The 103,563-nt window shown below is 31.0% G+C and overlaps 11 protein-coding genes and 1 long non-coding RNA gene across 20 annotated transcripts; 9 read left to right on the forward strand and 3 right to left on the reverse strand.

Annotated features, from left to right (window-relative positions):
• Positions 1–6,364: 6,364 nt before the first annotated feature.
• Positions 6,365–7,769, forward strand: LOC121232325 (RING-H2 finger protein ATL2). Its single transcript, XM_041118076.1, has one exon. The coding sequence runs from the start codon at positions 6,684–6,686 to the stop codon at positions 7,533–7,535; it is 852 nt and encodes a 283-aa protein (XP_040974010.1). The 5' UTR covers positions 6,365–6,683; the 3' UTR covers positions 7,536–7,769.
• A 10,210-nt stretch (positions 7,770–17,979) lies between these two features.
• LOC107936142 (phospholipase D zeta 1) lies at positions 17,980–26,264 on the forward strand. 3 transcript variants are annotated; one of them, XM_016868811.2, is made up of 20 exons: positions 17,980–18,372; positions 18,490–18,591; positions 18,724–18,839; positions 19,435–19,576; positions 19,935–20,105; positions 20,625–20,798; positions 21,240–21,482; positions 21,584–21,700; positions 22,139–22,278; positions 22,363–22,512; positions 22,818–22,974; positions 23,057–23,563; positions 23,954–24,064; positions 24,162–24,308; positions 24,392–24,589; positions 24,716–24,817; positions 24,916–25,047; positions 25,187–25,252; positions 25,516–25,577; positions 25,662–26,264. In XM_016868811.2, the coding sequence occupies exons 1-20, from the start codon at positions 18,139–18,141 to the stop codon at positions 25,909–25,911; spliced, it is 3,321 nt and encodes a 1,106-aa protein (XP_016724300.2). In that variant the 5' UTR covers positions 17,980–18,138; the 3' UTR covers positions 25,912–26,264. The 3 variants fall into 3 exon arrangements, with proteins under 3 accessions (XP_016724300.2, XP_040974018.1, XP_040974025.1); XM_041118084.1 differs by lacking the exon at positions 17,980–18,372 and having other exon boundaries at positions 18,749–18,839; XM_041118091.1 differs by lacking the exons at positions 17,980–18,372; positions 18,724–18,839.
• Positions 26,265–27,794: 1,530 nt separating this feature from the next.
• On the forward strand, positions 27,795–32,409 carry LOC121202850 (uncharacterized). 3 transcript variants are annotated; one of them, XM_041118099.1, is made up of 9 exons: positions 27,797–28,119; positions 28,202–28,332; positions 28,430–28,507; positions 28,583–28,627; positions 28,716–28,760; positions 29,485–29,536; positions 29,673–29,769; positions 30,607–30,792; positions 31,618–32,409. In XM_041118099.1, exons 1-8 carry the CDS (start codon positions 27,825–27,827, stop codon positions 30,770–30,772), a joined length of 909 nt encoding a protein of 302 aa, XP_040974033.1. In that variant the 5' UTR covers positions 27,797–27,824; the 3' UTR covers positions 30,773–30,792; positions 31,618–32,409. The 3 variants fall into 3 exon arrangements, with proteins under 3 accessions (XP_040974040.1, XP_040974037.1, XP_040974033.1); XM_041118103.1 differs by having other exon boundaries at positions 27,796–28,119; positions 30,607–32,409; XM_041118106.1 differs by lacking the exons at positions 29,485–29,536; positions 31,618–32,409 and having other exon boundaries at positions 27,795–28,119; positions 30,607–31,048.
• On the reverse strand, positions 31,449–37,248 carry LOC107936126 (uncharacterized). The gene is made up of 7 exons (XM_016868793.2): positions 36,673–37,248; positions 36,389–36,586; positions 34,510–34,782; positions 33,229–33,334; positions 32,887–33,005; positions 32,572–32,748; positions 31,449–32,239 (listed from the first exon to the last, which is right to left on the reverse strand). Exons 1-7 carry the CDS (start codon positions 36,967–36,969, stop codon positions 31,475–31,477), a joined length of 1,935 nt encoding a protein of 644 aa, XP_016724282.2. The 5' UTR covers positions 36,970–37,248; the 3' UTR covers positions 31,449–31,474.
• Positions 37,249–51,608: 14,360 nt separating this feature from the next.
• LOC121232339 (meiotically up-regulated gene 184 protein) lies at positions 51,609–53,684 on the forward strand. The gene is made up of 4 exons (XM_041118110.1): positions 51,609–51,954; positions 52,072–52,123; positions 52,246–52,313; positions 52,767–53,684. Exons 1-4 carry the CDS (start codon positions 51,802–51,804, stop codon positions 53,301–53,303), a joined length of 810 nt encoding a protein of 269 aa, XP_040974044.1. The 5' UTR covers positions 51,609–51,801; the 3' UTR covers positions 53,304–53,684.
• A 2,392-nt stretch (positions 53,685–56,076) lies between these two features.
• Positions 56,077–60,076, forward strand: LOC121232344 (two-component response regulator ARR2). 2 transcript variants are annotated; one of them, XM_041118111.1, is made up of 6 exons: positions 56,077–56,569; positions 56,950–57,102; positions 57,214–57,594; positions 58,015–58,091; positions 58,219–59,388; positions 59,467–60,076. In XM_041118111.1, exons 1-6 carry the CDS (start codon positions 56,386–56,388, stop codon positions 59,536–59,538), a joined length of 2,037 nt encoding a protein of 678 aa, XP_040974045.1. In that variant the 5' UTR covers positions 56,077–56,385; the 3' UTR covers positions 59,539–60,076. The 2 variants fall into 2 exon arrangements, with proteins under 2 accessions (XP_040974045.1, XP_040974046.1); XM_041118112.1 differs by having other exon boundaries at positions 56,137–56,285.
• Positions 60,077–62,098: 2,022 nt separating this feature from the next.
• On the forward strand, positions 62,099–64,491 carry LOC121232346 (two-component response regulator ARR2). The gene is made up of 4 exons (XM_041118119.1): positions 62,099–62,169; positions 62,342–62,504; positions 63,688–63,840; positions 64,191–64,491. Exons 2-4 carry the CDS (start codon positions 62,342–62,344, stop codon positions 64,253–64,255), a joined length of 381 nt encoding a protein of 126 aa, XP_040974053.1. The 5' UTR covers positions 62,099–62,169; the 3' UTR covers positions 64,256–64,491.
• A 778-nt stretch (positions 64,492–65,269) lies between these two features.
• Positions 65,270–66,397, reverse strand: LOC121202839 (GATA transcription factor 15). Its single transcript, XM_041118123.1, has 3 exons — positions 66,040–66,397; positions 65,770–65,928; positions 65,270–65,661 (listed from the first exon to the last, which is right to left on the reverse strand). Exons 1-3 carry the CDS (start codon positions 66,058–66,060, stop codon positions 65,428–65,430), a joined length of 414 nt encoding a protein of 137 aa, XP_040974057.1. The 5' UTR covers positions 66,061–66,397; the 3' UTR covers positions 65,270–65,427.
• A 7,520-nt stretch (positions 66,398–73,917) lies between these two features.
• LOC121232349 (defensin D2) lies at positions 73,918–74,882 on the forward strand. The gene is made up of 2 exons (XM_041118134.1): positions 73,918–74,071; positions 74,570–74,882. The coding sequence occupies exons 1-2, from the start codon at positions 74,008–74,010 to the stop codon at positions 74,740–74,742; spliced, it is 237 nt and encodes a 78-aa protein (XP_040974068.1). The 5' UTR covers positions 73,918–74,007; the 3' UTR covers positions 74,743–74,882.
• A 3,366-nt stretch (positions 74,883–78,248) lies between these two features.
• Positions 78,249–79,039, forward strand: LOC121232350 (uncharacterized). Its single transcript, XR_005930731.1, has 2 exons — positions 78,249–78,383; positions 78,731–79,039. It is a non-coding gene; the product is annotated as an uncharacterized lncRNA (long non-coding RNA).
• An 8,176-nt stretch (positions 79,040–87,215) lies between these two features.
• On the forward strand, positions 87,216–93,384 carry LOC107934062 (uncharacterized). Of its 3 annotated transcripts, none has more exons than XM_041118149.1 (6): positions 87,216–87,514; positions 87,788–88,046; positions 88,805–90,109; positions 90,316–90,454; positions 90,742–92,540; positions 92,638–93,384. In XM_041118149.1, exon 3 carries the CDS (start codon positions 88,805–88,807, stop codon positions 89,732–89,734), a length of 930 nt encoding a protein of 309 aa, XP_040974083.1. In that variant the 5' UTR covers positions 87,216–87,514; positions 87,788–88,046; the 3' UTR covers positions 89,735–90,109; positions 90,316–90,454; positions 90,742–92,540; positions 92,638–93,384. The 3 variants fall into 3 exon arrangements, with proteins under 3 accessions (XP_040974083.1, XP_040974086.1, XP_040974081.1); XM_041118152.1 differs by having other exon boundaries at positions 88,805–88,912; positions 88,973–90,109; positions 90,742–93,384; XM_041118147.1 differs by having other exon boundaries at positions 90,742–93,384.
• Positions 93,385–95,680: 2,296 nt separating this feature from the next.
• LOC107936134 (importin subunit alpha-2) lies at positions 95,681–99,608 on the reverse strand. Of its 2 annotated transcripts, none has more exons than XM_016868805.2 (11): positions 99,163–99,608; positions 98,965–99,061; positions 98,794–98,885; positions 98,564–98,695; positions 97,778–97,963; positions 97,528–97,691; positions 97,370–97,448; positions 97,146–97,274; positions 96,911–97,038; positions 96,334–96,705; positions 95,681–96,226 (listed from the first exon to the last, which is right to left on the reverse strand). In XM_016868805.2, the coding sequence occupies exons 1-10, from the start codon at positions 99,370–99,372 to the stop codon at positions 96,336–96,338; spliced, it is 1,587 nt and encodes a 528-aa protein (XP_016724294.2). In that variant the 5' UTR covers positions 99,373–99,608; the 3' UTR covers positions 95,681–96,226; positions 96,334–96,335. The 2 variants fall into 2 exon arrangements, with proteins under 2 accessions (XP_016724294.2, XP_016724293.2); XM_016868804.2 differs by having other exon boundaries at positions 97,370–97,451; positions 99,163–99,588.
• Between the last annotated feature and the right edge of the window lie 3,955 nt (positions 99,609–103,563).

A 103,563-nucleotide genomic window follows, 5' to 3' on the forward strand; every position in this document is an offset into this window, starting at 1 on the left:
CCCTGGTTTTTTATCAATTCATAGCTGTCCTCTTTATTACCGGTTATATGTCCTCAGTTAGATCACTAGTTCTTTATTCAATCAATTAATTTAATCTGATTCTGATAACATTGTTTGTTGTAAATTTATAATTTTAATAAGAATCAGTTTCACCTATCTCATGTGCACTTAAATCATGCAAATTATTTTTATATGTAAAAGAAAATCAATTCTTAAATATATTAATATAGTATTTTGGATAAATATGATGGAAATATCATAGCTATTTGAAAATTTGCATACATAAATTATAATTTTATTAATATAATTTTATTAATAAATTTAACAGTTGAATTATTAAAATATTATATTATTTACATTTTTTCAAAAAAAATATAATTTCTTGTGATTTTATGGCTATAATCCAATCTGTATATTTGTTTTCAAACTTGAAGTTCATATAATATATATTGCATTATTAATTATTAATCAACCAGCAATGATGAGTTCATGTTCAATCACACCCTTGCATGTGGGAAGGATAATAGGTGCTTAGGCAAACATGTCATTATCAGGGTTTCAAGCCTTAAATCAATTTTGTGTGTAAACATACTGATGTATTTCACTACAAGACAATGTTCGTTGCATCTTATTCCACGGTAGTTAGCTGCCTCAATGTTTGATTAATTTATTCCTTTTTTGGGTAAACTGCACCATAGGTTATTGAACTATTAGTAAATTTGCACATTGGTCACTCAACTTCAAAATGTTACAAAATGATCATTGAATTATTCAAAAGATATACATTGATCACTCAACTTCAAAAAGTTACAGAATAATCATTCAACTATTTAAAAATTTTCATTTAAGTCACTGAACTTTTAAATTTTTAACGGACACGTGATGTGGCCATTAAATCATTATTTATCACATATAATATATACTACTTCGCTAATATATATCATATTATATATGACAAACAATGATTTAACAGCTAACATATATGATAAGCAATGATCTAAAAACTACATCAACTATTCGTTAAAGATTTAATGATCCAGTGACTTAAATAAAAACTTTTAAATAGTTCAATGATAATTTTATATTTTTTTTAAATTGACTATCCAAAATAGCAAAATCAATTCAATACAAAATACACCATATTAAAAATTGAAATCTAAACAAGACAAGTAAATAGTAAAATTTAAATTTGGAATAATCCAAAAAAGAATCTAACATTCATTTGAACATGATAGTACTCGACTTAAAGCCATCAAAATTTCAACACTTCAATTTTGCTAATACAGCCAAAACATTATCGTCCCTTAAATAGTAGTTCTTAAAAGAAGTATGGATTAGAAGTATTCATGGTACGGGTTGAGTTAGGTTTGGGCTATGTCGGGTCAAGCTTAGTTTAAGTATGATATTAACATATTTTATGTTTGTCCTAAGTCCAGCTCAGCCTAAAATTTAGGCCTAATTTTTTTTAAACCTACCCATATTTGCAAAAGACTAACCCAAACCTATTTTAGGCCCGCCCATTTTATTTTTAATTTTTTTAAAAATATTTATATTATATTATTTTAATATTTTATATTTTAATATTTTTTTATTTATTGAATTTTTGTATATAGTCATCTTAACATTATTTTAATGTTTACACTAGAGTAGTATTATATATTTAGTATAGATTTAATTTTTTAATGTGTTATGAATTACATAATATATAAAAATAACATAATATAAAGTATTATAAACTTAAAATGGGATGGGTCAGGTTGGGCTCAAGCTTTGAATGTTCAAGCTCGAGGCCGACCTATATTTTAAACGGACCTAATTTTTTACTTAAATCTATTTTTCGAGTCTAATATTTTTACATAAACCTTTCCAAATTTCAAACAAACTTTTGAGCTTAGATAGATAATTTGTCCATGAACTGTTCTAGGACCATGTCTTTGCTAAGAATTTATTTGAATGATCCAAAAAATATTGGGATTGTTGATTTTTAATGTCTATAAACTCTTCGGTTTTGTCTTATGGAAAAGAAAACACCTCCACAAAAAAGATGATGACATTTGTGATTTGTTACTTGAATTTAGTTATAATATTCAATTTGGTATTTAATTTTTTGTCTCAATTTGGTATTTGAGTTTAATTTTAATTTTCAATTTGATACTTAAATTTGGCTTCAATGCTCAATATAATACCTAAGTTCTTTATATATATACACTTAAGATTTTTTTGTCTCGTACATGAGTTTGACTCTAATATTCAATTTCGTGTTAGAGTTTATTTCTTTTTCCAATTAAGTGCATTTTTTTTTCTTATAGAACATGTGTCAAATATTTTATCGGACACATGATGTCATTCGATCTAAATATCACATTGAACATTGAAGTTAAACTCAAGTATCGAATTGAAAAAATTAAAAGTGTCGGATTAATCATGAAAACTGAACTTAAGTATCAAATAGTATATTAACCCTTATGATTTTAAATCACGCTTGCAATAATCTATTAACATAAATTAGGATCAAATTGAGAATATTTGTAAATTTTGAAGGCTATTTTTTTAAAATTAGGACTAAATTGATAAAAGGTAAATTTGTTATTATACCGACTTTTTAATTGCCACATCACCCTTCCATTAGTGCAATTAACGAAAATGAACAACAATAATAATCTTGATTAGTTAGGTGACCGATTTAAAAAATTTCATAATTAGATTACCAAAAACACTTATAATTAGGTGACCAATTTAATAAAATTAATAGTTGAGTGACCAAAAAAGAAAATGACCCATAGTTGAATAATTTGTGATGTAGTTTACCCTTTATTTTTATTTTATTTTATATTTTAATTATTGATAATAATTCAAAAATATCGATTGAGCTTGTTGAACCATGTGTCCTTATAGACTGGCTGAATTTAACTCAAAAATCAATTTGAACCAAAGGTTCATCCTGCTTTTTCTATTTTTTTTAATAATCACATTTGACCAACTGACCAGACCAAAAATCAACGATTTTATTGGCCCAACCCCAATCCAGTTACAGCAAAATCATTAAAAATATCATATAAAAGTTACTTTAAAAAGATTTAAAAATGGACTAATCAAATGAATATAAGGTGGCGTGTATTTAAAATTATTATTATAATGATATCTCCTGATATTTTTTAAATAAATGGTTAAAATAAAAAAGGAAAAAAAAAAAGAAATGTCAATCCATCGTTAATAATGCCACGTAAGTTTTGCATTGAGAAATAAGTTTATCTTTTAACCAATTTAATCGTTTTCAACACAAAGAATGATAATAGACTGATTTCTGAAGAAAAGCAAGTATTTGGTAACCTTTTTAATATCTTTTAGGTTACCAACACAATTTCCTAATTTCTGACCTAACAATATCAAGTGGCTACAATCTGTGGCAAAACCAAGAGGTCTGGCAAGGCCTTGACCCCTTAAAATGATTTTTTTTTCATTTAGACCCTTTATAATTTATAAATTAATTCTAAACTAGTAATGGTAAGATTACATTTTGACATCTACAAAAAATGATAAAAATTTAATTTAATCATTTAAAAATTATAAAAGTATAGTTTAATTCCGCCCAAAAAAATTTCTGCCTTCGCCACTGACTGTAATCTCCTTATTTCTATTTTTAACCATAACCATTAATTTAAAAAAAATCCCACTAAATCTGACTATAATAACATCGTACCTTATACATTACAAATTTTCTTTTTAAGTTACACAATAGTCTAAAACTGATTTAAATCAAAGCTGGCACACATCAACAAAAGTAGCCGCCGCATTACTCTTGACTTTGCATTACAATCACACGAGACTAACATAAAATAATGTTTGTCACATTATTCTTCTTAGGGTAAACTACGAAAACAATCACTTTTATTTCCCTTGAATTACATTTTAGTCATTTGTGTTTAAAATGTTACATTTTAATCACTTATCTTATCGTGTTGCAACATTTTAGCCACTACGCATTAATTGTCGTTAACCGTATAACAATAAGCTGACATAGTACATTAAATCATCATTTCAAACGAAATGGAGAAGGAAGGAAAATAGTCCTTATATTTTTTTTTGTTTTGAGCAATTTAATTTTTTTCTTTTACATTAAAAGAAATGGAGAAGGAAGGAAAATAGAGAGAGAAGTAAAAAAGTATGGAAAAAAAAAAGAAAAAAAAGAGTTAAATGAATATAAAAAGAAAAAATAAATTGTTCAAAATAAAAACATATGGGGACCAATTGTATAATTTAATCTAAAATTTTTGTTTAAAATGATTATTTAACATGTCACATCAGCTTACCGTTACACCGGCAATTAATGGCTTAGTGACTAAAATGTTACAACACGTTAATGTAAGTGACTAAAACATAATGTTTCAAATATAAGTAACTAAAATGTAACATGAGGAAAACAAAAGTGACTATTTTGATAGTTTACGCTTCTTCTTATATATGACTTGATACTTGAATTACTTACGTACTAATTATGAAATATTGATATTTCTACCGAAATGTATGGCTACAAAATGTAGGGTATAATTGGAATACAAGTAATCACATTTTATTATCGAATTAGAATAACTCAAATTTAATTTAATAATTCTTAATAAAGCTCGAGTTTGAGTCAAATTTAAAGATCATAAAAACTTAATTCGAATGACTCATGTTGTTAATATTTATTTCTTGTAGTTGTTTGAAAGTCAATCTTGAAATTTCCAATCTAAACACTCAACTCTTTACAAAATAAAATAAAACCAAGAGAACTCAATAGAAATATAAATTTATGCGAAGTTGGAACATTTTTTGGGAGTCAAAATTAAATTATATATTTTTATGATAGTGAAAATGTAATTTTACTAACTTAATAGCTTATATCTTTATAATTTTAGGAGATTAATCAAATTTTTATCATTTTTGGTGGCCAAAGTGAAAATTTACTATTACTAATTTAAAATTTTATAAATTATAAAGGGATCTAAATAGAAAATTTCCCATTTTACCAGCCTCCCTGCATTCGCCTCTGCATAAAAAACTTACAGCTGCATATTGTCCTGAAATCATCAATTGCCCCAGCAGTAATCTGCTTCTTCTTTCAATTGTTTCCGAGGAGAAAGTTCTCTGCTGATTCTGGAAAATGAAAGTAATGCATCAATCAGATGAAGCACATTGAAAACGATAGTCATTGAACTACTATATAACATGCATTACTTCTCAAAATAACGTCCCAAGCTATGCCATTGACGATTCTTTGAACGGTTTCCAAAGCGAACTACTTCTTTTGAAAAGAGACAAGGAATTGATAGATTACCCATGGTCAAAAGAGGGTGGCGACGTCGAGAGGAGTAAGCTTGTCCCACGGAGAAGAAGAGGAACCACCAAAATTCACTAATCGGAAAATACGGCACTGACGAGGTAGTGGACTTCGTCAGTTGTCGGAAAGCGACAGACTCGGCGATGATGTCCAGCGGGATCGATCAGAACTGCGATGAAGAAGAGGAAAGCATGGGATGGCATAAAACGTTGCCTTAAACGGAACCTATGGCATTGATGCTGCTTCGGGCTTCCACCGGCGTCGAAGAGCGGCAAACACGGTGGTGGCGTCGACCGGAATGGGTTGGAAGGAAGGACGACAGGAGGGCGGTGAATGGCGACTTGGGTAGAAGTTTTTTTTAACGTAAAAGAATATTTCTTTTTTGGTAAACTACTAAAATAGTCATTTTTATTTTTATCAGGTTAAATTTTAGTCACTTATGTTTGAAATCTTACGTTTTAGTCACTTACGTTATCGTTTTGTTGCGGAATGATTATCTCTCGTTAAGATTAGGAGTGAATATCCGATTGAGTTGAGTTGAATTGAGTCAAAAAATTTCAAGTTAGTCGAGCGGATGAATCATATTTTAGCAACCGAACTCAATTTGAATTTTCTTTTAATCGAGTAAAAAATTTCGAGTTAAGTCAAGTTAACGAATCCCATTATTTATACTAAATGTTGTGCTTACATGGACCAATTATTTAACTACTAGACGAATTAAAAAATTATTTAACTATATAAACAATATAATGGTTTTGCTTTTGGGTAAACATTTATCAAAACGAAATAGTTTTACTTTTTCTTATTCGAATTTTCAGATAACTCAATTTATGTAATTCATATTTGAGTTAAATCGAAAAACTTAATTTTTTATTTTAATTGATCCGAATAACTCGACTAACTCAAGTAAATTAGACTATTTAATTCAAAATTTAAATTTTTTATAAAATTTTTTAAATCAAATCAAAATTTGCTAACCCAAAACAGCAATCCAACTGTTACTATTAATTTTTATTTAATCTAAAGGCTCTTGTTTTCTGAAGCTTATGGTATGTATTTTATTTTATTTATTTAGCTCTTTTGTAAGAGCTTTCGGTAGAATTTCCCTACCCTTTATATGTAAAAAAGCTAAAAAAATATACCAATAAAATAATATTAAATAAAACATCGAAAAGTGGGTAAGGGCATTAAAGTCAATTTCACAATTTCCACCGTCAACCATGGCGTCTCTTGGACTGAAAGTCGAACGTCTCATCTTTTCACTTAAAAACCCTTCCATCCCATTCCTCTCATTTCTAAATAGAAGAATCAAAGTCCGACTCGATTCCATATCAGACTCCATAGCTGCAAAAGCTTTAAAGCCATGAGCGAGACCGATAATGGATTCGGTGGATCCTCTGATATTCCCATGGATAACAATAACAGCTACGCCTTAAGCGGCAGGATCATGCTCAGCACCATTGTTGTTTTGTTCTTCGTCGTTATACTCGCCTTCATCTTCCATCTCTACGCTCGTTGGTACATCCTCCGTTCCCGCCGCCGTCGTTCCAGCGGTCGCCGTAATCGACGTCGAACGCAGTTCTTTTTCTATGTTGATCCAAACTCCAATGCCGCCGCCAATCGCGGACTAGATGCGCGCGTTCTCAAGTCGCTCCCGGTTTTCACTTTCTCCTCCGAGACCCACCCGGATTCCGCCCTCGAATGCGCCGTTTGTTTGTCGGAGTTCGAAGAAAATGAGTCGGGTCGGGTGTTACCCAAATGTAATCATAGTTTCCATTTAGCTTGTATAGATATGTGGTTTCACTCTCACTCAACATGTCCTCTTTGTCGGACCCCCGTCGAAGAATCCAAACCCGAATCTGATAACCCGGGAGATTTAGTATTAACTATCAATGAACCGTCAGAAGCAGAATCCGGATCCGATCGGAGCTCAGATTTGTGTGCCACGTGTCGACACGAGGAAGGACATGAAGATTCGTCGGCCGTTGGGTACCGGAGGAAATTGTCGATTGAGATTTCAAGAAAAACTGAAGGTTTCGAGGGTGAGTCGAGTGGGTGTAACTCAGGACCGAGTCCAGCTTATAGATCGCCAATGACTCGAATCTTGTCGTTTAAGAGGATACTGAGTAGGGACAGAAGAGGGAATGGATCAATATCCGTTCCCGAGTCGGATATCGAGCGAGGTGGGGATGAGACTCCGCAAACTCAGGGCTAACTCGGGTGATGGCGTGATGTGTGACTCAGTTGACAAAAATCTAGCGGCGCGGCTGATTTACTATACTGCGGTGAAAAGACATTCGTACGAGGATTAGGATGACAGATCCACGTGGCTTGAGGATATTGAAACTAAAACACTTGGCAGATTTTGGGACGTTGATGAACGAGAATATTTGTTTGTAATTTTTTGTGTGTATAAATTTGTCTCATTAAATGAATATTATTTTATATATATTTGTTTTACTTGAGGTAAACCTTCTTTTGAAAATAAAATTATCGTCTTCGAAAAAAGAATAATACACAAACACAAAAACTAATTAAATACTATATGATCTAATTTTTTCTATTGTTTTATTTTAATATATATTTTTTGATAATAATAAATTTAAAAAATTTATGCCATTACTGATTGAGTCTTAACTCGATTGGCATTAATATTGTTGCTAATGCAAGAAGTTGTAAGTTCGAGTGCCTGAAGTACATTATTTTCCTATTTAAAGATTGAGAGAGACTATGGATAATTTTAGTCATTGTATCAAAAAGAGTAGATATGACAAGAACTTATAATGAAATTAATGTTAAAAAAATCCTGAAGTCCATGTCTGATAAAATTATTAGATTTTTATCTAGATCTTTCAACATAGATTTCTAATTTTATTTGTATGTCGCGCGTTATTTTTTACGAGTATTATTTTATTGAATATGATAAAATGAAAATTTTATTTTATGAACTTTTCCCTTCACACCATCTATTATCTCTTTCCAATTATTTAATAATATTTTAATAATTTTTTCATGTCATTAATATATAATTTTTGTAATTTTTTATCCTAAACATTGAACACTAAATCTCGAATCCTACACCTTGAACTTGGGTTAAGTTCAGGGTTCAAGATTTAAAGTAAAAATTACTAAAATTATGTGTCAATGGCATGAAAATTTTGTTGAAATGTTATTAAATAATTAGAAAGAGAACATGAATAATGTGGTGGAAAGAGTCTGTCTAATAATTTCTTAATAAAATGACATGTGTTACATTTTTTAAAAAAATTTAAAAATTCAATTAAGTTTAAATGCTTTTAAATGTGCATTGTTTTTCAATTTTAAAAATGAAAATAAAAAAATCAATTAATAGGATATGAACCTTATTAATAATATGATTTATAATTGAATATATCTATGATATTTGATGATATTATATATTATTATTATAATATTAATAATATTTATTATTGTTAGTTGATGGTGGCGCAACTAGAGCCGTCTCTATTTGACCCAACCTAGCAGACATTTCTATTTTATTATTGATCTCTACAATTATTTTTTTAATACACATGTCATATAATATTTTAATTTCTTTTAAGCGGTACGTAGAACAGATAAAGGATATACGTGATTGTATATAAAAATTTAAATTATGTTATTAATTTCTGTATTTTACGAAAATTATAGATTTAATTTTTATATTTTTATTTGATAATTTTAGTTTTTATACTTTTCGAATTAGTTACTTTATTCTTTTTACTTTTTAAATTTTAAAATTTTAGTCTTGAATAATAGCAATTAAATCTATTTAGTTAAATTCATTTACTAGTCCTGTATTATGCGTACAATCATAGATTTAGTTCGTTCTCTCCAATTGGCTCATCCTAATTCCTTATACTTTTTAACTTTTTGAAATTTCAGTCTTGGACGCAAATGATAGTCGTTAACCCATTAATTAAATTTTTAGTGAGTAATATGCGGAAATAATAAATTGACATAACATTATACATATGATAATATGTTTGGCATATCGGATTTTAGAAATTATATAACTTTACTAAATCAATTTAAAAAATATGATCTGGTGAGGACTAAAATTTAAAAATTTAAAAAGAATATAGATTAAATCCATAACTTTTGCAAAATACAAGGACTAATGATAGAATTTAACCTATAAAAAAAACATTTTCTTCTAAACTTAATGTTTCCATAATTTTTTTTACTTGTAATATTTTCAAAAAGTAGATTTTTTTTTAATTTCTCAAAGTATCCATTAAAACAAATCTAGCGACTAATCTTTCGTATTATATAAATCCACCGTAGGAGTAGACCTTAAGCATGAGTTTTAATAAAAATGAATGCTTCATATTAAAAGAAGGAAGTTATTAAGAAGTGCATGAATTTGGTAACCTTTTCAGGACCGGACTTATGATCAAGTCGATTAATTTATTAGTTTAATTGGTATAAATAATTTAATTAAATAAATTATTAAAAATATTTAAAAAACTGAATCAACCAATTTAATAACTGATTTAAATAATTTTTTAATCTAATTAATTTAATTTGTACTTTTTTCGACTCAATCGATCTAAACAACCCATTTCCCGAACCATAACGAATCCTACCTACTAATACAGATAACCATGAAATTTGGTCTATTTCTGAACATAACTTTGAAGTGAGGGCGGAAAGTGGATATCCTTTTGACTAGTTTGCATTTAACTCTTATATTTTTTACTTTTCAAGCTTTTGAACATCCTAGTAAAAGACAAAACAGGATATTCGAAAAATCTATGTCTGAAAATTGTACTAAAATAACATTCTTTTAATTGAACAATTAATTATAATTTTTATTTTTTGTATATTTTAACTAGATATTTTTATTTTTTAAGTTTAATTTATAAAGATTAACATTTAGGGTCATGTTGAGTGAAAGTGGAAAGTTTTATTTATTAGAGTGGAGTTTAAATATTAAAATTTAAAATGAAATTAGGTTCAAAATAAATTTTCTATGAAAAATATAAATATCAAATTAAGGTTCAAGCAAGTGAAAAATATTTCGACTTAACAAAAAAAAAACATATTGCGAAGTAAATTAATTTGAGGATAGAAGATAATCAGTGACAGATTTTAGAATTAAATTTTGAAGGTCTAATAAAATTTTTAAAAATTTTAAGAGTTTAATGATAATTTTTTTTAAAAATTTGGATAAAGTTAAATTTTTTGTGAGAACAGTGATAATTTTCAAAGAAAAAAGTTAAAAGAGCTTTAACTATTTTTTTAAAAATGATATAATAAAAATTTTCAAAAAATTAAAGGACCTAACTAAAATTTTCTAAAAATTTTAAAGTAGAAATCAAATTTTTCTTGTATCATACTTGTTATCAATTCAACATGCAATATAATATTTTAATATTTTATTTTAAAATAAGGATAAATAGAAGGAAACTTATAAATCATAAGAAATAAAATAAAAATAATATTTTGACAAAATGAATGGGAAAGAGCATCAACTTGTTTAGTCGATTTTTTCTAGGGGAAAAAGAAAAATGGGTCATGTCATTTAAAGGAAAGGTATGGATACAATGTAATGGACTTATTGAATGGACGGTGTATTTATTTGCGATAATTGTAAAAATAGCGGTAATAGTAAAATTAAATAATATAACGTGAGATAAAAAGAAAGTTAAACGTACCACACTGGAAATAAATGCCTGTCCAAATGAGCCTTAAGTCTTTTTTCTAATGATCGGAGAAACGTAAACTTAATATTAATATTAGATTCGATCTTTAAACAATTAAAAATTTTCTAACTATGAAGAAGTTATTAATTTGACATTAAAAATAAAAATTTAGATATACGGATAAAATATTATTAATGTTTATTATCAATCCAGGTCTATACAAATATATATTATTCATCTTGAAAGAATTTTTTTTACTTAAAATGTTGAAAAATATTTACTAACATTTTATCGTAACAATTAAGTTACAAAAAGTGTTTATATAAATTATGGTAGTAGTTCATATTGCGTATGGTGTTGAAAGAAACTGAAAATTAAGATTTAGGATCATGTTTTAGTAGAGCGATAATTAATATAATTGATCTTTTGCATTATGTGCCATGTCCCATTGATGTTGGAAAATGAGAGATTTATAAGAGAACGGGGGATTCGAAGTAGCTCTCTCGTAACATGATTGTCTTATTGGTATTGTCTAATTTAGGTTTGGGTTAAAACATGGTTTAGATGTATCTTGATGTGGAGTTTATATGATTGAGAAGTTGAAAATTTTAATGAGATTAGACTTGATTTGATAATTGTTCTTGATGGTATTATGATGATGCTTTTCGTGACAAAAAAGTGTGTAGGCACGAAGATCTAACATATTTTACAATAAAAAATATATTTGTGAATAGTAATTTGAATTGGATTGATTTAAATAATTACAAAATTATTTAAAATATGATTTAATTCAATTCACCGTGTTAAAATTGTCCTAGGGCTGAGTCTTAATCCATAACAAAATTCCTATGAAGCTTTGGAATTATTGGTTAAGGTAAACACTTTGGGTAAGGTTGTTTGAACCGGATTGGATTGATTGGTCGGATCGGTTGGAGTATCAGTCCAAATAAGGATATTGAACCAGTTGACCTGAGAACTGGTATGGACCAATTGATTTTGATTTTCAATGCTTTTTAATATTTTTATTTTAATGATTTATTTAATCAAATTAGTTGGACCAGTCGGACTAACGAATCGGTGACATATGTGCTTAAATACAAATAAATATATCAACTTTAAATTTAAAATCGTAATTAGCTCTGTGATTTTTTTTGAATAATCTCATTATAAATTATGATCATTTCTGCTCGTTTTTTAGCACAATGCCTAGTTAAACTAGGCATAGTCCCTCCCAACCCATAAATAAGAGAATAATGCGCTTCAGCGTACTCGAATCTACGTCATTCTACATTAACAACAATATCCATACTAATCAAATTAACACTCAATCAATATTAGTTCCGTTAAATAAATTTCTAGCCGCTTTATTTTTTTGTTAAATTCAAAGAAATTTAGGTTTATTGTTGACTGAAATAATAATATAAAGCTAAATCAACGATAAGAAGACATCACATGGGATGGGCAGACATGAACTTGTCTTCCACGTAATTCTTGGTAATCAAAGACAAATTTTTCATTAAATTTATGCTTTTCTTCCTTGGTACCTAACAATGATTGGGCCTTGCTTGGATGTATTAGAATTTATGGAAATTTAACCATATTTGATCAACTAATAATATTGTTTTGGTCAAATTCTGCTACTAGTCCATGTATTCTATGTAAGTTATGAATTTAGTCTATATACTTTAATTTGGTCAATTTTAATTTTTCTTTTTACTTTTTAAATTGGTCAAGTTTAGTCCTTATACTTTTTGAATTTCAAAATTTTAATCTTTTTTGAATTTCAAAATTAATCTTAGTTTAAATGGTTGCAATTAAATGCATCTAGTTAAATTATGTGATGGTTTTATGATATGCGTCGAGTTGAATTTTACAATTCGAATATTTGAAATAACAAATTGGTATAAATACCATTTGGTTCCTGTCAATTTCGAAAATATACAACTTGGTCTCTCTCAACAAAAAAAAATACAAAATATTTCAAAATATTCATAAAAATCCCAAAATCTTATATTTTTTAAAAGCAAGAATTCTAAAAAATTAATAATAATTTTTAAAATAATAATTTTGAGGACCTAAATAAGTAATTTACGAATTCAATTTTATTATCCTAAAGTATCTTTTTTTTGGGAAGAGTTTGCAAATATATATGATTTTAAATTTACGTTCTAACATGGATTTTATTTTAACATTTTTAATTTCTTAATTTAACTTGATTCGACTTGATTCGGAAAAAAATTCAAATTGAGTTAAGATGATAAAATAATACTCATCAACTAGACTAACTTAAAATTTTTCACTCGATTAGATGAAAGTTCGTCCATAACGAAAATAAAATTAATTTTGATGAGAATAAGAATAATAAAGACATTAAAATTAATTATTGTAGCAATGAAATGAAATTAATTAATCATAAAAAGATGTTGTTTATAAATAAATGCAAGATGAGACAAGAACGATGGATTGGATGCAGGATTCTTTGTGGATTGGATTTCAAGTTCCTTTTGGGCCCGTATCATTTGCTGTTGGTTTTATCTTTTGCTTTGATGGATCCATTTGTTGTAACTTTTGTATTAAAGTTATTAATGCTAATTTTATATTTTAGTTATTCGATTTTAAAAAGTTGTAAAACGATCACTGATTTGAAAATTTTCATTTAAATTACGAGGTTATTAAAATCATTGTTATATAACCTTCTTTGTTTGCATCTCCTGCACTAATCGAAAGCTCTTATTTTCCTTTCTCTTCTATAGTTCATTTTTTTTTATGAAATAACTTTGAACGTCAAAAATTTGCGAACCAAAATTCAAACAGCTTTTTCCTCCGATCTCCAATACTGATTGTCAGATCGATTTGAGTCTAAGGTATGCTCTACTACTTGTCAATGGGTATTAATCTATCGTACTAATTGTCGAATCATCACTTGAATCTTTTTAGCTGGTAAAAGAAAAAACTTAATATCCCAGTGACTTAAATAAAAACTTCCAAAAAGTTCAGTGACTTAAATGAAAACTTTCGAATAGTTCAATAGTCATTTTGTAACTTTTTCGAATTAAGTGACCAAAATATAAACTTACTAATAGTTTAGTGACATCAGGTATAGTTTACCCTTTTATGAATTATGTATTTAGCATATAAATAAGTTAAAATATAATCAAAGTCTAGTATTTTTTGTACATCATGTACTCTTAGGATTCAAAAGTTCAAGCCTAATCATTAACATTTTAAAAATCCATCTGTTAAATTCAAGTTCATTATAACAATAATTTTTGTCATGTAAGTTTTTTTTTAGTGTGTTACACAAATGAATTTAACTAAATAATTTTAATGGGGTAAATAATTAAACTTGAATTTTAAAATATGAAAAATAGAGAGAATAAATTCCATAAATCAAAAATAAAAGAACTAAATTTTAAATATACAAAAAGTTCTAGCCTTAAAAAAATATAGAAAGAGAGAGACTGGCCGTAACTGACACCACACAAAAATAATCGCCATGACGTGTAAAGGAGATATAAAGACTAGTTGACACCACATGAGGATCAAAATGATCAATGGCCATGACGTGTAAATACATGATGTAAAGTTTTGCATTTCGCTTTAAGAAAAGAGTAAATTACAGTAAAGATCATCTAACTATGACTTTTTTTTTTCTTTTTTGGTTACCAACCATGAAAGTTACGGAATGTTACCTAATTATTTGTATTTTTTTTGATTACTTAACTATGAAAATTTATAAAATAGTCACCCAATTATTCAAACTTATCCTGTTAGTCAACAACTGGTTAATCTAAAAATAGAAACACCTAAAGATCCAAGATAATTGAGTAAAAAAAATACAAAAAGTTAAATCACTTTTTTTTTAATGAAAATGATGATTAAAACATAAATTTTCAAACAACTTGTATGTTAATTCACGTGCACATCATGTTAACATAACACCATTTCTCTTATTTGTCATGTCAAAAATAAATAAAAAATTATAAGAAAAAAACCAAAACTAAAATTAAAAAAATATAAAAAGAATTCATAAAAATTCATAAAAATTCAAAAAAAAAATAGCACATAGTACATATAAATTGTCATTCATTTTGTTGTGTTTGAAAAATTAACATTTTAGTTAGTATTTTTGTTAAAAAAATTATTTCGACTCTTTTTCAAAAAATTAATGACCAAATTTGACTATTCTTAAAATATTAAGAATTAAATTTAACTAAAAAAAGCAAATTGACAAAAAATATAAATACTAAGGGCTAAATTTAACATTATACCTTTAATTTTTAACGTTTCTCCAATAACTCTATTTCTAAAAGAACTCTAATAACTCACTTAGCTCAATCGAGTTAATAGTTAATTAATTAGTATAACTAGATATAAAATAAAGGTCCTTTTTGTAAAAGGAATCTTTGGACCTTTCCTGATCGACACGTGGATCAATTTTCTTTTGCATTATATATTAAAATAGTTAAATTTCAATTTTAGTCTTAAATTTAAAAATTATATAACAATGGTGAAATTTCAATTTTAACCCATGTGTTACACTAGAATTTAAAATTTGATGTTTATACTTTAAAATCTTTTAGGTAATTTCATATCTTAATTTTGACAATGTCGTTCGTTAACCCTAATATTTTATTTTGATTAAAATACTAATTTAACTTTTAAAAATTTTTAACACCGTTAAAATTATTTGTTAAATTCAATTCAATTTTAATATTTTTTATTACATGGTTGCTAGTGGTGATGGAGCATAGTGGAGACCCAGAGGCCCTTTAAAATGGTAAAATTTTAATTTAGGCTCTTTATAATTTATAAAATTTTAAATTAATAATGATAAAATTACACTTTAACCCTAAAAATGATAAAATTTTAATTTAACATTTTAAAAATTATAAAGATATAGGCTATTAAAACGATAAAGTTGTATTTTTTTAATTTTAATTTTAAAAATTCACATTATTAGATTTAACAGAAGAATTTAACGATATTAACAATTAATTTTTTTAAAATTTTAAAAATAAAGAGATTAAATTCTTAAAAATAAATAAAATAAACTAAAATTTAAATATATAAAAAATAATTAATAATGAACTTAACCGTTTTTTAATACCCAAATATTTATTTTATAATTTATCTAAAAATAACTAATAAATAGTCTAAGTACGGTAAAATTCATATTAGCTAATTAATTGACGTATCGGCAGGCAAAAGGACATGCTTTAATACTTTCGTATCTTACCTGAAATTTGAGACCTTCTAGATGCACAAAAATCCACCCAACATGTTTCCCACATCTTTTTTTCATTAATTTATTTTGTTTTTATTTTATTAATTAATAATGTTAAATTTTATAAAAATAATTCATTTACCACTAGATGTGTCCACCCAACATGTCTATCACATCTTTTTTTCATTCATTTATTTTGTTTTTATCTTATTAATTAATAAAAGTTAAATTTTATTAAAAAAAATCATTTACACTAAAGGTGTCAAATTATATATTATATAATTAAATTTTAATTTAAAATATTTTTTATTCTTTAAATTATATTAAAATCAAAGTCAAACTAGCCCAAAGTGTAAAAGTCCTTGTACAAGCTTAGCTCAAGTCGAGCTAGACGGATTACCCAACCTTTGGAATGGTCTATTTACCCCGTAGCTTTTACAAATTTAGTTTACATACTATAATCTATAGCTTTAATGCTTTACTTTTTAAATTATGTATTTTGAATGTTAATATATTGATTGGTATTTGAGTTTGGTTTTAATATTCAATTTGATATCTGTAATTTTTTCGTCTTGATTTCGTATTTAAGTTCGGCTTCAATATTCAAATTGGTATATAAGAATTTTCTATTTGATAGTTGATATTTTTGTTCCAATTAATCACTCGAGTCTGGCTTTACTGAATAATTTAGTACTTGAGTTTTTTTACTAAAATACACGTTTCAAATATTCATTAAGCTACATCATGCCATTTGACTTAGATATCAAATTGAACATTGAAATCAAACTCATGTACCAAATGATACATCAACTCTAAAACAAACGTTTTTATGTTGATTTGGATTGTTTTTTAAAACATGTAATGTAACATATACATCTTAATATTTTTATACCATTAAATATTTTGTTGCATATAGAAAATTAGAAAGGAGATTAAGTTATAATATTTTCTAGATAAATTTTAAATTGATACATGAATTTTAATTTAACGAGAAACGTGTTGCATGAATTTTTATTTGCTACAATTATATATATAAGCATTTTATTTTTATTCAATTGTACATATTTTAATACATGTATTACTTTTTATGTTAGATAAATATAATTATTTTTATATGCAATATAATAACAGTGTTAGTAATTTATGAAACTTGAATTAATTCAAATTCAAAAATTTAGGGACGAATCTAGGGGCTGGTAGGGGCTCGATCCCCTTAAAATGAAACTTTTTTTTTCTATTTTGGCCCTTTAAAATTTTTAAAATTTTAAATTAATAAAGATAAAATTTTACTTTGGCCCCTAAAAATGATAAAATTTTAATTTAATATTTTAAAAATTATATTTTTACTATCTTAAAAGTTACAATTTAATTTTAGCCCCTAATTTTTTTTTTTTTGGCTTCACATGCAAAAATTTATATACTTTAAAAAATATAGAATTCATATATCATAATGTATACTCAACCAAAGTTTGAGTGCAATTTTGGAATTTATCTCTTTTACAACTATATAGAAAATACTAAAATAACTATGGTGTATACAACGGTGTTAACTGAAAAAAGGTCGACCTCAAGACGCAGGACTAAAAATAATCAAAATTATAATAGAGACACTAAATCTACTTATAAACATATAGTACAAGCACCTTTTAGAAAATTTAAATTATAATGAAGTACTAAATCCATCAAAAACATATAGTTTTAGGACCTTTTATAGAATTTCACCTTTTTATTATTCCAAAGAAAAATAAAAAAAAATTGCATTTCAGAAAAATCCAAATCCTGCTCTCGTTGTCCTTTCTCCTCCTCTCAAAGCTTCTGGATCCCAGTTCCATCACATTTTCAACATTCGATCTTCAATTCATCAGATCCAACAAAATTCAAAAAATAGAAGTTCTCGGATTTTTAGTTAATAAAAGCTCGAAGTTATGGCGACGGAGCAATTGATGCCCGGAGGCGGTTTCCGGTACTTCCAGATGCAATCGGATACTTTACCGTCGATGATGTCATCGTTCTTCTCGTTTGCTCCAGGTGTCTCCCCTGAAGCAACTCGGATTTTCGACGAGTTACCTAAAGCTTCCATAGTCTCTGTCTCCAGACCTGACGCCGGCGATATCAGTCCCATGCTCTTATCTTACACCATGGAATTCCAATACAAACAAGTTAGTTTTTAGCTTTATTATTTAGTTTTTAGCTTCATTATTCAATTAGAAGATCTTAACTGCTTGCTTTCTTTTTTTATGTATATATTTAGTAATTTGTTCATTTTGATTCTTCAGTTTAGGTGGCAGTTATTGAAGAAAGCTTCAGACGTTTTCTACCTACACTTTGCTTTGAAGAAACGATTGTTTATTGAAGAAATTCACGAGAAGCAGGAACAGGTGCGTAGATGAAACGACAAGTTTTAACCGTGTTTTTGCTGCAATTTGAATTTTCTTTTAATAAGCAACTCTTTGAGTCTGAGGGTTTAAGATTCGAATGTGTTTTTCACACTGAATATTATTACATTAAAGGTTAAAGAATGGCTTCAAAATCTAGGAATAGGAGATCATCCGCCAGTTGTTCACGATGATGATGAACCGGATGATGATGCAGTTCCTTTACATCATGACGAAAGTGCTAAAAATAGGTGATTGTTATTGGCACGAATTTTCTGAAAAGGAAGACAAAATTTAATTATGTGTGCTTACATAGCTCGCAAGCTACTCGAGTTCGATTAAAAAAAAACTCGAATTCAATTCATTAATCGAGTCGAGCTCAAGTTATCGATTGGGCTGAATTGGAGCTTAGTAATACTTAGCTTGAATAGCTCATGAGCTTTATCGAGCTTTTCGTTTTTTAATATATATTTTAAATATTTTTTATATTATTAAATTACATTATTGCCCATAATATATATTATTAACCCTAAGCTTAAGCTTAATTATTGAACTGAGCTCAAGCATGAGCTTGAATATACAAGCTTAATTGAGCTCGAGTTTGAGCTTGACTATGAAGATTGATAAACGAGCTTAATCGAGCTTGAGCTCGAGTAGCTTGATTATATCTTGAGCTGAGTTTGAGCTTAAAAATAAATGTTTGATCAAGCTTGAGCCAAGTATTGAGCTCCGAATTTTGAGTTGAGCTCAAGCTCGAGCTTGTCAGTATTCAGGCTTGGCTCAACTTGATCACACTTCTAGTGCCTACTAGTGGTTTTTATTTTCTTTTGTTTTTCTTCTATGCAGAGATGTTCCATCCAGTGCTGCTCTTCCAGTTATTAGACCAGCCTTGGGAAGGCAGTCATCAATATCAGACAGGGCAAAGGTTGCAATGCAAGAATACTTGAACCACTTTCTTGGAAATTTGGATATTGTTAATTCTCGAGAGGTATGCATTCCTAAACATGGAGATGTGATGTTACGCTGTGTTCGTGGCTATCATTTTTGGTTCAGTTATGTTTGTCGTCATAGGTTTTAGACCAAGTTCTTCGCTTTCCTTTTTTCATGCAACAATCATGTAGATTAAGCCTCCTAACTGCTGGTTCAGTAAGCTTTCAGTTTGTCAGTTAATAAATTGATAGGATTATGCATTTTGTAGTCATAGGTCTTAGTTCAACTTCTGTAGATTTACTCTTTGAACTTGGAACTTGGAATGTGGTCTGTAACTACTATGTTTTGAGTTTCAATTTGCGTTGTGTCCCTATTTTATTGTTTGTTGCATTAGTATCTTGTCTAGTTTCTTGTAGGTTTGCAAGTTTTTGGAGGTTTCAAAATTGTCGTTTTCACCAGAGTATGGCCCTAAGCTAAAGGAAGCGTATGTAATGGTGAAGCATCTACCAAAAATTGCCAAGAATGACGACTCTGATAGATGCTGTGCATGTCATTGGTTCAATTGCTGTAATGACAACTGGCAAAAGGTATCGTGATCTAATTTCTGAAAGTTTGGGGTATATTCAATTTATAATTCATTTCTTTCAGTGCCCATGCTGCTCTTGCATGCAGTGCAGCAAGTACTAGCCACTTTTTTTCTATCTTGGGGTGGGAGAAAAACTGGCATGACAGTGTTCATGTTTTGTGCTTCTGCAAGTGGTATCACTTAGTAAGCTGTGCTTTGTGATACAGAATATGCATAGGAATCTCTTACTGTCCCTTTAAGGGTGATATATGTTGAATGGGAGAAGATTATAGGATTTTATGGAGAGGATTATAAAGATGGGTTAATGGGTATCATATGTTGGTTCTTATGCTCTTGAGAGCTTTGGAGTTGTCTCCTACCTTGCAAAAAAGTTCAGATTTTTTTGCCTTAGTCTTGCTGCATAGACAAATCACTAGTCAGACCATAACTCTCCTTTGCCATCATTTTGGGTATTTTCTCATTTTAGTCTATTTGAATGACCCATCTTTTTTCTATTCTCATTTGTAATGATTATTTACAGGTGTGGGCTGTACTGAAACCTGGATTCTTGGCCTTGCTGGAAGATCCTTTTGATGCCAAACCTCTAGATATTATTGTTTTTGATGTATTACCAGCCTCAGATGGTAATGGTGAGGGCCGGGTATCATTAGCAGCAGAAGTAAAGGAACGTAACCCTTTACGCCATTCTTTTAAGGTCAGTAGAATACTGCTGTTGATTTTTTTTCCTGCTGATGGGAATAATATTTTATTTAACATTGCCATGTTAAAGTTTATGGCACTACTGTTCATATTCAAAGACCTTTTATTGTTACTTTATTTTCTCATTGTGATTTGGATAAGAATATAAAATCCCCAACAAAAAAAATTATTTCATTAGAAAACCTCTTGTGATACTCTCGCTATTTTAAATTTAATTCTAAAACATGATCAGTAACCTTTATTAACATGACATTAACTTCAAACATTTAGGGCCTAGATAAATGTGTCGATTTTCTGGACAATTTTTTTAGGATGTTGGCTTTCTTTCTACACATTAAATGAACTATTTATCGCTGTGATGATGGGTTGAGTTGTATGTCTGATGTATATATCTAGAGAAATTCACTTTCTAACAGATGATTGGGAACTTCAAAAGGTCACATGTGGAGTCCGCAGTATAAGGTTAAGAACGAAGAGTAGTGCGAAAGTTAAAGATTGGGTTGCTGCTATTAATGATGCTGGGCTTAGGCCACCTGAAGGCTGGTGTCATCCTCATCGCTTTGGCTCTTTTGCTCCTCCAAGGGGTTTGACAGAAGATGGTAGTCAGGCGCAATGGTTCATAGATGGTATGGCTGCTTTTGATGCGATAGCTTCAGCAATCGAGGATGCTAAATCAGAGGTCTGTCCTTTCTGCTCTTGCATTCCTGCATGTTGAAATGGGTTCTGTCCAAATCTGCTCTTTAGCATAAAACCTGTTGTATGATTTAAAAATTTATGCAGATATTTATTTGTGGCTGGTGGCTTTGCCCAGAATTGTATCTACGCCGCCCTTTTCGTGAGCAGGCGTCCTCCAGGCTCGATTCTTTGCTTGAAGCCAAAGCTAAGCAAGGGGTCCAGGTATTGTAATATTTGGTTTATTTATTAAAAGTCTTGTTTCATTAATAAGTCCTTTTTTTTCAATTAAAAATGGATGTTGAATTATTTATCATCTTCTGATGGCTGTGTATACAAATGTACATGAATTATGACTCATAAATGAAGGCTTGCGTGTTCACAATGTATTACTTTTTTCTCCAATCCATTTTGTCTTCAATGAGCTCAGTCACTATTTGATGGTTGAAGACTTATTTTTATTGTTATTTTGAACCCTTTAAATTCTCAACTTGATCTAACTATTGCATACGTTTTCATTCTTCTTCTTCTTCTTCTTCTTCTTCTTCTTCTTCTTCTTCTTCTTCTTCTTCTTCTTTTTATAAAGATCGGTTTTGACAGTTCTGCTATATAGATCACTGTTCAATCCAGACGTGAAAATGCTAAATGTATCTATGACTGCAGATATACATCCTTCTCTACAAAGAACTTGCCCTTGCTTTGAAGATCAACAGTGTCTATAGCAAGAAAAAGCTTCTTAGCATTCACGAGAATGTGAGGGTATTGCGTTATCCAGATCACTTCTCTGCTGGTGTCTATCTATGGTATGCATTACTTGGAGAATTGGGTGTGCACTGGCATTTTACTTTTATATTTCAGACTTTGACATGTATTTCTTTTACCTGTAGGTCCCACCATGAAAAGCTTGTGATTGTTGATTACCAAATTTGTTTCGTTGGTGGACTTGATTTATGCTTTGGTCGCTATGACACATTTGAACACAAGGTGGGCGATAATCCTCCCCTAGTATGGCCTGGAAAAGACTACTATAACCCACGGTAATCTTTTAGTAAGCAAAGGTTCTCCTCAATTTTTGAGAAATTTGTTTAGAAGTTGACTTACATTCTTTTTAACCTTTCCTGAACTTGCCACATTTCAGTTGCCATAAGTTATAATATACTTATTTTATACACATTTCGACTTTGTATATAGAGATCACAAGTTCAAAACTTTCAAGATTTTGTGACTGTGTATTCAGTGTTCTCCCCCCGCCCCTCTTCTTCCTCTTTCTATAATGTTCTTGAATATGAGTTGGTTTGGAGCTGTTGCAGTGTAACAGATGAAACACATTTCATTTTCACAGGGAATCTGAACCTAATTCATGGGAAGATACTATGAAAGATGAGTTGGATCGAGGAAAATTCCCTCGAATGCCTTGGCATGATGTCCATTGTGCACTCTGGGGACCACCTTGTCGTGACGTAGCACGACATTTTGTTCAGCGCTGGAATTATGCGAAGGTTATTTTATAAAATTAATATAGTTAACTGTAAAAATGCTGTAACTTTGTTATTAAGAATAATCTGCTGTTTCCTTTTCCAGAGAAATAAAGCTCTGTATGAAGAAGCAATTCCACTACTCATGCCTCATCATCATATGGTGATTCCACATTATATGGGAAGAAGCAAAGAGATTGAAATTGAGGGCAAGAGTGTTTTGGACAACACTGAAGACATCGACAGAGAGGATTACTTTTGTTCTAGATCAGCTGTACAAGATATTCCTCTACTTTTGCCTCAAGAGGCTGAGTTGGATAATTGCAATGGGTTTCCAAAATCTAATGCGTTGGATTCTACTGCCGGTACAAGTGTTTCTTTTGCTTTCCGAAAGTCCAAAATAGAACCAGCAGTCATAGACACACCCATGAAGGGCTTTGTTGATGACCCTGACTCCTTGGATCTTCGTATGGAAAGATATTCAGATGTAAAAAGGAAGCCTGGAAGCAAAACCGCAGACCCAGAATGGTGGGAAACACAGGAACGAGGTGATCAAGTTGGTTTTGTAGATGAAGCTGGACAGGTTGGTCCCCGAACTTCATGTCGTTGTCAGGTGGGTTGTTTCTCATCAAGACTTTTACAAGTTTTGCATCTGGCTCAGAATTTCATTTGATTACTTTGATATCCCGAATTTTCAGTCTTATTTCATTAAGTGCATAAAAAAATCATTGAAATTTAGGTCGTATACTTTGTTGAACAGCATATTTACATGATAGAAATAAAAAATTATAATGATAGGAAAAACGAAGTGATGTCTCTGGTCATAATATTGGTTCAAGCCATCAGTACTGTGCTTTTGCAGCCCATGAAGCTCTTTTGTGCAACTATGATATGAATGCAATCTGTTATTATTCCTATTGTTCAGTTTGACTTTCTTTTTCATTTCAAGAGATATTTTCAACTTATTAAGTGGTGTGAATAAACGATGATCTATAAATTTCAGATTATACGAAGTGTCAGTCAATGGTCTGCTGGAACCAGCCAAGTAGAAGAAAGCATTCACTGTGCTTATTGCTCCCTCATTGAGAAAGCGGAACACTTTGTTTACATTGAGGTATGTGCTTCATCTCTCAATTTTTTTTATTTTCAGTTCACTACAAATCATGTAATCACACGGCTTACCGTCCTCCTGTCGCTTCATTTTTTTCCAGAACCAATTTTTTATATCAGGCCTCTCTGGGGATGAAATTATTTGGAATCGTGTTTTAGAAGCATTGTACCGGCGTATTATGCGAGCTTACAATGATAAGAAGTGTTTCAGGGTTATTATAGTCATACCACTGCTTCCCGGTTTCCAGGTTGTAAATATTGGTCACTTTCTTTTACATTGGAGTTCAGACATTAGTATTGTGTTTGAACTGATTTTTATAAGTTTTAACAGGGTGGCCTTGATGACGCTGGTGCGGCATCTGTGAGAGCTATAATGCATTGGCAATACCGAACCATTTGCAGAGGACAGAATTCAATATTGCATAAACTTCATGAAGTTCTTGGTCCTAAAACTCATGATTACATATCTTTCTATGGCCTTAGATCGTATGGTAAACTTTTTGATCACGGTCCTGTGGCTACAAGTCCGGTATGTTCGCCTTCTCTGTACAATTCTTTTTTCCGTGGTATAGTATCATGTCATAGCACTTGATGAAAGTTCAGCATGTAGCATGTACATGTTTGATGATATATTTGTTCCCTGCTATTTCTCCAGGTATATGTGCATAGTAAAATCATGTTAATTGATGACTCTAAAGCCTTAATTGGATCTGCTAATATTAATGACAGAAGTTTACTTGGCTCGAGAGATTCAGAGGTACCTCCGCATTCCAGATTAGTTTTAACTTTTTTCTGTGAAAACTAACATATCTGTATTACTTCTTTAAGAAACTTAATGTTAATTAATATTTTCAGATCGGTGTGCTTATCGAAGACAAAGAATTAGTTGATTCGCGGATGGGAGGAAATCCATGGAAGGCTGGAAAATTCGCATTGAGTCTTCGCCTCTCATTATGGTCCGAACATCTTGGTCTTCGTAAAGGAGAGGTTTGACAGGCTCCGTCTACTGTTTACCTATTTTAAATTCTGATTATGATCATCTAACTGGACTTCGAGATTGGTCAAACAGTATTTACAGTCTTTCATGTGATTCAACTGATATATGTGTTCTTCCATTCCACCTCAGATAAATCAAATAATCGATCCCATTAGTGATTCAAGTTATAAAGAGATATGGGTTGCAACTGCAAAGGTAAGAACTGGATTTTTATGTTTCTTTAGTAGTTTTGCATTTTATTTGCTGAAATGCTCGGATTAAAAGGAATCAGATGTAAAATGATTTACGAACCTATGTTACTTGGAGGTGTGAGTGTTGGATATAGATATGATCATTTTTTTTTTTCATTTATTGGGACGGTCTTGTGTCAGAGACGAATGTCGGACACAAGTACTTAAAAGAGAAGTCAAAGTACTTGAAACTGCTCGATAACCTGGTACTGTCATATTATATAACAGATGAATGCAACAATCTACCAGGATGTCTTTGCCTGTGTCCCAAGTGATCTCATACAATCCCGGTACCATATCTCTTTCGTACTCTTTTCCGTTTCTCTTCAGTTATCCTATTATTGACATTTAACCTGATGGACGATAACCTGCAGGCTTATGCTCCGACAAAGCCTTACCTTTTGGAAGGAAAGACTTGGTCACACTACAATTGATTTAGGAATTGCCCCTAAGAAATTAGAATCATATCACAACGAAGATATCAAACAAACAGATCCAATGGATAGATTAAAGTCGGTTCGAGGACATCTTGTTTCTTTCCCTTTGGATTTCATGTGCAATGAAGATTTAAGACCTGTGTTTAATGAGAGTGAATATTATGCATCCCCTCAAGTTTTTCATTAAGTAGGGAGATAATAGAAAGCCCTGTTTTTTCAATTTTTCGCATCCATTGCATACGATTCCTTTTAACCTTTTTTCTCCAACAAAGCCAGATTTGGACCAAGCTTTCTCCTTCAGCAACTCCGACCTCACCACCATTTTTTAAGGTTGAAAATTTTCCATTTTTTTGGATATAATTAGTGTTTGGTAGATCTGGCAATTCGTGTATTAATATAGTGTATGTTATGTCATGTCATAATTGCGTTTAAGGTATTTTATAGATTTGGGGCATACATGTGTTCATATTGTTTTTTAGTTACATTTCCATATCATTTTGAAACCTTGAATTCAAGGACTCAATAGAAAGAATTCATAGATTTTAGTTTGTTGTGTAATTTGTGAAAGTACATTAACAGCCATGTATTTGGAGATTTTTAACTTATTTGAGTTTCAATGTGAATGATTTAGTAAAGAAATTAAATAATTTAAAAATTAATCATATTATATAAATAATTAAATATCTTCATAAATAAATATTTCGTAACCTATATTAAAAATATTCTTGTAATATCAATGTGACCTTGTATTCTTATTTGGTCAAAGCTTGATGGTTATGTTTTGTTATCAGTGAAATTTGTTGATTAAATTTACTTTTGGTCCTTTTTCTTAATTTAAAATTTTAGATTTGGTTGGGTCAAATTTTATTATTAGTTTTGTACTAGCATAAATTGTAGATGTAGTCTTTATTATTCAATTTAATTATATTTAGTTTTTATATATTTTAAATTCTGAAATGGTAGACATTAAATCAATTTAATTAAATTTTACTTTTCTTGAGTATTATATAAAAATAGTAAATTAATATCACATTAAACGTGAGATAATAAATTTTTTTATATAAGATTTCGAAAATAACAAAATTTAACTTTTAATAAATCTAACTTCTATTATTTACACAAATTTATCTTTGCTATTCATATTCTTCTAATAAGAAACGAAAGGATTCTCCAATATCTCTAGTTTTCCCTTTTTGGGAATTAAACACTATCTTTGTTTTAACTGTCGCTGGCTTTCATATGATACTTTTTGCCGGCAAAACCTCCATCCCCTATTTTCCTTCCAATTGACACTTCTTTGCCTTGCTACTCACCTTTTTCCGGCATGAAAGGGCTTTGATTTCGAAATGATAAATTTGGCTGAGGGTTTGGCCCTTGAGTCATTGAGGACTCATGATTTCTCGAGCCATTATAGTTTAATTTCCTTAAAGTCCATAATGAATTTTGTCTATACATAATCTAGAAGATTTGAGTTTTACGATGTTTTTACATATTTTTGAATGGATAATATTGTAAATATTAAATTTAAATATTTTTTTCTGATAACTAAGTATCAAATGATGTATTTTTGTATTCGTGACGTCATACTAGTGTTACTGTTTGGGTCAATTTTTTTCCCATATGATTTGATTTTCTATATGCCATTTTTCCGTTGAGCTTTATTCCTAATATATTAAATTTATTTATTTATTTTCTTTGATTATAACTAGTGGTGGAGTTAGGGATTGGCAGTGTCCAAACCTCCTAAAAATATAATTTTATTAATTTTTTTTTTAATAAAATTATATTTTTAATTTCTTTAAAATAATAAAATTTTAATTTAACCTTTTAAAAATTATAAATATATATACTATTAAAATGTATTTTACTATGGTAAAAAATACTAATTATAACGATTTACATATGAATGTATTTCATTTCGGGAATAAAAAAAACAAAAGAGAAATTGTATAAAGCATAGAATTCTTGAACTAAGAAAAGCTGTAATATCTTATTCACGTGCGCCTCACGTGATTTCCGTCGTACGTATGAATTTACCTCAAAACCACTGCTTTATATATACAATCTCGCAAGATAGGCTCCACAGCCTACACTTTCCCCATGTCCAATTCGCTCTCTCCTTCTGTCTCTCACTCATTTCCACCAACAGTGTCGCACATTCGCGCGTTCCCCTTACGCGCCACCATCTCCATTCCGATCGCTGTCTCGGCTCGCACCTATCCTTCTACTCTCCACCGTAGATTTCTCTGGATTCCTTCTCCGATAATGAGCTCCAACACGAAACTTGCCGCGACTCAGCCGGAGCTGTGGCAACTTGATGATTCATCCGATTTCGAAAAGCTCCTCTCACCGAGCGGTTACATCTCTATCTGCGGCTTCGGTTCCCTTCTCTCCGGTAGGTACAGTTAGCTAAGCTTCCAACCTGATCTTAATTGATGATCATCATGATTCATTGATCATCGCTTAATTGAGAGCAGAAAGGAGCGCACGAAGTACGTTTCCGAATCTATTGAACTTCAGAGTAGCGAAATTGAAAGGATTTAGGCGTGTCTTCGCTCACGCCGCCCCAATTTTCTTCGATCGTGGCATCGCCAAGCCTGAAACCAAGGTTATGTTTGGATACTGAGAATTCAGTGGAAACTTTGATTTGAAATGTTTAATTTCTTTTTCATGTTTTAAAATGAATTTGTTGCTTTTTATTGCAGGAGATATCAAGCTTAAGTGTAGAGCCTTGTGAAGGGGAGACTCTAATTGTTACTGTTTTCGAGATTCAAAAATCTGAGGTATTGCATTTCTATTCCAAATTTTTGAGTTGAATAATTTCAACTTTTACCTGATATATTGCTATGTAAAATCAGATTCCAGCTTTCATGGAAAGAGAACTCGAATTCCGATTTCTTGCTGTAAGTTTCTTCTTACTTAAATTTTCGTGCTAATTGCTATCCATTTCTTGCTCTGTGAATATGGAGGATTGATTTGTTTGTTTTACAGGTCTTGCCTGAAACACTTGATCGAGAGCCTTTTGCTAATCCAGCCGTATGTGAAATTTGTTCAATTTACTTTACCACTTTCATTTTCTTGAAGTATTTTGTATTCAACACCCATGCTGGACACATATTCGAACATAGATAAACATGCTAATGCATGAAAATGAAGCATAATACCAAATTTAGCCACTAAGGTTTACATATTTTGTCACTTTAACCTTAATTCTGTTCTTTAGATCATTTTTGCCCTCAACCTTTAGATTTTAGTCTAATTGCTTCTTGTTGGACGGAAAAACTGACTAAACTCGTGAAATTTTAACGTCATTGGCGTGGTATCTCACATGGCAATTTAGTTGTACAGTTGTACTTCATTACTAACATAGATAATATTTTAAAAAAACTTTTATGATTTATTTTAAAATTTTTTGAATTAATTTTTTTTTAAATTTTTACGAAGTGCACGTGGAGTGCCACATGAGTTGTCACGCCACTGTTGTGAAAATTTTAACAGTTCAATTAACTTTTTCATCCAACAAAAAGTGATATAACTAGGGTCAAAGCGATAAAAAATAAATCAGAGTCAAAGTAACAAAATAAGTAAACCTTAATAACTAAATTTGTCATTATGCCTAAAAAGAAATGAACGTACTCATATTACATAAAATACATGCCAGTAGTCGACACTTCCGTCCGAAACTGACTAAGATAACTCATGCCTTTCTTCTTTTGGGATTGTAATTTTTATGCATATTTGCTTGGAAATATCAATGTAGGTGCTTTGTACTCGTTACAGTGATGAGGAGTTCTTTCAAATTAGATGCAAAGGTTAAGTTTTTCCATTAGTTATTCTAGTTTTTTTGTGACTTTGAGATTCTGAGTGAAAGAATATATACTTTTTTTGCTAACCGTTTATGCTGCTTCATATTCATAATGTGTAACAGAAGCTTATGCCTTTGTGCAGGAAATAAGGACATTTATTTCCAGCACTACGGTCGATACAACATCGAAAAGATTTGGCGAGATGATATCTTGCCGTGCCGTGTATATCTTCGACATTGGTATGTACTATTGCAATTCTTATGCTGTAGTCCTACATCGTATAAAATATTATGTTCCTCAGATTCTTATTTTCCTTGAAGTGTATATCAGTATGAAGATATGATCTTCTAAGAATCTTTCAAATACTTGAAAATCTAAGGGAAAAATAAATAGAATATACCCGTGGCGTACATCTCTATATCCAACACTATAACATAGGGAATAAAGCATGTGATGAATGCAGAAACACATTGCTTGCTAGATTTGAAATTTTTTGTAAGCCATCTGAAGTATGACTTTCATTTCTGTATTTCCTTGTGGTTTGATACTTTGTTCAAGCCGAGCTGAGCCCAAATATTAAAGGTGTAATCAAGGCGAGCTCGAGTTTGAGCTAAGCTCAAAATTCAGAGCTCAATTCTTGGCTAGAACTCAATCGAATATCTATTTTAAACTCAAGCTTGATTTGAGATATAACCAAGTTATTTGAACTTGAGCTCGATTAAGTTCAAGTTTGAGCTCTACATCAACTAGATAATTAAACAATAACGTAATTTAATGACAAAAATATTTAAATATACATTAAAAAAGAAAAGCTTGATAAGGCTCTTCAGCCGTTTGAACCAAGTGTTACGAAGCTTGAGCTTGGCTCGATAATTACCGAATTGAGTTTGAGTTTTTTCAGAATCATACTCGAGTAACTTGTGAGCACCATTGTCTCATTTATACCACTAAGTGCACCAGAGTTTTTGTCTAAAAAGCATTAAATTGCTGATTTGTTCATTCCTGATACTTTTTACATGCTTAGAGGCTTAAGAATTTTGGTTAAGCCGAGTACATACACATTTGTTGTATTCTAGTGTGTTGGCAGCTAAGAATCTTGGTGATATTGCTTACAATAACTTCTTGGATCATACTTTCCTCGGAGACCGAACGACCACCATCCGGACATATTTGGCGACAACTGGTTCAGGCATCATGGAAGAGGAGCCTCCGGAATCGCTGAAGTCCCGCTACGGTGGCTGATATCATCGTCAAATCGACAGGTTTATCCTCTTGACCTTTCTATATTTAACCATATTTTGGGACCCGATTAGTAGAGCTGCCAATATAGAATTCTTTTAATGAATCATTCTTTGCTTTATTGTTTGCTCCCACTTCAACTGGTCAAGGGATAAAGTAGAGGGTTTATGTCATAACTTTTTAGTTAATTTACGGAGAAGAAAATTGTGCTATTATAATAACTATAATAATTCTTTTTTATATTAAATATTGTAATAATTAGTTTGGTAATTTTTAATATATTGAAAATCGTAACTTTACACCTTAAGTTTCCAAATTTTGATTTATTTTCTTTGATTTAAAAGCAAAGTTTAAATCCTAGTTTGAGAAATCCCCAACTAAAATTTTCATTTTCTTACTTCACCCATGGTTATCCATTTATCTTGCATGAAAGTTAGAAGTGTAAATGAGACAACTAATATTCACAAATTTGTCTCGAAAATATTCTATTCAAACAGCTTGAAAGCTTAATCAAGCTTTTCATTTGAATATATTTTTATTTTATCAAATTATAATTTTACTCTTTATTATATAAAGAGCTTAAATATGAATGAGCTTGATGTCGAGTAACTTGAAATTATAATTTTATATTTATGATTACCCCTTTATTTTTAGTCCCCCTCTTGTACCAAAAACAAAATACGAAAACCAGCAGTGTGATTCCCTTTAACCTTGTAAAACATCAAAGTTACAATCCTCTTCTTTTTCAAGTTCAATAATTAACAATTCCATCATTTTCTTATACAATGGCATATAGTGATCATTAATCATGGTTCTTGATAGCCGGATCTTACTATACAATTCTCTAGGTGTTTCATATATACGAACCTTACCGTTGTTAGACCCGTCTCCGTTGCCATCACCATCATGATCATCTAGGACAGCAGCATCTGATGAAGGAATGGCAACAATATGCATAATTCTACCCGGAGGATAGAACCGGAGGTTCTCTGAGGCATCCGAGGAAGAGATTGCACTTCTAGTTTCTGATGATACATCTGCAGCAATGACATTCTCCTGTTCCGAAATTTCTTTTGCTGCAGCAGCTTCTTCGGCATGGCCATGAAGATCAACTTCGCTCTCCTGCCTCTTAAGCTCTTTCTCAAGTTCATACCACAACTCACCGCCCACAAATTCGTCTGTGGTAGACGTAGTAATACCTCTATCCATTTCAATTAGGGGTTCGTCTTCATCGGTGTCATTGTGATCCAAACCACCAACGGTTTGCATTTGCTTTGTTGTGACCACTTCAGTCACAAGAGCTTTGGAACTTGTTTTAGATTTTAATGAAGGTTCGGTCATATCATCGCCTTTAGCATTCGATCCCGAAACTACATTCCGACGACGAGGACCAATGCAAGACCATGAAGTTAGAGATGAGCGGCTTCTTACAACAGCTTGAGCAACATTTTGAGCACCTTTCATGACAACCTATAGTGTTAAAAACGAAACAATCCACCCATTATACCAAAAAAACTGGAAAATCTAGAACTAGATGCAATTTAATTTGGTTCGGGTTTTTTTTTTTTTAAATTGAGTCAAGTGCCCATAATTTGTTGAAGAGTATAAACAGATGGTATTTGAAAGTTTCTTTTTATTAATTTAGAAGTAAAATATTATTATATTATATAAAAAAATTAGAAACTAATCGAAAATTAAATAAAATTAGAATTCAATTTGATTTGAATAATTACGGTTTTTTAACTTAGGCACCAAAAACCAGATCAAATATAGAAATGCGCATAAGATTGTTATAAGTTTACCTTAGTGCTGCTAGAAACCGGTCGGAGAAGGGCACCAGCACCGGCAACACTAGCTTTTGCAGTAGCCATCGAGGGAAGACGTGAACCCAGAGCAGTAGCAGAACGGTAAACAACATTAAGAACCTTGGTTCGTTCAACTTGATCCCTCAAATCATTTAACCACGAGGACGCCGTAACCTGAGTGTAAATGTCGGATACAATCAGAAATTTTTAAGTTGTTTCATGTATTTGGAGGATACTCGAATCGAAGTTGGACAAGATGACTTCGAAAGAAACGAAGAATTAGAGCAAACATTGATTAACAGCGAGAAGTACCTCGGTGCGAAGATCATCAACGGAAGCAGCTGAGAAAGTAGGCACCAAATCAGACCCATTGATGATAGTTGTAATGAAGTGTTTGCCTGATTCCGCTAAATCCCATGTCATACACGCAGCTGCAACATTAGACAGTAGTGTAATCAATTTCTTAGCCTCATCAAGCATATGATATTTGAACCTTTTACTAATCGCAAAAAGCGTTTGTGATTGGATTTAGGTACAAGTGTCGGATAGAAAAATGTGTCTAATTCGAGCATGGCTTATTGTGGAAATGATGAGGATTTACATCATTTACACTAAGCTTAGCTATGAAACGATAATATGTTGGAATCGTTTTACCAGGGGCAAATGTAAAACAAGTGGTGGAGGCAGCAAACTCTTTATGTTCCCGAAGAATGTAGGTTAGTAATGCTGCTGTACCACCTCCAAGCGAATGCCCCACAATCTGACAGTAAATGCAAATATTACAAACACAGTTCTAAATATCATTTCCAATCATCCAATCAGAAAAGAACATAATTTCAACAAAAATAAGGAGGAAATGGCAATAGGGTGGGGCGGGGTGGGGCGATCTTTTCCTCACCCTGATCCTGATTTGATATACCCTCAGCATTACTTGATCTCAACCACCTTGAAATTAAATATTAATTTACCCGCCTCGAATCCAATTCAGAAAATCAAACTATATTCAACTCCAACCTAACCCAAAGTACCACAATCTTTTTCTTAAATTTTTTACTTTTTTGTTATTTTTAATGATAATATTAATTGTTTTCTAAATATAATTATGCTAATATTAATATAACTTTTATTATAATTTTAAACTAACATTATATAAAGGGTATTTGGGTAATTATTTTGGGGCACCAGCTTTTCTTAAATCCAAACATCACTTGACTAATTGAAGAATTAAACTGCCCCAAAACCTAATTTTTCTAAAAGAAAAATCCTATCGGATCGGGTCAGAACTGTCGGGTCTGTTTTATTTTTTTTTGCCATCATTAGCTACAGCTAAGTTCAGTAAGGCCACACTTCAAGGAACAAAATAATAGAATTTAGGCATTAACAAAATATAAATGATATCAAATTTCTAAGTGATATCAAATTTTTTAACACTATACTCAGTGGTGGAGCTACTAAGAGATCTAGGGGACCGTTGCCTCCCCAAGGTCTGAGATTTTTCAATTTCCCCTTTATATACATGCTATGACCTTCCCAAATATAAAAATAGATCCCTTCAATATTTTTATAGTATTAAAAATAATATTTTAAAAAATTTGTTCTTGATAAAAATAAAGGGAATTTTTTTTTTGAAAAAGTCAAATTTAAGGAGTAAAAATTGGAATATAAAAAGAGCCGTCTCCACTCTTAGCACTCGCACTACTTTCTCATCTCTTCTCCTTATAAAATTGGAATAAGAAAAAAAAGTTAAGTAGCATGTCTAATTTTAGCTTGACCCTCCTAAGATTAACATCCTGACTCCGCCAATGACTATATTGATATCAAAATTAATGCTATAATTAGAAATCTTGGTTTTTCTTTTTCAAGCGCGTGGTAGAATTTTAGGGGCTTTTTTATTCATGGAAGGAAAGTGGAAAACGAAAACAGTTGGCAAATTACCTTAACTTTGTAGTCAGGGTATTGAGCAATAGCCTTGAGAAGGCAAGGGGCAGTGAGCTTTGCAATCCAACGAGCAGCAGCCACCATTCCGCAATGCGCATATCCTAAGACGAGGTTGCTAACCCCACCATCATGTAAAACTGAATGGTGGAAAGGCACCACTGCACCTGTTGCTGCTGTTAGTGTATCTTTAATGCTGTGTGTACCACGTATCAATAGAAGGAAACACTTCGAATTCTCATCACGTATGATGGTGAATGCTGGTTTCATAAGCTGCAATTAATTGTTCCCAAAATAATTAATTGAAACACATGAAAACAACGCATGCCACATACCTATCCTCAGTAACATAAAATCCACGTTGGTTTTGTTGCTAACCTATGTTATTCAGTATGAGTGCCAAATACAAATCTTTTTTTAAGTTTTTCAAGTATTGACATAACGATAATTTAGCTCCTAATGTTTATTTATTTTGTGATTTTGTCCCTCATATTCTTTTTTCTGGATATTTTGTCAATTTGCTTTGTTTCGAACGGAAAAGCTAACTGAATTATTAAAATTTTAACAATATTGATGTGATAACTTACATGTCAGTCTGAATATACTTCATAAAAATTCAAAAAGAAATTAAAATATATATATTAAAAAATTCAACAAGATTTCAAAAAAAGTTATTAAATTTATTTTAAAAAATATCCATATTAATAATAAAGTGCACATAAGCTGCCACGCAGCTCTCACATCAATGCTATTAAAATTTTAACAATTCAATTATTTTTTTTATCTAAAACAAAAAAAAAATTAAATAAAATTTGAAGGTTGAGGGACCAAAATAATCCAAAAAAAATGAGAGCTAAGATGACAAAATGAATAAATTTTAAAGCTTAAATTTATCTTTATGCCTTCAAGTATTTAATGGGTTCTTAAATAGTCATATTCTTGTACCCATATCTAGATAAACATAGGATACTAAGTTAATTACCTCGAGTATGGCAAAAGTTAAAACATTTCTACCTACACCAAAGAATAGGAGTTCCGTGTGGATATGCAAGCCTATATCGACACAATGAGAGATGCTCTTCTGGTTCTAATAAGCTAAAGCTCGTAATATCTTCCAATTTAATTAACTAAGATTTGGAGATATCGGCAATTTAAGAAAAGTATAGATAATAATAACAACAATAATAACAATTTTGAGGGCAATAGGCAATCTTTTACGTCCTCTCATTCTTTCCCCCACAACTAAGACTCGTTAGATATGTTACCTTGTGCTTAAAGTTAAGATATTCATTAAACCTCATGTGTTGGCCTAATAGTTAGGATGTTCATCACCTCAATTATTGTCTAGGCTCAAGTCAAGTTAGTCGCGTTGCTGGTAAGACTTTACCCTCATTTCGTAATTCAAAAAAAAAAAAAAAAATATTCATTCAGTATCCCTATTTGATTTCAAGCTATCCTAAAACATTTACTCATTCAATGACTTAAGAACTAGGAAGTGAGGACCAGACATGTAAAACGAGTACATAATATGGATCTAACAAGTAACAACACAAAAAGTTTTTTTAATAATTATCAAGTCTAACTTGAATTTGAGTTATTGATTTAGCAAATTCAATTCATACGGTTGGTGTGCCTAATCGAGGTTTATATTTTAGTATATTTTTATATTATGAAATTTTAATTTTATTATATAGAAAAAGCTTAAATGCAAACTCGAGTAACTCTGATTAAAATTTAAATTGAAATCAACTCAAATTAAATATCAACTTTTGAATTTGAGCTTACCTGCTACGCTAAATTCATCTAAAAAAAGCTTTCATTTACATGTAAAATTAAAACAATAAACAAATGCTTTTAAGTTTTTAAGTGAATAACATACCCCTGCTTTAGGCTTATGAAGAAGAGCATCTTCCTCTGAATAACCTGCAGAGTCTAAAAACACCGGAAATGGCTTCTTCGAAAAAAGCCTACAAAGAGTTAACAGCCTTAGCAGATTATTCAACTCCTTTTTAATCTCTTCACCCTTAAGTTCCACACAATTATCACCTGCATATACACTTGCCACTTCGAAATTTCCCTAAAAAAAACCAAAAAAGAAGTTATCTAATACATCACTTTTTATCTTAATCTCAAAACGAAAGTGTGCGCTGGCATTTTACGAACCTGTCTCCGCATGAGATAATTAATGCCAAAAGCCAAATCGCCGATCGGCCATTTTCCAAGAGTCTCCGAGTAGGTGAATCGGAGAGTCTCCGATATCGTAGCAATTGCTTCGAGCCACGTAGCGGGAGCTTGAGCTGGTCTCCTAACAATTCTCCGCTTTACCGATCTGCTCGATTTCGATAAATCCTCGTCTTCTTCGCTGCCTACGCCGTCGGTTTTAACTTCCGATTTCCTCAACCAGACGTAGTATAGTATCACCGCCGCTCCCGCCGCCGTCGCCATTGTTCCGGCGGCCATCGTATCAGCTTTTCCGCCGGATCTCTTTAGAGAAACTAAGAGGAAATCTAAAATAAACCGGCACTGATTCCTGAAAAGGACATTGAAGGATTCAATAAATTACGGGAACGGAGGTGTTTCTCCGCCAAATCGATGAGGGCTTTTTCGTCAGTTTGTGGGGAAAAAATAAAACTACGTTGTGGAATTGAAAAGGCTCTTTTTTAAAGGGAAAGGATAGGAATTAGGAATTTGAGAGGGCGCGCACGTTAGGCAAACCAAATGCAATTATTCTGTCTACAAATAAAAAAAAAAACAAGGTGTTATTTAAATATTTGACAAATTAAAAATTTTTAATATTAATAAATAAATTTATAAGTAATGTAGATCTGTTTAATGATTAAGGTGCTGTGCTGAATTTTTAATGTAAAATTTTAATTAATATTTAATTTATAAATATATGGGTAAACTATTAAAATAGTCACTTATATTTTAAATATTACGTTTTAGTTATTTAAGTTATCACGTTGTAACATTTTAGTCACTGAGCCGTTAATTGTCGCCGACGGTGCAACGGTAAGCTAACGTGGCACGTTAAATCATCATTTCAAACAAAAATTTTAGGTTAATTTATATAATCTGTCCCCAAATTTTTTCATTTTGAGTAATTTAATTTTTTTCTTTTATGTTTTTTTAACTTTTTTTTCTTTATTTTCATTTCTCTTTTACTTATTCCTCTGTTACTGTTTCCTCCATTCTCCATATATTTTAACATAGTTTTTTTATATTTTTTTATTTGTTAAAACTAGTCCCTATACTTTTTTTTTTGAATAACTTAATTTTTTTCGAGTGAGGTGAGCTTGTGGACTAGTTTTAACAAATGGAAAACATAGAAAAACTAGGTTAAAAGAAATGAAGAAGGGAGGAAAACAATAGGAGAAGCAAAAGAGAATGAAAAAAAAAGAAAGTTAAAAGAACATAAAAAAAATTGAAATTGCTCAAAATGAAAAAATATAGGAACCAATTATAGAATTAAACATAAAATTTTCATTTGAAATGACGATTTAACGTGCCATGTCAGCTTTAAATGTTACAACACCGTCAATAGCAATTAACAGCTCATTTTATATTTTTACCATTAATTTTAATTTGAATATAAAAATATCTAGTAAAAATTCAAGTGTTAAATATAAAAATATCATAAAACTAAGAAAAAATAAATATTTTTAAGCTAATAATAGAAATAATTAATTTAACATCTAATTATACTAAACATCCTTGAAACTATAACTCTCATTCTAAACTGGTACTTAAACTTTAAAACATTCTAATTACATCTTTAAACTATCGGTGTTATATCAATAAAATCTTTTCATTACTAAAACCATTAATTTAACTGTTAAATGACACGTCAGATCTTATGTGACATAATTTAAAATAAAAAACCTAAATAAAAATTGATATTGTAAAAATCTTGGTTTTGAGGTTTTTGATGCTTTTATAAAAATTACAGTTCACTCTCTCTTCTTCTTCTTCTTCTTCTTCTTCTTTTTTTCGATTTTACTTTATGTTTTGTTTTTTTTATTTTAAAATGTTGCTGCAACATTTTACTTTTCTTTAAAATTTTCATTTTTAATTATGTTATATAAGATTTACGTGACATTTAATGGTTAAATTAGCAATCTCAATAAAGGAAGGGCTTGATTGATTTAACATTGATAGTTTGGGGATGTAATTAGAAGTTTTGAAATTTAAGGACCGATTTAAAATGAGGTCGTAGTTTAAGGATGTTTGATGCGATTAACTCTTAATTTAAATTATTTTGGATTGATTTACAATTTAAAGGATAGTAAATAATGTAAAAAAAAACACAAAAAAAAACCTAAAGTATAAATTGACTACATGAATTCTTTATTTAAGTGATAAGTCACCCCTTATTTATTTATATATTTTTCAATGGCTTTTCATTGTTAAAATTTCCATCAGATGGTTTTTTATGTTTAATTATTAGAAAGAGCTAAAATTGATAAAAACAAATAAAAAATATTTTTAACAATATCCAAACCAACAATAAAAATAATGAATTTAAAATATTTTGGATTGATTTGCAATTTAAAGAACAATAAATAATGTAAAAAAAAACTAAAGTATAAAATAAATAAATTGCATGTTTTCTTTATTTAAGTGATAAGTCACCCCTTATTAACTCATATTTTTCAATGGCTTTTCATTGAATTTTTATTTTATTAAATGGTTTTTGATATTTAGAAGGACTAACATGGATATTTGATTATTAAGTAATAACTAATAAGTCACCTTTTATATATTTATTGGTGTACAAGTTCCACCTCCTACTTAGAGGTAAAGTAAGGAATTTCTTAAGGAAAATAAAATTTTAAAAGAGCCAAAGTTTAAATTTTTTTATTAAAAAACTTTAAATTGAAATATTAATATTTCAGAGAAGACAAAAATAAAAATTTTCATTAATAAAAAATTTAATAAATCTTAAATTAAATAATTAATGATTTGATATTTGTCCAATTTAATCAAGGGCTCAAGCATTCTCTATAAATTACATAAATATATTAAACAAGACTATAATATAAGTAGTATAAAATAGGCTTAATATAATATTTGGTATTTAAACTTAACACTTTTTCCTAATTTGGTACCTAAACTTGACACTTTTTCTTAAGTTGGTACTTAATCTTTTTTGCGGTATAATTAGGTACTTGAACTTAGTTTTTTTCCTAATTTGATATCTAATCTTTTTTTTTGTTCGATTTGGTACTTGAACTTTTCAAACATTTTACAAATTACTCAAATATACTAACAATGCTATTTTTATGAGGTAGCAAAAATAATTAATGCATGCAGATGATATAATTTTTTTTATTTTATATATTCAATTACTTTTAGTTTTAATTAATTATTTATTTTATTAATTGAAAATTAATAAATATCTTTTTATTTAGGTTTTAAAACTCTTTTTTTTATTTAATATTAATTCATTAACATGAATTTTCTCTAATACTCACAATATTTTTATAGCATAACAAAAAAAAATACCAATAGTGTTTTGCATAATTTGTATAACATTTAATAAATTTAAGTACGAAATTGAACCTAAAAAAAGCTTAGGTATCAGATTAGGAAAAAAATATCAAGTTCAAGTACTAAATAGAGTCCAAAAAATTTATGTACCAAATTAAGAAAAAGTGTCAAGTTCATATATTAAATTGAGCTAAAAAAATTTAAGTACCATATTGAAAAAAATATCAAATTTATGTACCAAATATTATATTAAACCTATAAATTATAAAAACAAACATGATATTGATTTCACAAATTATTATTTCTAGATCCAACTTCCAAATATTGACCCATGATTTTTTTAATAAAATTATTGGTATCATTATAATATATTTAGACTGTTTGTTAGGATTTCGAATAAGAATAAATGAGATGACATTGAAACCAATAATTAGTTAGTGGAAACATAGGAGTGTTCAATTCAACAGCTGCTTTCATTTGATTTATTACATTTACATCTAGTGTTTCAACTTTCTACATATTTTCTACTTTATAAATTTATTTCTATTTATTACATCTTTCTGAAATTTTTCTATTCATCACACATTTCAAATAATTTTTTTCTTAGTTAGCAATTTGCTTAACAAGCGGTTCTATTCATTAATTGAGATATTAAGTCTCAACCATCATTTCTTGCATGAAATGATTTGTGGCACATTATAATGTATGAAAATTTTTAAAAGATTCAACAAAAATATTTTACGTAAAAAAACTCTTCTGAAGAAGATAGAAAATCACGGGTAAATATAATTTCACTAAAATGAAAAAAATGAATAGTACAAAAGATGGAGATAAAACTGAACTCAAAATAAAAACCCTCAAGACGTAAATATAAAATTCTCTAAAAATTTGTAAAAGCTAATACCTAAGTGTGCTATGAGTTATTTTTCTAGGGTGGAAAAAGAGTCTATTTATAGGCTGAATTTGAAGTCAAATAATATTAAAATAATTCACACTAATTAAAGTTTAAGCAGGAAACTAAAAATAAAGTTTAATTAGAAAAAAAAAAGCCGAAAAAATGTGAGGCATAACTCCACAACCAACTCAACATGTTGAGAGACAATACATTAAAGGCTAGGAGCCTAAGGAGAGAGAAGCAACCATTACATTGCTTCTTGCCTACCAAAACTTCTACTCCCTTACTCTACAATTCCGACAACTCTTTCTATCTAGGGATGTTTAAGCGATCGGTTTAGTTAATACCTAAATCCAATTACTCGAAATGTAAAAATTTTTAACCATTAACTGAACTGAATTTTTTTTCAAATACATTAACCAAATCGAAATATTTCGGTTAATTTGGTCGATTAATCAAATTAATTGAAATTTATATGTTTTTTTATTTTTGTTAAAATAAGTATAAAACATATAAAAAATATATTGCTAATGTTCATTTCTTTTTTTTTTAAATAGTTTAAAAAACTACATAAGTACTGAAGGTTAACAATCAAACACTATATTATATATAATATATATTATTTATTTCAATTAATGACCCGGTTTTGAACCGAATTACCTGATAATCAAAATTTCAATAAATCATTAATCGACCTCCGACTGAACTAAATTCAGCCACCGACCGATTAACCAAATTAGATTGGTTCGGTCAATTAATTCGGTTTTAATCAAACTATGAACACATCTATTCCTATCAACCCTCCATCCTATCTTAAACGTGGTGAACTAACCATCTCCGCCACCAACTTGTCCGTGTATCGACAATATATATTCAAATTAAAAGAATTATTATTTAGGTTTGTCTGACAAAAAAAAATTACTCTATCATTTTTTAAGTTATAAGTAGTATAATTATAAACAATACACATTCGAGTCAATAATAATCAGAATCAAACATTAAAAAGAATAATTAAACAAAATAATAGAATATATTCGTAGCCAAATTAAAATATCTCCAGAGAGGACCCATAAATTAGAGATTTAAGCTTAAATTAATGTAGAGATAACCTTCACCTAATTTTCGTAGGTGAGATTTGAACCTGGAGGCTCAAAAATCCATTAAACTTAAAGTTGACATAAAGCACAGTTAAAATTGTCCAAAGATCAGGTCATCGACCCAATAGACTGGAATCATACAGGCTTAATCCAATATTTTGTAAAATAACTATTTAATAAAAAAATATTTTGTACATATTTGTAATTATAAAAATATATAAATATTAGTAAAAAAATAATAATAGTAGAGTGATTTTATGATATTAACCCAAACCAAGCTTGAATATAAGAGTGTTGAGGTGAATTTTGTGAGATGATTTGAGTTGTGTTTGAATCGATGCTCTAAATGATCTGCAAGACAAGAAACAGGTCAAAGGGTGTCGAAGTTTATTATGTGGAGCACTCTATGATGCTGAAACCAGAGAAACTTGAGGATAAAAGTTAAAATGGTGCAAACTCTGGAGAGAGTTTAATCATACCTGGTAAATGTTGTGGTATTAGATATATATATATAGATTTTACGACACTTGCCCGAACTGCTAAGGGTTGCCCGATCTGAACGTTGCCCGGGCAGTGTCCAGATCTAATTGTAATTCTCATTTGGAGGGTTTGCTCTTCTTCGAAATTTTAGGGCTGTTAGGTCCTGGTTCAATAAGCTGAACAGCTTGAGCTAACAAAAGTTTATGGAAGCTTCCTACTCCTTTGCGAAGGAATGAGGAGGGTGTTTTGTGCAAGTGTACTAGGCTTGCGGGGTTAGGATCTCTTATAAGGACTTTCAAGCAAATAACCCATTATGGGTTTTTAGTGATGATCCATCTGCTTATTGATTTTAGCATTTGAGTTTGAATCTGAATCAAGTTAGTCAACATTGGATCAATGGACGTACTGTCTTTTGTTTTGATACCGGCACATATCAGTATCTGTATGTTTTACTATGTTGTTTAGGGTTCATCAATATTTTTAAATATTTTTCACATTTAAATATTTTTTTTGAGAAGTTACATATACATTTAAATATTATATATGTATATAGTCTAATTTTTTTTAGTTTTTTAATAAATTATATATTATTTTAATAAAATAATAATATACTTGCAAATATATCTCAATTACATTTATAAAAACATATTTATATGTAAATATAAGTTTTAAAATTATTAATTAAGTTTTTTCACTGTATTAATTACGTTAAATAAATAAATTTAATATTTTTTAATTTTAAATATAGTTATAGAACAATTAAGATGGTTAAAATAAATTAATTTAAAATATCAAAATTTTATACCAACTAGCTAGTACGAGAAGGTATGTACTGGTACAAGTTGAAATTGACTGAAATAGACAAAAACACATCGAAATGGTCAAAACGCACAGAATTTTTTACCAATATGAAACACAAATCACTTGGAACCAATTTAGGACTGGAACGGAACGATATCGACCACCATGATTTGAATCCACATATTTTGACTTTTGAGTATTAAAAAAGACAGGTTGGAAACCACCGTTGTTGATCCGTTGGTTAAGGGTGTTCACCTTATTATCTGTATTGTTGGTTTGAGTCGCAAGAATTATCTATTTATAGTGTATGTTGGTAGCAATTTGCTCTTACCGGTGATGTGTGAATTGTATAAAATAAAATAAAAATTGAGTCAAATATTAAGAAACTCGATATCCTATAAACAATATCTCAAGTTGATTATACTCGATAATAAATTTAATTAATATACAATTAAAAAAAAGTGTGAAAACCAAGTACCCAACAAATAACATGTCCCAATAATCCCAATGTCTATATTCATTTGGATTTATTATAAATCTGAACCGTGTAAGACTACTTCCATCCAAAACAACGAAATTTAGAACCATTAAGGCTTCGTTCCAATATATATATAACTTCATCGAGTACCATGAAATGTCTTTATATAGATATCAGACATAAAATAAACATTTGCATACACTTCGATATTCCCAATCCATTTTACCTATAACCTACTTAGTTTCCACAATTAAAATTTTGCATTGGACTTTGAATTTCAACTGCTCGAAGTTGACTTTTTTTTTGGGTAGATATTGTATTTTTCAATATTATACAAAAAAAATTAAAATATAAAATATGAAATTCAAAACTATACAAATTTCAAGTTTAACATTTAACGTGAAAATATAATTTTTTTGCTAAACATAAATAATTAGATTTGTTGAACATAACGAATGTGTAAAATTAAATTAAAATTAAAGTTTTATTTGTATAATTATATAAAATATAAAGTCCATGTAAAATATAATTTATTAAATAAAAGTTTATACATAACGGCCCAAAAAATAAGTTTTGGGTATATTTAGAATTTTTTTAATGAGGTAGGAATTGAATTACAAATTTATGATTTTATTATTTTTGAAGGGACTAAACATATATTTTTTATTTTGAGGAGTTAAAATATAATTTCTTCATGTATTAAATTATAATTCCATCATTTATACAAAAATGTAATTTTTTTATTTGGAGGGGTGCTTAAGAGCCTAAGATCCACCTCTACATTTAAACACTCTGTTAATATGTAAAAGGCATAATGACTTATTTAACCCTTAAAGTTTACAAAAAAAAATAGCTTACATTTAAATTTTCACTTTTTTTGGTCTTTAAATTTACATTGTTTGTCAAATCAATCCAAAATGGATAGAAAAATTAACAATGTTGATATGGCATCTGTGTGGCAAACCATGTGTATGCTACATTAGCAATTAATTAATTTTTAAAGATTAAACATATTTTTTATAATTTTTATAGTTTTTATAAAAAAATTGGAATTTTTCTAATTTTAAAATTAATTAATTATTGACATAGCAATCCATGTGTATGCTATTAACATTAATGGAAGACAATTAATAATGGTTGCCATTAACATTAATGGGAGACAATCAATAATGACAACCACCAACTTTGGAAAAGTGGCAAGGGATAATTTTTTTTTGGTCCTTGAGATAATGGGCTATTTATTGTTTGGTCCTTGAACCTCAACTATAAATAGGCCTTCTCATTTCTCATTTCAATTCATCCCAACCAATCTTTCTCTCTTAGTTTTCTCTCTTCTCCCATTTGAGAATTCTTAAGGAATTCTATTTGTTTGTAATACTTTGGAGATAGTAAAGTTATCATCTGGTGTTAGTGCCCGAGGACGTAGGTATAATTTACCGAACCTCGTTAAAACTCTTGTGTTCTTTCTTGTCCTATTTTTCTTTCAATATTTGAGGGTATAATAATAGTATTTAATTGTGCTATTAAATTACTATAGAAGGGACATTCTGTCTAAGGAAAGACTTGGTATTTAAGAGATCCATGTGATCCACCTCTCTTTCCTGGGAATTGAACTTTGTGTGATTTTTTAGTACAATAATTTACACGCTTCCGACCCTATTGGAACAACAAGTGGTATCAAGAGCCGAAGGTTAATCGTTGTATGCTCTGTGGTTGCAGTTTGAACTGATCTTCCACATCAGAAAAGATTTCCTTAGGTATATTGAAAGATTATGGAGAAAACGGTCGGTGTAGGAGCTTCAACATCGTCCATGTGGACAAGACCGACAATTGCAAATGCAAGATTGGCCGTGGAGATCTTTGATGGCACGGGCCATTTTGGTATGTGGCAAAGTGAGGTTCTAGATGCCCTTTTTCAGCAGGGTCTAGACATTGCCATTGATGAAGAGAAACCAGATGATGTACAGGAGAAAGATTGGAAGGCGATCAATCGGTTGGCATGTGGCACAATTCGATCATGCCTTTCTCGAGAGCAGAGGTATGCTTTTTCAAAGGAGACTTCTGCAAATAAGTTGTGGGTGGCACTTGAAGAAAATTTTTTGAAGAAAAACAGTCAAAATAAGCTCCACTTGAAGAAAAGACTGTTTCGCTTCACATACGTCCCAAGTACCACAATGAATGATCACATCACCAAATTTAATCAGTTAGTTACTGATTTGCTGAATATGGATGAGACATTCAAAGATGAAGATTTGGCTTTGATGCTGTTGGGGTCACTTCCTGAGGAGTTTGAGTTCCTAGAAACTACTCTACTTCATGGTAGGAGTGATATATCTCTGAGCGAAGTCTGTGCAGCCTTATACAGTTATGAACAGAGAAAGAAGGACAAACAGAAAAAACTCAATCAGAGATACAGAAGCTTTAGTAGTCCGAGGTCGTTCATACACTCGGAAGAAAACTCAAAAGGGGAGATCAAAGTCAAAGTCCAGACTCGGGAAAGATGAATGTGCTTTTTGTCATGAGAAAGGCCACTGGAAGAAAAATTGTCCAAAGCTGAAGAATAAGGGAAAAGCTGCTGTAGATGCTTGTGTTGCAAAGCATGATACCAGTGACTCTGAACTATCACTGGTTGCATCATCATCGTCGTTCCATTCAGATGAGTGGATATTGGATTCGGGTTGTACCTATCATATGTCCCCTAACCGGGAGTGGTTCTCTGATTTAGTAGAACTAAATGGAGGAGTTGTTTATATGGGCAATGACAATGCCTGTAAAACTGTTGGAATAGGTTCAATCCAATTAAAGAATAAAGATGGATCAACCAGAGTTCTGACTGATGTTCGGTACGTGCCTAGTTTGAAGAAAAATCTCATCTCATTGGGAGCCCTGGAATCCAATGGTTCAGTTGTTACTATGAGAGATGGGGTTTTGAAAGTGACATCTGGCGCACTTGTGATATTGAAGGGCATCAGGAAAAATAACTTATATTACTACCAAGGTAGTACAGTTATTGGAGCAGTCGCTGCAGCTTCCGGCAACAAAGAATTGGACTCAATACAGTTGTGGCATATGAAGTTGGGACATGCCAGCGAAAAATCCTTGCAAATCCTGGCAAAGCAAGGATTGTTGAAATGTGCAAAGGCTTGCAAATTAAAATTTTGCGAGCATTGTGTTCTGGGAAAGCAAAAGAGAGTGAAATTTGGCACTGCTATCCATAATACAAAAGGTATTTTAGAATATGTTCACTCAGATGTGTGGGGGCCTTCCAAGACACCTTCATTGGGAGGAAAACACTACTTTGTTACTTTTGTTGATGACTTTTCCAGAAGAGTTTGGGTGTATACCATGAGAACTAAGGATGAAGTGCTTAGAGTTTTTCTTAAATGGAAAACTATGATCGAAAACCAGACTGGCAAGAAAATCAAGCGACTTAGGACGGACAATGGAGGGGAATATAAAAGTGATCCGTTCTTCGATGTGTGCCAAGAGTATGGTATTGTTCGACACTTCACAGTTAGGGATACACCACAGCAGAATAGATTGGCAGAGCGTATGAATCGAACATTGCTGGAGAAAGTTCGATGTATGTTGTCCAATGCTGGGTTGGGCAAGCAATTTTGGGCTGAGGCTGTGACATACGCTGGCCATCTTGTTAATCGTTTGCCATCATCTGCATTAGAAAGAAAAACTCCTATGGAGGTATGGTCTGGAAAACCGGCTACAGATTATGATTCCTTACATGTGTTTGGAACCACTGCATATTACCATGTGAAGGAGTCAAAGTTAGATCCGAGGGCAAAGAAAGCTCTCTTTATGGGAATCACTTCTGGAGTGAAGGGATTTCGTATTTGGTGCTTAAGCACAAAGAAAATGATCTGTAGCAGAGATGTTACCTTTGATGAATCTGCCACATTGAAAAAGGTAGCAGATAAAGATATTCAGACGAGCAATACTCCACAGCAGGTGGAGTGTACTCCAAAACAGGTGGAGTTTGAGCAGATGGGGATTTGCCCAGTTAATAAGTCTAATTCTCCAGCCACAATGGAGGAATTAGAGGTTAAAGAGATTCTGACCCAAGAACCACTAAGTACACCAGAACCAGTTGCAGTTGCAAGGCCACGGAGAGAAATTCGTAAACCTGCTCGATTTACTGATATGGTGGCCTACGCCCTTCCCGTTGTTGATGATATTCCTATCACTTATCAAGAAGCAATGCAAAGCTTAGAAAGTGATAAATGGAAAAGCGCCATGGATGAAGAAATGCAGTCTCTCCGGAAGAATAATACTTGGGAGTTGGCGCAATTACCGAAAGGTGAAAGGGCAATCGGATGCAAGTGGGTATTCGCAAAGAAAAATGGATCTCCTAGCAAGAAGGATATTCGCTACAAGGCAAGATTGGTAGCTAAAGGCTACGCTCAGAAGGAGGGAATTGACTACAATAATGTATTTTCCCCTGTTGTGAAGCATTCCTCCATTAGAATTTTGTTGGCCTTGGTAGCACAGTTGAATTTGGAGCTAGCTCAACTTGATGTTAAGACGGCTTTCTTGCATGGTGAGTTAGAAGAGGAGATCTATATGACTCAGCCCGAAGGATACACAGATGCTGGTGGTAGAAATTGGGTTTGTAAGCTGAACAAATCGCTATATGGATTGAAGCAATCCCCGAGGCAGTGGTACAAGCGATTTGATAGCTTTATGAGAAGGCAGAAGTACACAAGAGGCAAATATGACAATTGTGTATATTTGCAGAAGCTGCATGACGGATCTTTCATTTATCTACTCTTGTATGTTGATGATATGTTAATCGCTTCGAAGAGCCAAAATGAGATAGATAAGCTGAAGGCTCAGTTGAATCAAGAGTTCGAGATGAAAGATCTAGGTGAGGCTAAGAAGATTCTCGGCATGGAGATAAGTAGAGATAGACCGAGAGGCAAGCTCTGTTTAAATCAGAAGCAATATCTGAAAAAGGTATTACAATGTTTTGGTGTAAATGAAAACACAAAACATGTAAGTACCCCACTTGCTTCTCATTTGAAACTTAGTGCTCAATTATCTCCGAAGACTGAAGATGAAAGAGAATATATGGCGAAAGTCCCATATGCTAATGCAATTGGGAGTTTGATGTATGCGATGGTGTGTACGAGGCCTGACATTTCACAAGCTGTTGGAGTTGTGAGAAGGTATATGCATGATCCTGGAAAAGGACATTGGCAAGCTGTGAAATGGATTCTACGGTATCTTCGAAAAACTGTAGATGTTGGTTTAATTTTTGAACAGGATGAAGCACTTGGTCAGTTTGTAGTTGGATATGTTGATTCCGACTTTGCTGGTGATTTAGATAAACGTCGTTCAACTACGGGGTATCTGTTTACTCTTGCGAAAGCCCCAGTGAGTTGGAAGTCTACCTTACAGTCTACAGTAGTTGTGTCTACTACAGAGGCAGAATATATGGCAGTTACAGAAGCTGTTAAGGAGGCTATTTAGCTTAATGGATTGTTGAAAGACTTAGGAGTTGTTCAAAGTCACATAAGTTTATATTGTGACAGTCAGAGCGCTATTCATTTAGCGAAAAATCAAGTCTATCATTCAAGAACCAAGCATATCGACGTAAGATATCACTTTGTGCGGGAAGTCTTTGAAAAAGGAAAAATTCTACTTCAGAAGATTCCGACAGCAGATAATCCCGCAGATATGATGACCAAGGTGGTAACAACAATCAAGTTTAATCATTGTTTGAACTTGATTAACATCCTGAGAATTTGAGCACCTTCAGGTGTATGGCGCTCGAGAGCGCATTTGTAGGCACTACAAAAGATAGCTTTATCGAATTTGGGGAGTTGAAGGAAGTGTGTGAAGATGTGATTATCCTAATCAAATCTTCAAGGTGGAGATTGTTAACATTAATGGAAGACAATTAATAATGGTTGCCATTAACATTAATGGGAGACAATCAATAATGACAACCACCAACTTTGGAAAAGTGGCAAGGGATAATTTTTTTTGGTCCTTGAGATAATGGGCTATTTATTGTTTGGTCCTTGAACCTCAACTATAAACAGGCCTTCTCATTTCTCATTTCAATTCATCCCAACCAATCTTTCTCTCTTAGTTTTCTCTCTTCTCCCATTTGAGAATTCTTAAGGAATTCAATTTGTTTGTAATACTTTGGAGATAGTAAAGTTATCATCTGGTGTTAGTGCCCGAGGACGTAGGTATAATTTACCGAACCTCGTTAAAACTCTTGTGTTCTTTCTTGTCCTATTTTTCTTTCAATATTTGAGGGTATAATAGTAGTATTTAATTGTGCTATTAAATTACTATAGAAGGGATATTCTGTCTAAGGAAAGACTTGGTATTTAAGAGATCCATGTGATCCACCTCTCTTTCCTGGGAATTGAACTTTGTGTGATTTTTTAGTACAATAATTTACACGTTTCCGACCCTATTGGAACAACATATGCCACATCAACAAAGTTAACAAACATGAATTTTTCCTTCTATTTTGGAGTCATTTGACAAACATCGCAAATTTAAAGATTGAAAGAGACAAAAAATTAAATAAAAGTCTAAAATGAATTTTTTTTTATAAATTTTGAGGACCAAATAAATCATTATCCTTATATAAAATACATAAATATAATACATGTACGAATATTTACTACTTATTGAATCTACCTTTCATGTAGGCAAATGATTTTTTTTAATGAAATGTGATTATCCCTAGCAAGGCTAATTCCACAATATATTTTGTTTTAGGTCTTAAACCTATAGGTATATTTAAAATTTTTGAAATGTAAATCTCCCTAGCTAAGCTAATTCCATTATATATTGCTCTTAGGTCTTATATAATGGCAAGCCCTTTAGAAGAGGACAATATTCCATTGGAAAATTTGTACCACACTCTTTTAATAAAACCATAAAAGCCATGTGCCATTTGTTCAATCCACATTGAATTTTTGATTTTTCACAAAGAATTCATGAAAATTTAAAAAATGGGTTGAGACATGGGGAGAGAATTTGAGCCAATTGGGGTGTTATAAAGATTCTTAGACCATATCATTACAAAATATTTAAAAAATAATTTAAATTAATAACTTTATGTATTCTACAATTAAATGAAATAAAATTTTATTAAAAAAATATGTTTGAATTTAATTCAATATTTTACTGAATAATCCGACTTTTAAACAAGTATATAATAATTTTCAACCTCACTTTTTTGACACCTTTATATTTTATGGTAGGTATTATTTGAGTGGGTCACATTGGATAGGCGCTCCAATTTCATGTGATTGAATTCAATACACTTTCATTGTTAACCTGTCGAAATTAATTACACATTCCATGTGAAATTAATCACACTTGAATCTATGTCTTCCTGCACTGTTAAAAAATATTGATGTCAATCGAACTAAAACTCAATCATAATTTAATGAAACTTGTTATTTTATGTAAACTTTAGCTAAAAGGAATATTTTATTTGGAAAATTATGAAGTGTAATGATTGATTTTTATTATATTTATTAAAATGTATTTTTTATGGAAGGTTTAAACTTATAATCCCATTTAAAAAAACAAATTCAAAAAATTAACTTAATTTTCTCCTATAATTAAAAAAATACATATTTTTGACCCTAAAATTTTGTAATTTCTAAATTAAAGATAGTAATCAATGAAAGGGTTTTTCAGTTATCCAAAAAATTTCAGTTCAGTATCATAAATCATTACTAAAAAAGTCTAATTTAAATTCAAAAAAGCCAAAATTGATTTAAGGACATTTTAAACCCTAAAAAAACAATTAACAAAAAAGAAGAAGGTAAAATAACCTTCAGAAATTCTCAATGATATTTAACATCAAATTAGCCAAAATGGCAAAAGCCCCAACAATACTCTTTTCTTCCCACCAACTGATCCACTTTCAAAATAAACTTCTTAACCGCTCCACCTTTCAATTTTACATTATTTCTTCTCTCATAATCCCATGTTTTGATTCATTCAATTCTTAGGCTAAAACCCCATTTTTTTTCTCTTTGTTTTTCAATCTTCAAACAATGGGGAGAATTGGGTTTGAATCATTATTAGATTCTAAATCACAGTTGGTACTGGAAATTTGCTCCATTTCAACAACAAACCCCATTGCATGTTCTCACAGGCACCATATTAAATACCTTTCACCTTTCATCGACTGGTATCGTCTCCTTGGAGTATGTTTTTTCGTTTTTCAGGCTTTTAAATGAATCTTTTGAACATAATATTCAAATTCAACCCTTTTTTTTTGGGGGGGGGATTATTTGATTTGGTTCATGATCTTTCCTTTGTAGGTTGCAGAAGATGCCGGATCAGAGCTTATCAAAAGGCGTTATCATAAACTTGGTAGGCTTTTTTAATCAATGCCAGAAATTGAAATTTTTGGATATGTTTTATAACTGATATATATCCGTCATTGTGTTGTTGAAAAAGGGTTGTTTTTGTTTTCTGGTTTTTGTACTTTGCAGCTTTGCAACTTCATCCTGACAAGAATAAGCATCCAAAAGCTGATGTTGCCTTCAAGCTTGTCTCAGAGGTTAGATTACACTTTCATTGCCTTCTTTTTTCTTTTTTTATTTCTTTTGGTGGGGTTGCATATTGTTGAAGAAAAATAGAAAGTATTGAAATTGCTAACCTTTCTGATTGCATTGTGGGTCGTGTTTATCGTAATTATAGATTTAACGAATATTATCACAATCAATTATAATATTGAGTTAATTTTGGATTCGAATTATTTCGAGTCTAAGCAGGTCAAATTTTTGGCTTGGGGCTTTAATTTTTAGGGTGACATTTTTTAAAGCTAAAATGTAATTTTATTACTATTTTTATATGGATTAAATCATAATTATATCATTCTTGAAGGGCTAAAATGCAATTTCACCATATTTAAAACTTGTAATTTATAATTTTTCCCATTTTAGGGGAGAGCAGGGCACCCTTTCCACCGCCCCTGTTCATGGGAATAATGAAAAACAGTGTTTTGTTGCAGGCATATTCATGTCTTTCGGACAATGTAAAGAGAAGAGCATTCAACTCAGAGAGGTGGAAACACATCTGCACTGAATGCAGCAACAACACACATCCCAACCCCAATCCATTGATTAATAACACACAAAACCCATCTAAACCTAAGTCTCAACAACACCCAATAAACAGTTCAAAACCTGGGAAATCACTGCAAATCTTGACAGATATAAGGAACAGATTGAAAGAGGAAATAAGGGTAATAGAACACTGCTTGAAAGTTAATTCCAGGAAGGAATCCCCAGTGTTCAATCCATCAAACAATCATCATTGTCATAATGGGATTAAGCATAGGATTCAAAGAGAGACCCCTATTTTTGAACCTTCAGAGTATGCATTTCATGGCTACCCACACCTGAGGAGTGAGGTTTATAGGGAAAGTGATAGGTTTAGGCACTTGAAAAGAGGGAGTTTGAAGGGAAAGAGAGGGAGTTATGGCTCCCCAATCTTTGAACCAGTGAAAGGGAGATTTGGGGATGTTTTTAAGACCCAAATTTGTTAGGGTTTCATTTATGGATCTTTCATTCTTTTAGCATTAAAATTTAGATTGCTTTTTTGGGTTTTAAAAGGAATTTTGGTTTTTGAGGCATTTGTGAAAAATCTTCATTTTCTTGCTCTGATTTCTTTGGTAGCTTTGTGAATCTGAATTTGATTTTAAGGTTTAATTTGGTGTTTGAGGTTTTTTTTTAATTTGGTACTAAAATAAAATGATATCATATTGCTTAATGAATATTTCGCTCGTGCTCTTTAATAAAAGAAATATAAGTACTTAATTGGGATAAAGAAAAAAAAACTCACTCAGGTACAAAATTGGAACCTTAAAGCCGAACTCAAATATCGAATTAGGACTGAAAAAATCTGAAGTATCTTGAAAAAAATTTAACTACCAAAGTGAACCTTAAAACTAAACTTAAATACCAAATTGAAATAAAAAAAACTCAAATTTCAAATTAAATATTAAAATAAAAACTAAGTATCAAATAATATATTAACCGAAAAATATGTATTTCTAAACGCATCAAATTTTTTTTATTGAAATTTGTATGTATTTTATAAATTTATTACTGAATATTGTTTTAAAATTATAAGTTTTTTTAAATTATAAGTAATATATAAAAATATATTTATAAATAAATTGAATCAATTATATAAAATATTTATTTTTATTAAAAATATAAAATACTCATGAATAAAATTTTATTACTTAATAAATTTTAAATAAGCAAGAAAAAAAATATATCATATATGTAATTTTTCATTTTTTTATAAAAAAAATTAAGGGTTTGTTTGGACATCACAAAGTAATTGAATGAAAATGTAATTATCTCTTTCTTGTAATTATAAAGAATTGTAATTTTCTAGACGTGTTTGACTGACGGAATGTAATTATATTATAATTCATTATATCATGTTTGGTAGTACATATTGTAATTACTCAGTTATATAATTTATAATTTTAAAAAATATTAATTACTATAAAAAATTATTTGTATGATAAAAATAATTTCTAAACAAATAACAAAAATTAGAATCAAGTCATCATATGTGTTATATTAGTCTAAAAAAATAATTAATAATATGATTACTGATAAAAATAGAAAGAAAAATAATTATTATATGTAATTTTTATCTAATTATTTTAGTGCATATTTGTTAGATTATTCCCTCTTTAATATTTAACATGTGCTCCTTATCATCCATTGTCGATCTTTGACCGAATTTATCATAATCTAAATTTGAATTTGCGTAATTAATATTATCAAGATTTTCTTCTTTCATATGCTTTTCTCGAAATATAGATCATCTCAATTCCACCTTGACCCAATTTAAAATTTTACTGATAATAACAATTTTTAAATTTTATAAATAGAATTTAAAAATTATTACATGTATCATTTATCTTATTTTTATTTAAAAAAACTAATTAAAGGCACATCATGATTTTTTAAATCCATTTGTATAATTTAAAATTTACACTATCAAATTATAATTTTCAAATAAAAAAATTAACAAGGAAAGAATTAAAAATATTTTTGAAATAAATAAAAAGTAGGCATATTAATGTTTTTTCTTTTTGTTTCTCTTGGTATGGTTGATGGGACCCGGTTGGGTCCCATGACACGTCACATTATACTACTTGCCTCTCTGCTGACGTGGAAACCTATAAAGTGGTGCTGTGGGTCCCATCCTCACCTTAAAGGTGGGTGCCCCTAACTCTTGTATCAGTTTTTGTTGTAATGCTTTACCATTCCAATATCGTTATGCGTTAATAAAAATTTTGATATTAATTGAGTTAAAATTTAATTGTTTATTTTTATATATAAAATTTTTATTAAATTTAATTTTTATAAATTATTAATATAGTTATTTACATTGTATTATTTTATAATTATCTATTACATACATAGATAATTATATTTATCTAATATAAAAATAAATTAATATATTTATTTAATTGTTTATGATTAAATAAAATTAAAATTATATATATATTTGAACTACAATCAAAATTTTATGCGTATAATTGCACTAAATTAAAATTTATATATCAAATTGCGTATGAATCAAAATTTATGTATAGTTTTGAGATTTATCTCTATTTTTTCAATGAAATTTTAGGTCTATATCATCTAAAAACATAGAAAAAACCCTAATATTTTGGAACTTGATTGGTGGTCGAACCGATCAAATCACTAATTCTTCATCTAACCAGTCCATTCAATTTAAATTAAATAAATTATTAAAATTCATAAAATTATAAAATCTAATTCAACTAATATTTAATTTGATTCAATTGAAATGTATTGATTCACAAATCAACCGATTTTTTTAACTTATTTATAATAAGTGTACCAATTAATCTCTAGCTCAGCCAATCTGATCTGATTCTAAACTCATCAAACAAAATTCATTACACCATTAGTTATGGAGTAAGATAAGATTTTGGATGTTTTAGAGTTGCTTAAAACATGCCATAAATCTCGATACTTTTTAAAATTTGAAAGTTATTTTATATATTTTTATTTTTAAGAATTTAATTTATTTATTTTTTAGATTTCAAAATTTAGGCTCAATTGATAATACTGTTAATTTTAAAAGTGTTAACAATCACACCTAAACTTTAACATTTAGAAAGTAGGACTAAATTTGGAAAAATAAAAGTATAGAGACTAAATTTAAAATTTTCAAAAGTACAGGGGCTTATGGCATACTTTAACCTTCGGGGTTTGTTACTATACTTTATATATGTGAGCTGGATCCACACTTCTAGGACTGACCCACATTTGAACAAAAAATTATTTAAATAAATTAAAAATGATAAAAATAATTAAAAAAAAAAGCTTCAATGAACTTCAACTTGAATGAATCTCCATAATAAAAAGAAAAAAAATACTATTTCCCTTCGATTTTTACCTTATCTTAACTTCGGTTTCTTTGAATTTTCAACTCTGGGTATCAAGTATCAATCTCTTTTTTATGCTTAGTGAGTCCAGTTCAACTTTAAACATGTGAAACCCAGAATCTTTAGTGCAAAATTTCTCGTTTTTCTGGATTTTGGACTGGGGTTTTTTCTTTTTCAAGTGATGAAAAATTCAATTGGTGGAAAAGGATCCATGTCGACTGCTAGTTCAATTACTACGTGGAAAGCAGGAGATGTAGTTTCAGTTCCAGATCAGTTCCCTGCTGGTTTGCGTGTGCTTGTTGTTGATGATGATCCAACATGTCTCATAATCTTGGAAAAAATGCTAAGAAATTGTTCATATGATGGTTCAATCACAACTTTCTTCCTTGGGTTTTCTTTAATTCTTCATTTTGATCACTAATTTCAGTGTTTAAGATAGTAATTTTGTTGTTTCTGTTTTAGGTTTTCAATAAATTTTTTTTTTGGCTTGTATCGATTTTGTTTGTGGGTACATATAGTGGGGCGAAAAGGAATTGACTTTGTTTCTTGGATTTTGGGAAATTATGAAACTTTATAATGCTTTCTGCAGATTTGCTTGAAGTGTTTCATTAGCTTTAAAGGCCTGTTTTGCTTTGATTTGTGCATATATATATGTAAAACATAGGGAGTTCCTTTGGAGCTAAGAGGTTGATATTCTAGTAATTTGATGGATGATTGGTTGATTTGTGATTGTTTCATTTTCCAGTTACCAAATGCAATCGAGCCGAGACTGCATTGTTGAAGCTACGCGAGAACAGAAATGGGTTCGATATCATTATCAGCGATGTCCATATGCCAGACATGGATGGATTCAAACTTCTCGAGCATATTGGTTTGGAGATGGATCTCCCTGTCATCAGTAAGCACTCTTTATCATAAATGTTTGTCATGGATTTACTCGCCATGAATTAACAATTTACTCGGGTTTGGCTTTCGTTATGGCCTCACGTTCGACTTGTATTTTCTGCAGTGATGTCGGCGGATGATGGAAAAGATGTTGTCATGAAAGGTGTTACACATGGTGCTTGCGATTACCTAATCAAACCAGTTCGAATTGAGGCACTGAAGAACATATGGCAACATGTGGTTCGGAAGAGGAAGAATGAGTGGAAAGACTTGGAGCAGTCGGGAAGTGTAGAAGAAGGAGATCGGCAGCCAAAACAATCTGAAGACGCAGATTACTCATCCTCGGTTAATGAAGGAAATTGGAAAAGCTCGAAAAAGAGGAAGGATGATGAAGATGAAACTGACGATAGAGATGATACATCCACGCTAAAGAAGCCGAGGGTTGTTTGGTCCATTGAGCTCCATCAACAGTTCGTTGCAGCTGTTAATCAACTAGGCATTGACAGTATGAGCCTTTTACCCATTTCTTTGATGAAATTACTATATATGTTAAAACCTTATAGTCATAGTGTTTCTTTTCCAAAAACCGGTGAAACTCCCTTGTGCTTTTACACTATGTTATTCAGTCTCGGGTCTGAGTGTTGGATTCAGTTATGCTCAGTTTTGACAAATAACTTGAGTATTTGAGTTGAAGCGTGTTTCCTTGGTTAGGGATTTTTTCAATATCGATGTTGTATTACATTGTTGTTTATATAAGCTCACGATTTCGGATAAAATTATGTTACTTTTGCCAAAAGAATCGAGTATTAAGTCTTTGTTTACGGTTGAAATATGTTTTAAATCGACTTCGACCACAACTATTTGCCTGTTGATTTTTCTTGTTTCTCTTTGTTGACATTTGCTGACGTTTTATGTTTTACTTCAGAGGCTGTCCCGAAGAAAATTTTGGAGTTGATGAACGTACCTGGCCTTACCCGAGAAAATGTTGCTAGCCACCTTCAGGTACAGTTCATGTTCACTAAATATACAAACTTCTTACTTGCCTAGATTTGCGTCTAATAAATAGTTCTCGGAAATCAAAATTATGTTTTATTCATTGATGATAATCGTTTCGTTGTCATGTGATCAGAAATATCGGTTGTATCTTAGAAGGCTGAGTGGGGTATCACCGCATTCATGTAATCCGAATAATTCTTTTATGAACCCCCAAGATGAAACTTTCGGTCCGCTGTCTTCAGTCCATGGGTTCGATCTGCAAACGCTTACTGCCACTGGTCAACTTCCTGCACAATGTCTTGCCACACTCCAAGCAGCTGTGCTCGGTCGGTCAACTGCTAAATCGAGCATACCTATGCCCCTTGTTAATCAAAGAAACATTTTTAGTTTTGAAAATCCAAAGTTGAGATTTGGAGAAGGGCAGCAACAACATGTGAACAATAATAATAAGCAAGTAAATTTACTTCATGGAATTCCGACAACAATGGAGTCAAAGCAGCTTACCAGCTTGCGCCACACCTCACAATCAATAGGAAACTTAAATATGCAAGTTGCTCCCCACGGTGCACAAAGCAGGCAAAACAACTCATCATTGATCGAGATGGGTCAGCCACTGTCGAGAGTGCAGATACTGAACGATTCAACTGTTCCATTATCTGTGGGGCAGCCTATAGTACCAAATGGAATTGCTGCAAATGTCTCTACACGAAATGGGATTCCAGAAAATATCCGAGCCCCTGGTTATAATCTGGTTTCACAGACCTCTTCGATATTGAATTTCCCAATGAATCATGCTTCCGAACTACCTGTTGATACTTTCTCCCTCAGAAGTACACCGGGAATGTCTGATCACACATCGAAAGGTGCTTTTCACGAAGATTTTAACTCAGAAATTAAAGGATCAGGGGGATTCTTGCCTAGTTACGATGTATTTAATGACTATCAATATAAATCCCAAAATTGGGAGCTACAGAATGCGGGCATGATATTAGATGATTCTCAGCATTCAAACTCTCTTCAAGGCAACCTTGATCTCACGCAATCTGTTTTAGTTCAACAAGGATTTCCTTCGGGCCAAATAAATGGACAAAACAGGAGTGTACCCATTGTAAGCAAGGCGATGTTCTCAGCCGGAGATAGTACAGAACCTGGGAATCTGCTAAATGTCAATCATCATCTCAACACAATTCGTGCTGACAATACGGTTCGGGTCAAGTCCGAGAGTGTTGCAGATGGGAATCCTTCCAATCTATTCACCGATCACTTCGGACAAGAGGATCTCATGATTGCTCTTCTGAAACAGGTTGGTTCTTTTTATTCTCTTTTATTCACTTATCAATGGGAATATTCATTTATACATACAATTCGATTTCCCTGACAGCAACAAGGCATCGCACCAGTCGAAAACGAGTTCGATTTCGATGGGTATTCCTTGGATAATATTCCAGTGTAGGTGATCTCCTATCGCACTACACCATTATATGATGTACATAATATCTCTTCTGAAATCAATGATTGGGACCTCAAGTTCATGTTTCTTCAAGAAACTGGATTTGCTTTGCTCCAAGAACTGCATCATCGTTTACGAATGTCATGTTCTGCCAGTTTCTTTTGAACATAACAGGATCCGATGAATGATAATCAAGAAGGATGAGTAACCTCAGGAAGATCATGCTGGTGCATGATATGCAAAGGCATTTCGGTCGAAAATTTTTATCGTTTTCGGTAACCAAATCTGGCTTGACTGACTAACTTTTAGGGTGATTTTTGATGTTGTCCGGCAGCATTCCAAGTTATGGAGGACCATTTTTAAACAGGGCCAATTGTAGGCTTTCTACATGAAATTTGCTGCCTTTTTCTTCTTGAATTGATTTGTGATGTACATATATATTTACTCTAGACATAAGTCTGGGCATTGAATTCTGGTAAATTTTCATTGTATCTGTATTTATTTTTTGATTTTTATATAAAACTGGTTATTGAACCCGTTATGTGAGGTTGAAATTTTCTTTTTTGGCATAATTATTTATTTTGCCCTTCAACTTTACAAAAAAAGTTATTTTAATCTCTCATTTAATTTTTCGACTCTTTTAGTCCTTAAACATTTGTTAACTTTGTTAACGTAGCATCTATATGGTAGTCCATGCATGTGGCGTATCAAATAGTTAATTTTTTAAAAATTAAAAAAAAAGCATTTTTATATAAGTTTTATACTTTTTTTAATGATTTTTATAATTTTTTGAATTTTAAAAAATTAATTAATTGCGGATATAATATTCATGTGTATGTCATGTTAGCAAAGTTAACAGACGTTAATATTTTTATCTATTTTGAAGTGATTTAATAAACAACACAAGTTTAAGAGTTAAAAAGAAGTAAAAAAATTAAATGGAGGGTTAAAATAATTTTTTTTATAAAGTTGGAGGGTCAAATAAGATATTATGCCATTTTTTTTGTATGGATAGAAAAGTCTTGGTAAAAAATCTTCTTTGTCCCTCTTAATTTTGACATTGAACAAATTGTTTTAAAAAAAATAAGAGCAATTTAATCTCTGCTAATTTTAAAAGTGAACAATTAAATACAATTAATTTAGTCTTGATTTAACAAATTTAACTTGTAATATTTATAAATTTTACCAATATTTACACAAAATATATAAAAATTGAGAACTAAATTTAGTATTATACTAATCAAAATTATATACAACTTATAACATTCACTTTTTGATTGGTTGTCTTGAGTTGCTGAATTTTAAAATTTATAGGGATTAAATTGCTCCGATTTTAAGAGGGATAAATTTATTTAATATCAAAATGGAAAGAGACTAAAAATGTGTTTTTACCAAAAGTTCTTTTAGACAATAAAATTATATAGGGAAGTTATTTATATATATTTTTTATTAGAGGTTGTTTATATCTAAATAATGCAGTATTAAAACAAAAAAGGATTAATTATAAAAAAATAGTCATTAAATTATGCTTTTGGTTCTATTTTAGTCATGTTTTTCTTTTTTTATTTAGTCACTTGACTTTTCAAAATTAATTATTTTCGTCACTCTCTCATTCGTTGCCACTAAATTGGTGATTAGAATTGATGTGAGTTTTTTTTGGATTAATAACTAATTTTAATACTTTAATGTTTACATATTCTATTAATTTGATTCATATCTTAAAAAAAAAACAAATTTAGCCCTCAATATTATAAAATTTGTCATTTTAATTTAAATTCTAAAAAATCAATAAATTTAACCTTTAACATTTACAAAATCTATCAATTTAGTTTTAATTTTAAAAATTAAAAAAAAAGAGAATAATTTAAATTTTTTTTTACTTTAACAATGACATGTTGGGATAATAATGCACATTTTATCTTTTTCTATCTTGAAGGAATCTTATTTTTAGAATAATAAACCCTTTGAATTAGTAGCGATTCAGATGTTTTGATTAACTCAAGTACATAATGACACGTTTTTGTTTTTTGATTGTTAAAAATAAACAAATCTTTAAGACACTTTTTTGTATTACTTTAACGCTTTCTATCCTAATAATTCAAACAAAATTTCTCTTCCTTCAACTTTTTTCACATGTGGGTTTTTTTTATTATCTTAATAATAAATTTATTTTTTTAATATTTACGTATTTTATTAATTTAATTTTAAATATTAAAAAAGTTATAAATTTAATTTATAATATTTAGAAAATTTATTTATTTAATTTAAATTCTAAAAAATTTAAAAAAATATTTTTTTAAAAATAATTTTTTTACTTTAACAATGACATGTTAGGATAATAATACACATTTTGTCTTTTTCCATCTTGAATGAATCTTTTTCAAAATAATAAAATTCGTCGAATTAGTAGTGATTCAGACTTTTTTAAAAGTGACTCATTTTGTCAAAATCAACAGTACTTGATTAACTCGAGTATATAGTGACACGTTTTTATTATTTAATTATTAAAAAAAACAAATCTTTTAAGACACTTTTTTGTATTATTTTAACGCTTTCGATGCTAATAATTCAAACAAAATCTCTCTGCCTTTTTCAACTTTATATCTCTCAACTCTGGCTTCGTTTTTCAACACGGTATCAATAAAAAATCTTTCTTTCATAATTTATTCTCTCTTTTCTCTTCTTTTTTTCTGTTCATAAATTATTATTGTAATTGCTTAGTGAGTTCAAATTTAAGCATGTGAAAAAGGCAGTAGCATCTTCATGTCAAATTTTCTATAGTATTTTCCCCCCCTTTTTTAAACAGATGAATTCAAGTAATGGAAATGGATCCATGTCGACTGCTAGCTCAAGCGGTGCTTGGAACGGTAGAGATCAATTCCCTGCTGGTTTGCGTGTTCTCGTTGTTGACGATGATCAAACATGTCTTATGGTCTTTGAAAAAATGCTAAAAACCTGCTTATATCAAGGTACTAATCAACAATTTCTTTAAATTTTCATTTTGAATACTAACTTCAAGTTGAAGTTTTTTTGGTTCGGGTTTATGGGTTTGTATTATTTCTTCTATAGTTTGAATCATTTTTAGATTTAGGTTTTTCAAATTCCATGGTTGAATTGTGTTTGAATTCATATTAATTGAGTTGGATTTTCAGATTTAAATGAGAATTAAGTATATTCCAAATGTGTAAACCTGTCCAAAGGGTAGGTAGACCACTTGACCGAACTTGAGCTAGGGTTAAATAAATATTTTTATTTTAAATTTAATTTAATTATAGTATATAAATATTAATATAAAATTAATATATTTTTAATATTTGGGTAAACTATCAAAATAGTCATTTTTGTTTTCCTTAGTTTACATTTTAGTCACTTATGTTTGAAATGTTACGTTTTAATCGCTTATGTTAACGTGTTATAACATTTTAATCACTGAACCGTTAATGGTGTAACGGTAAGCTGACGTGACACGTAAACTATCATTTTAAACAAAATTTTTAGGTTAAATTATACAATTGATCTTCATATTTTTTTCGTTTTGAACAATTTAATTTTTCTCTTTTATGTTAACTTTCCTTTTTTTTCATTCTCTTCTGTTTTTCCCTCTATTTTTCTCCCTTCTCCATCTATTTTAATGTAAAAGAAAAAAATCACATTGCTCAAACAAAAAATATATAGGGACTAATTATATAATTTAACCTAAAATTTTCATTTGAAATGATGATTTAACGTGCCACATCAGCTTACCGTTACACTGTTAATGATAATTAATGCTCAATGACTAAAATGTTACAACATGATAACGTAAGTGACTAAAATGTAACTTGAGACAAACATAAGTAACTATTTTAATAGTTTACTCTTAATATTTTTATTACTTTTTAATAGTGATGGTTTTTTTTAAAGAAAAGATTGAGACAAGACCAGATTTTTTTTAAATTTAAATCCGACTCATGAATAGGTCTACCCATATGATTGAAAATTTACAATAAAAAATCTTTGTTTCGAGCATAGCTGAAAACTGGAATATATTTAAAGTAAAAATAAATTTGAACTGATATTGAATCAATGCCTATTGATAGTATGCCACTTTATAATGCTTTGCTTTTTTTGAGATTACCTATTTTCATAAATTTGATGTGTGAATGTTTACAGTTACGAAATGCAACAAAGCTGAGACTGCATTGTCGGTGCTACGTGAGCACAAAAACGAGTTTGATATCGTTATCAGTGATGTCCATATGCCAGACATGGACGGATTCGAACTTCTCAAGCATATTAATTCGGAGATGGATCTCCCTGTTATCCGTAATAACCTATTATTTATCATTTTATTTTGGATTCATCGAGTTTGGATTAAACTTCTTAATTTTGATCCGAATTTGAAAAATTAATTCAATCAACCTAAACCAAACTCGATTCAGTTCGACTTGATAATAGAAAATCAATAATCCAAATCCATTTAGCTCGAATCCAAAATAAAATTAAGCTTGAAACAAACTTGAATTGAAAATAATTTGATAAGTACTAAAAAATGATCCGAACTTAGAAGGATTAGATTTTATAATGATCCAAACCTAGTTAAGCCTCAACCCCAAATTACACAAACTCAAAATTAAATTTTAACCTGAAATGACTCGAACTTGTATTTTATGCAGTGATATCGGCAGATGCTAGAAAACAAGTTGTTATGGTGTTACATATGGTGCTTGTGATTACTTAATCAAACCGGTTCGTATTGAGACGCTCAAGAACATATGGCAGCATGTGGTTCGGAAGAAGGCTCGAAATACGTTCTGATTTCAATTGAGTTTTAATTTTAAAATTGAAGATCGATTTGAGATAAAAATCGAATAATTGAAACTTAATTGAGTAAATTAGTTACTTTTCTAGTAAAAAAAAATCTTCATTTGTATGCTCGGAATTGATTAAGTTTGATTGACTTTACTTTATCAGCTACTCGAAATCAAATATTAAAGATAATTTAATTCAACTTACTTAATACTGTTTGGCACCCAAGAAAATTCTGGGTTTTCCTTGAAACTTTATTTTCTCTCTTTCCATCCTTATTCTAACTCAATAGGCCCTGTCTTTTCCCTTCCTTTTCCTGGGAATTAAATGTGAATTTTTACCTTTTTATTTTAGCCCAGGTTTATTTAAACCATCGCGTAATAAAACAAAATAGTGACAAATACCTCTCTGGTCCCTTGAAATTTTGATATTAAGCAATTTAATATCTCTTAAAAAAAATAGAGTAATTTAATCTCTACCAATTTTGAAAAAGAGTAATTAAGAACAATCAATAAAAAAGTTAATATTTTTCTTCAATTTTACATATTTTTATAAATAAAATAATAAATTTAACCCTCAAAATTTATTAACTCAATTTAATCTTGATTTAATAATTTTAACTCACAATATTTACTAATTTTTTCAACTTTTACAAAAAAATATATAAATATGAAAACTAAATTTATTATAATACCAATTAAAATTAAAAACAATTAACAATAAACATCTACTGCAAGATTAATTTTCCTTAATTGTTTAATTTTAAAATTTATAGAAATTAAATAGTCAATTTTTTTAAGAGTAATCAATTTACTTAATATTAAATTAAAAAAACCAAAGAAATGTTTTTACCAAACAAAATAAATTTAATCCCAAAAAAGAAGAAAATATAATCCCAAAAATATAAACTACTGCTAAAATTAAATTAGGAAAAAATAGAATGAAATTTCTGAATTTTCTTACACTTGCCCTTAAATTCTTCCAACAACACAATTAGTTAAAAATACTTTTCCATTAAAAGAATTAAGGAAATATAACCAAAAATTACACTTAATAATGGTTAAATACCCTTTAAAGATCCTATTATTTTAGCTAAAAAAAACCCTAAGCATAAACAGAACCATAAGAAAGAGCCATTAATAGAAGAGCAGCTTGTTCTTCTTCTCCTAATTTTCTCATTTGACTCTCAACTGTTGATTTTTGCATCAAAACTTTTCTTCCCAAAGATATCAATCTTTGCTTTAAATTATCCCCAAAATTTTTAGGGTTCTTTGATTTCTTGTCTAAAACTGCCCTTCTTTTTTTCCTGCTTTTGATCCCACAAGCATTGCACAAAGACTGCAAAAAAAGGAAAAAAAAAACCAAAATCGCATAAAAACCCAGACAGGAATTAAAGATTAAAGATAAAAAAAAACTTGTTGAAATTGAAAAAAGAAATAGAAATACCTTGGGACCAGCCGGTCCACCTCTCCAAAGGGGGGTTTTAGAAGTACCACAATTAGCACAAGTTTTCTTGATTTGTTCATTGCAAATGATTTGATTTTGAGTTATTTTTGGTGAAATGGTTTCTGGGGATTTCCTGTTTGGAGCTTTAGAATTTGATCCCTGCAAGAAAATATGATAAAACAATAAAGAAAATCAGCTGAGAAAAAAATGGGAAAGTTAAAGCTCATATGAACAAATGAAGAACATTTTTAAGAGATAATGATGGCTTACTTTTTCACTAGGATCCAACATTTTTACTTGGAGTTTCGAAGATCTGAAACCAACCCAATGTATGCAATCGAAAACGCAGATGGAAAATGATTACAAGAAAAAAAAAACAAATCAGTAGAAAAAGGAATGAAGATCGAAGCAATGGAGCTGAAGAAGAAATGAAAGTAAAAATTTTCTATGGAAAGAAATGAAAGTAAAAATTTTCTATGGAAAGAAATGAAGGAAAGAGGGCTGATCTAGAAATTTTGATGGGTACGGTTTTTATCCCAAGTTGTCACCCGCCAAAATCCCTAAAAATGAACTGGAAAAAGGGCGCCATTGAATTAGGGTTTTTTTTCCTGTTTGGTTTTTGCCTCCAAAATTTAAATTTTGTCTGCCATTTATTTTCCCGGAAATTCTTTGGATTTGCTTTCAGGTTTGGACCTAATTTTTTTTATTTGCTATGATTTATTACATTGCCTCAAATATATTTATCATTGAATAATAAAAAACATTGAACCAATTACATCATTGATTCATTTTTATTTGATGGAATTCACAATAAATTTAATTTTTCTTAAAATTTGTGAAACTCTAATTAAATTTTAACTTTGATACGTGATTTTGAAGATTTTGATTTGACATAATTATATAAATAAAATTTCAACTTAATTTAAATTTTCACATATCTCTAATTAGATTTGTTTATGGGTCAGACCATCCAATCCGGCTTGAAAGCTCGTTCAAAAGTGAAAGGATTTTGACGAAAGGATTTTGACAAAAGTATAAGCTCAAAAAATAGACTTAGACAAAAAATAAAACTCGTTTTCTTAATAGACCGAGCCTCAGTAAGCTTTTTGAGCCCAAATTTGTAAATAAATAAAAAACTAATGTTTTTTTATTGTTTTGTCACGTTTTTTTACTGTTTTGTTATCATTTCGCTATTATATTATTACTATTTGTTATTATTTTTTGGATATTGTATAACTCTTGTTTTATTATTAATTTTGCTACTATTTTAGAAGTATTTGCTTGTTAAGTTGCACTTATCTTAATATTATTTAAGCATATTTTTTAAATTTTGTTCAATTTATTGGAAAACATATATTTTAATGTTTGAAGTGTATTTAATATATTATATTTTTAAATTTTTTTATATAAAAATTTTTAATACAGTGGGATCGAGCTCAACTAAGTTTGAATTTTGATATATTTATCCGAATCAGACTTGACAAAAATTTAAGTCCATTTTTTAAACCGGCTTTAACTTAAAAATCCAACCAAAAACTTTTACTTGTGGGTTCCATGTACAACTCCATCTCTAACACCATCGTTGACTTGTTATCATTTTAGCACTATAATCCTAGTAAGTACGGTGGTGCCATATTGCTCCTCCGGATGGAAGAAAGAGTGCACCCTTTTGTAGCCACAAATAAACTATTATTTGGATAATATCTTGCTTCGCATACTATTTCCAAAAGCGAATTGGGATTGAAAATAAGCCTCCAAAACTATTTTCCAAGCATAGCAATATTGAAACTATTAAGGTTTTGGAACCCCAAGCCTCTAAATTTCTTCGATAAACAAATCACATCTCATATTGTTTGATTGATCGAATAACATCCCCATTGATATTTTAAATTCTATTAAGTTGTGCTTCTCAACCCTTATTTCTACCAGCCATTCTCGGACCACCTCATTTTCGACATCTCTAATAATATTTTGACAATTTAATTCATTATATCCAATAATACCACATTGATAATATATCGTTGGCACCAATTTATAATTAAAGGAAACCTCAAAAGATTTATCTCCTTAACATTTAATTCTCTTATTTCACATAAACGATTCTCATTTATTTAATATAATTATTCATGAAATTTCTCGAAAAATTATTATCCAAAAAGAATCTCGTCACATTATAAAAATTCCTCATTAAAGCCTCGGATGAATATCCAAATGGAAGGTCGTACACCTGAACCTAGAAGTCCGCAAACTGAAATTCAATGTCTTACAATTCTTCCATTTGGTCAACTAATGAACCAACAAGTGATAGTTATTAAAAGACCATGAACCTCCCGATAGCATCTTCTTCACATCAACATGGTAAAAAAATTGAATAACATAGAGCCCACTATTACTAATGCTCAATGGGTTTGTTGCACGCTCCTTAAATCGGTCTTCAAAGAGATAGAAGAGTGCGCCCCATGACCGCAAAATTAACGACCCTCTCACTCATGAACTTTCCAACCAGATTATATTTTTTTTAAAACAAAAACATAGATCATATAGTTGATTTCCTTTATCAAAAGCCTCATTTGGATTTAGAATGGTAACAGTCAGTGGTATCGTGAATAGAGATTTGAGATTACCAAATCCGACGGGTGAGTTAAAAATTTAATAAATTAATACTTATGAGTCAAATGCGAATATAAAAGCATTTTTGAATTAGTGAATTTGGTGATTTAAAAGAATTAATTAGGTAAATTGGATCGAGAATGAGGTATCGAGACCTCGACTTCCTAAATCGAGCCATAAATATTTTTAGAAATATTTATGGAGTGTTGGTGAGGTAGTATTAAAATTTAGTCAGAAAATTTTGACGTTTGGGTGGTTAATTAAATAAAAAGGACTAAATTGAAAAGGGTGTAAAAGTTGCTAGAAGGATTAAATAGCTCAATTGTCAAATGAGGAAGGACCTAAAGTGAAAATAGTCCTAAAGGAGATATTTTGGGCGGCAAGAGCTGAGAAAAATCAAGAAATGGATGAAATAAGGGCAAAATTGGAAAATTGCCAAAATTGGCTAAATAAAAATGGGACTAAATTGGAATATCTAGAATTCTCTTCATTTCTCTTCATATTCATCAGCTGAAAAACAACCATGGAGGAGGGTTCAAGCTAGTTTTCATACTCTAGCTTCATGTAAGTTTAATTCTTCCTTTCTCCTTGAAATTTTTATGTTTTTGTGACTTTTACAACTAGGTCCACTTGTTGAATTCATTAGTTTTTGATTCTATGAAAGAAATTGAAAGTTTCTATAAATATGTGCTGGAAGTATATGATGATTTGGCATGGAATTAGGGCTTTACATTATTTATATGCTGATTTTATTGAAAGAATTGAATAGAAAGTGAATGTTTGGGACCTAATTGTAAAAGAGTTTGAAGTTAGAGTTTCATATGGAAATTATGAATTTCAATAGTTATGAAATAACTTATAATGTCTAGAAAAAGTATTAATTGAGAAAATTATCTTAATTGAGGGGTTAATTAAGCAAGGACTGAATTGTATGAATTGTGAAATTTGGGGCAAAATGGAAATCAATATTTTGCACTAAAACTGTTTTAGATAGCAGCAGTAGTCTAACTTTGAAAAATCACCAAAAATTATATAAATCGAATTGGAGGATAAATAAAATATGAAATTAAAGCTTATTGAGTCTAGTTTCTTATAAAAGAAATTATGTAAGCAATGAAATTGTAAATCATGAGATACAATAACTTTTGTGAGACAAGGTCAGAATGATTTCGAGTTCCCCTGTTCTGACTTTGGAAAATCATCAAAAATTGGATAAAAATAATTAGGGGCTTAAATTTATATATTTAGAATCCTGAATGAGTCTATTTTCAAGAGAAACAAACGAAGACATCATTCGAATCCTGTACAAGAAGATAATTAATTTTTAGTGAAGAAGGGTCAGAACTGTCAGACAGCGGAATAGGGGAGACTTTAATGAATAAACTGTATTAATTGGCCCAACTAAAAATTATGAAATTTTTATGGTAAGAAGGTATATGAGTCTAGTTCAGGGAAAATTATAGTATCTTAATTTTGAGTTCTTTATCTTAAGATAAAAATAATTTAGTGACTATGACACAGATGGATAGCTTGAATATTCACATAAGTAGATAGTGAAAATTATGGATAATGTTACCTACAAGTGTGTTGTTTATACTAAGGATGTGGAATGGAGAGGAGGAGGAAAAATATGTATGAATATTCAGCTAGCATGGCTAATTTGTATGTTTTTGGCTCAAGGACTAAATTGAATAAAAGTAAAATTTTATGGGTAATTTTGTAAAAATGTCAAAAATGACTAAATTGAAAGGAATGAATTGTTTTATTATCTAAATTAATAAATTGAGTGAAATTATCAATTTAAGATTGGGTGAAATTTGGGAATATGGTAAATCACCAATATGCCCCTAAATCTTGGTATTTCTGCAATTTAGTCAGGTAGGTTCGTATATCCTACATGAGCATGTAAATATGAAAATTTAAGTATTGTATCGTATTTTATATGATATTTTGAATTGAATATATGAAAAGAATGTTACATGAAACATGAAAATGAATACTAAATAATATAAATTAATTGAAATTATTCTGAAAATCTCGGAATGCCTCGTATCCTATCCCGGTCTCAGGTACGTGTAACATCCTAAAATAGGGCCTAAACGAAATAGTGGTTGCGAAACCACAAATCCGAGGTAGAAAAATTTATTTTATTATTATTTTAAGGTTCATGGTATGATTGCATGATTGTGTGAAAATTTCGTGATGAAATTCCATGCATAAAGTGCTTAAGTTGAGGTTAGGGACTAAATTGAATAATTTGCCAAACTTGCATTCTAGAAGTTTTTAGTATGAAATTACTTTGGAATATTAATTAGGAGGGTTTAAATAACAATTTGACCAATTTTAAGTTCATGGACAAAAATTAGGACATGGAAGGAATTTTTGAAAGTTTAGTAAGGAGGGGTAATTTGGTCATTTGGATAGTAACTGAATTAAATAGGGAAAAATAACACAAAAATGGTCATCTTCTCAATTAGTTTCTGCCGATTTTTGCTCTCCTCCATAGCTGGGGTTTCTTCAACTTTCAAGCTTCATAGTAAGTGATTCCAAGCCCCGTTTTTAATGATCTTTACGTTTTTGGAGTCCCGGTAACTTGATTAAGCTTATTCTAGCAATAATTCAGCCTAGGGTTCATATTTGGAAAAATACCCATGGCTGAAATTTGTGTATTTTGGTGTTTTATGATAGAATATGAGGTTTTAAATTATGTTAAACAACTTATGCTACTCGGTTTTAAGTGAAAACGAGTAAAATGGCTTAAATTGGAAAAAAATACCAATAGTCATAAGTATATGTTAGAGTGTGATTTTGATATTGCCATAGAAGGGAAAAATGATTAGCATGTCATAAAACATAAGAAAATAGGATGAAGTTTAATTTACGAGCCTTGGGGCAAAAGTGCAAATATGTGAAAGTTTAGGGGTAAAAATATAATTTTGCAAAAGTTTGGGTCAAGGACTGTTTTAATAAATGTGAATATTAAATAAGTTAAATTTTCTATTATAGATCAAGAAGAACGAAATTCGGGAGTAGATCGGGGAAAAGAAAAAGTAAAGGACTAAATTGTAAAGTTTAGTCACATTTTGTATCAAGGTAAGTTACAGTAAATAAATGCAATATTCTTTTATTTTACATTATTATTGTCAATTTCCAGCATTTATATACTTATGTTATGAAAATATGTAAAGTCGAATTTAAGGTGGAGTGACAGAGGAAAAGTGTTAGAAAGCCCCGGTTGAACCCTAGGAATGTTAGGATATTAGGGTTGACAGGACAGAACAGAAATGAGCCATGTAAGTCCATATTAGAAATATGGCTTTGGAGACAGGATTGAGCCATGTAAGTCCATATTATATATGGCATTGGAGACAGGAATAATTCATGTAAGTCCATGTCAAAGACATGGCATTGGCAGGATATTGATAGACAGGAACGACCCTAGTATCCTTAGTATTCCGAGTGGTTCAACGGGTCAGGATACGAGTTAAATTACAGTGAATTAACAGCAAAGGAAAAGTAGATTATACTTATGAAAAAGGAAAGGTCAGGTAAGAAAGAAGGTAAGGGAATAAAGAAGAAGATAGAAATTGAGAAGTAAAGAAATTTATGATGTTAGATGATATTATGCATAATTATCCATTATGTTGAATGTTGTGATTTCTTTGCTTGTAAGCTTACTAAGCCTAGTGCTTAATCTCTTTATTTTCTTCTTCTTATAGTACTTATCTAGTCACTCGGGGATCGAAGGAAACGTCGAAAGCCGATCACACTATCAAAGAAATAACTCGGTATAACTAGACGTTTTGTTTTGGGTATGGCATGTATAGAAACTTAGCTACTTTTGGTATAATATGAACAATGAATGATGTGTAAATACTTGCTAGTGATTAGCTAATAAAATAGCCGATGATATACATATTTATTAATATGTATGATTGATTGATGATTATCACATGAAAATTATGAAAAATGTGAAAGTAACCTAAAAACAGATTCAAGTAACAGAAATGACGTAACTTTGAAAAATCACTAAAAATTGTAGAAACATAGTTTGAAGATGAATAATATATGAAATTAAATCTTATTATGTATATTTTCTTATGGAATAAGCAAAACAGGTAAAGGTGTTATATTTTATGAGATATCTGAGTTTTAGTGAAACATGGTCAGAGCGATTTCTGGATCCCCTGTTTCAACTTTGGAAATTCACCATAAATTGTAAAAAACTAATTAGAAGGTGTAATTTATATGGTTAGAATCCTTGTTGAATCTAGTTTTGAGAGAAACAAAAGGCTTAGTCATATGAAATTTTTTACAGGAAGAAACATGGCTCGTAGTAAGAAGAGGTCAGTGTAGTTGAGTTTTGAAACAGGGGAAACTTTAACTAATAAACTGTACTAATTGGCCAAGTCAAAAATTCTAGAAAAAAATTAGTAGATAGATATATGAGTCTAGTTTCAGGAAAAATTTACGGATCTTAATTTTGAGTTTTGAAACTCGAGAAATTAATTTTTAAGCAACCATGACGTAGAAAAATAGTTTATTCCAAAAATTAAAATAAGTGGTTTAGAGTTGTTTAAAAGGTAAGATAAGTTTAGTAACTCCTCAAGCTTGACTCCGGTGACGGTTTCGGGCGTGGGGGTGTTACAGTACGGGTATGGGGTATTACAAGAATCAACTCTACTTCTTCCTTATCTTGAATTTAGGGGCAAAGCCAGAACAAATTTTTAGAGACCGAATGAAATTTTAACTTTTTATAGTCTATATCTTTATAATTTTGAAACGATTAAATTGAATTTTTATAATTTTAGGGGGGTTAATTATAATTTTACCTTTACTAATTTAATTTTTTTTTTAAAGTTTAAAAGTCTAAATAGTAATTTTATATTTTAGGGGAGGGGTCGGAACCCCTGCCAGCCGCCCTAAATCCGCCTCTGCTTGAACTGTTACATCAAAAACTACTATCAGACATGAAAACAATAGAAAAGCAAAACTTTGAAAGAACTTGATAAAAGAAATACTAAACATGCAAACAAGGCATGAGAAAACTTGCCCTAAAAATACCTACCTAAAAGCTAGAAGGAAGACCAAAAACCAATACATGACAATTTTTTTTTTTAAAATCTCATTACAAGTCATGATCATATATGTTCTTTTTAACACAATACTTATAAATTATCGATAATTTCTCTCTCAACTCATAAATAAGAAGATAGTATTGATTAATACTATGCATGACAATGTTTCGAAATAAAAATATATTAACAAAACTATTAAGTTTAACTTAATTTAAACTATAAAAATATCCAACTGTTAATTTGGTAATGAACTAATAAAAACCTATTAATTTTGTATTCTAAAAATAAATATAAAACAAATCAATTTTCTAAGAATTTCAATAAGCAAAAAAATTGCCATCATATGTGGGCTACACAGTTATAACGTACATGAATGTGATCTAAAATCACTTGTAAAAACGACAAATGTGGGGTTCATCCTTTTTTTTATCGATAACTTCTGCAATCTCAAATTTATATAAACATCTCTTGGTACTTTGTTTTTATTGTACTAAAAATTCTCTCAATTTCTCTCTCGCTTTCAATCATTCGCTTTGTTATAATATTTAAAATGGAGCGATTTTCTCGTTCAGTTTCAGCTGTGGTCCTTCTTATGTTGGTTCTTTTAGCAACAGGTTTTCTCTTTAATATTATTTTCGATTCCTTTTCATTTAATTTATTATTTGATTCGCTAAAGTTTTAAATTTTTTATAAAATATTTGTATTTAACATATTCATATGGGCATGAATCTAATAAGCATGTGAAATATATGTATTTACATATTTTGAAAAAATATATATATATTCATATTTCACATTCACCTTAACAAAATGATATTCAGAATAAAGTTAACCCATTAACTCATATTACCATGATGGATGCTTGTTGCCCCATTTCTCTTTCACTAGTTTCGCTATTGATTCTTTATTTAATAAATGTACATATATTAAAGTTAACTGTTCCATTTAGTCATCTCATATGCTTAAATATATATATATACTTCATATTTGACATTCATTTTTGTTAAGATAAGTTTTTTTAATATAAAATTAATCACCTCATTTCTGTTTTAAAAAGTATGTTATTAATTTTTTATATGTCACACCTATTTATATTATGTGAAATGAAACAGAGATGGGACCTGTGGCAGCGGATGGTGATAAGATATGCGAGTCCCCAAGCAATGCATTCAAGGGGCTATGCTTACGTGATGACAATTGTGATATTGTTTGCAAGACCGAGGGTTTTCCTAATGGAGATTGCAAAGGTTTCCTTCGCAAATGCGTCTGTACTAAGCCTTGTTAGATGAGCAATTTCATTATACTTTACCCCCTTTCCTCTTATTTTGCATGTGCGTGAGAATTGAGAGAATAAAATTTTAACAACATATTTATGTACAAGGAAATTTATTATTATTGAATATTAACTTCTAAATTAATTCATAATTTCTGAGTTTCTTCTAGAATTATTTGTCTTAAATATATATATATATTAGGACTCTATGCTTAGGTTTGAGGCTTATTTTTAAACCATGCAAAATTTGATGAAATTTAAATAATAAATTATTTTGTTCAAATAATATCCTTAATGATGAAGTCAAACTCAAAATTGTCTATGGTGGAGTTATTCAAAGCTTTAATAACCCGTGGGCCATCCGACTCCGAAATGCAACCATCCATGCGCATCTCCTTGAGCCAAGACATTGCCTCTCGTACGTAATGCTTCAGCTAAATGACTCTCCAAACAACTTGACCAAAAACCCCAGCAACTACGAGTCTACGATTAAACTTACCATTCGTGTCTTGAATCATAGTTGCCCAACTCGTCTTGTTTTCAGCAACAACCACAGCAGTGTCAACATTACATATAATCTTGCCCCTCGACCGTTTTTACCATTTCAATCCTTCTACTTCAATGCAAAAAATCACCTTTAGTCTCGACTCTCTTATGCAAAGAATTGAGTCCCTCAATGCAAAGGATGGATAAGGGTCTCCTTGAGGAAGTTCACGACTCGGTACAATTGGACCCAACTCACGCACATAATAACCCAATTCACCCATTTCTCCCCAAAACCCATCTTCAACAGAGTGTACCTCAAAAGGTTCCAGTCAACGCTATCGTAAGCTTTATTGATATCGATCTTTACTGCAATTTCACCTTTTTTAGATCTACTTTGCGGGTGATGGATAATTTCAAACGCAATCATAAATAATACGTGGAAGTATAGTCTTGAGCCTGTTTGCCAAAACTTTAGCCGCAATCTTATACAAAACGTTACAAAGTGCAATAGGCCGGAGCTCAAACATACTATGAGGATGATCTTTCTTAGGAATCAAAACAATGATTGGTACACCATCATTGAGCCAAGTGCAGCATTGATTGAACATGTCCTCCCCAATAAAACAACAACAATGCTGGATGAAATCCGGTTCCTATCATCCAGCCCCGACGCCTTCTTCAGATTCATATCAAACACAGCCTATCGAAATTCTTCAGTCTGAAACGGGGCTACAACTTGCTCATTATCAACCTCTGTCACACAAGAAGGCAAATCCGAAAGGAGCTAAAAATTAGACACAGAAGAAGCCTCAAAGATATTTTGAAAATACTCAATAACAATCGAATGCATCTCATTATTTTCAGTACAATGCTGGCCATGAGAATTAAATAACATAGAAACTCGATTAACCCTTATTCGTTAAGACACCTATGCATGGAAATGCTTAGAATTCTCTTCGTCACGCTTCAGCCAAAATATTTTTGCTCATTGCTTCCAGTAGACAACCTCTTGATTCAATCCCGTCTCCATTTATTATTCAGAAAACTATCCAGTCGTCAATCCACAGCCCTTATCTCTTCCGGCCACTCTCGAACCACCTTATGCTCCGGCATCTCACGAAATTTTCAGTAATTCAACTCACTGTGCCCGACAGCACCATATAGATAACACGCCACTGGCACCCGTTCATAACCGAAGGAAACCTCAAAAAACTCATCTCATTTACATTTAATTCTCTTCTTTTGCATAAACGGATTCCAGATATCTAATCGAACCTGAAATGTCATAATCTAAAGAGGATCCATCAAGGGTTAAGCATAGTAAAAATATAATTTTACCATTTTAATATTTTATATGTTTATAATTTTTAAAGGATAATTTTTAGGGAAAGTTAAAGTATAATTTTTTTTTTCACTAATTTAAAATTTTAAAAATTTTAAAGAGTTTAAATGAAAAATTTTCCATTAAAAAAAAAACATGCCCCTGTACCTCATGACATTACAAAGATTCCTCACTAAAACTTTAGATGGAAATCTAGGCGGATAGTCATGTGCTTGAATCGATCTCCACAAAGATATATAGAAGAATACGCTTAATGGCCATAAAATTAAGCACCCTATCACCTATGAACTTTCCAACCAAACAAAGATCATAGTTGATTTCCTCTACCAAAGCCTCATCTGGATTTAGAACCTACTTCACTTCTTCCTTATCCCAAACTGTAAGTTTTCAAAGCTCCGTTTCCATAAAAAACTAACACGAAAACAACAAAAAGGCATAACTTACGAAAATATTCGACAAAGTGAAAAACATGCACAGAAGGCATAAGAGAAAGCCAAAGGCAAGACAAAAAAAAAAACATGTTAGTTTTTTTAAGAACAATATAATTGCTTTCTCCGAAAGGGAGATGTTTGATAGGTGGAAGAATCGGCAGTGATTCAAGGGATCGTGGTGGTCGAAAAACGGAATACACACAAAACCACCTAACTTGTCCGGCTCTGCTAAGAAAGAGTGCTAGAGCAAAGGATTCTAATTAGGGTTTGCTTGGATCGCTTCAAACTAGAGCATTTCATCGAGTTTCTGTTGCTAGTTGAAGCGTTTTTGCCTGGTATGCGAGGGGGATTGTGAGGGATTTTTGTATAATAATAAAAGCATGTCTGCATTTTATTAAAAAAAACAATAAGAACAATATAATTATCTAAAAAATAGATGACGTAGTCAGGGGCGAAGTCAGAAATTTTTTTTAGGGGCGGATAAAATTTTAATTTTTTATAATTTATATTTTTATAATTTGTAAATGATTAAATTAAATTTTTATAATTTTAGGGGAGCCAAAGTGGAATTTTACCTTTACTAATTTAAAATTTTAAAAAAATCTCAAGGGCCTAAAAATAAAATTTTCCATTTTAGGGGGGGCCGGGCCCATGCCAGCCCCCCTGGCTACGCCCCTAGACGTAATTTTATACTTTATTTTTGTTTCACTTATATTATTAAATAAATACAAATTATTAAAAAATACATGGAAAAGTTTTAAGATATCCTTAAAATACACGTTATTACAGTATAAATATCATATATTAAATCATTGTTATTAATATTGGCATTGTGCTTAATGCAGGAGGATGTGAGTTTAAGTGCGCTGAAACGTATTATCCTCTTAATTATGAGTTGGAGAAAGTCTATAAATAGTTTTAGACATGGTGTCAAATACTATAATAAAAATTTAGAATAAAATTATTTAAAAAAATAGTAATTTAATACATTATTATTTTTTTGTAATCCCAAACTTATTAATATTAGAAACCTCAAACTTAATTTCTATTAATGTAATAATTATTGATTGATACTATGCCAACAATGTTTCAAAACAAATAAATTGAAATAAGCATATTTATTAAAATTATAAATAGTTATAACGTAAATGAATGTGATCTAAGATCACTTGAGAAAACAACAAATGTGGGGTTATCCTTTTTTCTCGATAACTTTTGCAATCTTAAGTTTATATAAAAGGCTCTCTTAATATTTGGTTTCCATTGTATCAGAAATTCTCAATTTCTCTCTTTCTCTTCCATTTTTATTCGTTCGCTTATCATATTTAAAATGGAACGGTTTTCTCGTTCAGTTTCAGCAGTGATCCATCTTATGTTGGTTTTTCTAGTAACAGGTTTTCTCTTTAATATTTTTTAATTCCTTTAAATTATATATATAGCACTTATACATGTATTCAAATTTGACATTTATTAACAAAATATTAACTCGTGACGTTTAGATGTCTATTACCCCATTTATCTTTCAATAGTTTTGCAACTGATTCTTTAATTAATATATACATGAATTAAAGCTAACCGTCCCATTTAATATAAAGCTAGTCATCCCATATGCTTAAATATATATTTATATTTTTATGTGACTAACTTTTTATATGGTACATCTACGTGTATATATATATACTTGTTTTTAATATATTTTATTTTGCATAAATTTGTGACATAACTATGTGAAATGAAATAGAAATGGGACCTGTGGCAGTGGAAGGTGGTCCAATATGCAAGGCCACGAGCAATGTATACAAAGGATTATGCTTAATTGATGATAGTTGTGATATTGTTTGCAAGAGAGAAGGTTTTCATAAGGGGAATTGTAAAGGCTTCCTCCGCAAATGTGTTTGCACTAATCCTTGCTAAATGAGCAATCTATTAGGATTTTATTATACTTAAAAGATTGTCCTCTTTCCTCTTGTTATGCATGTACATGACAACAACATATTTCTGTACGAGAAAACTTATTACTATTGAATATTAACTTTTTAATCTTTGAGTATCTTTTAGAATTGTTTTTCTTAATATATATAAATTAGGACTATATGCTTAGTAAGTGCACCTGTTCATATGGGCTAGGCTAGTCCGAAGGCTTGTCTAAAAAGTGGGAGGTTGAGACACTAATATTCATGAGTTTAGCTAAGGGGCTAGCAGGAGCTATGCTCCCCTAAATAAAAAATTCCCTTTAAAATTTTACAATTTTATATTAGTAAATATAAAATTACACTTTAACTCTCCTAAAAAAGACAAAAAATAAGCTATTAAAATAGTAAAATTACATTTTTATTATCGTAAAAATTATAATTTAATTTCGAACCTCTAAAAAATTTAAAAGTTTCTCCCTACTAATATTTCAATAAAGTATCTATGTAATGATTTCTATTAGTGATACAAGTTTTTCTATTTATTTACTTTAAATAATTTTTTTTATTTAAGAGGATTAAAATTATATTTTTATTTAAAAATCCTATTATTAATTATCTATTCAATTCAATTCCAAATTCTTATTTACAAGCTTTTAAAGCTAGATAAAAGTGTTCACAGTGGGGCAGTGAAATTAAGGGTTCATATGCATTAATAAACAATAACATTTTAAATTTTAATTTAATGTGAGCGATACAAAATATCAAAATATTAACTTTATAATGAATAAAAAATTTATTGGGATTGAATATTAACTCGATTGATATCAACATTATTGTTAGTGCAAGAGGACGTAAGTTCGAGTACGCTGAAAGCCTGAAACGCATTATCTTGCTATTTAAGGGTTGGAAAGGGGCTATGGTAGTTCTAGACATTATATCAAAAAAAAGGTTGATATGATAAAAACCTATAATGAGATTAATGTTAAAAAATAAACTATTAATTTCGTAATTTAATGATAAATATAAAACAAATAAACTTAAATAATTATTTTACATATGTAATAAAAAAAAAACCGAAAAATTGCCATAAATAGTTACTGCATAAATGAATGTGATCTAAGGTCACTTGAGAAAACAACAAATGTAGGGTTCATGCTTTTTTTCGGATAACTTTTGCAATCTCTAACTTATATAAAGGTCTCTTAATGTTTGACATTCATTGCATCGAAAACTCTCAATCTTTCTATCATTTTCACTCATCCGCTCTGTTAATAATATTTAAAATGGAGCAATTCTCTCGTTCAATTTCAATCGTGGTTCTTCTTATGTTGGTTCTTTTAACAACATGTTTTCTCATTAATATTTTTTCTGTAATACCCCTACCTGTATTTATTGCTGGAATAGGGTACGAGGCATTACCGGAGTTTACGAATTAAATTTTTTTTATTCAATATAGCCCTTTTATAAATATCTAACCTTCCCTGTAATATTAAATCGAGACCAATCCACATCAACCAAATCAATTCAACATATTTTCATGATAGATTCATGCATTTATATAAGATAACGTCATCACATATCTATAACTAGGTTTGTTAACCATACTAATGGCTAACTTTACATTCATTTCACGTTAACATTTACTTTGTTAGCTTATACATGCCATTGATTTCCAAAATAAAGTTTCTTTATATACCAAAATCCTGAGGTTGACAGTGTGATGTGTCTCCGACCAAATCCGACCTCCGAGCTCTTAACACTACAAAACAGGGAAAAAGGAAACGGGGTAAGCACTTTGTGCTTAGTAAGCTCATGTAACAAGAATTATACTTACCTAATATTTTCAATACAATACAATAAACATTCATATATCCATTCAATGCATTATTACCCTAATATGCACAAACTCAACATTCAAGTTAGTACAATAATTTCCATGTACCAATAATATATACTATGATTGATGAGCTCGTCAATATCATGATTTCCATTTCCTTGTTATTTTTCCATATTTATCCCGTTGAATTTCTTGAAATTTTCGATGGATTTTTAGAGGTACACTTTTAGTGTACAATTCCGAGTCTGTCAATTCATATTCATGTGCGTATGTATCATTTCAGAGAGCACACTCCCGCGAACCTCAACCTTACAGCGGGATTACCAGTCCAGGCTAAATCCCCTGCAATATAAACTCATAGAGTATTGTCGGGATTACCAGTCCAGGCTAAATCCCCTGCAACGACAATTACTCTAATGAGCTTGGATCTGAATTACCAGTCCAGGCTAAATTCAGACCCTAATTCGGATTACCCGTCCGGGCTAAATCCATTTTACACATATTCTTCAGGAGGGCTATATCAAGATAGGATCACCCGTCCGGGCTAGATCCTTTTTACCGTCGATTCCTTTTCAGAGATCCATCGAATTTTTCTTTCATTCAACCGGGATTTCTTCCCATTTTATCAAATATATCAATGTTTCATTAATTTTCATACAATGAACACTCAAATCATATTCACATCAATAACATACAATCTCAAGCATTTAAGAATATAATTCAAGTTACATGAACTTACCTTGATACTTGTTTGTAAACAGTAAAAATCTACTAATCCCGAACTTTTTCCTTTCCTCGATCTAGCTTCGTATTTGAATCTTCTGGATCTAAATAAATAAATTTAATTATCAATTTAATACATTTCATGTTCATATGCAACATTCTCTATAATTCAACTATTATTTATAGTTCATTCAAAGCTGTCTACTTGAGTCATAGTCACTAAATTATTTATAACTTGAGCTACGGAACTCCAAATTAAGATCCGTTAATTTTTCCTGAAACTAGACTCATATATATTTTTACCATAAAATTTTCAGAATTTTTGATTTAGCCAATCAGTACAGTTTATTCTTCAAAGTCACCCCTGTTCTGTTGTCTAACAGTTCTGACCCTTCTTCACTAAAAATAAATTATATCTTTATAAAGAATTCAAATGATGTTATCGTTTGTTTCTATTAAAAATAGACTCATTCAGAATTCTATAAATATAAATTTAAGTCCCTAATTATTTTTATTCAATTTTTTTATAATTTTTCAAAGTCAGGACAGGGGAACCCGAATTCATTCTGACCTTATCTCACAAAATTCATTATATCTCAAAATTTACAAATCCATTGCTTACAATATTTCTTCTACGAGAAACTAGACTCAATAAGCTTTAATTTCATATTTTTTTCATCTTCTAATTCGATTCCTACAATTTTTGGTGATTTTTCAAAGTTAGTCTACTGCTGCTGTCCAAACTATTTTAGTGCAAGCTGTTTATTACCATTTCCCCCCTAAGCTTTTAATAAATGATAATCTCGTCCCTACTCAATTAGCCTCTCAATTGAGCTGATTTTTCTCAATTAACATTTTATTCTATCACTTTAAACTAGTTTACAACCTTTAGGAATCATAATTTCAGCAATAGACTTTAATTCCAAACATTTTCACAATTAGGTCCTAAAAATCAATTTCCATTGAAATTGCCTAATAAAATCATCTCATAAACAAATTAAAGCTTTAATTTCATTCTATTTCATAATAAACTTACAGCACTCAACCATGGTTACTTTCAATTTCATCCATGAAATCAAAAACTAATGAATTTAATAGTAGGACGTAGTTGTAAAAGTCTTAGAAACACAAAAATTACAAGAAAAAGGCAAGGATTAACTCACTTGGTGAAAAAATTATGAAATACCAGCTTAGAGAACCCTCCTATGGCGTTTTTAGCTGCTGGAATTGAAGAGAAATGAAGAGAAATCTAGATATTTCCTATTTAGTCCTAGTTTTATTTAGTTAATTTTGCAATATTCCAATTTTACCCTTAATTTATCAATTTTTCTGCTGATTTCATACCCTTGCCGTCCAGCCCAAATAACTTTTGGGTCTAATTTCCTTTTAAATCCTTTCTCATTAAACTCTTAAGCTATTTAATCACTCTAGCAACTTTTACACCTATTACAATTTAGTCCTTTTCATTTAATTGACTACCAAAACATTAAAATTTCCTAACGAATTTTTAATACCACATTAATAACATTTCATAAATATTTATAAAATTATTTTCTACTCGGTTTTACGAAATAGTGGTCCCGATACCTTATTTTACCCAATTTCTTCAATAATTTCTTTTTCTAACTAATCACTAAATCGATAAAATTTTTCTATCAATATTTTCATACGATTTTCCTATCATATCAATTTTCAAGCAAAAATATTGAAATAAATTTCTCTTTAAATCGGATCTATGGTTACGAAACTATTGTTCCGATAACCTTGAATTTAGGCCATTACATTTTCAATTCCTTATTAGTCATTTAAATTTATTATTTGATGAACTAAATTTAAGTTCTGTATGAAATATTTATGTTTAACACATTCATATGCTTCCAAAATTATATATATATATTTTTCATTCACTTTAACAAAATAGTAACTCGTGACATTTAATTTGTAGTTAACACGTTAACTCTTATAACCATGATGGACGCCTATTGCCCCATTTCTCTTTCCATAGTTTTGCTATTGGTTCTTTATTTAATATATGTGCATTTATTAAAATTAACCATCTCATATGCTTAAATATATATTTATATATGAACCCTGTATGTTGGTCTAATAGTCAGGGTATTCAATATTTTTGGTGTGGCCTGAGTTCAAGTCACACTAATCGCATTACTATTAGGGTTTTGCCCTTCTCTTATAATTTACCAAAAAATATTATATATATTTATATATTTGACGTTCACTCTCTGGTAAGATAGATTTTTTTAATATAAAACTAATCACCTCATTTCTCTTTTAAAAATTATGTTACTAATTTTTTATATGGTACATCTATTTATATTATGCGAAATAAAACAGAGATGAGACCTGTGGTAGCGGATGTTGATAAGATATGCAAGTACCCAAGCAATGCATTCAAGGGGTTGTACTTACGTGATGACAATTGTGATATTGTTTGCAAGACAGAGGGTTTTCCTAATGGAGATTGCAAAGGTTTCCTTCGCAAATGCGTCTGCACTAAGCCTTGTTAAATGAGCAATCTATTAATATTTCATTATACTTAAAAGATTACCCTTGTTCCTCTTGTCACATATGTGGGTGAGAGTTGAGAGAATAGATATCAATAACATAATTTCGTACGAGGAAATTTATTATTATTGAATATCTATAATTTTCTTTTGTTGCATATGATAATGAACTTCTAAATTAATTCTCTTAATCTTAGTTTTTTTCTAGAATTATTTGTCTTAAAATATATAAAAATTAGGACTAGGTTTGAAACTTTTTAAAAACAATGCTAAATTTGATGAAACTTAAATAATAAAAATTTGTTTGATGAAATAATATCATTAATGATCTAGCTGAAACTAGGAATTATTTATGTTCGATTTATTCAAAGCTTTAATAAGTCACGAGTAATCCGACTCCAAAATATATATCATTCATAATTTATGCTCATCGCGTTGAGTCAAGACAACACTTCTTATACCCATAATCAGTGGCGAAGCCATTAAGAGACCTAGGGGTTATGGTCCTCCTAAAATGGTAAATTTTTAATTTAGGTCTTTCATAATTTATAGAATTTTAAATTAGTAATAGTAAAATTACATTTTGACTCACAAAAATGATAAAAATTTAATTTAACCCTTTAAACCGTTTAAAAATTATAAAGATATAGGTTAAGTGAGACTCCAAACAACTTGGCCATAAACCCGAGCAACTATGAATAAATTTGCCATCCGCGTCCCGAATCACAGTTGCCCAGCTCGTCTTGTTTTCAGCAACAAATATAGTAACATCAACGTTGCATTTAACCTTGCACATTATGAAAACCAGCAGAAGGACCAGACTTCTGTCGTACCATTTTTTGAAAACGGGATCGACTTGATTTTGAAAACGAAAATTAAAACGAGAGTCGCCACCGATCCTTGTTAGGTGTGATCGGATCACCTTCGTTTTAATAAAACATTTTAGTTTACTAAAATAGTGTTTTTGGTCTACGGAACTCAAGGGAACGGGATCGGGAGTCGATTACGTGCGAGGAAGAATTAGCACCCTTGAAACGCCCAAAAATTGGTACCGAATTGATTAGTTAGTGTCTTGATGTCGAAAATGGAAAATTGGGAATGGATTTGAAATACAATCCTTTCTATTAATATTGATTTTAAAATTCTTGAATTAGCTTGAATCAATTGTTTAAAGATTTCCTTATTCTCGAGATATCGGAGTATCACATCCCATAAGTTAGGACACAATACCATGAATTCCCGAGCACAAGATCGTCTTTTAATTTAAATGAGAATTTCATGTGTTTTAAAACTCAAAAAGGATATTTAGCTATTTAGAAACAACGAGAAAATCGAAATCCCGTAAGTTAGGGTACAACTCCTCGATATATCAAAATGCATAACATTGTCTTATTTGGAAAATTTTGTTTTTGAATAGTAGCGAATACAATATTTAAACGACGTGTATTTGTTAGATTAAAATAAGGTAATTTATTGGATAAATGTATTGGGGTCTAATTTGAGGTGATGATATGAAATGAAATATAGTGCGACATAGAACAAGGATCCACACATAAAATATTCCACAAGCGCATGGCAGTAATATGAACGTGAGTAAGCAAATTTACATACATGCAATAGCAATAATTCCACAACATACATCATTTAACATTAAGCTTAATAAATATAGAAATGAAGCAATAGTATGAAACAACTTAAATCAAATAATAAGATGATCTTAAACATAAAATATACGTGAAAAAGATTTAAGATAAATACTATAAAAGCAACTAAAAGTAAATAATAAAAAATAATTTTAAAACCATTAACGCAAAGTCTAAAATAAGTAATATGTAAAAATAATTTTTTTTTTAAAAATAACATACATAGTATATATAAAAACAACTTAACATAAATATATGTATATAAAGGATAAATAATGTATAAAGAGTTTAAGATAAAAACATAAGGAAATTCAAAATAAGTGATCTATACAAAAAGAAGTTTAAGAACAAACATTCTATAAACTTAAAAATAATAAGCTATTCAAAAATAATATATAAAAAGGGTTTAAAATAAATAAATAAAAAGCAAATGTAAAGTGATTAACATATATATAATAATTCAAAATGACTTATATAAAAAAGGGTTTAAAATAAATAATATGTAAGGTGATTTAAGACAAATAATAAAAATAAGTTTAAAATGAATATTATGTAGTGAGAAATTTAAAATAAGTAACGTAAAAAAATTTAAAAATAAGTGGTACATAAAAAATAGATAATACATATAAAAATTTGAAATTGATAATATAGGGAAAAGAAATTAAAGTAAACAATAAAACAATTTAAAATGAATAATACATAAAACAAGTTTAAAATAAATAATGTATAAAGCATTTTAAAATCTATAATTCACAAAGAAAATTAAAGGATTACATATATGAATAGTTTTAAAATAAATAATATATAAGTTAATTTAAAAGTAATTAATAAGAAATTTAGAATATATGATACGTAAAAGAATTAAAAAATAGACAATATAAATATATTTAGATATAATATATAAAGGATTATTAGATATACATAACACATAATAACTGAAGAATAAACAACGTAATATAATTTGAAATAAGTATATAGCAAAGCTGTTTTGAAATAATAGCAAACATATAGAAACTTGAAATAGATGGTATATATATATACAAATATGATAAGTAAGGATTATAAAATAAATAATACATACATAAAGTAAGTTGAGATAAAGTAATATTTAGAATAAACAACACATTAAAGTGAGTTACAACAAACAATAACGATATGAACAAACAGTATATTAAGCAAATTAAGATAGATGTAAAGAGAATAGATTAAATGAATTTAGGATATAGATGAAAACAAATCAAAATTTCAGGGTATAAATTTGAAATAATAAAAAAGGGGCCACCAGGGATTAAATTGAAACGAGCTGAGACTTGCGAGGACCAACTGGAGTAATGTCCCAAGTCTATACGCCGCGTTTCATTAACCCAGATCAGGGACCAAATCAGAGAGGGGATAAAATAATCGGGCTAGATTTAAAAAGAAAAAAAAAGAAATCGGGACTAAATCGAATATCAGGAAAAGGGGGAGGGACCAAAGCGGGTAATTTCCCATTTAAGGGAAACATGCGGACCCCCCATTTTCTAAACGGCACCGTTTTGTAGCCTGATAAAAGGCCCCAAATTTTTGTTTGTTTCATTTTTCCCTAGTGTTTTAAAAAAAAACAACAGAGAGCATTCCTTCCCTCTCTCCCTTTTCTAATTTTCCCATTTGGCTAGGGTAATATACCCATCCTCGCCGGACCGCCGCTCCTCCACCGTAGATGGTGGTCGGTGAGTCGCAAAACGGTTCTTTTAGTCCCGTTCAAACCAGATCTAAAGGTCTAGTCCTTTATTTGTGACAAAAAGACGAATAAAGAGGACTTTGGTCCTTGTAGCCAGCCTTAAAAAGCTGTGAGGCCCTCGGCGCCGGTGAAACAACCACGACGACGGAGGACGTGAGGCTACTCAGGTAAGTTTATTTCTTCCTTCTTTATTTTGAAAGATTTTTTGTTAGAAAAAAAAAATAAAAATGATAGAGACAGAGACGAAAATAGATAAAAAAAAAATCCACCTTTCGAAACTTCTGTTCTTTTTGATTAATCTTGCTTGTAAATGTCTGTAAAAACTTACAGGAGAGTAGATCCAGGCTTTTAAAGCCATTTACAATTGATTCCCTTTTGTTTTTTGCTCTTTATTTCTCTGCGCTCGCATGCTTCTTTCTCTGCTATTGTGCTTGTTTCAGATGTCAGACGACGCGTGGAGGGCAACTGATGGAGCAGCGTGCAAGCAGACGAAGAGGCGTGGGGCAGTGGCTGAACGTTCCTAGGGTTCTGCTGATATTTTTTGCATTAGATTGATAGTTTGGGCTGTATTTGTTATTGGGCTGTTTATTTTGGTTTGAAATTTTGTTTTTTGGTTTTGAGTCATGGGCATTGGGCAAATTTAAGCCCGTACAATAGCACTCGGAAAAAACTTGTTCCATATCTTCCACGGTTCCACAGGTAACACTCAAATTAGTCCCTTTTTCAAGCAAACAAGATTTACAAAGGAACTAAATGAATTGAACCAATTGAACCAGTTAAAAATTAATTAAATTATTTTTTTACTTTTAATAATTTTTTAATCAGTTCGATCAAATAAACAAATCAATAATCTTATCGGTTTAACTGTAATGTAACTCTAAAAGCATTGGGTATACTCACATTAGCATTGTGGTGCCATATTAATCTATTAGGGGTTAATTTGCGATGAAAATTTTGTTTTGTATTTTTAAGCCATTTATTTTTATTTTTTAACATTTTTTTTCTATTTATAATGGAATTAATTTTTTTTCCATAAAAGTAAAGTTTTATGTGTACAATTTACAAAATTAAAGTTTATATATTAAATTGCACATTAAGTTAAAGTTTATGTATAATTTTAATATTTATGATTTCAAAAATTATCATAAGTTATTTTTTAAGACTTTTAATAAACATATTTATTAATGGAACTGTCTCCATGTTATAGACCAGATGCCCGTCTATTGTTGTCCTTGCAAGTGGCCAGGTTTAGGTTTACAGCATGTATTGAATCATTTGAGGTTGTTATAGGATAGTATGAGCAGTTGGTTAAGTAGTTATCATTTTGTTAAGAGTTGTTAGCAGCAGTTATGGATTTACTTCTTCTATATAAGGCATATATTTGGTACGAAGGAAATAAGGATAGAATAATACCTTGATTACCTTCTTTAGTTCTTCGTGTTTGGCTTCATTTACAGATGCGAGGTCTGCGTGTGATGTCTGGACTACCGCCACGAGTCTATTTGCTGCGGACACTGGCACTAAACAGTCCAAGATTCGGCATGAACTACATTCACTTAAGAAAGGTGCGTTATCTGTTAAGGAATATGTTGCCAAGATTACAACTCTGTGTGCTTTGTTGGCAGCCTCTGGCACTCGGATCTCAGACGTGGAGAAGACGCAAGTGCTGCTCGCAGGTTTGCCATCCGATTTTGATGCGGTCGTCTTATCGGCGTCTTTTTCGTCAGAACCGGTGCCATTTCAACGTCTTGTTGATGCTCTCCTCGAGTGTGAGACCCGATAGTTACGGGCTGTTCAGGAAGTTGTTATGCATGCCAATCTGGTTGAAGGTGATTCTTCGTACGCACCGGAGGCTTCAGTCCGTAGTGGTCATCCGCCGACGAGTGGTCGTGGGCGTGGTTTTCGGCCGCGAATTCAGTGCCAGATCTGCAATAGACTGGGGCACCTTGCTCACAAATGTTATTAATCGGTTTCACCGAGATTTTGATGGGCCATCGGCGGCGGTTCAGGCGTCTAGTGCTGATCGACCTCTTAGAGCATCTCGACCGTCGCACATTTTCGGCGTTTCTCTTCCTTCAGGTCCTTCTGCTTCACAAAGGGAATCTGGTGATGGTGTTTGGGGGCCGTTTGCTCAGCGAATGAGGTTCACTCCTTTTGGTCAAAATCAGCCTCCAAATTGGACTTCAGCTGGGTGTTTTGGTAGACCGGTGCATGGCACTTATGCTGGGCCGAATCATGTTTTGGATGGGCATTTGCCTAGACCTGGGCCTTGTAGGCCGCATATGGGTGCTCCTCATCCTGGCCTCTCTCGGCCTTTTGCTTATTATAATGGTCTTGGTGCTGGAAATTTAAATGTGAATTTGATTGGTTTAGTGCTGGGAATTTAAATGCAAATTTGACTGGGTTTGCACCTATTAGCAATTGTGTGCAGGTTGGTTATCCGTTGAGTGGTGATCCGGGAGTTGGCGATGGGCGTGATCCGTCGGCACCACCTATTCCTTTGTGAACCAAGCCGCGTGCTCGTGTTTATAGTGGCTCAGATCCGTGTATTGGTCTTCCTCGGGTTGGTGATTTACATGCATCTAATTATTGAGATTATTCTGGCTCACCTGCCAATACTGCTCAGATTGGAGTTAATGGTGATAACGCTGGTTCATACATACATGTGCCTGTTGGGACTGCTTCCTGGTATCCTGACTCGGGAGCTAGCAATCATGTCTGTCGTGATGCGTCGGCTCTTCAAGATTCTTCTTCGTATTTCAGTAAGTCCTCCTTTTTGATGGGTGATGGCACTCCTGCACCAATTTCTTCTTTTGGTACTTGTGTTTTATCTACGTCGTCTAAACTACTCAGGTTGTCTAGTGTGCTGTGTGTTCCAAAAATCAGCAAAAATTTGTTGTCTGTGTCCCAGTTTGCTAAAGAAAATAATGTGTACTTTGAGTTTCACCCAACGTATTGTGTTGTTAAGGACATTGTGACCCGGGAAACACTGCTGAAGGGCCACATTCGTGATGGGTTATATCATTTCTCACTACCGGATCTGTCTACTCAGTCTGTTTCGTCTCCAGTTGCTGCTTCCATTGAACTTCAAAATAAGACTGCTAAAGGTGATGTGTTTTCCTTGTGGCATAGACGTCTTGGTCATCCATCTGCTTTTGTTGTTAAAAATGTTCTAAACAAATGTAATGTTGTGTTGCACAAAGATTGTTTTGACGGTGTATGTACGGCATGTCAAAAAGGAAAATCACATAAGTTGCCCTTTTCTCATTCTACTACTGAATATAGTACTCCTTTTAAATTGATTGTGTCTGATCTCTGGGGTCCTGCATCTGTTGCTTGTGGAAACCATTGGTATTATATAGTGTTTGTTGATGCTTGTACTTGTTTTACGTAGGTGTATTTGCTGCGTCAAAAGTCTCAAGCACTCCACTGTTTTGTTCAATTTCAACTTGTTAAGAATCAATTTGGGGTGAGTATTAAACAATTTCAGAGTGACTGGGGTGGAAAGTACCGTGCCTTCACATCGCTCCTTACTTCCTAATGAATTGTTCATCGCGTCACATGTCCACATACTTCAGAACAAAATGGGCTGGTTGAGCGCAAACATCGTCACATTGTTGATATGGGTCTTACTCTTCTAGCTCAAGCTGGTCTATCTATGGAATACTAGGGCTATGCTTTTTGTTGTGCTGTTCACCTCATCAATCATCTTCCTACTCCGGTTCTGCAGGGTCGCACTCCTTTTCAGGCTCTTTATGGTCGTGCTCCTACTTACGATCATCTCAGGGTATTTGGGTGTTGCTGTTTTCCTTACTTACGGCCGTTTACGTCTCATAAGTTGGACTTTCGTTCTCAACATTCTGTCTTTTTGGGGTATAGTTCTCACCACAAAGGATATCAGTGCCTTCTTCCTTCTGGCAAAGTTGTGATTTCTCGTCATGTTGTGTTTGATGAAGATAGATTCTTGTCGTCTGACTCTGTATCAAGTTCCTTGCACGTGCAGAGTCCCTCTATGTCCACGTTCATTCCTCTTGTTCGACCTCCTATCTCTGAGATTGTTTCTCGACCAATTGCTCATTCGCTAGCTCCGTCGGCTCCTCACGCTGGTTGTTCATCCATTTCTGTCACCGTTCATCCTGGGGTTGGGTCTGATCGAGAGCCTCCTGGGTGTTCCTCTCCTCTTAGCATTTCTTCTAGCCCTACTGGTGTTGTTGAGGAGGTATCTACTGATCCCATGTCTCCTGATGTCGTGTTTCCTGTACCTGTCTCTAATTCGCATCCTATAGTGACATGAGCTAAGGCTGGTATTTTTAAGCCTAATGTTATGAATGTTGAAGTTACTGAACCTTCTACGATTGAGAAAGCTCTGTCCACTCCAGAATGGCGTGCTGCGGCTCAAGCTGAATATGATGCTCTTGTTCGCAATTCTACCTGGGAGCTTGTTCCTTTTCCTCTTCATCTCACGGTTATTGAGTGTAAATGGCTCTTCAAGGTCAAAAAGAATCTGGATGGGACTATTGATCGCCGTAAGGCTAGGTTAGTTGCTAAGGGCTCTTCTCAAATTCCTGGCTGTGACTTCAAGGAAACGTTCAGTCCCGTGGTCAAGCCAGCTACTATACGAGCCATTTTGTCCATTGCTGTGACTAAGGGATGGTCTTTACGACAGGTTGATGTGAATAACGCCTTTTTAAATGGTGATCTGACTAATGAAATGTTTATGCAGCAGCCCCCTGGCTATGTAAAATCAGGTCCAAACGGTGAGCGACTTGTGTGTCGACTAACTAAGGCTTTGTATGGCTTACGGCAGGCTCCGCGTGCCTGGTTTTACCAAGTTACAACAGTTTCTTGTTTCTTCTGGGTTTGTCCTTTCCAAATCGGATACTTCTCTTTTTGTCCGTGCTACCTCCGAATTTACTCTTTATGTGCTTGTCTATGTCGATGATATTGTTATCACTGGCAATTCATCTGATGAAATTACATGTTTTGTTCAGAAGTTACATAGTGAGTTTGCTTTAAAGGATATGGGTGAGCTCCATTATTTTTTGGGAATTGAAGTAAGTCGGTCTTCCTCTGGCAGTCTTCATTTGTCGTAGGGTAAATACATTCGGGAGCTTCTTGCTCGGAGTTCTATATCTAACGCCAAAGGTGTTCATACACCAATGGTGAGTTCCTCTGTGTTATCTAAAAAAGAAGGTGAGCCACTGGCAGATCCAACTGAATATCACAGTCTTGCTGGAGCTCTTCAGTATGTTGTTCTGACTCGTTCTGATATTGCTTATGCTGTTAATAGGGTGTGTCAGTTAATGCATGTTCCCACTACTTCTCATATGGTGGCATTAAAACGAATTTTGCGATACTTACGTGAAACTCTTTCTCATGGGCTGTTTTTCCGTGGGTCTGATCGTCTCTCCTTGGTCGGCTATGCTGATGCCAATTGGGGTCTTGATTTTGATGATCGTCGATCTACTACGAGATACTGTGTCTATTTTGGACATACTCCTATCTCTTGGTGTTCTAAGAAGCAGCCGATTATTTCTCGCTCTACAGCTGAAGCTGAATATCGTAGTTTAGCAGCCGCTGCTAATGATGTAACTTGGCTGGTCTCCTTGTTAGCCGAGCTCAAAATCGATCCCGATGATCTTCCGACCATATGGTGTGATAACTCTAGTGCCGTTGCCGTTGCAGCTAATCCGATTTTTCATTCCAAATTTAAACATGTTGAGCTTGATTTATTTTTTGTTCGCGAGAAAGTGGCTAGTGGTGACTTGGTCGTTGGTGAAGTTCCAGCATGTGACCAGGTGGCAGATATTCTTATTAAACCATTATCAGCGTCTCTGTTTAGTCGTTTTCATAGTCTCCTTCGGGTGTTGCCTCTTGAAGAGGCTGGGTGAATGTTATAGGATAGTTTGAGCAGTTGGTTAAGTAGTTATCATTTTGTTAAGAGTTGTTAGCAGCAGTTATGGATTTACTTCTATATAAGGCATGTATTTGGTACGAAGGAAATAAGGATAGAATAATACCTTGATTACCTTCTTTAGTTTCTGTATTTTCTTAAGAATATTTTTCTATTGTTGAGATTTTATCAGAGGTGAATGCGGACTTGGTATCTGCATTGGTGGAGAGATAGTGAACAGGACCAACACTTTTCACTTGCCACGCGGAGAGGTCGTAAGAATGTTGAAGGATGTTGTGCTCCAACTGGGACTTCCTGTAGACGAAGTTGCAGTCACTGGTAGTAGCGCCATAAATGTGTCGGATCTTTGCCAAGAGTTGCTTGGTCGGGTACCGGGTTGAAACAAAACTTTGAAGTTGTTCTTACGAATACAACTGAGCCGGAAGTTATTTATGCCGCTCAAGCATTTATAATGCAGTTGATTGGCGAGCTGTTGATGTTAAACAAATCAAGCTGTGGAGTTACGCCTGGCATTTTTCGGTACAAAGCATTCCGAATGAACTGACCAACCTGGATACCATTCACAGCAAGGAAAAGTGCGGAAAAAGCAGTTGTAATTAGGCAGTCGAGCACAACTATTGAATTCAATTCTGGAAGAGTCGGTTGGATCGGGTTCCTCAGATGGTCAACTGCGAAGGAAATTACATGGCATTGATAGCATACCAACAATGGTATAAGCAACATGGATCCCCATATTATATGGTGGATAACATACGGTAATCTTGGAAGCTCAACACGAACGTGGACCTCTATCGAGTATGCCTACCTGATCACACATCTTCAACACATTCCGAAACCTACTCTTGCGCTTGCATGTACACCTAATCCTGGATCAACATCTACACCTCTGCCTCCAGCTACTACTGAACCACTTAATGTTACTAAATATCAAGTGGGCACGAATCATCTAATTTGGCTTGATATTTCGGGTTGATGGAATCATTGTTTGGCCCTAACAACATCCTATCAAGTAGTGCATCCTATAAATATCAAGTAGTGCATCGACTCAGTCAATTGGTAAATCACCATTTTCTGATGCATCTACAACTTCTAACACAACAATGCAAGGGGGAATGGAAGTTATGAAGCATCCTATAAATCTTCACAACCAATTTAGCGCCCAACAAAGATCACTCAATAAATTTACACCGCGAACAACTCCATCTAATCATCAATTTTAAAATTTTTAAATATTTGTAAATAATTTTCAAGAATGCAGTTTATAAAGTTTAAATGATTAATGAATTTTTTTAAAATTTTGCTTGAGTCAAATATAATTACTAGGATTAATAGTAAATTCCACTACCTACTATTACATATTTAAGCACACATGATTCAACGTAGAGTAGGGACAAAAGCTAAATTCTAACACATGTTTAATCTTTTCTAGCTTTGAGACATTTTTGGCCATAAATACAAAGCTTTGCGATTCATGTTAAGTTAGTACTTGGTAGATTAGAATTTGACTTTATTTAACGACAATGATGAATAATAAATAAATACAAACTCGAATATAACATTTCATATTGAAATTAAAATTAAAATAAAAATTTGATACTAATATTTGGATCTAGTCAATATTACAAAATCGTAGTTATAATCTTGCCCTTGAGGTTTTCAGGTGGTTTAGGATGATGATGTTGCTGAGGACATTTTTTGCAACTATACCCAACAGTTCTATGAAGTCCACAACACTGGTTCACCCTTTTAATAACTATTTCGTCGCAGATACAACTTGGTGAGCTTTGTGAACTCAAGGCAATAACAAATTCAATATCAATTCTATAGCACATGACTCGGCTTCCCACTATGCTTTGCTCGCTATTGGCGGAGAACTCATTCCGGTAGATATTAAAGATATAAAACGCGCTAGTTCAGTGGTAAAGCTAAGGGTTGATAGGGATCTGAGCCCCCTAAAATAAAAAAAAAATTATTTAGATATTTAATAATTATAAAATTTTAAATTAATAATGATAAAAGTAAGAAAAAAACTTTGATTTAATTTTTTAAAAATTATAAAGATATAAATTATTAAAATAATAAAATTAAATTTTAACTATGATAAAAAAATATAATTTAATTCCAACCACACAGCTCTAAGTCTGTACAATACACCGACACTAACACAAAACAAGTTAGAAAGTAGAGCTTACATAAAGAGTTTTAAATGGCCATTATTATCAATCCAAATCATCGGTACAACGTACGATTTTTATTTTAAATCGGTATCAAATAATTCAAATTCTATTCCAGTCAAAATTTCAATGTACTTCAAATACAATTTTTGTACTAGCACACACTAGTTGGTACAGAACTTAAATATTTTAAACAATTTTTTAATTTTTATCACAGCCGTTTTTATTTTAAATAAATTAAAATATAAATGGAAAATAAGTTATGGTTTTGAACGTAATACGAATCTTAACATGACACATTTTATCACACTTCTATAGAAATTTTAACCCATTTACCACTCGTGTACTATTAATCACACTATCATATCACATTATGGTACGAGACAACAAATACTGACCTTCTAAAACCCGAAAAACTCTGGACTCAAAACAACTGAGGCAAATACCGAAACCTGGTAAACTAGCATGCCTGTTTACACTAAAGGGGCGCTGTATAAACAGTGACAAGCTTAAGAAACACCTCCCAAGGCCCTTGCATTGTACTATTTCACATGTAATTTTTTTGGTTTAAGACAAGCAAAATACCTTGCCCACAACTTTTCTGGTCTCAATGGTACCTATTCCCCTCTGTACTGGAAACCAGGTCTCAATAGACTTACCCAAGCACCTTCTTCACAACAGTGGACTCTGGACAGACTTTTATGTAACCAGACACATCATGGTGCCCTGACCAAACTTCGACCCCAAGTATCAGTCGTAACCCGCATTACGAACTGTTTATTCTATAAACCCTGCAGTTTCAGTACAACTAGATCAGTAGAGTCAACGGTTAACTTCACCAAATAAACAATAAAAAATAGCCCCAGCAAATGAAGAGAAAGTGATACGCTGTACAAACCTTCAACTGAAGTTGAATCCACCGGATGGAACTTGAAGCCCATTCTCCCCAAACTGAAAACTTTGCTGAGTACCGTCAGCAGGAGGTAGCGTCTCTTCATCCTCCTCCAGCCAGTAAGTCTCGAGAATCTTGACTGCCTTCTCATATATCTCACTATTATCATGAGTCTGTAGATTTTCAATCTTCTCTAAACCATCAGCATCTTCTATCAGTTGGGCGCAGAAGTTAAATTCTACAGCACCTGTGGCCTTCTCAGCTTCACCAACCTTCAAAAAGTTCTCCAGCCCCTCTAAACAGACCATTATAATTCTTGGATCAGGGCATGCAAGGAGATCACACAGTGGTTTTATGCATCCTTGACTGACCATATACCTACATATACAGATAAGGAGAACAAGTTTCTCATCAATTCTTGGCAATGGAACTAAGGCGGGAAAAACCATATTACTTGGCCTTGGGGTGAGTGTCGGATACGAGTAAGTGCCCAACACAAGTATGTTCAATTTTTGCCAAGTTTATTCATATATTGAGTGGCCAAAGTTCAACAATACCAAAAGAATCGACACAAACTACTTACTTGATTTGCTCATGGGCACCACCCGAAGTAGCATTTGAAATTGCCCATGCTGCTTCTTTCTTTACATCGAATTCAGCATTTTGAAGTAGGTTGACCAGGGGCCCAATTAATCCAGCATTGATCACAGCCTACATAATTTTGAAATATAGTAATAAGCATAACTTACTAAAAAAAATCAGCACCAAAAAAACAAATTTGAAAATGTTTGAAGCTACACTTTCCATGCTTTACTCACCTGAATCTGTTCCTTGTTTCCAGCTGTAATGTTTGAGATAGTCCAGCATGCTTCCTTCTTGATACTCTTTTTATAATTATTGGTCAATAGGTTCATAAGGCATGCTAATGCACCATGATCAATAATACACTGAAATGGAAAGTCACGAGATCAGAACAAATTAAAATAAAATATAAACCGAAAGATGCAGAAGGACTAAAAATGAGACAAATCCTACACCATACCTGAGTCTGTAAATCATCTCCAGTCACAATATTTCCAACAGTACGAAGAGCAGGAATGAGCACTGAAGGAGATGGATTGCTGCTAAAACACAAGTATAATCTCTCAGGTTAACAGAAAAGTCAAAACAACCAAAGATGTTATGAGCAGTTCTACTCACAGCAGGAGCTCGACAAGGCGTGGGCAAACTCCTGCTTGAATCACAGCTTGAATTTTGTCATTTGTACCATCAGACAGATACGAGAGAGCCCAACAGGCATCAGTCAGAACTTCTTCATCATTTGAATGAACAAGACGCTCAAGCGCAGGTAGAGCTGGTGTCACCTAGTGAACAGATTGCAGCATTTGAAAGCTCCATTAAAAGAAAGGGAGGGAGCATAAAAGAATAATGCAATGAACAAGATGAAAACCTGCTCAAATGGAGGCTGTGGCTTGCCCCTACAGAAATTTGATAATGTCCAAGTCGCATTTCTCAGCATTGACAGCTTAGCATGTTCATTTAACTGTGCTAATAGAGGCATCAAAGCTCCATGACTGAGAACAAGATCACGGCATCTAGGGGAATCACCAGCAATATTCCCCAATGCCCACACAGCCTAAGAATTAAGAAACAAATTACTCAGTCCAAAATTCTATATTCTCCTTTCTAGTTAAACCCGCAATCATACCAGAAAAAGTTGTCAAGGGAACAAAGTGAAGTCTAGGGGCTAGAACCCTTATATTGAATAAGGCGCAAGGCCCCAAAAAAAAAAAGCACTCCCTGAGTGAAGTGAAGTGTGTGTTTTTCAATGTAAATATATATAAAAGTTTAAGATATATAGTAAACTCTAAAAGGTAGTCTGGTTTACCTACAAAACATGTAACTTTTTGTTTGCCATTATGAACAGTTTCCTTATGGTCCATATCTGTTGTTGGACTCAAAATTTTCAAAAGTAGAGAGTTGATACTATCCCCCTTCTTACCAGTAAAGAAACATCTACTGAAAAGAATTTTAAAATAAAATAAACTAAAGAACAGATTACTTCAATCAGGCAAGCTTTTTAAGCCTATCACCTTACGGAAAAGGGCACCTAGGCTATCCAAACATGCGTTGTATCATACAAAAGAGGCGTTTTTGTTGTCTAATGCTCTTTTGACAACAGTAATCCCAGAATTTCAAGTATCACACTTAAAGGGTATAGTTTTTACAGGCATACCTGCTCGCGGACATCATCACTTGGTGAAGCAAGAAGCTTTACAAAAATCGGAACAGCACCAAGATCAATTACTACCTTCGTATTGTCTGAGGTTCCAGAAGCAATATTCGTAAGCGCCCAAGCAGCCTCAAACTACAGATTCCAAAAAAGAAAAATACTACCGAAATTAGGATATAAAATGAAATCCTGATTCTTGAAAAAAGTGGTTATTAACAGTCACTAACTTATACCTGAAGCTGTGGAAAATCTTCCCTACCAAGGAACTCAACAAAACGGGGAACGACGCCTGACTGTACAACTTCCTCAATTGGAGGACTTCGCTCTGTTAACACATGTATGTTTAATTAAGAGGATTCAGATAAAAAAATAAAAGAAAAACAAAGTGAAATGCATAAATATACCAATCGAAAGCAATTTTCGAAACTGAGTAGTCGCCTCCAGCTGTGCAGCACCGTTATCAGACCAAACGCCAGCAACCATCGAAGGAAGACTCTCCAGCTGCAAAAAATAATAATAATAAACCCTAAATCACTCAAATTTCAAGAAAAGGGGAACAAATTGAAGATTTCGGTCTTGCGGCAGTGGTGTTCAGTTTTCACCTTCTTTTCGACATTAGAGGAGTGAAGAGAAGCAGCGAATTGTTGAGCTTGTAGGCCTTCGCGGCGTTTCTTTAGTAAACTCTCTTCGCGCTTGCTTTTACGGATCTCGACCATGTTGTCTTCCCTTCTACGACGGCCTTCCTCGGCGTCAACCGCCACCTTGTAGCGGTTGCGGCGGGCCTCGGTTCTCGTGCTCGGTCTCAACGACATAGTGGCGGCTGCTTGCCTTTGAAAAAAACAAATCCTAGGGAAGCACAAAGCTAAAAGAAAAAAAATGGAGATTTTTATTGAGGATCGGAAGAACTGAAAAAATCTGGAGTTGATGGGAATTTTTTCTTTGTGGAGAAGTATTTTAAAGTTCAAAGCAAAAATGAGAAAAAGGGGCCAGCGGAGAGTTAGGAAAGACTTAAAAACGAAAGGATAGTTTTGTCAAGAAATTATTTGATGGGTCATTCTTACACTATCATTCATAATTTATTTTTAATTATTTAATAATATTTTAGTATTTTTTTTCATGTTTAAAAAAAATGTGTTTAAAATAACGTAACGAAAAATAAATTTAATGAAAAAAGGGTTTTCTTTTTTTTTTCAAAATAATATTTTAGTTGTGATATATAAAGTAATAATTATTTAATTAAATTTGTACATTTTCGATTCGTATAGGATGAGTACTTCGATCGAATAGTCTTTTTCGTTATCCTTAAACTCATATTTGTCGAGTGTGGGTTCACTTCGAACTAAAAAAAATTCACAAAAATTACTAATGAGATAATTTTTTGGGTCAATTCGTAAATTCTGAAATAATTTTTTCAAATAACTTTCTCTTAAATTTAAATGTGTGTTAAATAATGACCTAACATCTCTTTATAAGGAGAATTTAGAAAGTTCAACTATAATTACACTTAATCCCTTTAATATTTTCATAAATATTAGATTAAATTTAATATTAATATTTATTTTATTTTAATATTAAATTAATAAAATACTATTAAGATAATTATTAAATTAAATTTAATATTAAACTATTATAAATGAAATTATGGTAATCTAGCGGGCCCGCAACAAATATTGTTAAATCCACCGCCACTTTATATTTGATACACTTTGCTTCACTATTGGAAGATAAATTAATTTTTCATGGTCCTTTTTAATTATTTGATTATATTTTAACATTTTTTTTCATGTTATTAACACCTAATTTTGATATTTTTTTTACATTGAACTTGAACCTCAAACTCTCAATTTAGGATTCGAATTTAGGTGGGTTTAGGGTTTAGGGTTCGAGATTTCGAAACAGGGTTCGAAGTAAACAATTATCAAATTTAATGTATTTTAAATTTTAATTATTTCTATAAGCATATTATTATTTTTCTTTCAATTAATGATATTTGCAATAATTATTTGATTTTATAAATAAAAGAGCTAGAAATAAAAATAATTAAAAAAATATCATCAAAACATTAATTAAAAAAAATAGAATTTGAGACAATATGAAATAAAAAATACATGAATATGCTTATAAAATTAATGGAACCTCGTACTCAATGATGTAATCGTAATTATCTAATCATCTAACAAAATGAGCTAATATGCTAAAAATATTAATTTAAAAAAAATTGATGAAGCAACATAAAATAAAAAATACAAATGTAAATAGTAGAGAAATTGAATTCAATACTCAAGGATGTAATTGCAACTATCTAATCATCTAACAAAAGAAGTAATATGTTAAAAAATTGATTAAATATTTGAAAAGCTTGAAGTAACATGAAATAAGAAATACAAATGTAAGTAGATAAGGAATCGAACCCGAGACTTAATGATAAAAATATTAACATTTAATCATCTTACCAAAGCTAAAAACACATTTAGTTCAAAACGTTTTCCTACCATATCTGATGTAAACGCATCCAATTATACACGTTTTTCCTTTCCCACTCCAAAATCAACCTAATCTGATAAAGTTCGCAAAAACCGGCCCAATATGATAATTATGGTTAAAAATAAACATTTTTAGGTAATTTACCCAAATTAGTCTATCTACTATTAAAAATAATCAAATAATGTCAAATTTTAATAGAATTAGCATTTACTGTTTAAAAAATATAATTTATTATTTAATAGAGTTAATATTTTTATTTTTTTATGATATTATAAATGAAATCCTTCGGAATTGAACTGCAATTAAAAAAATATATTTTCAAGATAATTTTTATACAATAAATATTAACTATGTTTATTTGGTCATATTTAATCTTTTTAATAATAACAAAACTAAAATTATCCATTTCATAAAAATAAGACTAATTTAATATGGTTTTTATAATATAATAATCTTCTAAACACTTTAACCTATTTTATAACCACATTGATTTTAGAATTAATTTTTTTAAGCATTTTTATTTTTATAAACTAGTTTAGAAATACAATGTTCATATTAAAACAATTCAAAATTTAATCTCATGCTCAAATTTTACAATTAAAGTTGGTGCAATAAGTCTACATGCATAAATTATTTTAAGTAACTCTTTCTATTACATCATTTATAGTCACACGCAAAGTCAGAAAATATTTTTAGGGGCTGAAATTAAATTATTTTTACGATAGTAAAAATATAATTTTACATTTTTAATAGCATCTATCTTTATAATTTTTAAAGAATTAAATCAAATTTTTATTATTTTTAAGGGGGTCAAAGTGCAATTATACGTTTACTAGTTTAAAATTTTCAAAGGCCTAAAATTTTTATTTTAAGGAGGTCGGGGCCTCTACTACCCCTAATTTCACCCCTGTCCATGGTCCATTTGTAATTATTTAATGATATTTCATATTATTGACACATGATTTTGGTAATTTTTTTACTCAGAACCTCGAATTGTAATTCTTGAACTCAAATCTTAAATCTTAAACCCAAATCCCAAAATTGAACCTCGAACCCTAAACTTGAACCTTAAGTTTAGGGTTTAATATTCGAGTTTGAGATTTAAGGTTTTGGATAAAATATTTGGGGTAAAAAATTACCAAAATTATATATCAATAATATAAAAAAATTATTAAAATATCATTAAATAATTAAAAATGAACGATGTAATAAAAAAATTCAATGGTATTTAAAATTCATCTTGATCTCATCCAAATATTAATTTTTGATCAAGATAAAATTAATTAAATTTAAAAATTAAATTGAATCTTCAATTAAATTTATAGACTATCCAAATAAATGTAAATTAAATAGATAACCAAATCGAAATTGAGTTTTTTCAAAGTTAAAACTAACCATTAATAGCTGAAAACAAGGAGAAATGGAAGGTCATCCAAACCACGCCCTAATATTTTTTTTCCCAAAATTTAAGAGTCTAATATTAGGCAATTAATTAAATAATAATAGAAAACATTACACAAAAATCATGAAAGAAGACAGCTTTACAATTCTCCATGAAACTAAAAATATAGGTTTTCAGAACCTGTAAATTCCACCATTTTTAGCCATAAACAAATATATATTATATTACTAATATAAATACATGTTGAAGACACTATACCTTGATTTTTTTCTCTTTATAATTCTAGTTTCTCTCTAGATATCTCCACAGATGGGGGATTCTGCGAAAGATATGGAAGGTATCAAAGCGGCGAATCCTCCATCGGGTGGTGAATTGAAACTTGAAATGAAAAGCAATGATTCATCACCAAATCAATTATCTTCTTCGTCGTCGTCGCCGCAGATGACGATAGAAACAGTTAACAAAGAAGAGATCGATAAATATAAGATTTATGATTATAATAAATCGAATGTTAGAATCCGCGTTGGCGATGCCGAATCGAAGAGACAACGCCGTATGGTGAAATATAATTCTTACGCCGTTGAAAGCAAACTGAAATCGTCGTTGATGAATTGGTTTCATTGGTCAAAGAACAAGTGAAAAAAAAAACAGTGGGAAAATTATTAAATTAATTGGGGAAGAAGGGGTTATTTGTTTATTTTGTCTAAAATATCTGTTTTGTTGAAGGGAAGTAATTGTGATGGAATTTTTTATCAATACATTTTGATTTTTAATATAATATAATATTTAAAATTATCTGTAATCTTTTTGCAATTTATATATTATTACATTGACAATGATATTCATACTAATTAAATTAAGACTCAACCAATATTTTTATTCATGTTTTTAATAATTTTTTTCTAATTTTTTTTGAAATTAATTGAATAAAAAAACTCAAAATCCATGGAGAGAATGAAATGAGGAAAATATAAAAGATTATATGTATTTTTCTAATGAAAATTAAGGGTGAAATAGTGTAGAAAGTGTTTTAGGTTTTGTTTACAATTTAATTCCTAAATTATATTTATTTTTTAGGGCTAACAGGCCTAGCACTCTTAAAATAGAAAAATTTTCA

This window comes from Gossypium hirsutum, chromosome A01 (genome assembly GCF_007990345.1).
Source record: "Gossypium hirsutum isolate 1008001.06 chromosome A01, Gossypium_hirsutum_v2.1, whole genome shotgun sequence".
NCBI lineage: Eukaryota > Viridiplantae > Streptophyta > Magnoliopsida > Malvales > Malvaceae > Gossypium > Gossypium hirsutum.

What these genes read in the sequence shown, in the direction of transcription:
- LOC121232325 (XM_041118076.1), top strand. Translation starts at nt 6,684, where the DNA reads ATGAGCGAGACCGATAATGGATTCGGTGGATCCTCTGATATTCCCATG.
- LOC107936142 (XM_016868811.2), top strand. Translation starts at nt 18,139, where the DNA reads ATGGCGACGGAGCAATTGATGCCCGGAGGCGGTTTCCGGTACTTCCAG. An exon ending in AAAGACTACTATAACCCACG is followed by an intron (nt 22,513 to 22,817) that starts GTAATCTTTTAG and finishes TCATTTTCACAG; the next exon opens with GGAATCTGAACCTAATTCAT. An exon ending in AACACTTTGTTTACATTGAG is followed by an intron (nt 24,065 to 24,161) that starts GTATGTGCTTCA and finishes ATTTTTTTCCAG; the next exon opens with AACCAATTTTTTATATCAGG.
- LOC121202850 (XM_041118103.1), top strand. Translation starts at nt 27,825, where the DNA reads ATGTCCAATTCGCTCTCTCCTTCTGTCTCTCACTCATTTCCACCAACA. An exon ending in TCGAGATTCAAAAATCTGAG is followed by an intron (nt 28,508 to 28,582) that starts GTATTGCATTTC and finishes ATGTAAAATCAG; the next exon opens with ATTCCAGCTTTCATGGAAAG. An exon ending in AGCCTTTTGCTAATCCAGCC is followed by an intron (nt 28,761 to 29,484) that starts GTATGTGAAATT and finishes ATATCAATGTAG; the next exon opens with GTGCTTTGTACTCGTTACAG.
- LOC107936126 (XM_016868793.2), bottom strand. Translation starts at nt 36,969, where the DNA reads ATGGCCGCCGGAACAATGGCGACGGCGGCGGGAGCGGCGGTGATACTA. An exon ending in ATTATCTCATGCGGAGACAG is followed by an intron (nt 36,587 to 36,672) that starts GTTCGTAAAATG and finishes GGTTTTTTTTAG; the next exon opens with GGAAATTTCGAAGTGGCAAG. An exon ending in TTGATGATCTTCGCACCGAG is followed by an intron (nt 32,749 to 32,886) that starts GTACTTCTCGCT and finishes ATTTACACTCAG; the next exon opens with GTTACGGCGTCCTCGTGGTT.
- LOC121232339 (XM_041118110.1), top strand. Translation starts at nt 51,802, where the DNA reads ATGGGGAGAATTGGGTTTGAATCATTATTAGATTCTAAATCACAGTTG. An exon ending in ACTGGTATCGTCTCCTTGGA is followed by an intron (nt 51,955 to 52,071) that starts GTATGTTTTTTC and finishes TTTCCTTTGTAG; the next exon opens with GTTGCAGAAGATGCCGGATC. An exon ending in CCTTCAAGCTTGTCTCAGAG is followed by an intron (nt 52,314 to 52,766) that starts GTTAGATTACAC and finishes GTTTTGTTGCAG; the next exon opens with GCATATTCATGTCTTTCGGA.
- LOC121232344 (XM_041118111.1), top strand. Translation starts at nt 56,386, where the DNA reads ATGAAAAATTCAATTGGTGGAAAAGGATCCATGTCGACTGCTAGTTCA. An exon ending in ATGTTGCTAGCCACCTTCAG is followed by an intron (nt 58,092 to 58,218) that starts GTACAGTTCATG and finishes TCATGTGATCAG; the next exon opens with AAATATCGGTTGTATCTTAG. An exon ending in TGATTGCTCTTCTGAAACAG is followed by an intron (nt 59,389 to 59,466) that starts GTTGGTTCTTTT and finishes TTTCCCTGACAG; the next exon opens with CAACAAGGCATCGCACCAGT.
- LOC121232346 (XM_041118119.1), top strand. Translation starts at nt 62,342, where the DNA reads ATGAATTCAAGTAATGGAAATGGATCCATGTCGACTGCTAGCTCAAGC. An exon ending in AAAAACCTGCTTATATCAAG is followed by an intron (nt 62,505 to 63,687) that starts GTACTAATCAAC and finishes GAATGTTTACAG; the next exon opens with TTACGAAATGCAACAAAGCT. An exon ending in GATGGATCTCCCTGTTATCC is followed by an intron (nt 63,841 to 64,190) that starts GTAATAACCTAT and finishes TATTTTATGCAG; the next exon opens with TGATATCGGCAGATGCTAGA.
- LOC121202839 (XM_041118123.1), bottom strand. Translation starts at nt 66,060, where the DNA reads ATGTTGGATCCTAGTGAAAAA. An exon ending in TGTTGGATCCTAGTGAAAAA is followed by an intron (nt 65,929 to 66,039) that starts GTAAGCCATCAT and finishes ATTTTCTTGCAG; the next exon opens with GGATCAAATTCTAAAGCTCC. An exon ending in GTGGACCGGCTGGTCCCAAG is followed by an intron (nt 65,662 to 65,769) that starts GTATTTCTATTT and finishes CTTTTTTTGCAG; the next exon opens with TCTTTGTGCAATGCTTGTGG.
- LOC121232349 (XM_041118134.1), top strand. Translation starts at nt 74,008, where the DNA reads ATGGAGCGATTTTCTCGTTCAGTTTCAGCTGTGGTCCTTCTTATGTTG. An exon ending in GTTGGTTCTTTTAGCAACAG is followed by an intron (nt 74,072 to 74,569) that starts GTTTTCTCTTTA and finishes GAAATGAAACAG; the next exon opens with AGATGGGACCTGTGGCAGCG.
- LOC107934062 (XM_041118147.1), top strand. Translation starts at nt 88,805, where the DNA reads ATGCGAGGTCTGCGTGTGATGTCTGGACTACCGCCACGAGTCTATTTG.
- LOC107936134 (XM_016868804.2), bottom strand. Translation starts at nt 99,372, where the DNA reads ATGTCGTTGAGACCGAGCACGAGAACCGAGGCCCGCCGCAACCGCTAC. An exon ending in CCTCTAATGTCGAAAAGAAG is followed by an intron (nt 99,062 to 99,162) that starts GTGAAAACTGAA and finishes TATTTTTTGCAG; the next exon opens with CTGGAGAGTCTTCCTTCGAT. An exon ending in CACAGCCTCCATTTGAGCAG is followed by an intron (nt 97,692 to 97,777) that starts GTTTTCATCTTG and finishes TCTGTTCACTAG; the next exon opens with GTGACACCAGCTCTACCTGC.